General features: G+C 46.6%; 4 protein-coding genes across 7 annotated transcripts in view; 3 read left to right on the forward strand and 1 right to left on the reverse strand.

Annotated features, from left to right (window-relative positions):
• The first annotated feature begins 5284 nt into the window (after positions 1 to 5284).
• LOC126540850 (uncharacterized) lies at positions 5285 to 61251 on the forward strand. 3 transcript variants are annotated; one of them, XM_055075991.1, is made up of 7 exons: positions 5285 to 6028; positions 16822 to 16892; positions 26012 to 26125; positions 34242 to 34418; positions 45475 to 45597; positions 55689 to 55764; positions 61044 to 61251. In XM_055075991.1, the coding sequence occupies exons 1-7, from the start codon at positions 5924 to 5926 to the stop codon at positions 61152 to 61154; spliced, it is 777 nt and encodes a 258-aa protein (XP_054931966.1). In that variant the 5' UTR covers positions 5285 to 5923; the 3' UTR covers positions 61155 to 61251. The 3 variants fall into 3 exon arrangements, with proteins under 3 accessions (XP_054931966.1, XP_050043634.2, XP_072142393.1); XM_050187677.2 differs by lacking the exon at positions 5285 to 6028 and adding an exon at positions 15271 to 15421; XM_072286292.1 differs by lacking the exons at positions 5285 to 6028; positions 34242 to 34418 and adding an exon at positions 15271 to 15421.
• A 31869-nt stretch (positions 61252 to 93120) lies between these two features.
• On the forward strand, positions 93121 to 97302 carry LOC126540357 (uncharacterized). 2 transcript variants are annotated; one of them, XM_050187154.3, is made up of 4 exons: positions 93121 to 93935; positions 95696 to 95806; positions 96869 to 96963; positions 97070 to 97302. In XM_050187154.3, the coding sequence occupies exons 1-4, from the start codon at positions 93807 to 93809 to the stop codon at positions 97251 to 97253; spliced, it is 519 nt and encodes a 172-aa protein (XP_050043111.3). In that variant the 5' UTR covers positions 93121 to 93806; the 3' UTR covers positions 97254 to 97302. The 2 variants fall into 2 exon arrangements, with proteins under 2 accessions (XP_050043111.3, XP_072142394.1); XM_072286293.1 differs by having other exon boundaries at positions 96890 to 96963.
• A 3080-nt stretch (positions 97303 to 100382) lies between these two features.
• On the forward strand, positions 100383 to 105319 carry LOC126540849 (uncharacterized). Its single transcript, XM_055076326.2, has 4 exons — positions 100383 to 100502; positions 104281 to 104439; positions 104605 to 104811; positions 104873 to 105319. Exons 1-4 carry the CDS (start codon positions 100500 to 100502, stop codon positions 105035 to 105037), a joined length of 534 nt encoding a protein of 177 aa, XP_054932301.1. The 5' UTR covers positions 100383 to 100499; the 3' UTR covers positions 105038 to 105319.
• Positions 105320 to 142051: 36732 nt separating this feature from the next.
• The window catches only part of LOC126540846 (uncharacterized), a 97723-nt gene continuing 95595 nt past the window's right edge, over positions 142052 to 144179 (reverse strand). The window contains exon 17 of the mRNA XM_050187674.2: positions 142052 to 142335. Within this exon, the coding sequence (XP_050043631.2) occupies positions 142210 to 142335 (126 nt within the window). The 3' untranslated portion in view covers positions 142052 to 142209. The remainder of the gene's footprint in view (positions 142336 to 144179) is intronic.

The raw sequence follows: 144179 nt of genomic DNA on the forward strand, positions 1-144179 counted from the left end.
AATGTCTGCGCCAAACATTGCTCGAACTTTAACAGCAGCGTAGTGCTTGGCTGGCTGTACTGTGACACACCACCCAATATGTTCTCTTGCGCCGTTTACAAACACAGGCCCTGGAAGGTTTCTCGTCATACCCTCGGAAAGAGCCCGCCAAGCTTATCCATCGCGAAAGAAAGTGGCTAAAAATATTATCGTTTCAGTTTCAGTTTCAGTTTATTGATGCGCTTGAAATGTTTTACACAAAATAATGCAGAAATACAGAAATAATGCGCCTATACAGAAGCTCGCAGGCATTTTGCAGCTCATAGTAATTTTATAAATAATTCTATCCTAAAGTACTCGAGAAATTGTACATGAGCGCAGGCAAGGCGCAGCGCTTGATTCTTTGGTGTGAAAACGCAAAGCGACGCGTCCCGCGCGATGCACTCACTACAAAACACGACATTCTGTGGACCCCTAAGACAGGAGATGACATTTTTTTTCTTCGAGGAGCAAGCAGGTGCGAGTGCACTTTCCTGAAACTCATCGCGCAGACCTCGGCCGTAGAGGCACGCAGTTATTCGGAAAAGTTACTTGAAGGTATCTCTTGCGTAAGTGTCTAAAAGAGATGCGCATGTGTGGCGGCGTAGCCGGTGTTGGAATAACATAGATGTGCCACTTAGTTTTTGTGGCTTCACAAGGATTTGTGACTATGTTTCTTGTTCCTTCTTGGACAAGGTATTGCATTAGAAAATACAACAATTCGCGATGATTACGCATGTGCACAGCTGGGTCTTGCTGTATTTGGTAATCACTGCTTGGTAAAGCGTAACGGATAACGCCGCTAAAAGATATGATGAATGCACGAGCACGCAAATTGGACAACTCCATGTACATACAAACCATCATTCCCATGGCATTTGAGACATCGCAAAGCCAGAGCTAAATCTTGGATTTTTTTTTTTTTTTTTGTAGGAATCTCTATGTCGAGGCAGGGCTACGCAATAGCCTAATAAAGTGCTAAACTGTGCGAGTTCTGTCCGTGTTTTTTTCTTCGTGCACGCTAAACATTCTCGCACCTTTTTGGGTCGCATAAAGGGTGTTTGGTTGTTCCAAGGCAGACACCCTCACGTTGAAGGTGAAAGACAGAATTCTTTTTAGGGCCCAACAAGATGCTTTGTTTGCTGATTGGCGATTTTTTCAGGCAAGTAGTTAAAATAGCTGCAATAGACGACCGAAAAGAGAATTAAATACACTTTCAAAGCGATCGTTGCAAAATCTCTTCTCAGGTATTTCTGTGCGTCCAAGGTTGTCAGAATTATTAGACTGTTTTCAACTACGCCTTTTCTGATATCGCGTCTAGTTAAAGGGTCACTAAAGCAAAACGATAAATCAATTTCTACTGATATAGCATTCTATGAGAACTATGTTGTCGTTAATTATACAATTACGTCATTTGTTAAAAGATAAAGTGAAACTCACAGCTTCATTTTTTTTAAGTTTCGCGCCGAAACACCAAAGGCGGCACGTTAGTGTGACGTCACGTATTTTGAATTATTGCGTGTTTTGGGACGCGTTCACTCAGTAAAAGTTCGCGAAGCTTGTCATATTCAGTCTTTGGCTCCTTTAGGGCACAATGTAGTCAGTCTTTACCGCTAAGAGATTAACTGGAACCTAGCAGACGCTGTCACACTCCATGACGTCACAGCGGCGAGCTGGTGCGGGAATTTCAAGGTGGCGTCGCCACCCGTCTATTGCGTTTCTCGTTCTTCCTTTTTTTTTTTCTACCTACCAAGCGGGTTCTCTCGGTAGAAATGGAGTTTCAGGTACTGTGCAAGAGTGATTCGCGGATTCAGAAGAAATGATTTTGCTCTTCAGTGTCCTTTTAAAGCTCGTTGTCGTTCGCTATAAATAATTTTTAAAGCCCTAATATTAGGGGGCGCTGCCCGTGTGAGTGGCGAACACCTTTAAGAGTGTAACACATTTGTTGAGTGTGTGTGAATGTGAATTCCTGCGCAGGTTCGCTAATATGGGTAGGCAGTAACAGACGGCATGCATGGAGGGGATACGCACAAACTCCTGGCCGGCTGCTGCACTATAGAGCTAAACATTACGGTTGCTTTCGGCAGGACGAACGATACCACGCCATTCGCCAAGGACTCCACGACGAGCGCCGTAGCTGCTCGCGCACCCGCTCCTGTCGCCGTTGCCTGGCTGAACACGACCCATGGTACGCACATGCCTCAGCTGGGACGAGGTCCCTCGAATTTTGGAAAGCATTAAGCCAATCAAGTCAGCTACGTAGCTCAGCCTAGACCCATCGTATCTCACGGTTGGCGATCATAGCGCGCACACCGTGGTGCGCCTTTCAGCCGCGATATGGCAGTGTAGTTATTCGCCCGGTGCAGAATGAACGCACTGACGCGTCTGAAATGTGCTCCGTCTAAAGCTGAGCCTCCCTATATGTTTCCAATACTAGCCCAGCCTTATATGTGCGTGTCAATGTTTCGCGTACATGTCTACATGTCTGTAGATAAGAATGCCTCAGCGCTGTAACCCCCCTCTCCTCTTCCTCCCGCCAAAAACATTTTTCCTTTCTTTATTCTTTTCATAAAAATATTTGATGAGCTTAGGGAAGAAAGCAGCAAGACCGGCTTGAAGGAACCCTAACCCCCGATAATGTGGAGTTTACAACAATATTCACCGAGTCACACTGTTACATAACAAATCTTATATCTAAGGTGTCGCGTTATCAGAAAAAAGCAACACTAAATCTGGTAGTTTCAGTGTTTTTAAGTAGTATGCTTAACAGAAATAAATAATAACGTGCAATCACCAAATAATGAAGGAACACAATCGTGAATCTTTGTACACTGTGCACAGAAATTGAAACTAAAATCCCAGGTAACTCTGAAAAGACCACCATTCGAGTGATGAAAAAAACTATGCATAATGTCTAAATAAACTGGAACAAAATAATAATAAATGAAAGAATACATCAAAGCAAAAACAATCTATCTACAACCGGTTTAAATCAGAATAGAGTTAACGTCACTGGATATATATATATATATATATATATATATATATATATCGATAACCAATTCGCTGTATTTCTTAAGAAACCTTGGGAGAGTGCTCTTAAGTATTTGCAGACTAAATTGCAGGGGCTGTCGGTTCTCGGACACCCACCTGTTACGCCAGCGTCATATGCCCACGCACGCTTACCTCTGACGTGAAATTCGTTACTGTGATCACTGAACTCGTCACATTGCACTATATCGTAAATAATTGTAGGCATCAGAACGCGGAATGAGATGTTACTAAGGAAGCCCCTTGACATCTCTGTTGTAGTTTGGCCTTTCTCACGTGACTGTTTCGGCAGGTGGCTCTTGTACCATTTTGTCAGCGCTGTCTGTGCCATCGTCAAAGTGAATATTGCAGAGTGCGTATTCAAAATTAGTGCTGCTGTTATATCATACCGCCGCGGTGATATCTCGCTATAATGCCTACCACTATCGTTATGAGTGACTGAGGCCCGAACGTCGGTCGGCGTGAAAATGTTTATCCAAAAACAAATGTCAGTTTCGGCATAAGGGCGGAGCAATGAATGCGATAGCAACATGTTAACATTCTACAGGAAGTGTAAGACTCGCTTCTGTAATGGCAGCATGAATTAAAGTAAAACGTATGCGCTGTGGGTATTTTGTTTCCGTGGGATACCATTCTCAAATTTCCGAGGAATAATTTTGTAAAGAATGTAATACCTGGTGTGGGCAACTTTAGTAATATAATGGTGCGGCAATGTGACCGGCATACACCGCATGTCAAATAGCATAAATATACCTCAATTTATACGGGACCTCAAGGCGACGATGAGTGCGAAAATTTTGTTGGAGTGTCCATACAGTTAATGTCACAATAAAAAGTTAATTCTACTTAATGATACTGATTAAACAGCAAAAAGTACGTTAAGTGCACGGCTATATACACTTGTATAAGGAAATTTGGTTATTTAACCTCGTCTTGGAAGAAGTTGCCCTTTGGCTAGTTGATTGATACTTGGCGAAGCCTTCCATTGTAGCGCAAGTAAAACACTGCAGACACAAAAGCGACAAGACGGGACACCACAGGCGCTTAAGTTCCCTAGAGAAATCATTAAAAAAAAAATGCCGGTAGCATCCGTTACTGACGCTCTGTGTAGCTTAACACCGTAGGCGTAATGGGCTATATTACTGTCCTAATTAACATGTGTCGAATGTGCACTGAAGCGATTGCTGTACGTAATCGCAGTAGAGTATTGCGCAACCCACTGTTAAGGGGAACAAAGAAGTGTTAAGCTCGCGCATGGGAGCACATGTGTTTGCCCTCTCGCAAATGAACAGTCGCTTGGTCTTGCAGTAGATAAGTTATTGGCCCAAGCAAGTGCCTGGGCCAATAGCTTACTTGCTGCTTCGCTCACCTGCGGTGGGGAATTGGAGTAGCTTGAGCCGTCACTATAGAGCGCTAGCAAAGGGAGAGAGCGCCACAAGAGCTCGTCTCCTGCGCCAGTGAGAATCAGTGTACGTCATCGAACCCTAAGGAGGGAAAAAGAAGCAGTTCCCGACAACTTCGGCGTGAGATGTTTCCCAAATCGTCCATGCAGCTGAAGTCGTGGTGACTGCCGCGGATACAAAGCCCCTGTACGTGAACCCCTCCATGATGGCGTGCTACGGAATCCATCTCAACTCGGAGTGGTGGGAACTCATTGGCAAAGACATCGAGACGGTGAGAACAACTTTACTTCACGCGTAAGGGCCGCATCACTGATGCTTGCAGGTGCGCCTCATGTATGGTGGCAAAAAGGAAATAATGGCAATTAAACAGCTGAAACACAGTTTTCCTTCGGTTAGGTATTGGTGTTATACTGGCGCGTGGCACGGCGTGTTGGCATACCGAACAGTTGAGCCAGCGTGGTTTCCATTTGTTGGCGCCGCTTTGTGCCCAAACGATCGGCGCTTCGCCACTAAAGCTTACTTTGGCGCAAAGTTACGGCCTCGCTATGTATTCATTACGTAAGGTATACCGTGACACCGCGGCCGCCAAAAGCTACGCTTACATAAGTGACACGTGTGGGATCACACGTGTGACTTATGCAATTATGCAAGTGTAGTTTTTTTACAGTAGCTTAAGGCTATTTGGAAAACATGTAGCGTGCGCAAAAAGTACTCCAAAAGCGCATAATTAACAAAACTGGTATACTGAGGCAAGTTCATCTTGTTGGATGTTTTTCTGTTGAACATCAGCCGAGCTTGCGAAACATTAATTTTCGTAAGCGCTGATACGGTAATCATGACGAAATGGCACCTACGACTGTTCTAAATGAGGAACACGTATACAACTGATGGTTCACAAGAACGAACAGTTGTAGCGAAGTATTATTTTTCTAGATACATTCACCTCGCACTCTGAGCCTGGAATGTCGACGCGATCACGAGCTTCCTCTGTTCGCTCGTTCCTACGAACGAACAGTTGTACCGTAAGTTTGTTTGTTCTTGTTTTTTTTTTCTAAATATTTGCCTAAGCATTCTGAGCCGGGAATGTTCGCGCAAAGGCGCGCCAGAGAACGATGCAACTTGTTGCGCATTGCACGCCGACATCAAATCGAAAAGCAGATGCTTTCAGAGTGGCACTCAGTTATTGTGAAACGAGTAAACCACGCCGCAATGAGCTGCGTTACTGTGGCGCGTCTGTATTATGAGAGTGAAACTTGTTTCCGTAGCCTTAGGCCACTGAAGCTTGTTTGAATAGCCTTAGGCCACTTGGAAAACGCATGGCTCAGGGGCATTTTCATCTGAGAGTGAGAAATCAGCCGCGCTGAGGACATCATTTCGGGACAAATAGGTGGAAACGTCAGGCTTGCGATAAGAAGAAATGCTTACACGACGTAATATCTTACCAAACACAAATGTATCGGTTCGAGCTAATGATCACTGCTGCATTTTCAGACACCACCAGATGCCATCAACGCTTGGTACCTTCTGGGCGAGGCGGAAAAGCAGTTCGCAACAATGTAAGTGATATACTTAGTTGCTATTGGAGTTACGCCAATCCGTTTAACTGCAACGGCGCTCTCCGCTTCACACCGTCCTCTCAAAATATTTCCTGGGCAACTCCAGGATAAGCGTTGTACTCCTTGAGAATTAGGAATGCGTGCCAGAGGGCGAAGTGCTATCGTCGAAAATAACGATAAAGGCATTTTTTCTCTCTGATGCATGCAACCCAGCTTAAATCATTGAACGGGTTTTACTAAAGTGTAAATCCCCTGAGAAATGAAAAAAAAGCTAGGATGGAGCGTTAGCCCACGCTGCCAGTATTTGCGAGCCAACTCTCCGTGAAGGCGCCATCGCCGCTTCCTCTCTTTTTCCGTTTCCCCATAAATGTCGGCCTAACAAGTGGCCATGCGCTCGCAGAGGGCCCCCGATAGGTTTCCTTCGGGCGCTTCGATAACGAGCCTGGGCACCTTTTCTTCCGCTAGGCTCGCACGAGTTCAGTCGCTTCTTGCAACGCGTGCACTTATATTTGCCTCATAACGAGTATGGCAGCAGCGCGCTGCCATCGGCGGCTGTGGTCTTTTAGGAAGAGTGCGCGCTGAGATTGCCGAGGAAGACGGTGCGACACGTTAATATCGTGACGTGGTCAGGGGTTGGGCCGATCTTTTTTTTTTTTTTTTGCATTCGGCTGTATCGCGTCAAGCTCCGTACTAATCTCTTTCTTTATTTTTCGTCCATGTGTATATCTCTAGTCCCCCAGCACACGAGGCAAGCAACAGAGACCGAACATGCCCTATAGGATCGCCTAATATCGCCACGTAGAAATTTAACGCGTAAAACCTCGGTACTAGGCTGCCGAATTAGTGGAGCTCTGACAACTATACCAACTGACACCTGTCACCACATTGATACGAAGAGGCAGCCTCTGAATATCCTGGCTACCTAGATTTTGTTTCCCTGATGTGCCACACAACGCCACCAGCGCTCATGAGCCTCATACAACTGCTAGCTGGCTCACGCGAACAAAAAGGTTTAAATTGCGCACTTTGGTTAAACATCTCGTCACAAGATGAGCATACCTGCTGCATATGTGTAACAAGTATGTAACTGTTATGCGTGTAACTGTTATGTGCCGGCATATTCGTAATGGCTATAGCGTATATGGTAAGCTAAAGATTTACTACCGCATCCCACACAGTATCAGCGTAAAATCGCCTCGTCTCTCCCGTGCCTTGAAGGCACCGAGAAATCATATTTACGGTGCTCATTTTCTTTTGAACGCAGCAGGAAGCTTACCGGTCAGAGTGTCAAATACTACGGTGATAACAAGGATAAAGTCGTAAAACATGTTTAATCGGACTTTTTTCCACCGGAAATAGCGGTCACGTTGATGCATCCATGTGCTTGAAACGGCGAAGGGTAAATGCGATAGCGATTGTACGCCGAAACGGTCGGGAAGCAGACAAGTACGGCCCTGCCTGTTAGAAATACACGTTATTTATCAATAATAGCCGGGTCCTTTCCTGGTTTCCCGTTTTAGTGAAAGTATGCTTTTTTTTCTTCGTCCTTACTTACCCAAGGCAAGCCAAGATTTATAACGTCAAACTACGTCTTTACTACAGTGGACTATATTTTTTACACGTCGCGCGCAGTTCAATGCGTTGCCGTTCTTACGCAGGTCGTCTCTTGAAAATATCAGTGGGGGCGGGGGGGGGGGGGGGCGAAAATAATGTGAGCTTGAATGCGTCGTCAACGTGATGTGCGCCGTCATGCAATGAGGGACGCCACGGCTCCGCTTATTTCACTCGTTCCCGCGAAGGTAGCGACACTTGCGAGCACTAACATTAATTGGACCATAATGTACATAAAATAAAGCCCAAATGCCTGCAAAATACAGAGATTGCAACTATAAACAAGACGTATGATGAACTCAACATCAATCGACTTAGATACAGCCGACACTAAAAGCTGGGGCCCCGTATATAGTGGAAATTCATGCCGATGTAGCATCAAATTTATGGCGCAAGGCGTCGTGCCGTGTCATGTCTCGCGACTTTCTACGCCAATTGAAAGTTATAATTCCTGCTTAGCAACAAACAGCGTGCTCGATTATATCGCTGTAACTCATGGCATTTTTTATTCCAACCAATATTTCGGGACACTTTCCATGCGCTTGTCAGTGTCTTCAACTTTTTCTACAGTACCGCTCAGTGTAAGGACCGGCAGAAATGTTGATACACTCGATAACTATGCGACTTGAAAATGATGCTGATGGGGAGGCAAGATCAATCGAAAATACAGACACACACCGGTTTTGCCATTGTTTTTGTCCTGTCAAACATCGTTCTGTCGCACAAGAATACGAAAGTATTCATTAGTAACTTGGCTTTACAATAACACATGATTTTACACGGGATCTTCGTGTTACTAGCATTACACCAGCCGCACTAATATACCGCTTCTTTATTAACAGACGTCTTAGGCAGGCACTACATAAAAAAAAAACTGACAGCGCACATAACATTCGTCAGGTCTACTCTAGAATACGTTAACGCAATTTGGTTTCCGTACTTTGAGCGACTGATGAAGAAAGTAGAGGATCTGCAGAGAAAGAGACACACACATACACAAACTTTAATGATGTGCAGAGAAAAGCAGTGTAGACCATATGCAATAAACACAGATCAACAGATTCTTTCACAGCATTACTATACCAGGCAGGAATTTTTACCCTTCACAATAGAGACGAGCTAGCATGCCTTAAAGTTCTGCACCAACTTTTATCTATTCATTCAAACATTTACACTTCAAAATACTAAAATATATCCAAAATTATACTGACACGTCATAAGCACTCTCTAACTTTAATTACCATTCCACACGAAATGTTTTCAGTTCTCATTTTCCCCACAGATAATCCGCGATTGGAATAATTTGAGCGAAAATACCACTCGTAGTACGGAATTCGATGGTTTCGCAGCGTTTCTTGAGCGTGAGTTGGTATACATCACAATTGTAAACACTTTCTTTCATTAGACATTTCTCTTGTCAAATTCTTGTTTCATATTCCCACTGATATTGTATTGAAGGTTGTATTGAATGAATAATACTTCACCCTATTTAGACAAGGCTTGCCTCTCGAGTTTTCCAGTATAAGCTATTATATTGAACTAACTGTTCATACTCTGTACATATATTTTTTATCTCTCTGAAATCATTAGTATGTGTAGTTTTCTGGCTGTTCTGTTTCTTCATTAATGCAAACAATTTACTTTCTACTTATGTGGATTGTCCTAGTCTTATATTGTGCGCATTTTATTTATCTTCTTTCATTTTTTTTTAACTTTGGCACATTGACGGTGCGCATTGATTATCCTACGAAGGTGCTCTTAGTGTTACGGTCTGTTATGGGGACTGAAAGTATTGACAAATAAATAAAGAAATGTGTCGTAAAAAATAGGCGACTCCCTGAAGCGCCGCAAACAAGTCCAGCTTAGACGCTAGCTTGATCAATGCTATGATCTATCCTCAACGTCTAGTTTCACGTATAGTTTAAGCAGGCGCACATAGCGGATGAAATGGCAGAAAATAAACTTTCATCAGATGTACTTTCATATTTTTAGGAGGCAGTGTAGCGGCCCTATGCATGGTTCTTGAATGCCACTGTACAAGTCTTGCTCGACAAGTCCTGACAGTGCCATTGATTTTAGTTAGCATATTATTTACATTCTTACGTCCCTAATCAGCACAGTTTTCTTGCATTTAACTTTGGTTCTAACATTTTGTGACGGTCAGTGTCAACAGTATTAAAGAGTTGCATCATTCAAAACGACCTTAAAAACTAAACATTTCTATGCAAGATCAGTAGACCCATTTCAGTAATTGCCCGAAACTAAATTCAGATACTTTGAAATAATCCGATGATTCTTTTAGTGGAAACCAACCTTCAAAAATCTTACGAGGGATCTCAGTCTCTGTTGCATTATCTGCATTTGTTTAACAGGCGAACATAATTCGCACGATAAATCACCGTGTGATGTTAAGACATTAGCAATGCTCCGCTAATAAATCTACAAACTATTCACTTTAAGCAAGTGTCATAATAGCGGAATTGAAGGCGAGTAGTAATGAAGCAGTAACGAAGCATAGGTTTTGCGATTAAGGACTCCTTCGAGACATACGTTTCGAAATCCTGTAGGGAAATTCACTGATCTTTGAGTCAACCCTTGCCGCCGCTTCATTTTTTCCAGAGGCCCAAGTGTTAACTGCAACACCACGTTTCGACACAGATTCTGTAGAGGCACTTCTCGAAATTCGTGCTAAGCACAGCACTCCTAGATCTATGAGTCCTAGTTTTTACCCGTCGTGGCGGTGTAGTGGCATTGGTGTTGCAGTGCTGAGCCTGATGGCGCGGGTTTAAATCCCGGCCACGACAATCGCATTTCGATGGGGACGAAATGCGCCCGTGCACCGTGCATTGCCAATGGTGCACGTCAAAAACCCCTGGCGGTCAAAATTAATTCGGAGTCCCAATCGTGGCATGCCTCATAATCATATTGTGGTTTTGAAACGTATGAGCTCGGAATTTCAATTTTCGCAGCTCTGATTCCGCACTTAAGACGTGTGCCCTAAAGTCAATAATTGAACACCGATTGCAAAACGCGATTAATCGCAAAAATATTGCCCGCCTTTTCAATGTATCTGGTAATATATCCTGTGATAAAATATAGTAATAATTCGTTCTCCGTACAGTGTTATAGAATCAACGCCATCACTTTCACAGGCCAATTCCGAAATGCTTTGAATATAGGATTTGTAGAAAATGTCGGGAAGTAGATTGCTTTGAGGGGCATACCCAACAGATCACGCTGACATTGCGAGTGTTTTTTTTTTTTCAAGGTAAACACGCCTCCAAAAGAGAGAGAGAGATAATATTTAATGGCAGAAAGGGGGAGAGGTCGGCCTGAGTCCAAAGTGGTTTAATGGTCCGCCATAATGAAACGAAGAGAGATTTTCTAATGCGATAAATTAAACGTTTATCTTTGATTCCATCACGAAAAAAAAAAAATCTTTAATGCTGGAAATTCGTTCGTTGTGTGGATCGCGGAGAGATTGCGCCAGAATGGTTCAGAATGATTTTCAGTGGGGATGTTTGTGGCGTAAGGACGTGTTCTTCCAGGGCTCCGTGGCGGCGACGCAGACAAGTTTTTTGTGCATGCTTGGAGCAGCTTTTGTTTTTGATTTGTTGATTTTTTTAGCCTTTAAATAATAATTAACTAGCTTTCTTTTTTCTCTTCTTTTCCTATGCGCCGGTGGGTTTGGTATATATTTGGTATTGCAGGATAATCGGAGCGTCCTTTCGCGCCGCGTGCTTCAGCACGTGCAACCGTGTGGGACGCTAAATCTTTACAGCCTTTAAATAGTAGTTTGGAAGTGGCAAGACTAATAGCTATTTGTGCTTTTACTGTGTGTGCTTTGGCGTCGGGAATATTGCTTAGGTAGAAAAGTGGCAGCGTGGCCGCGTGCATGGTTGTGCACGTGCGAACACGTGTCACACCTTAAGTCTGTGCGTCATACTTACTTCTAAAACATGGGTCCTAATTACTTTGCGGCATTTTAAGGATTTAGATACAGTGCGCATCGGCTTATGGGCTTTTGCTATAAGGCACGTGCTCTAGAAGCTTCGGCGTTTGCATTAGAAAAATCTAAGTAAAATGCATGGCAAGAAATACGGCAAAGCGCGCACTGTGCGGTGGGTCCCTCAAGGTAGACGAGGGGAAGGATGAGAAGGGAGAAGAAACCGAGTCGATCGGCACACACTGTGATGTCGATGCTAGGCTAAAGAATATTGAGGATTTCCAATATGAGCTTGTGAAACACACGTCGGAGAGCTCAAAAATGAGCTAAATATGGAGCGTGATGCACGGAAGGCGATGGAAAAAAAGACTTCAAGTGGCCGAGGAAAAGCTGAACAGGGCCGCCATGGTGAACGAGATTCGTCAGGACCATGGAACGCAGTCTCCCGACGTGACAGGGCAGGAAGTGCCAGCAAAAGTACTTGGAATGCGTGCAACGTGAGGAGGGCGTAGCTGGAAAGAACTGCACCCACCTTGCGGCTGCCATGAAGAAAAAACAGGCACGCAGTGGTCAAAACCCTTTGTCAAATCCGAATCACACGAAAAAGAATAACAAATGGAAGCAAGGAGAGGCCTCGGCAGTAGGAGAGTGTGAAAGGGCGATTATCACTGGTGACTCAAACTTGGCTAGGTGCTCAGAAGCAGTTGTGCAGAGGGTGAACGCGATAGAAGAGTGGCGGTAGGGACAATTCCAGGGCGGACACTCGGTTCTGTCATGGAGCGAGCAAAAGCAAAGCTGGTGGAAAATGCCCACGTGCGCAACCTTGTCATAGTAGCAGGTAAGCTAACTGACGTCCTAAACAGGAAAGGGACAGGACTTGCGCGAGCTGTCGCCACAGGTGGAGGTCGTGGTGTGCACGGTGCCAGTAACGTATAAACAGCCTGGCTGCTAATGAGGCTATATGGACAATCAGCCGAGAGAATGGTTTCGAGGTTGTCAAAGTAAACAGGGAAGAGACAAGGTGTGGAGATTTTGAACGAGACGTGATCCTCTTCAATTACAGGCTTGGATGAGAAGTACCTGGCGACTCCGCGGTCGCGCTGTTGCCTTTTAGGGGCCCCACGGGTGCTCAGGAGGCCAGTGCAGCTAGTAATGAAGAAGGACCCCTACGGAAGGACTTCTATTTATTTACCTATCTATTTATTTGTGTATTTATTTATTTATTTACATTGCTTTACAGGCCCATCGAAGGCCATTGAGTAAGGGCGGCAACAGCAATTACATGACAAAAATAGCAAAGTGCAACATTGTTATACAATATTAATACGCAACGAAGTCAGGTTCTCACGGAATGTTTCACGATTGGAGATGGATGCAATGTTATACGGGAGACTGTTCCAATGTGCAATAGCTCCTGGCAGTGGTGATGAGTTAAATGCCTGCATTTGACCATGAATGCGCATGAATCCAAGTGTGTTGTGAATGCGACGAGATGTGTGCACAGGAGCATGTAGCGGCAAACAGTGAAAGTTATTACTATAAATGTGCCTGTGGAACAAACTTAAAAGCGATGACGCGGCGATCTTCTAATGACTGAACTCAAGGTCTTGTTTTATTCGGATAATGCAAGAATGATAGTCGTAGTTGCCAGAGATGAATATGGCTGCCCTATTCTGAACGGCTTCCAACATACGAATTAGATAATCTTGATATGGTGACTATGTGTATGAAGCGTATTCCAGTTTTGGGTGAACATAAGTAAGATATGGTAGTTTTCGTGCATTAGAAAGCGCATTACGCAAGTTCCTGCGAAGGTAGAGACCAACTAAGAAGCTTTGGATCAGACAGTTGCTGCATGCATTGTCCAGGACAAGTTCGATGAAAGATGAAAGAAGTGTGAGCAACAGTATCTTTTCCAAAGGGTAGCACTACTTACTTATCGAAGCGAGATCAGGAAGCCTTAAAACACGCACTTATAAAACAAGATATAAGGAAGAAGCATGTGCTTGCTGCGGCAAAGCTAGGGAAACGATAAAGCATGTTGTATTAGAATGTGAATATATCTGCCCAGCGGCAGAAATGAATCAGAAGCCCTTGGGTTCAGCGAGAGCAGGGGAACAGTAAACATTTTCGCCATACAGATTAGTAAGAGGCGATTGCAAGATTGGTGGAAGTAGGGAAATGACAAACAACTGAGGCATACGAAAACAGAGACCACAATACGGGTTCAGAAGCTTAGGTTATGGGAATTTATAGTGGGTTTTCATTTCCTTTTTTTTTTTGAACATAGGTATGGCATTAGGCAATAGAATAACAAGAGATTGGTGGCGCAACATACCGCCCCGTTCCAAAGGGGACGCACATAACATCCATCCATCCATGTTTTCTGATGAGGATAGTACAATTGAGGACACTTCCTTATATTTCAAGAATTTCAGTACTTGCGAGTGTTCGCCAGCACGCCTCCTTAGGCTCTAAAATCATTTAATGCAACAAAAAAGGAAAATAAGGACCAGTAAGAATGTGGTAATATTATTACAATTTTTTTCTATTTCCTTCCGTCTTTTGTTTCTTACTTCTTTTGTGGTGTCACTGATATTTCTTGTTACCTGCTTTTCCCGTTATATAACAGTAAAAAATGATTTACATAGCTGACTCAATTTCGAAAAAAGATTACTCTTTCTCACTGTAGCTTTGAGAGTGTACAGATTCAAGTGCTGCGATGCGCCTGTAACTGAACGTACTATAGTATAGATAATTACACTACACATAACATACGATATCCTCACTACGCGACGCATAAGTTGAAGATCTCTAGTAACTTATCTAGCCATGCTCCGAGTAGCATAACTCGCTCTGTGAGCAGCCGTATCTTTTTCAAAGGGGAATACTAATTCACCCAAGGAAACACGGTCTCTCTGCCTCCATTTCAGTGGGTAGTGAAGCTGCACACAAATGGGTAATGGAAATTTAAAAAGAAACAAAACTCATTTCGATTACATATTCTTTTAGATTGAGGAATGCCTGTATTTATCGTTCTCAAGAATTTCCTGTAGTAGGAGCAGAAATATTCTGTTTTATTTTTTACGCATTTAATTTTGACGTTGTATAAGAACACACGCGAGCACACGTGAACAGGTGTGTACTGTTTGCTGCTACACGTAAATAGGTGTAACAATCCTATAGCAAAAAAAATAAGGGAAAGGTTGCAAGCTTCACCCAAAAGTCGAAGCAACGACTGTGTCAGCATTAGTGGACAGCTACGCGAAGTAAGTATAGTAGATTTATCGGCGCCGGCTCACCCTCGCACGCTTTCACTCGCACATGCAGCATAGCGCGCGCGGCGGCAATTTTCTCGCTTTTGGTCTTTATACGGAACCTCACGGCGACGGCGACGGCGACGACAGTAGTGCGCCTGGATTGCCCGTACAACTGCTATCGCAATAAAATATGGCTCCGCTTCTTCAAAATCAAGAGATATCGAAAGTGAACCGTATGGCGCTACAGAGGTAGTTGACTACAGTTACAAGCAGTTCGTTTGGAGAGCTTCCGTAGCGCGTTCTCGTTGAGACAATAACGGTTCTTGTTTGTGTTGCACAGCGTGAGGACCTGATCCCACCAACTAACCCAGAACGCAGTGTATTCACCACCACCGTGCCAATTGTTGTGCACCACGCAGCCAGTGGAAAGCAGATTTCAGCGGCTTCGTGTGGATGTGGGCTGCCCTGAAGTCCGGCGACATAGACTTGTGGGACGAGCACGTCAAGAAGTTTGTCGAAACCGAGAGGGTGGTCTACTCCATGCTACACACGCAAATTGACGAGACCAAGTACGAGGTGCGTTCTTGCGCGTGTGGGAAGCCCAAATTTTTATTCGATGGCCTCTCGCCGGGGTTGCGCATTGCAAACACAAACGCATATACATGGTGTTAGATCACGTGGCAACAATGGTTCCTGCAAATTAACGCATTTTCCGAACTATAGTCCGCACCCGCTGTAATGTCGACAGGGGCCAATTAGGGTATATAAAATGTCTTTTTCTGTTTTTTGTTGTCTACACCCGCTGTATACAAAGGCTGCAGGGACGAACCAGTATGCACTAGAGAAGCAAATATTTTATTCTCAACCAGTAAAAGTCTGGATAGTAGTCAATAAGTAGTAGCAGCAGTAGACAATTCTGAACCTGTCAATCACCGTCGTCGGGTTTGTCAGAACAAAGCAAGTTCAGCAGTACACCAATGCACACCGCGAAATCGTGTGACCGGCTCCCGGGAGAATACTCAACGTCACGCGCATAGCATGTTGGTGTCGCGCGCACTGCACGAATAGCCGGCGGCGCAAATAACTCTAGTGCATTTCAGTGAAACGCAAAGAGCGCAGAACCGCTCCTGTGCCGCTTGGAAATAAAAGAAGGGAAAGGGAGAAGGGGTGGTTTTAAATAAAAGGTGGTGGGCTCTCGGCTTCGATATGGTGGAAGGCATACGAGAAAAGTCTGCTGGACCTGTGGCAGGCGGACTAGCTTAAATATTTGAAAAGTTTTTGGGTCCTCTTCTGTACAATAAGACGAACTCTGTATGATTTGGTCGCAAGATTAATAAACAATGGAACCACTTCCTCGCCTCCATCGTCGCCATGTATAGATCTAGTCCGCACTATACAAACATCTGTACTTAAACTAAGCAGATATTAAGAAGGTTTTTAATGATTATTTTTACTCCCCGCAGTGGTTGCTCAGTGGCTATGGTGTTGGGCTGCTGAGCACGAGGTCGCGGGATCGAATCCCGCCCATGGCGGCCGCATTTCGATGGGGGCGAAATGCGAAAACACCCGTGTACTTAGATTTAGGTGCACGTTAAAGGTCCCCAGGTGGTCGAAATTTCCGGAGTCCTCCACTACGGCACGCCTCATAATCAGAATGTGGTTTTTGCACGTAAAACCTCATAATTTAATTTTTTTTAATGATTTTTTATTGTCAAACTGTGCTTAGTTGCTGTATAACACTTAACCAAATCAAAGTGGCGCTGCCCCTACGTACTGGTCAAAGCAACTGCAGAGAGCCTGCGATGCGAGGAGCAAGCAAAGTCACCCCGCACCCTTTCAGGACGCCAGCGTTAAGAGTCGTAGCCCATATCGAGTGCCATTGCCCGAGCTTCTGAATAAGTGCCCTGCGGTATATGCTATGGAACCTGGTGCCCAGAAACGTTTAGAATGCAAGTTCTTCATTTTTGTTCGTGCAGGCACGCATCAAGGCCGTGATAGAAGCCAGGGTCAAAGCCATCAAAGCGCCAGAAATAACACCCGAAAACGCGTGAGTACAGGACCATGTCGGTGAGATCTGCCCATCGATAACGCTGCGTTAGCAAAGTTACTGGTCTACTGAGACCTTGAGACATCTAAATCGTGGAGCATGTTATCTGGAGTATCTCAGTCGCTTGAGCAGTTTCTTCTTGTGTGTTCTTTCTTTTTGCTGGCTGCGCACATTTACATGATTCGAGCATAATACGAGCCAAATCTCACGCGGGTTGCGAATGTCGACGCATTGTCGTTCTGACGACGAGGTTCTCACTTTTGGTAAATTAGCATTCGTTCTTATTTTTTTCTTCTTATTTTTTAATCGGACAAATGTGTATTAGTGTTCCAAGTCAGTGGACGATTGCTATTGAATTGCGGCATAACATGTGTCGTCTGGCTGACGTGCGACACAGAGCGTTGGCGCAAGGCGCACACGATGCCGTTGACGTTATTAAAGCGAAAGCCTGATCTGTTTCGTCGGGAGGTGTCCTAGAACGACCGTTTGGCCAGGAAACGTAGAACCACGACCGTACAGTCAGGACAGCACAAAAAACTTAGTGCCCTTCCACTCTGTGAAGGACGACCAGCGAAGCTGTTGTGTTCTTCTAAAATAACGAAATTATATATATATATATATATATATATATATATATATATATATATATATATATATGGCTATATAAATGTAATTAAAGCTTCAAAACAAAGACGCCCTAATTCACCTTAGTCCTCTTTCATCCACCTTATTCAACCCTAATCCTCGTTAATACACATTAATACACTTTAATCAACCTTAGTCGACCTTAATACACCTTAACGCGCCCTATTAAACGTTAATAAACCCGAATTCTATTTAATACGCCTTAATTAAGCATAATCGACCGTAATGAAACCTAATCCACCGTAATCCTCCTTCATCCACCCTTATTGGTGGATGGAATACCTCCGCCGCAGGTCGGCCTTGTATTGCACAATCTTTGGGACCGGCCCACCATTTTCTGTGTCGACGGGACTTTTTTCTACCCGCCCTGTGGACGCACGCACTTTTGATAAGAACTATTTGTTGGTCAGAACCTAGCTATATACAGCTTTGCTGCAAAAGTATCACATGGTCACAGAGACGCGCTCGTGCCACTGATCGAGCGTTCGTGTCGTCATCATCATCCACTGCTGGCTTTCGCCTTTGCGTCTCATAGGCGATACCTAAGGACACCAGGGAGTTTTCAGCGAAGCTGTATATAGCTACCCTCCGGCTGTGGTCGATGTTCGTCCGTCTATTCGTTCCGTCGGCACAAAATATTTTCGTCTCCAGTTTTGGAAGCTTTGGAACTGCCGACCTCGGTCAGTAGTTATGCGCAAAGGGCAACTATACCGCGACACCCTCGTAGCAACAAATGCTTCCGCCACTGTTTAGGCCCTGATGTCTAGTATAGGGGTCACCTCAGGCGAACTTGACTACCGGTTGACACACGTAAGGAGGTACTTGAAACCTTGGCAGGGCGGAACAGGCCCCGGCAAATCTAAATGCATGAGATCGAAACGGCTCTCTGGTGGTGGAAACTGCTGCACCACTGAACGCGTGAGCCAGGTCACTATAACGGCTTGACAGACTTGGCAGCTTCTTGCCCAGCTTCGAACAACTTCGTTTATGCCTGACCAGGCGAAGCGGTCTGTGATAAACCTCTGTGTCGCTCTGATGCCGGGATGGCTTAGCCCGTGCAGCGAATCGAATATCGGCCGCTGAAGGTGATGGGGAACGAACGGGCCAGTAGCTGCCTGCGATATATGTCGCACGTGGCCAATGTGGTTGCGTAAAGCGGCACCTACGCAATCTGGATCGACAATGCTTTTTCCCGCAATGGACGCCACTCAGGGTCGTTTGGCTGGGCGTAGGCTAGAGCTTGGAAACACACGGGGCCAACAGGCATAGCGTCGATTCGCGATAGTGCGTCAGCTGCCTGATCTTCGGTCCCAGAGATATGGCGGATGTCCGTAGAAAATTCGAAGATAAAAGAAAGTTGCCGAAGCTCACGTTCTGAATACGAAGAACTGTTGTTCTTGAAAACGAACGTTAATGGCTTGTGGTCGGTCAGAATACAAAAGCTACAGCCTTCGATAAATAAACTGAAATGCTTGACAGCGCAATAGATGGCGATCATCTTCCTCCCGAAGGTACTGTAGCGAGCTTCTGTAGGTTTAAAGCTCTTTGAGAAGTAGCCCAGCGCCCTCAAGTCTGTGCCATCGTGCTGCTGCAGTGATGCACCCACTCCCATGGTCATAAGGTCACTGCTGCACCCACTGCCATAAGGCGAGTTGGCGCGTCGGGCAACGGATGATTCACCACCACTGTAGTCGTAAACCGCGTTTTGGCTTCCTGGAAGGAGTGTTGTGCTCCGAGGACCACTGGAAAGTAGGTGCTTCTTTAAAGTCGCGACGCAGCAGGTAGGTAAGCGGCTGAAGAACTTGCAGACGGCATGGTATGAAGCACCTGTGAAAATTCATGAGCCCCAAAAGCTCGAGCAACTTTCGGAAGGAGGTTAGAGAGGGGAAGTCCTCGATTACCCGCACCCATGGTTCCGGCGACTTGGTGCGTTGGGGTGAAATGTGATGGCCGCGAACATCCAGGGCTTCAACTGCGATAGTACATTTCTGTGGCTTCAGGACCAGGCCGTGTTCATCCAGTTGCTCAAACAGATGGCGAAGGTACTCTTTGTGCTCTTCGTCTGTGCGACTTGCCATGAGAATGTCGTCAAGGTAGACAGAAATGAATGCGAGTCCGCGAGTAACCACGTCCACGAACCTTTCAAAAGTCGCGCCACATTCCTCGAACCGTAAGGGATACGGGAAAACTAAAATCGGCCAAATGGAATAGTCATTGCTGTCTCCGGAAAGTCGTTGGGTTCGACAGGAATTTCGTGGTACGCGCTCACCAAATCAGTCGTGCTGTATATTTTGGTTGCTGTGAGACGAGCGCCCAAGTCATGTGCGTGGGGAAGGGGATATTGATCTGAAGTAGCGGCGGCATTCAAAGCTCGGAAATCGCCGCAAGGCAGATGGAGAAGTGATGACCACTTGCTAGGGGAAGGACCAATAACGCTGAGCTGAAGCATGTGTTAGAGCTCACGCCTGGTGACTTCAACCTCTGTCCAGCAAGCCTCCTTGCCGCGCGGCAACAGGTGGGCCGGTAGTGATGATATGATGCGTCACTTTGTGTTTCACGGGCAGCGCATCGTTTCAGGGCTTCATGAGTTGCAGGTACTCAGCAAGTATCTTGTTGTACGTTGAGACCGGCCGAAACTTACAGATGCCAGATGAGGTGATGTTGGACTGCAGGTTAAGTAATTTGACGTCATCATTTAGGTGGCGATCGCGAACACTCACATCTGAGTTGAAATGGCTGAGAAAGTCCGCTCCCCGTATGACAAAGCTTACGCCGGCGATCACGAATAACGAATAAATGTGAAATGCTTGACAGCGCAATAGATGGCGATCATCTTCCTCCCGAAGGTACTGTAGCGAGCTTCTGTAGGTTTAAAGCTCTTTGAGAAGTATCCCAGCGGCCTCAAGTCTGTGCCATCGTGCTGAGAAAGTCCGCTCCCTGTATGACAAAGCTTACGTCATCTGTGCAAGCTTACACCCATCTGTGCAAGCGCCGGAGTCCGATGTCTAGCGTTATTGCCCGGAGGCCATACGATGCGATGGCAGTGTTGTTCACTGCGTGGAGCATAGGCGCGGACTTGCCGCGTCGGCGATCAGCGGCGGTGGAGGGAATGATAGACAGCCCGGCTCCGGTGTCGACGAGGAGTCGGGTGCCGGAGATGCGGTCGACTACGAAAAATATATGGGCGGCTTGCGCGAGGGCCGATGTCGCATGCCGTCGTTAGCGACTGGCCGGTGCGTTTCCCGTCCGCGAACAGGGCTGAATGCAGCGAGTTGCTTGTTCGCAAAAGCGACGGTCGTACCAACGCAACTGCCGCGGCGAGTCTCCAGGTGCGCTGCGAGACTGTGAAGACGAATGGTTGCGCCGAAATTGGTCGCCAATGTTACCACTCGTCATCGGCTTCTCCAGTCCACTGGTAAGGCGGTCGATTGTTTCCTCGAGGCGCGAGAGTCGGTCTCCTGGCTCTGATACTCTCGCAGTGGTGATAGGTAGCTGTAACGCAGACGAGCAGTCGCATATGCGCTCAGCTAGTGCAGCTAGCCGATCGAGACTAGTCTCGTCGGAACCCGCCATCACCATACGTGTGGGCAGTGCCGCAAGAAAAGCTCACGCAAAATTGGAAACTGGCTCTTTGTGGAGAGGCCGCCCACAAATACTGACGCGACCCGTGCAAAAGTTGTGACGGTCGTTGGTCGCCGAGTTTATCGGAAAGGAGCTGTTGGGGCCTGCTAGGTTCCAATGGCTCGAGGCGCGGCAGGACCGTGCGTTTCAGGTCGTCGTATGCTATGGCCGAAGGCGTACCCGCTAGCAAGTCGTCTGTGGCATCGGCGTTGTAGGAGGGTAATGCGACGACGACGTGCAGGTACCTTGCTGTCTGTGATGTGCTAGAGTTGAAAACGGGCCTCTACTTGCATAAACCAAACTTGAGGATTCTTGAGCCAAAGGCTGGGAAGCTGAAGCTCTGTGGCGATGACAGGAGACGTAATTGTGGCGCCATCTCTGTCAGCAGGAGTAAGAGCACCGTCGTCCATGGCTAGTGTTCGAAAAAAGAAAAAAACGTGTATGTCCTGGGTCACCACTTGTTGAGAGCTCGGCTTAGCGGAGGCAAGTAATACACGTTTTGACAGGCTGAGAGCGGGCAGACGGCTGGCTTTGCTCAAGAAGAAAAGCAGGTTTCGCGAGTGGCTCTGGTGGCGCCCCCGTCGGGCGAACAGGTTGCAATGACCCCCACGGAGAGGCAAACTGCATTTTCAAGAAGCGGGGACAACGAAGTGACGGGCGGTCGCTACAAACACTTCCGTCATGCCGATGGTTGGGCGTGGTCATGAATCAGCTGAACGTCTACACTTCGCTGGTTTTGTTCGCCCAGCGGGCGAGACCGGCATGCCTTGCACGCCTTCTCCGCTGGGGGTGCTCATGACATCACATGAACAAAGCCCCTTAAACTTCGTAAAGTACTGCCACGCTTTGAAGAATGCCGCCTCCTCCTCGCGCGATCTGGCCGAGGCCGATGCCGCATCGCTATTGGCTTAACAGCATCACGTTGGCCCTCGCGCCGTGCATCAGCGCCATTTTTGCTCGAGGAGCGTCTACGGAGTGGCGAGGAGCGCATGTTGGCGCCGTTGCTACGCTCGAGCAATGTAGGCGGCGGTACGGTCGAGGAGGGAGCGTGAAAGAGAGGAGAAACGAGGAGAAGTGAAGGCGGAGGAGGAGAATGTCGCTACTTTACAAAGTTTAATGGGTTTTACACATGAGGAGTTTCGCTCGGCTGCTTGGTGAGGTATCGGTTTGGCTTTCTGCCTTTTGTTTTCCTTGCTACTTAAAGTTCGAATTTGCAGACCAATTATAGTATCACGCGCCTAACAGGAGGTCTCCGGAACCTACACATTCCATTACCTTGACATGGTCGAAAAATCATCGGAGTTGCCATTTAAGGTACAAGTTAAAGAAGGGGTCCCAGAAAACTGGTTTCCGGAACAGCGCAGGGGACGGCTTCGGAGTCTCAGTTGGCATTATCTATTTGCGCACTCTGTTTTTGTTGTGGTAAGTAGGATTTTAATAATAACGAAGCCTGGTCCCAAATACCCCCTATATTAAGCTTGCTGAGTAAGATACTGCGATATTCAAGCTCGAAAGCCTTAGAGAAGTTTATACAAATGCGCCGCGTACATTGCGTTTATTTTCAAGCTTTAGAATTATGTAGTATTTCTATTCTAGCAATGCGACTGACTCGTATTTAACGAAGCCACATTTCCCTTTCGCTAATGTATGTCTGTTTATAATATCTGATATCCGACAGTGCAGAATATTCTTTGGAAGCTCTCGAAAAAAATGGAGTAATCCCGCTCTTAAGGTGGGTGGCCAGCGAAGCTGATTAGCGCACGACACAGAGGTGACACAGAGTTTTGAACAAAAGTACGAATATTTATTGACTTAATCTGTGGTCATCGTGACGATACAGGTACGCACACACATTCGCGTATCACCTCTGTTAATAAAGCTCGTATGTCACTAGGACAATGAATGGCTCATACCCCCGCAAACTCGGCCTCCCAATTGGGACAAGTTACATTCCACGCTGGAATAATAAGCGCCAACGTACACAAGCTGTGGAAGAAGACAACGACGACGAAGGCGTGAGCAGTGGCATGCGCGCGTTCGCGTGGTTGACGCCGAGAATTTTAGCGGTCCTTTTTGAAAAAGTTCTACAAAACATGTCTTTCTTCAAAAATATCTGTCCTTACCCTTTCGTCTGGGACCTGCTTGGGTCCCAGGTGTGATAAGCGTGGTTCAAGGGCGCGTTACAGTTCCCGAGCCGGCAGGGATTTGCGCCACTGAGCTTGGACCGTTTCTGCACTATGAGCAGGATCGGCCCACGCGCTTGTAGTTTCTGCACACAGACGTGCCGAAACACCGGATCGGAGCCGCATACTGCTGCGCTGTAAAAACTGCGGCAATAACCCATCTCACGATGACTGTCTACGGTAATGCAGAAGCATTGAATCAATATAGCGACGCCACGCTTTGCCACCGTCGAAACGAGCCACACATGAGGCGTGTACTGCAGGCGGAATTCCTCCTTCACGCTTCTCTAGGAACACTCGGGGCCATCTAGCACCGCGGCCGCCCTGAATCCTGCTCGTGACCACCGAAATGCATGGTGCGCGGGTGCGTCCGAAGCCTGAGAAACGCGTCATGCTGCAACCGCCCTCCTCTATCGCGCTCCTTTTTTTTTTCTGGACACACTGCGCCATCTAGTAGCACTGCCGAGAAGCCCGCGCGTAGCCTCCGAGACGAGAAGCGTGGCGCGTCGGTGTCTGCGAACGCTGAGAATCGTTCCCTCGCTCGGCCGCACACTCAGCGACCCAAGTTGGTGAGAGGTTCATTGAAGAGTGACACATACCCGGAGCGTTAATGGCGCAGCTCGTTAAAGCGTTGGCGAGAAAAGCCTTTATTAAAAAGCGGCATACACACAGTGCATTTGTGGTGCAGCCTGGTAATGCATCGAGTTGCCGTCCTTGAGGAACCCTTGTGGCGTGGGCTTGTTTCCACTCAGCATCGGAGAAATTTAAGGGATATTTTTCTTCGCTGTAGAGTGCCACGTTCCCAGAGGCACATACCCAGGTACCCTAGTTGGCGACAAAAGCGTCCATTGAAGAGCGTCACACACCTGCGGGCACTTAACCAGGGACCCAAGTTGGCATCGGAAAGGTTCATTGGAGACCAGCACAGGCCGAGTGGCCTATATTTATGTACTCATATGAACACACGCATGCACCCAGTGACCCATATATAACCACATGTACATACTTGTGCTCTCAAAATATTATTTGAGAAGTTGATAAGTGATAGTAACCATTCAATTAGGCGAAAAAAAAATTGTCTGACTTTATTCATGCGAATGCAAACATTGCGTTGGTTTTGTCCAGCTAAGTGGCACTTGCATATTTATATTTTGGCACAAGTCACATGAACAGATAGTACGGCGTAATTATCTTTAAGTTTTATAAAATTTTGAAAAATAGCTTATTGCAGATACCATAATTCTAGTCATTGAACTGGATTATTCGGAGGGGCGGAGATTACTTGTATGAGAAATCGAAACACATATTTAACTAATGAACAAACATTCGCTAATTATATTTCGAATTTATTACATTACGGCGTATTGCAATTTACCAATTGTAACCAGTGAGTTTGCAAGGTGTGTCTAAATAGAATGAATTTACTGAACGATGCCAATTTGGAGATAGGCGCCATAAACTTGCCGTAAAAATGCGCTCTGCCACTTAATTTTTTTTAACCATACGCTGTTTTATGCATCAAATCAAGTAACTGCAACGCCCATGTATTTCATTCCTCACTTTGGGGAAAACTGGTGCTCGATAATACAGCTCAAGGAGAAGAATTATATTATCTGTCACAGGAGGGTTTTAAAGTTTTCGCAATACCTAAAATGTATCACCTTGTACATGAATAGACAGATAAACAAAAAAAAAAAAAAAACTCGCTATATCAGCCGAAAGGCGAAGCATTGATTGCGACAGCAGTCATTAGACGGCTATACGAAGTAAGGATATTAGTTTTATCGGCCGTATAAGCTTGCAAACATTCGCTTACTAACTAAATTACCAAGCGTGGTACCACGTTCTCGCAATCATGAACGCATCTCACTCAATAACCGCGGACACCCGCTGTCAGCACGACGGCGGGATGAATTCCCATTGGCGCTGCCTCTCGCTTCAAGACGAACTGGGCATGTGACAACACAGCACCCGCGAACCCATAAGCTTTCTAAGATCGGCTAGCCTTCGAACCCAACGCACATTACCTCCAAGATAAAAGCGCGCTGCCGGTCTATGCGTAGCTGCGGTAGGAGAAGTGGAATCGCGCCCCGCTACCTTGCAGGTAGCTGCATGACAGTTGGGAGACCTAATAATTACATTAGTCTTAATGAATTATTCAGTTTCTCAAATATTATACTTTGATGAAAGGGTCAGTGAGAAAATTGTAGAGCGATGTGACAAATTACCGATACAGCTTTCTGTTTTGCTCAATACGTGCTACATATACGCGTTTTTCAGAGCGGGAAAGAAGCCTGCGAACACACACGCAAAGTGGCCCCGAAGGGCCGGTCGCCTGGAAGGTCTCCTCGGTGTGCTGTTTAAGCTCAGTCCTCGCGTGCTTCCTATCGCTGCGATTGCTTCGCGCGAAAATGAAAATAAGAAATAGAGCACATTTATTGCTGTGCATTTAAAATGTCTCTGCTTCCTAGGACACACGTTTCACTTTCGTGCTATGGCCAGTTGCTCTAGAAAGGAATCAACTGATTGTTTTCTCTTTTGTTTCACACTGATCGTGTGTGTGTCTGTGTGTGTGTGTTACGTTAAATTGCGTAAAACTCCGGTAGTGCAGCGCAACGTGCTTCAGTTTCTCCTGATGGCCTAATTTCCACTCGTTTTTCTCTTGTACAGTCAGAAGGCACCTGTCCTGCTCGCCAACCTGGCGTGCGAGATCGGGATGGGGGAATGTAGCGCGCTTGTCCCCGATAACGTCACTGCAAGTGGACTTGACAATGCCTTCGATTCGTGAGTAGCAAACACCACAATATATTACACTCGGAGTAGAACTGGCGTTACTCCCAATTTCCGTCTCCCTTTGAATGCGCTTGAAGACAACTTTTTTTTTTTTCAAGAGCACGCCGCATCTTTGCCGTGCAAGAATCGCAAGCTGAGCATCACCTTAGCTTTCAAGGGCTTCAGAACTCCCATGGGGAACCAGCGCTGGAGCTTTTACGAGGCCTGCAGCGCCACCCTGGTGGTCAGAACGTGCACAATGCTGCCGCTCCCGCGGACGAAAATTGCTACTGGTAGCGGTGTTGCGTGCGCTGAAAGTCGAAGGAAAACAAAAGGACGCCGACGGTACTCTTGCGTATACAAGTGTCACAACTACGTCGGAATGAGGGAGGATGTATCCTTCTGCGTTTTTCCATCTAAACCCTACGAACAAGAGCGGAGGCGGCGTTGCATCCAAGCAGTCAGGCGAGCGGAGTAAGTTCCCGTCTTGTCGCCCTGTCAAGCGATGTCGGGCTGATTTCTAAATCGAATTTCGCGTGTGTGCTTGGTTTATCCGATAGTGAAGACGGTCAGCTGTGGCAGCCAGTTCCAAACAGCAGAATCTGCAGTCGGCATTTCGTCGGAAACAAAATGAGCAATAGCATGCACTATCCGGCATGCGTACCGACCATTTTTCCTTCGCAATACCACCGCCAAGCTCATTCCAATGCCACCACACCAAGCGAACGATACGAAAGGTAAATAGTTTCCATTCATTGACAAGAATTACGTGGCAAGGATGCTGCCTTGTAATACGAGTTGTGTGCGCATACTGCTGGCGCACGCGCGACTAAGCCGCCTATGTGTTTTCAAATATGCGCATGCGGATGAGGACTCGGCACTGAGATGCATTCGGTAAAATTATGTAATGAGTGCTAAATGTACCCAGGGTTGTTACGAATCGAGCAGCGGAGCACTCAAACCTTTGCTTCCCCGAGTCAGCTGATGCGATAAAGCTTTCTTCTCCATTGACTGCTGTGGCCAAGTAACATCAGAATTTCTTATGTCTAGCCAGAGAAGTTTGGAATGTCCTCAGGCCAACTAATACTTCCGAAACCATAGCGCAGCAAGACCGGCGCCGTAGCTACTAGATTTGCGAGGCAGGCTGCCACACAAGCATGGGAACGGCACACGGCGCAACCGTTAAATAAACGCACGTGCTCTCTGCGACAGAATGTGAAAAATATATAACGCTTAAAAAGCTTCTTTCGTCATTTCTTCACTTGATGGCGCTAGCTTCTTTACGAAAGCTGTCGACTTGAAGCGGCACGAAAACGGAAACATACAAACACTATGTGCGAACTATGAAACGGCCGCGGACGTGTCGTCTGGTCGAGAGGCTTGAATATGCCGCGTTTCGTCGCCAGGGCGGCGCGCAACGCACTCTTTTCGACGCGCCGCCTATCCAGCGCTGGTTCCCCATAGAGCAACTGTTATCTATCGAGTAACGCAAATGCCCACTTGAACGTGAGCCATCACTTCGTATCGGTTTTTCGGCACCACGTGTTTCTTGAAACGATACCTACAACACAACTTAGCACGAGAGACAGGAGAGCAAGTAACATGCGCATATACTCGCCCTGAATACTTGAAAGTATTCAGAGGTAGTGTACCTGAATCCAAAGTATCCTGAATCCCAATAGGGCGATTAAATGCAAAGTCGTGGCAGCGCTTTCCACTTGCCTGCTATTTCATCGGCACTCGTGTTCACAAGAACGTCCTTAATACGCTAAAAGCCTTCGTAAGTGCAGATCACAGGTAAGAGCAGATCACAGCCAGTCCTCGCGTTGGATATTTTCTTAGTGAAGGCAGCTGGCCAATGACTAACGGCGCTTACGAACTATTAGCTTTGTGAGTTTCGCCCCTAGATGTCTTATATCTGTATCTCTGTGTCTCGTAATGCGATCCCCTGTCCTTTCGGAGCGCCGTGCCACGAATCGTAGTCGGCGGAATCGGTTCATTGCAGTGTTTGCGGAGAAGCCTATCTAATTATGCTGACCCTACTTAGTAATTTTTGCACTAGTGTGTAGTGCCTGCCGAGGAACCGGTTCGATAACTTCGTAATATTAATGTTATGCCGCTCGCTAATAATACCGCTGGCGTCTGAACATCGCGATTCATAAATGCGCGCCATTCTCGCGGTGTTTGTTTTCCCCGAGTTCTGAAAAATACAATCGCTCTTTGTTATTCGTCCTCAGCCCACGCGTGCTCGTGGAAGATGTTGCGTTTGCAGACCTACATTAAGCAGCTTTTCCAGTTACACACCGCCGGTTTATGCAACGCGGAGAAAGCGCCCCGCGTGTGGTCGGTAGTCATGCAGGTGGCGAACCAAACGCGCGTAACGTGCGTTCGGTGCGCCACATACAGGCTTTAGATTGCTATACCGACAACAACGGGAAGTCAATGCTAGACCTTTATGAGCAACATAACCTCGTTATCCTAAATACAGGGCCTAAGTGGGAAGGGCAGATCACGTGGGAAGTGGGAAACCGGCAATCGACCATTGATTACTGTCTGATGACAGAGCAAATCCATGTTAAGTTGAGAGACATGGTCATTGACGAGGAAGGGTATAGCAGCATAGGGAGTGACCATAAACGCATCATTTTGAAAATGGGATATGTAGTTGGGAAAGAGAGCAAGCAGTGCAAGATGGCCAGTCCACATTTGAACGCTGAACAAATAACAAATATATAGTCACTAGAGTCGAGGAAGAACTTTGCAGATGGTAAAGAGGGGGAGTAAATGTTTCCAAGTGTAATAACGGCAGAAATACGGAAAGAGAGCCAACATGTTCGTTGGAAAGGAAAAAAGAAACCGAAAAGATGGTGGAACAGGGAGTTACGAGAAGCGATCGCTGAACGATAGAAAACATCCCGATAGCACAGGCAGGCAAAGACGGCGCAGTTTACGCAGGATGAAGTAGCCAGTAAATTGGATATATACCGGAACAAAAAGTCTATGGTTCAAATACTGGTGCAAGCAAAGATAAAACGGGGAAGTGAACGTTGGTTGTCAGAAATACGTGAGAAAAAGAATGCCGCAACTAGAATACTTTGGAACCACATAAAATTATTAGGCATGACGTCAACAAAAATAAAACAGCCTATCCTAGACGAAGATGGAAACACACTGGAACGAGAAGCGGCAATAAATTACATCCGAAAAATAAGTCAAATCTTTCCAAGGCAATGACGAGGTTGTATTTGCAGAAAAAAAGAGCACGAAGGAGAACCAGATGGAAAAGGAGCTGGGGCTCACAAATTTCAAATGGAAAAAAAGCCGAAGAAAAGATTCCTTACTGCAAAGCCATAGGGCTAGACGAGATGCTCTTTAGGCTGATTAATGAACTAGGACCAACAAGTAAGGAAACTCTGGTGAAAGCAGTGGAAAAACTTTAGAACAGAGGAAAAAATAGACGAATACCACACAGTTGGTGGCAAAGTAGAATGAATTTACTTTATAAAGGTAAGGGGGGTGGGGGGGGGGATATAGAAGTCACTCGTATAGATCGCTGACCATTACATCGGTAATATACAGGCTAGCAATGCAGACAATCAAATTAAAGCTGCAAGCATGGACAGAGAATAATGGAATTTTGGGAGAACTTCAGAATGGCTTCAGAATAGGTAGGCGTTTAGATGATAACTTATTTGTTCTTACTCAGTATATTGAAATATCAAAAGTAGAAAGCAGACTGTTATATGTGACTTTTTAGACATTACAGGAGGATATGAAAACATAGACCACAACATCTTGTGGAATATTCGGGAAGGTGGAGGTTTCGGTGACGATTGGCTACAGCTTTTGAGCGAGATTTACCTAGAAACTACTGCTTGCGTTGAATGGGAAGGGATGAGGAGCGAGAAGAAAGTCGATATCAAGAAGGGACTGAGGCAGGGGTGCCCTCTATCCCCATTGCTGTTTATGATGTACATGGTGAGGCTGGGGAGTGCGCTAGAAGGAAGTAATATCGGATTTAATCTCTGATACGAGCGGGCGGGTACAGTATAGTAGAGGAGCAGCTTCCAGGTTTATTTTATGCGGACGACATTGTGTTGCTAGCTAACAAGCAAAGTGATTGCAACGTCTGGCTAATATCTGTGGACAGGAAGCCAACAATTTAGGTTAGAAATTTAGTGTTAGAAAATTAGGTGTCATGGTATAGAGTGAAAATAGTGAACGGTCAGTGGCAATACAGGGTAAGGAAATACCTCGGGTAACAGAATGTGAATACTTTGGTATATGGATATACAAAGGCATTATATTTGGAAACGCAGGAAAAAAACAATAACAGTGAAGGTGGAGAGAAATGCTGCCATAATGAAGCACAGGGCGCTATGGGGATACAATAGGTACGTGTTGATCGGAGGTATGTGGAACGGTGTAATGGTTGCAGGACATACTTTTGAAAGTGCGGTTGTTTGCTTTAAATCAGGTGTACAATCAGGATTCGCTGGGAACCAAAGGTCAGAGGGACGCCTCGTATTGGGTGCTCACGGGAAGGCTACAAATGAAGCTGTGCAGGGTGATATGGCCTCGACTAGTTTTGAAGTGAGAGAAGCTCGCAGTAAAATTGAGTATGGAGAACGACTGAGGAATATGGAAGACAGTAAATGGGGTGGGAGAGTGTTGAGCTGTCTGTACAGGAAAAACATTGGTTCACAGTGGAAGAACAGAACTAGGAAGCTTACCAGCAAGTATGCGGCCTGTAGGGTGGGCAACGCAGCAACAAAGAACGTCAAGCGGAAAGTCAGAGGCTGAAATAATCTTATCGGTGGCGGCAATGGAAAAGAAACCTGCCATGAGTAACTACTTTAGAGCAAAAAAACGAAATGAGGAGAGAAACAGTTTATGATAACTCCAACGGAAGCTCATTACTTTTCGAAGCGACATCGGAATGCCTTAGAACACGCACCTATAAAGCGAGATATAAGAAGCAAGAAGCATGTACTTGCTGCGGTAAAGCTAGGGAAACTATGGAGCATGTTTTCTTAGAATGTGAAGACGTCTACCCAGCGGTCGATTCAGGCACCGCTGGCCTCCTTGAAGCCCTTGGGCTGCCTGAGAGCAGTGGAAAAGTAAACATATCCGCAATAGGGATTAGTGAGATGCGATTGGAGGATTGGTGGAAGAAAAGTGGGGGCAATGACAAAAAACGCAGAAGTACAAAAGCAAAGTTCGCAATAGGGGATCAGAAACTTTGGTTGTGAGAGTTCATACTGTTTTTCTTCTTTTCATACCTAACCTAGGTAGGACATTAGGCAGTATAATAGCAAGAGCTTAGTGGCGCAACGCACTGCCCCGTTCCAAAGGGGACGCTCATCCATCCATCCATCCATCCATCCATCCATCCATCCATCCATCCATCCATCCATCCATCCATCCATCCATCCATCCATCCATCCATCCATCCATCCATCCATCCATCCATCCATCCATCCATCCATCCATCCATCCATCCATCCATCCATCCATCCATCCATCCATCCATCCATCCATCCATCCATCCATCCATCCATCCATCCATCCATCCATCCATCCATCCATCCATCCATCCATCCATCCATCCATCCATCCATCCATCCATCCATCCATCCATCCATCCATCCATCCATCCATCCATCCATCCATCCATCCATCCATCCATCCATCCATCCATCCATCCATCCATCCATCCATCCATCCATCCATCCATCCATCCATCCATCCATCCATCCATCCATCCATCCATCCATCCATCCATCCATCCATCCATCCATCCATCCATCCATCCATCCATCCATCCATCCATCCATCCATCCATCCATCCATCCATCCATCCATCCATCCATCCATCCATCCATCCATCCATCCATCCATCCATCCATCCATCCATCCATCCATCCATCCATCCATCCATCCATCCATCCATCCATCCATCCATCCATCCATCCATCCATCCATCCATCCATCCATCCATCCATCCATCCATCCATCCATCCATCCATCCATCCATCCATCCATCCATCCATCCATCCATCCATCCATCCATCCATCCATCCATCCATCCATCCATCCATCCATCCATCCATCCATCCATCCATCCATCCATCCATCCATCCATCCATCCATCCATCCATCCATCCATCCATCCATCCATCCATCCATCCATCCATCCATCCATCCATCCATCCATCCATCCATCCATCCATCCATCCATCCATCCATCCATCCATCCATCCATCCATCCATCCATCCATCCATCCATCCATCCATCCATCCATCCATCCATCCATCCATCCATCCATCCATCCATCCATCCATCCATCCATCCATCCATCCATCCATCCATCCATCCATCCATCCATCCATCCATCCATCCATCCATCCATCCATCCATCCATCCATCCATCCATCCATCCATCCATCCATCCATCCATCCATCCATCCATCCATCCATCCATCCATCCATCCATCCATCCATCCATCCATCCATCCATCCATCCATCCATCCATCCATCCATCCATCCATCCATCCATCCATCCATCCATCCATCCATCCATCCATCCATCCATCCATCCATCCATCCATCCATCCATCCATCCATCCATCCATCCATCCATCCATCCATCCATCCATCCATCCATCCATCCATCCATCCATCCATCCATCCATCCATCCATCCATCCATCCATCCATCCATCCATCCATCCATCCATCCATCCATCCATCCATCCATCCATCCATCCATCCATCCATCCATCCATCCATCCATCCATCCATCCATCCATCCATCCATCCATCCATCCATCCATCCATCCATCCATCCATCCATCCATCCATCCATCCATCCATCCATCCATCCATCCATCCATCCATCCATCCATCCATCCATCCATCCATCCATCCATCCATCCATCCATCCATCCATCCATCCATCCATCCATCCATCCATCCATCCATCCATCCATCCATCCATCCATCCATCCATCCATCCATCCATCCATCCATCCATCCATCCATCCATCCATCCATCCATCCATCCATCCATCCATCCATCCATCCATCCATCCATCCATCCATCCATCCATCCATCCATCCATCCATCCATCCATCCATCCATCCATCCATCCATCCATCCATCCATCCATCCATCCATCCATCCATCCATCCATCCATCCATCCATCCATCCATCCATCCATCCATCCATCCATCCATCCATCCATCCATCCATCCATCCATCCATCCATCCATCCATCCATCCATCCATCCATCCATCCATCCATCCATCCATCCATCCATCCATCCATCCATCCATCCATCCATCCATCCATCCATCCATCCATCCATCCATCCATCCATCCATCCATCCATCCATCCATCCATCCATCCATCCATCCATCCATCCATCCATCCATCCATCCATCCATCCATCCATCCATCCATCCATCCATCCATCCATCCATCCATCCATCCACGTGCGCGCGTAATGACCAACTTCACCACGCGACTTTTTAAGACTCGGCCGACCTTGACTCAGCTCTGCCCCTTCATTAGAAGCACATTCACGGATAGTAATGAAATCAAACTATTAGCGCCACCCACTAGCGCTCCCCTAATGACCAGACAGCCACGTTTACCTCGAGACGAAGCACCCTAGGAGAACTCAAAAAATGCGCAAAGACTAAAAACGACTCGGTTTGACAATGACACCAGCTGGCACCACCAAAATGACACCAGCTCGCCGAGGTGGTATAAATTTTCCAGTTTCGTAAGTAAACCTCACATTCAACCTACTAGCATTCAAAAGCATTTCATGCGGCAAAGTGGCAGACGGAAAATACTTAGAAAACCCTAACGCCTCACTGGCACTGACGTTTCAGTGTTATAAAGGCACCTTTTACTCGCATTTCCTTCAACATTAATAACACTTTCTTTATCATGTGAGGTAAATTATAGTTTTGAAAATAAAGTTCATGAGTATTAACTTATTTTGTGTTCATTTGCTTTCCGTCGGTGGTACACTGGGATATGGGCGTTGAAGTCTGCGCTCTCATCACATGTCTAAGATTATAGTGACACCGCGTTGCGGCCGCTTGCTGCAGCGCACCTCTGGCCCCCGAGGCGGTAGCCTGCTATTTCGGCTCCACTGTGACGCATGAAGCAGAGTTCGACGCCAGGATGCCGCTGACGCCGGGCTCCGAGCCGTCCTGGTCGGTACGCTTGGCCTTCTGCGGTTGCATTCCGAGCCAGTATCAGAACCTGACCGATAAGGTCAACGAGTAAGTGCGCTGCTGCAATTCCACTCTTTTATGTACAGAATACTTGTCGAAACTTAACGTTATTCTTAAAGACAGATGACGACGTGGCAAGGGGGGAAAAAAGCCCCAGAGACATTTCATAGGCCAAATTTATATAGAAGCAAGCATTAGTGTGCAGCCCTTCTGGGCGCTGTGTTTAACATGCGCGAGAGTACACGTTGCCTCATGCTGCATTAAACCGATATTGCTGCTGCTAGACGACCTAGTAGAGAGGAGTGCCCGTGAAATACCGAAAAGGGCAGAACACGCATGCGTTCTGCCATGGAGGTTTACTGCTTTTTTTCGTTGCCAGCACAGCCACTGTACATTACCAAAATATAGAGACCTCAAGTCGTGGGCTGGGATAAGACTCGCCCCTTGAAATGCCGTCCTTTAAGCGCCTTCTATACGTCTAAATAATTGAACGCCTCTCCTCACGAGACCTACGGAAATTGACAGCGTGCATATTCACTCAAATGTGAAACGAGCCTTCGTTCACTCGGGTCTGTGAAGAGCGCGAGTGAACCATTGAGTGAACCATTGGCTGACTCATCATCAACGGCTCAGCCTATAGGCTGAGAGCGAGTCAGTACAAGACGCGGTGACACCAAATCGTTCGCTTCTGTTCTTGCCTGTGCAGAAAGGGTGCTGGCACAGATCTATCTGTGGTTCATAAAGCCAGCAATGGTGTTCATGAACGCACACGCAGCCAGCGGCTGTGATTTTCTTAGGAAGTTCATAGCGATCGTCAGAAACAATTACCACTCTGCCAGCGGCCAGTATAATACCGGTGTGGCAGCAAATAATTTCGTGCGCACTAGCAAGTAGCGGCGTCGGTGTTGAAAAAGAATCACTGGCCATGTAGCGGTAAACGCGAGAGAACTGATTTAGTTATACGTCGCCCCTCTTTGAGCTCGCGGGTCTATGACATCAACCACGTTCACGTCATTGCAACGTGTTGTCCAGGAACTCATCGAAACACGTCCAGCCTCTTCGAGGAGCGAAGTGCAATTTACTGCGGTGTAGATCATCGCATACATTATATATATATATATATATATATATATATATATGCATGCAATTCTGCCAATATCCTTGACCTCGTCTTCACCACATCTCCTGATTCAATTTCTTTATTATCAATTATACCTCGTTTAAGCGATCAATCCGTGATTCATTTTGCAATCCCCTTACGCTCGCCCCAGCGTCTAAAATACTGTAAGAAAATTTGTGACTGCAGTCGAGCAGGTTTTTCCTCGCTCAATGACGAATTACAAAGTTTTGCCGATTTCTTTTTGCTGCAGTTCTGGGAAAGGACAATCGCAGAAAACTGGCTCCTTTTCAAAAACAAGGTTGAAACACTAACTGAAAAATATATTCCGACTCGATTATTATCTCCATGCAACAGTGGCGTAGCCAGAAATTTCGTTCGGGGGGGAGGGGGGGGAGGGGAGAGGGGCTCACGTTGCAGCTTGGCCTCCTCCTTAAGAGGAAGCTTTATCTCGGATGCTCCTATCTAAATACATGTAGAAGGTGAATTAGTTTTTCTCGGCAACCACAGCACAAAACTTGATGAGGATTGTTCCATTTAAAAGAAAAATTTAAGTTCGACTGTCTTCTGGTTGCGAATTTTTTATTTAGTTTGTCAATTTTTTATTAAAAATTAGCACAAATTCATATTTCACACAAATTTTCAGAAAACGAAACTATCACGTTTAAAACTCTAACTCAAAAATGAAAAATAATATCATAATTCTGTGAATCGCATCTAATAGTACATCTACAGCGGACAAAATTGACATGTTACAAATGAATCTCAAGCAATTCAGCATTATCGAAATACGGCTTTTGCAGAACCCTTGCGCACCACGTAACTAATTCACGTAAAATACAAATTGACATACCGAATTTGTCCGCTTTGACTCTTATAATAGATGCCGTTTGAAGAACCGCAATATCTGTTTTTGATGAAGACCTTTTAGTTTCTAAACGTCGTGCTTCTATTTCTTTCGCACTTTCAAATTTTTCAAAATAATTTAAACAAAATTCAGGCCCTATATCGAACTTCCGTTTCCAACAGATACTAGAAGTTAACTTTCTCGAATTCAACAAATTGCATTAAAAGTGATCCAAGGGTTATCTCAGAAAAGCGTTTCTGCGTTTTACATTTACTTCAATAGACCGCATCGGAGTTGGGCCTGAGCTAAAGCTTCCCCTTAAACAATTTGTCGAGAGATCAAATACATGAATAATAACTGCATCGTCATTGCCAAAGATGCAGCAAACGAATTCTTGAACGCTACGCACTGTGAGAACAAGTAACATATGTATTTTTTAATAAAAAGATGTAATCGTATGTGCCAGAAATTGTGCTCAAAATAACTGATATCAATGCTTCCATGTTTCTGTCTATTTAATAAGTAAAGAAAATATCACACAATCCTTGGAACTATATCAGTTCGAAACCAGCAAAGCAGCGCATGCTACTGATGTGAAAAATGTAAAGGCCATGAAATTAACAAGTTGAGGACAAATATGTTATAGAAACATTGTCATTCAACAACCTTTTTTACATTTTTGTACATATGCAACGGCCAGTGAAAAATCTCAATGACGCTGTCGTTTATTCCAATGTATTACGCAGGAGCAGCTGTCACCGGTCGTGTATCGTGAGTAATTGCACCGAAATTATTGTCCCAACAGAGAGCGCCTATATAAAGCCGTTATGCAAAATATACGAGGGCGAGTAAAATGAAAGTGAAAAAAAAATTAAAGTATGGGGTTTTACGTGCCAAAACCACTTTCTGATTATGAGGCACGCCGTAGTGGAGGACTCCGGAAATTTCGACCACTCGGAGTTCTTTAACATGCAGCTAAATCTAAGCACACGGGTGTTTTCGCATTTCGCCCCCATCGAAATGCCGCCGCCGTGGCCGGGATCCGATCGCGCGATCTCGTGCTCAGAAGCCCATCACCATAGCCAGGTCGTGGAACAAGATGACCCCATTCGTCAATTTTCTACATCGTTTGTTCTTGATTGCGACACGCAGCCGATCCGGCGTTTCGCAATATCGAAAACGATTGATAGTCTCTCCGGCTTTAGAAAATTCTATCAGTAATGGCCCCTGACGATAGAAAAAATATAGTAAACACCTTTCCGGCGGAAATGACGGCCTTTGCTTTCGTTGGGGGCGGTGAATTCGAATGTTTCCACTTTGCCGTCGAATGTTTCCACTTTGCTTTGCCGTCGTGTTTCAGGCTCGTAGCAGTGGCACCATGGTTTGTCCCCGATTACGATTGCAGACAAGAAGTCGTCACCCTCATTGTGATACCGGATCAGATGAGTCAAGGCAGCGCGGAACCTTCTTCTGGCGGTGGTTCAAAATCTTGGGCATCCATTGCGCACACAAGAGCCGATGACCGAGATGTTCATGAATTATGGTGTGAACCGAACTGCGACTGATGTTCACACGCTCTGCCAGTTCATCGATGTTTATCCTCCGTTCTTGTCTCATCAGCTCATCAACTTTTGCTCTTGTGTTGGGGGTGATTGCACGATGGCGTTGGCCCGGTCTTGGGTCGTCTTTGCAACTTTAACGTCCTTTTTCAACCGTTTGCTCCAATGCTTCACAGTGGCCGATGAAATGCAATGTTCAACGTACACGGCAACCATACGGGCAGCCATAAATATAATTTCCTTTTGGGAAACACCTTCAGCTGTCAAAACATTCACGGCACCCCGCTGCGCAACATCTGCATTGTAAATTACGTCACACAACCATGTTCAATCCAGTGTATAAGAGCATTAAAGAACATTTATCCTGACATATGCATGTCACTTTTGTAAATGAAAAGTGCCTGTGTGCTACGCGCATGCCTTACAGATAATGAACCGAACCATTATTGCGCGGGGTGGTTAGGCTCACTTTTATTTAACTCGCCCTCGTTCATTATAAATGCGAAGATGGAATGGAATATACAAATGCTTGATTAAGGGCAAAAAAGTGTCACTGGAAAGAAAGTTCACTGCACGTATACACAAAACCTCGCTACAAGATATTTAAATATACGTATAAGTCTCCAATAAATATACGTATCTAAGAAAAAGTCACTGTATATAATGCGTCAAACAAGGCAAATAAACTTGTAGCGCAATCACAGACGCACAGAATCCTGGATCCCGCCACCATTTGTGGGGTCTTACGGTGTCACAGGAGTACCGACCACCGCGGGTTCGAGCTTAGCGAGCCACAGGGCCGCGTCAGCCGTCAGCCTCTAGCGCCGCTGCGCGCGAGCTCAGGCCACACGGGGCTACCGAACGACGCACGCAAGAACACAGTGTTACCCTAAGTTGACGGAAACCATTTATTGTCTCCAACGGCACCCAACACTGCACGAACGCCCGGTCCCGGGACGGCGGGGAACCAAAGGGGTCCCGCACCAAGGGCGAAAATACAGTTAGGGGCGCCTGTAGCACGTCGCTGCGAGAGCACAGGCTCAAGCTGGGATGCGCTGCTAGGAAAAGTCCCGGCGGCTATGCTACTTGCTCTCGCGATAACCGATGGGCCAACTCGCGAGAGCTCGGGCAATCTCCTTCGGCTTGGGCCTCCGATGAGTGCGGCTTGGCGTGGTACGACCTCGCGCGAGCACTAGGCACCCGTTCTTCGGCTTAGCGTCGGGATAAGAACAACACGAGGTACGCGCTCCCCGCACGGGCAAAGGCACCGTGCGTGAGCTCAGTCCCAGTCACAAAGGTGTCGGCGGACGAGAGGAAGCATGTACGTACCGGCGCCGTCCCAAGGAGCAAGAGCATCGCTACCGTCACGGCAGTAGACACCAGGGGCCGCTCCATGGCCTCACTAGCTCCGCCCTCACCGCGAACCACCGCGAGTGGAGCGCCACCGCCAAAACTGGTTCGGAGCGAGAACGATGTGACTCTAAGGATCGCAGAACAAGGTGAAATGCGCCCGCGCAATGGCGCGTCGAATTCCCCAAATCCCCACACATTCCATCCACTCCATCCGATGTATCGCGTGCGACGGAAACCGGCGCGCTTGCTTCCCGGTTTTCTCCTTTGCGCACGCAAGACTGAGCCACCATCGTCAGCTCACCCATTCCACCCCCACCCCCCCCTACTCTTCCATTCGCACTTACAGCATGCGGCGCGCGGTCACGACGTTATTGCCCTGAGACTTCATACGAAACATGAGGGCGACGGCAACAGCAGGAATGCGCCTGGAGTCTTCATATAATTGCTATCACAATAATATAATAATAGTATCCGGCAAACGAAGCGTGCCGTGGCCGATTACTTTCCGCAAAAGAAGTAACAAACTGTCACCGAGCGACAGTTCGCTGCGCCGCAACAATGTATCTTCTTTTTTTTCCTTTTGTGGGGCGGGGGCACTGAAATGAAAAAAAAAAACGCAAAGGAGAGTATGTTGGCCCCAATCCAATGCCTCCTTTGGGCACCTAATGTGGCTACCGAATCAATATCGAAGAAAACGTGAGACGCTTGGTCCACCGAGAACCATACGCATAGTGTTCGATATTTTAGACCAGCGAGACAAGACTATCCAGAGAGTTTGCGCTCAAGCGAACACGGTGTAATCCGTCAAGTCTTCACAGTGATGGCGGTGAGCGCCCATTGTTTCGTTGTCTCGTCTGCTATAGCCAGAAGGCGTCCAAAACTCTGCCAGGCGAAAATTCACTCGGCCAGAGAAAACCACACGCGCACCGAAGTATGCCGCGCGGTTGTTTCGGGGCAACACAAGAAAAACGCATGCGCTCTGGCTGGCTCTGGCAGCCCGCGGGTAGGGTAGCGAGAATAAAAAAAATTGAGAGGCTTAATGTGTCCTCACGAATAAAAGTCAAAGTGGAAAAAATAAATAGGAACGTAGTTACCCTGGTTGGCTTTAGTGTCTTGATGTGGATGCTTTGGCGTAGGTGAAAAAAAAGATGTTGATATTTTTTTATGTGACATGACGGCACAAATGAACCACCACAGCGCTTCGTCTCATCGTATCTCGCTGCGTGTTTTGTCAACTTGTCTGATAGTGTGTTGATGTGGCTTGTCTCGTTGTATGTTCCGATCTAAACCTTTAGAAAAGTCAATGCACCTTTGGCGTCAAATGTTTATAACAACATTAAGCCCACAAAGTTCCGGAATGGAAAATCTAAAGCACGACTTTGGAAATATTAATACACCTTTCGCATCAAAAGTCTTTAGAACTTTATACCCATAAAGTATCAGAATTGAAATCCAAGCGCTCCCGATTCTGCGGCCTCAGCGAGATGACGCGACGAGCTCGCCCGCCACGCCTTTGGAACTTTGTGCTCGGATGGAGTTCCTTGCGTTACGATATGTGACTCCCGGTGCGTTGGCGTTGCCGCGAAATTCAGTCCGATTTCGCAATGTTGGCGCTAAAATATTTTTTCGAGCGTGAAAAGAACATTCTAGACAAAATTGAGCATGATTCGCGGCGCCGGGGCTTGTTTTGGCCGGCGGCGCATGAACAGCACGTAAAATTTCGGGGGGGGGGGGGGGGGGGGGGCTGAAGCCCCATAAGCCCCCCCCTCCCCCTGGCTACGCCCCTGCAATGCAATCGGGCTCCTTGGTTCAACTTGAGTTTAAAACGGCTTCTTAACACGAACAAACCCATTTTTCGACGCTTCAAGCTGCCTGGGAAACCAAAGCAAAAGCTACCTACGCAGCTATCACATGTGAATATAAAATGGCCACCCGCTCAGCCAAGAATTATTTTTTTTCTGAAATACTACCTCATCTGCTGACAACTAATCCTAAGAATTTTTGGAACGTTATCAACCTACGTAAACCTAAAGAAATCGTTCTGAAAACTGACGATGCATTTCATGACCCCCGTGAGCTTTGCTAAACGGTTTTTAACAACACATTCTCGCTATCTTTTTCTGACGCTCTAATATATACTTCACCGTCCGCACGTGCCCTTACGTACCCTGGGATATAGCCGATTTCGATCGACTTAGATGGCATATACAATTTGATTAAAAAAGCTACACTTCCTTAATCGGGAGGTTTTGATACCATAAATTACAAATTCCTTAAGAGTTCTGTAGCATATTGATCTGCTTTCTTGTCATATATTTTTACAGTGTTTACAGAGTTCAACACTTCCGGACGACTGGAGGACGGCGAAGGTGATTCCAGTCCACAAATCTTGTGATACACATAACCCCTTAAAGTACAGGCCGATCTCCTTAACTTCTAGATCATGCAAGTTATTAGAGCACATAATCTACTGCAGCCTGATTGGTTTTCTCGAGTCTAATAATTTTTTTTGCGTCACAGCAGCATGGTTATTTTGTAAAAATTATTCTTGTGAGACTCAATTAATAACCTTTACTAATGATTTGTCTTCCGCTTTAGATCGAGCTTCAGTTATTGACTGCATCTTCCTTGACTTCGCGAAAGTTTTAAATACCGTCTCACATCGACTGCTATTACTGAAACTTAGCACACTGCATCTTTATTAGAAGTTGCTTAAGTGGATCGAATGTTTCTTGCAGAATAGAACACATTACGGTTCTGTTAATGATCATGACTCTAAATCATGCAATGTAACATCCGGTGTTTCTCAGGGGTCAGTCCTAGGGCCTATTCTTTTTCTAATTTATATTAATGACCTGCCTGATTCTGTTACTTCTAACATAAGGCTGTTTGCAGACGACTGCGTTCTGTACCGCGTAATTTCTAATGAGTCTGACTTCACCATTCTTCAATCTCATCTAAATAAAATGTCTTCTTGGTTTTATACATGGCTTATGAAACTAAACATTAACGAATGTAAAGCAATGAGGGTGTGTCGAAAGATTAACCAGTCCATTTCTCAGGGCTATGATCTTAACGGTTGCCCTCTTCAGTTCGTCAACAGCTACAAGTATCTAGGCGTCCATATCACTAATAATCTGTCATGGCAGAAGCAAATCCACCATGTTATTAACAAAGCTAACAGTCCCCTTGGTTTTCTTCGATAGAATTTCCGCCTCGCTCCCGTTCCATTGAAACTACTACTATATAAAACACTCGTTCGATCCAAACTCGAGTACGCTTCATCGATATGGGACCCGCACACTTGCTCGTTCACACAGTCCATAGAATCGCTTCAGAACCGCTCAGTTAGGTTTATCCTAACTACTATCGCTTAGCCAGCGTTTCTCGCATGAAGCAAAAGCTTGAACTACCTCACCTTTCTACTAGACGTCGAATTTCCCGCTTATGCCTGTTTCATAAAGTATACTACACTAATAATGACCTAAAAATGACACTTTTTTCGCCACAGAGCCATATGTCATTCCCTATTGATCATCGAATAAAGGTTGGGGGGCCTCAGTGTAAAAGCAATGTATACCTCGAAGCCTTCATCCCGAAAACAAGCCAAGACTGGAATCGCCTTCCCGCATCCATCGTCACTATCACAGATATGATGTGTTCAAGTCGGCTATCTGTGACCATATGCTGCTTCATTAGCCTTTTTTTAAATCTTTTTCCATTGACACTCCTGTGAGTTTCCTGCACGGCCTTGAGAGCAAATAAATGAAATGAAATAAATGAAATGATGATCATTCTTAAATTTTATGGCATTTTTTTTTAAGAACGCCAGTGACAGATAGTATAATTCTTGTCCTTGAGCTGCATTAGTCAGAGAGACAGATTACCAGCACGAGAAATCGAAACGCATACTCAACTATTTAAAAAATTTGCTAATTAATGTAGCAATATGCGAATTGTAGCCGCTGATCTTGAATCTACTTGAAATGAATATCAGCATGACACCAATATTAAAATATTATTTCCCAAAGTGTGTAACCAATTACATGGGCGTTCGAGTTACATTAGGGCTTCAATGCATAAAAAGTTTTTTTTTTTTAAGTGGAACCGCAGTGTAGTTTTATGGCAAGTTTGATGACGCATATCTCCAAGCTGCCGTCATTCTAGGAATTCATTTCAATTGGATACGCCTTTCAAACTCACCGTCTGCAAATAGTAAATTGCAATACGTGCCTTGAAGTAAACAACTCAAACGATAAATAGTATCTTTTGTGAATTATTCGAATATGTGTTTCGATTTCTCGTGCAAGTAATGTACGTCGCGTTGAATAGTCAGCTCAAGGACTAGAATTACGATATCACCCTGTATGACAGTAATGGTAAGAAGCACCCACGAGGCCGACGCTCCGAACGCCTTCCTTATTTCTCCCTCGTCTTTGTTGTTCCCTCCGTTCCTTTCCCTTGAGCGCGCTGCCTTGCGTACTACGCCTTCACACACGGCCACGCTGCAAGTTTCCGGCACGGCTTGCGCTATGGTACGCGCTAACTTGGCATGTGGAGTCGGCGACGTTGACTCTGACGGTTGTAAGGGTGCGCGGGCGATGAAGGCCAGTCGCCAAGTCCGGACGCGTCCTCGTCGTTGAGGCCACGGGGAAGTGAGTCGTCATCGTGGAGCCGTCCAGCGCACAAACATCTTCTCTGGCTGTCGGCACGGGCTCCTGCGCTCCGGTCAAGGCTTTTGGAGACGCCTACTTGCCCAAACAGCGGCCGGAGTAGCTGACATCGCACAGGACACCATCTAAGGCGCTGCGTGATGTCATTGTGCTGCCGCGAGAGAATATTTATTCACGTGTCTTCTCCCTTGGTGCCTGATGAAGAATGGTTTGGGCAGCGCTCGCCGACGCATACAGCAGTAACATAGGCGGTTCCGAGTGGGCACTGACGTCGCGCGCACCTTTCGTTGGTTTAGACACGAGCTCACGGCGCTTCAGTTGACGCGCAGAGCACTGGCTCCGCGTGTGTGGCACCGCCGACAATGCCCGCTCCCATTGTCGGCACTGTCTTCGGCTGACAGCACCAGCAGCATGTGGTCACTCTAGCAAGCGACAGGCTTCCCACACTTCAGGCACGAACATCTTCCTTTTTTTTACGTTTAAACTCCCTATGCTAGCACAATAAAAAAACATATTTGGCCTTTACTTGCGATAAGACAATGAAAGGATGGTTGTTACCTTAAGGGCTAGGTGCTTGTACCTCTGCAAGTCATTCCCTGCTAAAGTTGGTCAGTGTTAAAGAGATGTAATGCAAAAGGATAGAAGGTTGGGTGAGTTGGTACGGTAACATGATTTTGGCTTCTAGCGCGAAGTGAAACACGGACACAGAAAGCAGAAGACAGGACGAGCGCTAACTCTAAACTAAATTTTTATTAAAACGAAGAACATATATATATAGGTGATTGCAAAAACCGTAGCAAAAGAACATGACAAGGTAAAAAGCATCAGTTTAACATATCAGGGGGTATCGAAGTCAAAGAACAAAAATTACTTCAGATTAGTACATGTATTGCGAAGGTACTGAAATTCGCAATCTAATAGAGACAACGAAGCATGACTGACGCAAGTGTCTCCTAATCTTTTTATGTGGAATGCCTCGATAATTTCCCGCGTCGTTTGGCATCTGTGTCTAGAAAGAATTTTCGTGTCTTCAAAGAAAGGTTTGCAATCACAATCGAAACAATGTGCCGCTAAATGTGATGCATTGGGGTTGTTTAGTGAATGTTTGTGTTCTTTTAGTCTAATGTTAATGCACCTGCCACTCTGTCCAATGTAAGCTTTCCCGCACTCGAGTGGAATCTGATAAACTATACCCGTGTTGCAAGGCACTAAAGGGGACACATGTTTAACTCCGCAATCATCTTTTCTTTTTTTGCCTTCCTGTTCAAGTCTCCTGATATGTTAAACTGATGCTTTTTACCTTGTCATGTTCTTTTGCTACGGTTTTTGCAATCACCTATATATATGTTCTTCGTTTTAATAAAAATTTAGTTGAGAGTTAGCGCTCGTCCTGTCTGCTCCTTTCTGTGTCCGTGTTTCACTTCGCGCTAGAAGCCAAAATAGTGTTAAAGAGGACGTGCAGTTCCGCGCCTGAAGCACTGAAGTCTCGAGATAGCTAGCAGCGTGCTAGATTAAGTGGTGCTAAATTAGGGTCTTGATGACGGTGCACTCGCAGGCAGTACACACTGGCGCTCGAGAAAGACTGGACAGACGCAGAGGCCGGGTCCATTCGTGTGCCATACGGCCTGCGTAAATTGGCACTCGATACCTTGGCTCCTACAGCGACACTGCCTACAGAGTAAGTGACTGTTTCCGTTTTTGAGCATACATGCATGCTCACATGCGCTCTCGACCGTCTTTTCCGTATGGCTCGCTTTAGTGCATCTGCGGCCAGCCTTGCATTTCGTGTACGTCCCGTGCAAGTGTGCCCGTTTAATCGTTACCCAAGTGTCGCAGCACTCGGCAAACCAAGGCGAGTCGTCAGAAGATCGTCGTCACCATGAATTCCCTTCGCAACTCTTCTGACGTCAACCATGTTGTCCTCTCCTTCATATGGGTCTGCGACACTGTCTCCTTTTTTTTTTTTTCTTTTCTTTCTTACGGCGAAGCTGTCTATGGCTTACTTTCATGCTTCAATGCATGAAACAGCGGTTCTTTAAAAGATAACTGAAACGCCAAAGCATTTCGTCGAACACTTTGAATATTAATATCTCGGAAATGGTGCTGTCCAGAGTATTCGTTCCAAGCGGATGCGCCGCGTGAACTCGGCGATTGTAATTCGTATATTCAAATATGTTGCATAAAGTAATTAGAAAGTTAATTAGAGTGATTGCGCTAATTCTGCAATTGAACATTTTCATTTCCCTTAGAAGTAATGGCCGCCTCAGGGAGTAATTTAGATGAAGGGTTAGAATTGTGCTGCTTCCGTAGGCAATTTTTTAGAGATTTCGTGCATATCATATATATATATATATATATATATATATATATATGTATATATATATATTATACATATATATATATATCAAGAGAGAGAGAGAGATGAAGATTGGTCGACGTAGGGTGATCATAAGATCACTTCTTCATCAGTATATTATCGTCATCATGTGTGTGCCCTTCTTCATCGTGCGTGTAGGAGTATCATCATAGTGGACTGTGTCGAGGGTCCTTCACCGCGTCTCTAGGGCTCAATAAACGTCGCAAGTGGTGAAGGTGTTTCTTCGTCAGCCGTCCTGCATGCCTGACCTACATCCTGGAGCTTCGTTCCGGTTAGCACTTGTGCCCACTGTTCGCCAGCATGCCGCAGGACAAGAAGCCTGGCACTTCTACCCTAACCATCTCGACACCGCAAGCCGTACCTTATTGATCATCAGTAGCCACCAGCATGATCCACAACCATTCGCTTCGCAGTGAAGATCTTAGGGGTGAACACGTTGAGGGATGGTCGCACGATTACGAGCGCGTAAGCTCTGCTAAGCGGTTGTGTGATCTCTTCAAGATCCGGCATGTGTCGTTTTATCTGATGGGTGTGGCGAAGACCTGGTTTTTCAACAATGAGATTGATTTCTCCGATTGGACAACCTTCAAACAGCAGCTTCGGCAAGTATTTGGAACGCCGGTGGTTCGCTCCGCCCTTGCGAAGAAAACTCTAGATGGTCGCAAACAACACTCCGGTGAGTTTACACGTCGTACATGGAGGATGTGCTTGCACTCTGGCACCGCGTCAGTGATGATATGGCATAGTCGGACAGGGTGCCTCATATTCTTCAAGGTATTGGGACTGTGGCCTTCAACGCGTTCGCCGTGAGGAACTCGACTACCGTTGCTGATATCGTCTTGACGTCTTTCCACGTCTCACCCTGACCTGCATGTAATCACTCGGGCGATCATCTGCGAGACTTCATTCACCCGGCTTTTCATCTGCGTTCGTCCTTCCTCCTCAGCCTTCTGGCGCAGCTTTGCGTGACGTCATCAAACGCTCGCGTCCGTGACTTGCTCTGTACATGCAGATCCTCCTGCTCCTCGCCTCCAACCGGCGTCCGTTCAATGCTACCTCTGCCCACATACGTCCAGGTATGTGGGTAGAGGCACTTGAGTTCCGCCGCCCCATCTTACCGCACTATCTTCCAGCGCATCTAGCGCCCCCTACTAGCCGCCTTGACGATCATCTCGTCCGCTCTTACTGTGGTTGTCACGGCCTTATATCGTGTTTTTGCCGCAAGCGCCAACAATATCAGCGTCGCTGGTACGACACGTGTGAACGCGATGCGGATTCTGGTGGGGTCCCTTCTCAAAGCCAGCGTTACGTGTCCGTTGCGCATCGTTGCACATCTCCGCCCGCAACGATCGAGACACTGAACGGTTACCGCAGCACCAGATGCCGCTCACCTTCGCCCTTCCGCCGCTCCTCGTCACCGCTCCGGCATACCTTGTTCGCCTCTGAGCGCCGCCCAAAAAACTAAGTAATGCGGTTTTCGGAGGGAAAACTGCATTTAACGACAGGACTACGATTCCTCCAACGCGCCCTTGTAATATTGCTGCGGAACAGTATTTGCAATGACGAAGAGGCGAGCAGTGTGAAGACGACGACGACGACGACGATTGGATGCTAGCGCGGGCTGTTGCCTCTTGGCCAAGTGGGGCGTATACCCCTGTATAGTTGTATATAGCTTTTCGCCGGCATCTTCCTACGTAACATATCTGGTGAAGGTGGACGTTCCCTGTACCTCGTCACGGAGCTTCGCAGTGGACGGTACGTCGAGCCTTCCGTCATGGCTCCCGGCGATGACAACTCGACTCAGCCGCCTCCGACACCTGCTGCCACTTCGACGACCTACATCACTCTCCCCGTGATCCTGGCGTATTATCGGGCATAGATGGGGAAAACGTCGAGGACTAGATCAGCCTGTACGAACACGTCAGCCGCAATAACCGGGGCACCCTACTATCATGCTCGCCAACGTAGTCTTTTACCTCGGTGGCACACCTAGAGTTTGGTTTTGGACGCACGAAGATGAGCTCACCAGTTGGGATTCGCTTAAGGAAAAGCTCCGAGTCTTGTTCGGCAACCCATACGGTCACCAACTTGCCGCACAGAAGGGCTTATCCAGCCGTGTGTAGACGTCAACGGAGCTCTACGTCACGTACATTCAGGACGTCTTGGCTCTGTGCCGCAAACTTGATGCATATATGACTGATTCCGACAAGGTTTCCTACATTCTCCAAGGCATTGCCGATGACGCCTTCAACTTGCTCGTTTTCAAAACGTGGCGACGGTGGATGCAGTTATAAAAGATTGCCGCCGCCTGGAACTCGCTAAAAGCCGACGTATCAACCAGCAGTTTGCCCGTGTGCCCAATACCCCAGCGACATCTTCCTGTGCCGACGCTCCTCGTACCAACAACACTGGCGATGTTACCAGGATCGTCCGGCGTGAGATCCACGTCGCCTATCCGGCTGCCTTCGACTCCAGCCCCACCAACACACCTGCAATCACGGTTTCCCTTATCCAGGCAGTTGTCCGCCACGAGTTCGAAAACATGGGTCTTCACACCATCTGCTCGGCCCATCGCCCTGATACCCACCCGGCTTCTTCAATTCCGCCCCGTCCCACATTTTCTTACCCACCACGTTTCCGCAACCCATCTGAATGGCGCACTGCTGACGACAAGCCGATTTGTTTTCACTGCCATCGAATCGGGCACATTTCTCGGCACTGTCCCAGTCGCTGGAGTTCCCCGACCCGGTCTACTTACAGTGCCTACTCTCGTCCCTCAGGTGGCTCTTCTCGTCCCTATGCCGCACGCTCCGATAATGCCGCCACTGATTCTCCTGCGCCGAACCGCTCCTATTCTCGTTCGCCTTCGCCCCAACGACGACAATCTCGCTCTCCCCAGCCCCGTCCCTCCTATTCGCCGACTCCCTTCGGACGCCGCTCCCAGCCGGAAAACTATAGGATGCAGCGCCTCTAGGTGACGCTGCATTGCTCCCTACGCCACCAAATCCTCTACTGACGTTGCCCACTCATCTGAACCTACTTGACGTGCAAGTTGACGGTGTTTCTGCATCTGCTCTTATAGCCACTGGGGCGCATCTGTCGGTAATGAGCGCTGATCTTCGTAACCGCCTGAAGAAAATAATCACGCCCGCCACAACGCCTGTTGTCCGTGTCGCCCATGGCATAACAGCCCCCGTAATTGGTATGTGTGCCGCCCGTGTCTCCTTCGCTGATCGCTCCACTATCGTGCTATTCATTCATCGCCCACTGTCCCCACGACATCATCCTCGGCTTAGACTTCCTCTCCGCACATTCTGTTCTCATCGATTGTTCCGCCAGTACTCTCCGCCTTGATCTGCCAGTTCTTGATCGCGCTGAACCACACCCCAGTCGCCCCAGTTCCGTCGACTTCGTTCGCTTGCCACCTTCTGCACTGACTTACGTTGACTTAGTGTCATCCCCACCTGTGCCCCACGGTCACTACATCGCGGCTCCGATGCAAGACGTCCTACTTACACACGGGATCGCAGTACCTCATGCAGTTTTATCTATTACGGCGAATTGCGTCTGCCTGCCAGTGGTCAATTTTGGCTTGACGACACAAGTGCTGCCACGCGGGATGTCTCTGGCCCAGCTTTGCTCATTCGAGGATCACTCTGTAGCATCTATTGCAGTCGGCAATTCAGCCGATCCTCATCTACCGTCGCAGTCGGCAACTTGTACCATCGCCGACTTACAGAAAATGATTGCGCTTCACATGCCGTCCCAACACGCTCATCAGCTTTACCACGTGCTGTGTTCCTACCACAATATTTTTGATTTTAACGATCGTCCTTTGGCCCAAACTACAGCTGTTAAACATCGCATTAATACCGGCGATGCCCCTCCTATTCATTGACGCCCGTATCGAGTGTCACCGGCTGAGCGTCGAGTTATTCACGCAGAAGTTCGCAAAATGCTTGCCAAGAACATTATTCAACCGTCATGTAGTCCATGGGCGTCACCTGTTGTACTGGTAAGAAAGAAGGACGGCTCATGGCGCTTTTGCGTGGATTATCAGCACCTAAACAGGGTTACCTAAAAGGACGTGTATCCCCTACCTCGGATTGATGACGCCCTTGACTTCCTCCATTGCGCTCGCTACTTTTCCTCTATTGACCTTCGCTCCGGCTACTGGCAGATTGCCGTGGATGATCTCGACTGCGAGAAGACTGCTTTTGTAACACCTGACGGTCTTTATCAATTCAAAGTGATGCCGTTTGGTCTATGTAACGCTCTTGCCACTTTTGAACGCATGACGGACTCCCTTCTTCACGGTTTCAAACGGTCCACGTGCCTGTGCTACTTGGACGACGTCATAGTATTCTCCCCAACGTTCGCTACGCACCTCGAGCGCCTCTCAGCACTCCTGGACGTTTTTCGTCGAGCCTGTCTGCAACTCAACGCATCGAAGTCCCAATTCGGCCGGCGCCAGATTATCGTCCTTGGAGATCTCGTTGACGCGAACGGAGTGCAACCGGACCCAGGCAAGACCATGCTGTTACGCACTTCCCTGTTCCGAAGTGTGTCAAGGATGTGCGCAGCTTCATCGGCCTTTGTTCGTACTTCCGCCGTGTCGTGAAAAATTTCGCGACCATAGCACAACCACTAACCGAGCTTTTGGAAAAAGACGCCCCTTTCCAGTGGGGCGATAACGAGGCCTCTGCATTCTCGAATCTAATCGACCTTCTCATAACGCCTCTTGTTCTGGCCCATTTCGATCCTTCGACGCCTACCGCAGTCCGTACTGATGCCACAGGTGACGGAATTGGCGCAGTACTGGCACAACGCCAGCGCGGCAACGACCGTGTTATCGCTTACGTCAGCAGGCTCCTCTCACCCTCGGAGCGCAGCTATTCCATCACTGAGCGTGAGTGTCTGGCCCTAGTTTGGGCGGTTGCGAAGTTCCGCCCATACTCATATGGCCAAACCTTTTCCGTTGTTACAGACCATCACGCGCTTTGCTGGTTATGCTCACTGAAAGATCCTACAGGAAGACTTGGTCGCTGGGCCTTACGCCTCCAAGAATATTCGTATACTCTCACCTACAAATGTGGTCGACTACACAAGGACGCTGATTGTCTGTCTCGCTACCCGGTAGATGAGCCTGACGACGCCAGCAGTAGTACCGCCAACGGCATTTTCTGTGTCTGCCTTCGGTAACATCGCCGATGAGCAGTACCGAGACCTATCGCTGGGAGCACTCATCGAGCGTCTGCGCTCTACACATACCGACGCATCCGTTCGCGGATATGTTTGCGTATAATTCTTCCCTGCACGACACCGTCGGATTTTCTCCATTTTACCTACTGTACGGTCGCGAACCGACCTTGCTCCTTGACACGGTACTTCCTCCTGCTGCGATCTCAACAAGCGAGTATGCGCGCGACGCCATCACCCTCGCCGACCATGCACGCCAGCTTGCCCGTGCTCGACTGACGGCCTCGCAAACCACTCAGCAGCGTCAGTACAACGCCCGCCATCGTCACGTACAGTTTTCGCCTGGTGCGCTCGTGCTGCTGTGGTCGCCCTCTCGTCACGTCGGACTTTCAGAGAATCTCCTTTCGCGATACACAGGGCCCTACCGCGTGCAGCGCCAGGTGACGCCTGTGACGTACGAAATTCCTCCTGTGAGTTCAACCTCGTCCTCTACTCTGGCTACTAGTGATGTCGTGCACGTCAGTAGGCTCAAGGCCTGCTGCACTGCTTCCGAGTCCGGTCTTTAGTCGCTCCGGGGCGGCGCTTTTGCCGCCGGGGATAGTTCTGCGGAACAGTATTTGCAATGACGAAGAGGCGAGCAGTGTGAAGATGACGACGACGATTGGAGGCTAGCGCGGGCTGTTCCCTCTTGGCCAAGTGCGGCGTATTCCCGTGTAAATATACTTGTATATAGCTTTTCACCTGCGTCTTCCTACGTAACAATATGATACCTGTGTTCGTTGAATGTGTGCAAGTTGAAGCTTTGGTGGACACCGGTGCGACATTATCTGTTGTGCATGCTGATTTGTGTAGGCGTCTCAGGAAAGCTACAACGCCTTACGATGGACCGCCGCTGGTTGCAGCTCAAGGGGCACAATCCGGCCTTCCGCGTTTTGTACTGTGCATGCAATGACCTACAGCGTTATACAGTTTGCTGTGCTGTCGCCATGCTCCCACCGCCTCACTTTACGATGAGATTTCCTTGCCTCTGCTTCTGCTGCTATATGTTCTAGGCAACGTGCGCATGTGATCGGCACCGGTTATTCTTTTGGCGACGATAAAGGCAAGCCACTTCGTCTGCCCGCTGCAGAAGATACCGAGCTATCTCCATGCTCCAGGGAAATTCTGACCATCACATCTGACGTCGACTATGGAGATGCGTTAATGTTATCTTCTATGCATTGTTTCCCGAAGGGGATAGCCATTGTATCAGGCCTAGTTAGAATTGACAATGGGTCTGCGCTTTTCGCCGCAAGGAACACAACGCGTGAGAAAATTCCTCTTTCTAAAGGCGCCACTTTGGCTTGCGTTATTGATTCTGAGCCTCTCTCTGTTGTTCCCCTTTGGGCTGCTTCCTCTGAAATCCCGTCTGCTGGACATTCTCTCTCTACCTCCACTCTTGCAGCCGTAATCAGCCCTGACTTGACCCCTTCGCAGACGTAACAGTTACTTACTTTGCTGAAGAAGCATAAAAGTTCATTTGACGCCCGTTCTTCGAGATTATGACAGACTTCCATTACAGCGCATCGAATTCTGACAAATGGCAGATCCATCGTACGTTGCCGGCCGTATCGCGTGTCTCTAGCTGAGCGCAAGATTATTGAGGAAAACGTCGCCGACATGCTGCAACGTGAGGTAATCCACCGCTCTGCTAGCCCTTGGTCGTCTCCTACCATTTCTGTCCGTAAGAAAGATGGCTCCGTGCGATTTTGTGTCGACTACCGAGAGCTCAACAAGATCACGCGCAAGGATTTATACCCCATGCATCGCACTGACGATGCCCTCGATTCTCTGCAAGATGCCGAGTACTTCTCCAGTCTTTATCTGTGTTGAGGTTACTGACGAATTCTGATGTGCGAAGACGAATAATAAAGAACAGCGTTTGCAACCCCAGATGGTCTTCATGAGTCGTGTCCTTCGGCCTCTGCAATGCTCCAGCAACTTTTGAGCGCCTGACTGACACTGTTCTGTGTGGCATGAAGTGTGGCATGAAGTGTGGCATGAAGTGTGGCATGAAGTGTGGCATGAAGTGTGGCATGAAGTGTGGCATGAAGTGTGGCATGAAGTGTGGCATGAAGTGTGGCCTGAAGTGTGGCCTGAAGTGGAAGACATGATTGTGATATCTGGACGATATCGCTATTTTCTCATCGACATTTGCACAACAGCTGCAAAGTCTGGACGAGGTTCTCACATGCCTCGCTAACGCTGGCTTTCAGTTCAACACCAAAAAGTGGCAAACAAGGGGATCAAGGTGTTAAGTCATATTGGGAGCAAAGATGGTATTCGACTTGATCCTGACAAAATTTTGGCGGTGCTTCGCTTTGCTCTACCAGAAGAGACCAAAGAACTACGCAGTTTTCTTGGTATCCCCTCCTATGTTCGCCGATTTATACGTGCCTTCGCCTCTATAGCTGCTGCTTTACACAACTTGCTTCGTTCTCGTGCTCCCTTCGTGTGGTCACCGAAATCTAAACCTGTCTTTGACCAGCTGAAGGGCGCCCTCTCATCTTAACCTGTCTTGTGTCATTTTGACGAGGCTGCCCCCCACACTCTTGCACACGGACCCAAGCGGCCATGAAATTGATGCTGTCCTCCTCCAATGAGAAAACTCTTCGCATGAGAGTCTTTGCATCTGCCAGCCGTGTACTCACACCTGCCGAGAACTATACCATCACCGAGCAGGAATACCTAGCTGTTGTTTGGTCCGTCCAGAAGTTTCGCCATTATTTGCACGGCCGCCGTTTTACCGTCGTTACGGACCATCACGCCTTATCTTGGCTTTCCACGCCCAAAATCTTCTCTGGACGTCTTGGTCGCTGGATTCTGAATCGGCAAGAGAATGACTTTGAGATAATCTACAAGTCTGGTAAAAGGCGCCAAGACTCAGACACTCTTTCTCGCGGGACGCTTCCTACAGCCACATTCATCTATGATTCCACAACCACCTCCAGTGACGTCCCTTCAACGGCGATATTGTCCTTCGCTGCTCTTGACCATCTCACTTCGAACGACCATGAATCATTTCCGTCTCAACAACTCGTTGACTCGTACGACCTACGCGTATTATAGAATTATAGACCGGCTTCGCGCCCGCCTCACGCCAGGCTCCATCGACAGCTGACACAATTGAAGCTGAAAAATTCCATGCTGTGCCGCCATATCCATCATCCTGACGTACTACCTCGTTGCCTTTGTGCTCGTGTCCTTCAGGCCTTTCATGATGATTTGATTTCGGGCCACCTTGGCATCCAGAAAACTTACGACCGCATAAGAAGTGGTTTCTACTCGCTTGACCTGTCTACCAGTGTGGCGAGATCCGTCGCTTCCTGTGGCGTTTGCCAGCGTCGAAAGCGGCCAACGTCCGGTGCTGCCGGGCAGCTACTAACTGTCTCGTGTCCTACGGAACCGTTCGAGGTTCTTTGCATTGATCTATATGGGCCACTTCCCATGACTCCCGCCAGTAGTCGATTGAAAGTTACAGCCATCAACCCCTTACGCGCTATGCCGAAACAGCTTGTGTCAGTTCTACATCTGCTTCCGAAGTTGCTGCCTTCATCCTTCAAGCGATAATCCTACGACACGGCACCCATCATGTCCTTCTGAGCGACCGCGGAAAAACATTTCTATCAGAAATGTTAGGCGAAGGGTTCCCCCCCCCCCCCCCCCACAGCCTCTGGTACAACTCACAAGACTACTTCAAGTTACCATCCTCAGACCAATAGCCTGACTGAGCGATTTGATTGTACGGTCTCTGGCATGATAACCACCTATATTCAACCACATCAAATTGGGACGCAATTTTCCCAATCACCACATTCGCATATAACGCCGCCGTTCAACGCACAACCACGCGTTCAACGTTACTCGCCGAGAAGACAAGTCCACTTGTCGAAACGTTGACTGCTGCTTTCACCTTATTCTTATTTTGTTCATCGTCTTGAATTTCCATCTCCCGCCTTCCCCGTGTTTTCGCCATTCTGTATGTTACTCACCATTCGTTACTCGCCATTGTGCCTTATTACCGTTCGGCCAGGTCCTGGTTTTGCTCCGCGTCTATGGGGAAGTGCTGACTGCCGATAAATGGTTTTAATGCAGCGATTCTGAGTAATGCTTTAACACCACTGATAATTCATTATTTCCATGTCACTGCGCAGGGCTGCCGTGTACCAAAAATTTCTGAAGAGCGCTGCAATCTTGAAACTCGTACGAACGACAGGAGAGCTGCAAAAGGTTAGTACCTCTACACAGACATGCGAAATGCATGCTCCGCCGGATAGCTTATTGTGAGATACTTTGATGTAACCATGAACAGTTTGAGCACAGGAATACTTGTGATTTATGTGACTCCTCAAAACAAGAATAAACAAGCGGCCAGAGCTTGCGTAGCAATTCACTAAAATAAGACGTATATCCCTTATACGGAATACATTTAAAATTTGGCTTAATCGCTTTAACTGAAATTTCCTCGGTGTATTTTAACTTCACGCTGAAGTTAGGTGAGTCCTTAAATGTTAAGTCGAGCCAACATGAATAAATGGTTTAAACAATGCGAGTTGCATATTTTATGTGCGAAATTCAGAATTTAGAACAAGCCGACCGCGATAAGTTTTGGAGAACTTTACAAACACGCGGCGTCACTCACAAAGCTGGTCATTCTGGCGGGAAAAGGCGAGCTTTTACGTAAAGCGGTCATTTTCCGGCTAACGCCTTGGAATATTCTTTACTTGGTTCATCGTGGGCGAAGGCTTTCAACGTAAACAAGAATAGGATATAAACAAATACACATGCGCTTCCATGCTGATAGTCGAGGTAACATGTGCGATTCAACTGCACCTTTATGGTTGCCAGCGACAGCTATAAAACTAACAAGTCCATCATCACAAGGACAAACGGAAGGCAGATTGAATTGGTAAAGAATACCAACTCAATCTCCAGTACACGAAATAAGCAGCACCAGAGCATGCGGTACGCGTTCATGGCACGACAACGGCAAAGGGACTTTTCAAGCACAGCAACAGAATCCATAATGGCATGGCTTCATTCCTCCGCTTTTCACCCTCTACCGCGTGTCACGTGTATGTCTGTCGAAAATGGACGGCGCTAAATTCCAAAAGGAAGTATTGTATCTTCGCAGACTGAGGCGTGTAAAGACCCAAGCCCTAGTCCAAGGACTCAATCTTTTTTATTCTATTGCTCGCGCCTTGCTCTTCTTCCTTCTCTTATGTTCTCCCTGTCGCCGCCTGTCGGCAATGATCTTCAACATATTCCCAAGGAGCCAAGGTGATCACTCGGTATCTGCTTCTTGGTAGTTCGCTTCGAGAACGCACACATTCCGAACGGGTCTTTTGATCGTCTATCTAGAAGCTAGCAGAAATGCACAAACGCGCGCGATGCCGACCTTTCCAGCGTGCACTGACAGAACTCTGCCCAGCTTCCACAGCAGCGCATTTGCGCTGTCGTCGTGCACAAGCACCACGTCCCTTCGCGTAACCGAGGTAGTTGACAAAGAGGACTGTTGTGCGCGGACCGAAAAAACAGCAAGTACGGCCACTTCAATCGTATTCGTAGCTCCGGTATCAGACGCTCACAACAGACCGCCTAGGGCGAACGGGACGGTGTATCGATCAGAGGCCAATGGAACATAAAAGGTCGTTAACCTGTGGATCGCCTTCTAATCTTTCCCCACATTGTCAAGATTGTAACTGCACGGCATAGTTTGATGAATGCGCGATATTGTACAGGCATAAGAATGAAGATACCCGCCGTGGTTGCTCAGTGGCTATGGTGTTAGGCTGCTGAGCACAAGGTCGCGGGATCGAATCCCGGCCACGGCGGCCGCATTTCGATGGGGGCGAAATGCGAAAACACCCGTGTACTTAGATTTAGGTGCACGTTAAAGAACCCCAGGTGGTCGAAATTTCCGGAGTCCTCTACTACGGCGTGCCTCATAATCAGAAAGTGGTTTTGGCACGTAAAACCCCATAATTTCATTTCTTTAAGGATGAAGATACGCGTCTTATGGTAGAGGCATGGCATATCTTTAATGGTGGAAGTGCGTGCGTGAGTCAGCCTTCGATTACTTTACAAAAGGAAAAGATTAAGTGCCTTAACAGTTATCTCTCAGTTGTGTACCCGACTGACACGTGGTGATACCATTCCTGAGCTTGCGCAGATGAGTTTCGTGTCTTCTTTCTTTTTTCGGCTCAGTGCTCCCTTCAGTTGATAGTCGGCGTTCGTGTTGTCCACTTCTCTACTCTTGTGTCCCGTCCGCACGCCTCACCTCTTTTTTGCGTAATGAACCCTTTATCACCACTGCTGATTATGATGTACATGGTGAGGATGGAAAGGGCGCTGGAAGTAATATCGGGTTTAATCTCGCATACAAACAGGCGGGTACAGTTGTAAAGCAGCAGCGTGCAGGTTTGTTTTATGCGGACGACATTGTAGTGCTAGCTGACAAGGAAAGTGATATGCAACGTCTGTCTAATATCTGTGCACAGGAAGACGATAAGTTAGGTCTGAAGTTCAGCGTCAAGAAATCAGGTGTTATGGTATTCAATGAAAACGGCGAACCGACAGTGACAATACAGGGCCGGGAAATGCCTCGCGTAAAAAAAAATATAAAGCGAGGTATCAGAACCTTGGTTTATGGACAAACGGAAGTAATAGATTTATGGAAACAGAGGAAAGAATAGTTAGGATAAAGGGAAGATAAATGCGGTCATGATGAAACACAGAGCGCTATGGGGATACAATAGGTTGAAGGTGCTCCGGGATATCTGGTAATGTGTAACGTTTCCAGGATTTACATTTGGAAATGCGGTTTGCTTGAAATCAGTGGTACAATCAGGACTCCATGGCAACCAAAGGTCAGTGGGATGCCTCGCATTGGGCGCTCACGGGAAGACTGCAAATGAAGCAGTGCAGGGATCACTGATACGGACTGCACAAGTTTTTGAATTGAGGGAAGCTCACATTCAAATTAATTATGAAAAACGACTGAGGGATATGGAAGAAAGTAAATTGTCTGGCAGAGTGGTTAGGTATTTCTACAGGAATAACATTATTTGCAGTGGAAGAAATGAACTAGGAAGCTCACCAGCAAGTACGCGGCCTGTATGGTGACCAAAACAGCAACAAAGAGCGTCAAGCGGAAAGTCAGAGAGGCTGAGATAATCTCATGGGTGACGGCAATAGAGAAGGAACCTGCCATGAGCAACTACTTAAGGGGTAAAAAACGAAATCGGGAAGGAAACAATTTATGATAACTCAAAGTGAAGCTCATTACTTTTCGAAGCGAGGTCAGGATGCCTTAGAACACGCACTTATAAAGCGAGATATAAGGAGGAAAAAGAAGCACGTGCTTGCCGCGGTAAAGCTAGGGAAACGATGGACCATGTTGGACTACAATGTGAAGAGTATCTGCCCAGCGCTCAATTTAGGAATAACTGGCCTCCTTGAAGCCCTTGGGTTCAGAGAGATTAGGGCTAAAGTAAACATGTCCGAAATATAGAATAGTAAGCAGCGATTGGAAGATTGGTAGAAGAAAAGTCGGCAAACGACAATGTAGGCGTACAAAAACAAAGCTCACAACAGGTGTTCAAAAGCTTTGGTTATGGGAATTCATCGTGTTTGTGTTTATATTTTTTTTGTTTAACATGAGTTGGACATTAGGCAATAAAATAAAAGCTTGGTGTCGCAACCCACCGCCCTGTTTCAAATGGACGCTCATAACAGCCATCTATCCATAAATCCATTCCATTTGATGTTGACATCAGCAGCGTGTCTTGGACAGCCGGCAGAATGGCCTTAAACATTCGCGCACAGCTGTGGAAATAGAGTGCGTTATCCGAGTATACGGTGTCGGAGATGCAACGCCACAATATAAAACGACGGAAGGCCGGAAGTGTGGAACAACTCTCTTCTTTCGTCTTATTGATCGTCATTTCTAAATTAATGGCGTGGGTGACGGCACACGAGAAGATCAGGATGTGTGCCCTCATGCTGGTAGCAGCCGTATGACGCGTGTAGTGGGGCCCGCAGTAACGCAAGCCAACGACAAAGAATGAGCTTGCTTCGATGATTCTCTCTCCTGGCAATGGAGTAAGCGGTGCGGTCTCGGCAGCAGGCGTATGGCTTTTGCAAGATACAGAACTTCTTAGCACCATTTTAATGGTCTTTCACAACCCAAACCCTCTGTCGAAGCTCGCAAAGCGTGCTGTTCACTTCGCCATGGAGGTTAGGAAGGTTACAGTCTGCACGGTCGCTTATCAACGCGTGTTTCTGTGGCATTCGGATTGCCTACCTTCCCTGCGGGCGCCATGTCGTCCGCAGTGAAGCTGAAAGTGCCGCACTCAATCCAGCGTGGTGCACCACGGCGAAGCTGCCGCACTGAACGGACCAAGCTCTTCACATACAGACTTTCATTGAAACATGAAATGCCAGTTTTGTGAGTGCTGTTCTTAGGAGTAGTCGCATAGGGCCAGCAACCAATGACAGGAAAAACATGTCGAAGCTACAAGGGCAATTCAATACACGTTTCTCAGGAAATAAAGCGTCGCGGTTTAATACAATTAGTCCTGTAGCCCAGGAATTCAACCCGGGACCAACGCATGTTCGAGAAGGTCGCTCTACCATCTGAACTAACCAGCAGGCAAGGAGATCGCAGAGTGAGGGCAATTTAATCGACAAATCAAGTGCGAAAACGAGAAACCCTTATTGGCTTTCCGTTTCAGGTTCGGCTACTGTAAGGTGCATGACAATGGTTCTTTTTTTCTTCAAGATTCTTCCTACCTTGAGGGCTTCCGCAGAATTGATTTACGATACATACTACCTACAAGTGAAAAAACGCAAAACTTGAAACGCGAAGAGTGGAGCGTGTGCTCGAAGCATAACTGAAGGTACACAGTGTCAGTCGCCAACTATAGACAGGCGCGCGCATCAGTTTTGACTGCTACAAGCCAGGATGGTGGTCTTAGTGCGATTGTTTGTCTCCTGCTTCCTGTGTTCTTCCTTCCTTTTTGAAAGCAACAGAACAACAAGCTCCAAGAAATCAAAAGGAAAACTCGCAGTAGATGAACATCGTCGCATCCGGCGGATAAGCAGCCAGGGCTCCCCAGCCTCTAGCGATGACCGGTCAACGGCGGGCTGCGTATCGTTAATTTGCGCTTCGGGCACAACCTCCATTTCCATTTTTTACTGTTAGCGCCGCTGCTCTAACTACTATACAGCAAGTTTTATCAACTTGTCAGCGCCCACCTTACGGCCACGTTCGTAGACGCTTATGGGCAAACATATTAAAGTTGTCGTTATTAATATCCCGGAGTTGAGCAACAGATTCATTTACACTCTTCACAGCTGCAGAGTAGATATTTAACTGAACGCTTTATGCGCCTATGGAAGCTGGTATTTCCGGCCCGACACGCTAATTGACTCGCAGGCGTGCTCGGATTGTGTTATTCGTGCTCCCTGTGTCTCTAACGAGTGGTCATTTTATCCTAAATTTACAGGTGAAGGCGGAAGCAGCATCCAAAGGGGGTATTCCGGATACTGTGTTGCAAGCACTCGAGGCCAGCCTCGTATCGGTGAATGCGCCCCTCCGAGAATGGATCTACTACTGACTGCCGACGCCTTAAGTGGGCCAGCGCAAGGAGGCCCAACTGCGTGGTGCCAGCCACTCCCCGATATGGAGCTACCTCTAAATAAATTGCTTTGGCCCTCCCACGCCTGTGAACATACTAGATTCAACAGTGGGCTTTGCGAATGACGACTGTCTTCGAATGGTGATGCTCAATAGAACTTATTTGCCCTTTTTTTTGCAATCGTACTCTCCTGCTGAACTACCTGCCCAGTGGCTGCAGTCTTTTTAAGGTGGCGGCCGCATTTCGATGGGCGCGAACGGCGACAACACCCGTGTACTAGACTTAGGTGCACGTTAAAGAACCCCTGGTGGTCCAAATTTCCCGAGTACCCCACTGCGGCGTGCCTCATAATCAAAGTGGTTTTGGCACGTAAAACCCCATAGTTTATTTCTTCTTTTTTCGCAAAATTGAAGGCTCTTTGGCATGCGCCTTTGCTCCAGACAATAATTGTCATCGGCGTTTCTTGCGTTTTCTTTCTTGAAAACTGACTGCGTTTATTACGCTTTATCTGGCCCTATGTGACCTCAATTTCAAAGCACTTGGTACTTTTTGTAATGGGGCCCGTATTAGAGACTTTAGCGTATTGCGATTACGGGGCACATTAAAATCTGCGGCTAAAGTGCTTCCGTTAAGCGGTTAAAGAATTCTTGCAGAAGTAAATGATATGCGCCGCACAAATAAATGCTGCATAAATAAATTCGACGCTAAGAAAACTTCATATTAAATGGGCACAGAAGAGAAGAATAATTGGGCCTAATTTTCGTCGGCAAATATGACCATATTCTGGGACCAGTTAAAGAAATGTTGCAGAAGTAAATTGCATGCGCCACACAAATGCTGCATAAATAAATTCGACACTGAGAAAACTTCATAATAAATGAGCATTGAAGAAAAAATGTAATTTGGCCTAATTTTCGACGGTAAATATGAGCATTTTCTGGGGACTTGATTTCGCCAATTACCACCCCAGAAATGCTCCTTCATCACAAGGCTATGGCAGGATAGCTATGGTGATGACAGCACAATCGCGACGGCGGGGGTAGCACGGAGATGACACTTTTAGATCAGACTGCGTTGTAGTAGAGCACTTTACTACGTTGTAGTAGACTACAGTGACAGGAAGGCTTTTGCCGTCGTCGTGGTCGACTCGAGTGGCAAGATTTCCAATAGCGCCTCGATTCGCACTTCAGACCCCGGAGTCGCCGAGCAAGTCGCCATCGCCCTCGCCCTGCTAGACGGTCGTGGGTCCGAAATCTATAGTGATTCCAAAACCACAGTTAGGGCTTTTCAGAAGGGTTGCATCGCCAAGGAAGCTGTTCGTCTTCTTAGCGGCTCGAGTCCATATGCTCTCACAAACCATTCAATTCCCTGGTTTCTCGCTCACGTAGGGTCGGTCGAGGGTGTTCCCCCGAACATCAGTGAGTCTGCTCACGAGGCTGCGCGTGACCTCACCGACTGCGCTTCCTCTATAAAGAGCCCTGACTCCCCTCCTCTCTACGGTCACAGGGACGCTCCCACTACTCACAACGAGATTATTAAATTCTTCATGTCTAGAAGGGACTTTCCACCCCCTCAACCAAAGTTGAATAGATGCAAACCGTTTCGCTTAGGCTTCTACAGGCCAGCACATATCCGTGTCTGTCCTTCTCCACGAGGCTTACCCCGACGTGTATCGCGACGACGCCTGCCCGTCCTGCGGCCAGACCTCCACTCTACCTCACATGCTCTGGGAGTGCGGGTCGACATACCCCATGTTCATCAAGGAGGAGTGGGACTCGCTTCTGCGTAGCCCCGCTCCAAAAAAGCAAATCCTGGCCGTCCGGCGTGCCCGCGACCGGACCGGTGGGCTAGACCTGCCGGTCCCGACGTGGGACTAGCCGGGTGCGCGACGAGGGCGCGTGCTCGCCGGACCTGCAATAAAGTTTCTTCACTCACGTGGTAGGTACAGTGCTGGAGCGGCTGGCTAATGGTAAAGCCGGCACGATCGCGTGCTCCCGGCCAGGTGTGCGGCTGCTATTTACGGAAGCCCAGCACGCTCACTTCCGTAGACTTGTACAGGATTGCTTTTCCAGCTTCAGCTTCGGCGTAATCCTTAATCGCGTAATCGAGAGTAGATGTAAGCATGAAATGACTACCAGCAAAGCAGTCTGGTTGGAGATGATACTAGCCACAATCTTAAAACGGCTATTGTGCATGTTCGTAACGGCGCACCACACTATACAACAGCACAGGATCCTGTATTCAAGTGAACCTCATTGTGAGTGTCGTCATAGAATAAAGAACCAGCTTTAGAGAAGGGAAACTGTACCTTCCACAAATGCAAAAACACCCGTGTACTTAGATTTAGGTGCATGTGAAAGAACCCCAGGTGGTCGAAATTTCCGGAGTCCTCCACTACGGTGTGGCTCATAAATAGAAAGTGGTTTTGGCACGTAAAACCCCATAATTGTCTTTTTTTTACCTTCCACAGTAGTACGAAAATAAGCAGCGGAAGCAAGTCGAACTTACGTAGGTGGACGACAGATGGCGCTGTTCAAACAAAATGCCATTATTACATCCGAAAAATAACAGCCGAATCTTTCCAAGCCAATGATGAGGTTGTGTTTAAAGAAAAACAGACCATGAAAGAGACCGAAGTGAAAAAGGAGCTGGTGCTGACAAATTTCAACTGGAAGAACGGGGAAGAGAAAATTCCTGAGCGCACAGCCACGGGGCTAGACAAGGTTCCCGTTAGGCTGATTATTGAACAAGGACCAAAAAGTAAGGAAGCTCTGGTGAAAGCAGTGGAAAAAACTTCAAAAGATAGGCGAATACCAGACAGTTGGCGAAAATGTAGGATGAATTTAATTTATAAAGGTAAGGCGGAGAAAGATAGAATTCACTCGTTGAGACCGTCGACCATTACATCAATAATATACAAGGTAGCAATGCAGGCAATCATGGTTTTGGGCTGCTGAGCACGAGGTCGCGGGATCGAATCCCGGCCATGGCGGCCGCATTTCGATGGGGGCGAAAGGCGAAAACACCCGTGTACTTAGATGTAGGTGCACGTTAAAGATCCCCAGGCTGTCGAAATTTCCGGAGTCCTCCACTACGGCGTGCCTCATAATCAGAAAGTGGTTTTGGCACGTAAAACCCCATAATTTGATTTAATATTAAATAATGCAGGCAATCAAAGCTTCAAGTATGGACAGAGAATGATGGAATTTTCGGAGAACTTCAGTATGACTTCAGAATAGGTAGGCGTTTAGATGATAACTTATTTGTTCTTACTCAGTGTATTGAAATATCAAAAGTAGAAAGCAGACCGTTATATATGTGCCCTTTTTAGACATAACAGGAGCCTATGACAACGTAGACGGCAACATTTTGTGGGATACTCTGGAAGGGGAAGGCTTAAGTGACGATTGTCTACAGCTTTTGAGAGAGATTTACCTAGAAAATGCCGTTTGGGAAGGGAATGGGAAGGGATGAGGAGCGAGGAGAAAGTTCATATCAACAAGGGACTGGGGCAGGGGTGCCCGTTATCCTCGCTGCTGTTTATGATGTACATGGTGAGGATGGAGAGGGCGCTAGAAGGAAGTAATATCGGGTTTCATCTCTCATACAAACAGGCGGGTACAGAAATAGAGCAGCAGATCCCAGGTTTATTTTATGCGGATGATATTGTGCTGCTAGCTCAAAAGCAAAGTGATTTGCAACGTCTGGCTAATATCTGTGGGCAGGAAGGCAACAATTTAGGTTTGAAATTTAGTGTTAGAAAATCAGGTGTTATGGTATTCAATAAAAACAGTGAACAGACAATGGAGATACAGGGCCAGGAAATACCTCGTGTAACAGAACATAAATACCTTGGTATATGGATAAACGAAGGCAATAGACATATAGAAACACAGGAAAAAACAATAACAGTGAAAGGGAAGAGAAATGCAGCCATAATGAAGCACAGAGCGCTATGGGGATACCATAGGTACGAGGTCGACCGAGGTATGTGGAAAGGTGTAATGGTTCCAGGGCTTACTTTTGGAAATGCGGTTGCTTGCTTTAAATCAAGGGTACAATCAGGACTCGATGTTAACCAAAGGTCAGTGGGTCGCCTCGCAGTGGGACTGAAGAAAGAAGAAGACTACGAATGAAGCGGTGCAGGGTGATATGGGCTGGACTAGTTTTGCAGTGAGGGAAGCTCCCAGTAAAATTGAGTATGAAGAACGGCTGAGGAATATGGAAGAAAGTGAATGGGCTGGGAGAGTGTTCAGGTATCTGTACAGGAAAAATATTGATTCACAGTGCAGGAAAAGAACTAGGAAGCTTACCAGCAAGTATGCGGCCTGTAGAGTGGGCAACACAGCAACAAAGAAGGTCAAGCGGAAAGTAAGAGGCTGAAATAATCTCATGGGTGGTGGCAATGGAAAAGAAACCTGCCATTAGTAACTACTTAAGAGGAAAAAACGAAATTATGAAAGAAACAATTCATGATAACTCAAAGGGAAGCTCATTAATTTTCGAAGCGAGATCGGGATGCCTTAGAACACGCACCTATAAACCGAGATATAACAAGGAAAACGTATGCTCGTTTAGATCCCGCAAGATCTTCACGCGCGCAGCGCTTCTACGCACGTGAAATTAAACTGTATATATGTAAACGGCTCACCGTCGTCGTCGCACATGGCGGTCTGGTAACGAACCATTTGAACTGTGCTCGGCGTCTGCAACGTTCTAGCGCGTGATGAACACGGATTTGCAGGATTGAAGTAGCAGACCTGTCTTGTTTACTTGGATGACGTCATCGTCTTCGCCGGAAATTTCGATGATCACCTTAGGCGGCTTGCGACAGTACTAGAGGCCATAAAGTCATCAGGGCTCACTCTGAAGCCGGAAAAGTGCCGCTTCGCTTACGGCTAGCTTCTTTTCCTAAGCCACGTCATCAGCAAATCTGGAGTCCACCCCGACCCGCAGGAGACAGCTGCAATTGCAAAGTTCCCGCAGCCCATCGACAAGAAGACATTGCGTAGATTTCATGGCATGCCTGCTTTACAGGCGCTTTGTCAAGGACTTTTCATGAATCGCAGGCCGACGCATTTCAAGAACTCAAACGACGCATGTAGTCGCCGCCGGTACTAGCGCACTTCGATGAGGACGCCTATACCAAAATCCACACTGGCGCAGTAGCCTACGCGTCGGTGCCATCCTAGTCCAGAGGAAAGACTGACTTGAACGGGTGATAGCTTACGCTGGCCGGTCGCCGTCAAAAGCCGAAGGCAATTATTCTACGACTGAAAAGGAATGCCTCACCATCATTTGGGCTACTGCAATATCCCCCCTTACCTATATGGCAGGCCATTCAAAGTCGTCCGCGACCATCATGCCTCATGTTGGCTAGCTAATTTAACGGACCCTTCAGGACGGCTGGCGCGGTGGAGCCTCAGTCTGCAAGAATATGACATCACTGTAATCTACACGTCCGGAAGAAAACACTATGATGCCGATTGCCTATAAAGCGGCATCATAGCGACCCGCCACCGCAAGATGACGAGGATGACAACGCCTTCCATGGAATAATAAGCACGGAACACTCCGCTGAACAACAACGAGCAGATCTGGAGCTCAAAAGCCTCGTCCAGTATTTGGAAGGGAACACCGACGTTGTCCCTGGGGCATTTAAGCAAGGATTGTCTTCGTTGTCGCTTCAAAACAACCTACTCATAAAAAAGAATTCACCAGTCCGTGCCCACTAGCTTCTTGTTGTTGCCTCGCTGCTGCGTCCAGAAGTACAGCACGCCCGGCTTGACGATCTGACCGCTGGGCACCTCGGATATCCCCGGACGGTACCGAGGATACAGGAACAGTATTACTGGCCGCGAACGACCGCCCACGTCGCCCGTCATGTCAAGACATTCCGAGACTGTCAGCGACGAAAGACACCACCGACAAGGCCAGCAGGATTACTACAGCCGATCGAGCCTCCTTGCTGACCATCTGAGCAGAACGGGATGGCCTTTCTGGGACCCTTTCCGACGTCAACACCCGGACATAAATGAATCGTCGTGGCGAAGGATTACCTCACCCACTTCGTTTAAACAAAAGCTCTGTCGAAAGGTAGCGCAGCCGAAGTGGCAAAATTCTTCGTCGAGAACATCCCGTTGCGACATGGCGCCCAAGAAGTTCTCATCATCGACAGAGGAACGGCCTTGAGCAGAGCTCACCCACGCCATTTTTCAATACAGCCAGACAAGCCACAAGAGGACAAGTGCCTACCACCCGCAGACGTATGGTCTTATGCAGCGCCTGAATAAGACGCTTGCCGACATGCTAGCTATGTATGTCAACGTCGAACACAACATCTGGAATGGCGTCCTGCCGTATGTAACCATCGCTTACAACAAGGCGGTGCAAGAAACAACACATACCCCGCCATCAAGCTGGTTTACGGCAGCAACCCGATGACGACTGTCGACGCCATGCTGCCGCACGTCATCGACGAAGAGAATCTTGAGGCCGTCACCTCAAGATTCTCCATGTCATCGCCCGCATGCGGATCAAGTACCAGCAGAGGACGGACAGCCGATACTACAACCTTCGACGAAGCTGCGCCGAGTACCAGCTCGGCGACCGTGTTTGAGTTTGACCCAAATACGCCGACGAGTACTGGAGCGAATTCCAAATTCATGAAAATGTTTCTGGACGCGGAGTTTGGCCATACTTGCTCGGCTGCGACCGACACTTCCGCTGGCTCGTCCGCCACCATATGAATGACTCGAACCGAATTGTCCTTTTTTAATAGGCATTCCGAATAAGTTCAAGAAAGTTTGACTAAAGGCCAAACGAGCTTAGTACATTAAATGTGTAGCTATGCTCAAGGTGATCGAACGCCTTTTCTTGATCTAAGGAAACCAAGAGGCCGCGCGCTGTGATAGCGAAATGCCGTCTGGTATGACCTCATGATCGAGTGAGCCAATGTGTCGGATGATCTTGTGAGGACCGAAATAGTGGCGTAAAATCTGCTCAAAGGAGGTGACAACTCACGCTTCTGCCCCTTGGACGCAGACTCGAACGACCTATAGTTTGACGCTTACGAGCGGCCTCCAGTGCGCGATCTTCATCGGTAGCTTGCGCTCGACGCCGAAGATTAAACTCGCGCGTCTGCTCTCGCTGACGACCTTTGGAGGCAGAGTCAGTGGCCGCATTCTCCGCTTTCGCATGGGCCCGTTGTCGTTGGTTATAGTCACGTCTCTGCTGTCGACGCCTCTCGTCGTATTCGGCTTGTTATTCGGCCGTGCGCACAATGCTAGGTCTTCCCACTTTTCCCATTGTTGTTGGAGCGGCAACTGTTGCGATGGTCTAACTCTGCAATGCACAATCCGGTTCTCACACACCGCGGCTGCTACCGCGGCGCACAACACCGTGTTTTCCCGCCACACCTTACGTGCCGTTGTATGGAGGGCAGAAAATAGCAGGCGCCACCGGCAGCAAGCGCGGCCTGCACGGGTGAACTCCTCGACTCCGTAGGTGCGGCGCACGGTGAAGTGTCGTGCCCTTGTTTTTATTCTCCGCCGTACTACATCGTTCGTTCTCCCATATATTCGGCACACGCACCGCCATCCTTTTTGTTCACTTTACGGACGTTAGCCAGCCCAGATATGCCCCCCTTCCCCCTACGAGAACACGCATACGGCTAATTCATAAAGATCCGTCAGGTAAACTGTTTCGCTGTAATATCCGAAGTGCCTTGCTTCTTGATGGTCGTGAAAGTGCACCATTTCCCGTCACTCGTGGTGTTCGTCAAGGGTGCCCGCTTACCCCGGTACTCTTTGCCCTCAGCCTTGAGCCTTTTCTGCGCTCGGTACTGAGACACCCTTACGTGTGTGGTCTCCCAATGCCTGGTAGCGGTGTTGTGAACGTGGCAGCCTTCGCCAATGAGATCTCATTGTATCTCAGGAATGAAAATACCTGATCCCATGGCCTTCCAATTTTCACTGAGTACGGAAATACCGAGTACGGAGTACGGGGGGCATAGTCCCATCTTTGCTGTGTCCCAGTTGTGTCCAACAAGCGTGTACTGCTGCAATGCGTGCAAGTCCGTGCATGCTGGTCTTCGTTGCCTTGGAGTTAACCGCTTCATTACATCTGGTCTCTGCTTACGTGGCCGCTTCGCCCGACTTTTAATTGCTACAGGGGGCCTGTTGTCTATGACGTAACCGGTGCGATGCAGTTGCCGCGGAACATGGCCGCCGCTTTCTGTTTCCACTTCTGGAGGCTCTCTACTCTCAGCTACACTGTTAGCAAAAGTTAGCCGACATCGGGGTTTTTGCGGCTCATGAGCTTTGAAGACTACCTTGCACCAGAAAATTACTCTGGCATGAGGCAGTAAAATGCGTTACATTACATCGTTTTAGTACCATCTCTGAGAAACGTAGTAAAAGGATGTTATGAGCCGGCTTCACGACGTACGGAGTTTTAGATCACGTGACCAAAAACCATCTATTGAGAGTTTAAAACCACGTGATCTGGAACCAACCTGAAGGTCACGTGATTAAATACTACCACTGTACTCCGCAATCATGCAAGCTCCGCCCGATCCAGTTAAGCCTATATGCTCGGCGACAGGCACGGCCGCGGCAGAAATGGCAAAGGTCGATGCCGTGGAACCAACGATGCCAACGGAACCAACGATGCCAACGGAACCGCCGAACGTTGGAAACTTGGAACGTATGTACGTCGCGTAAGAGGTGTCTCAAGTGGACGCGGCTTCCTGCCGGCGCGCCGCCCGTTGCACGACCGACGAGCCGACCGACTGCATTGCGTCAGTGCGAACTCACCGAAAAATAATGTTCCGCTTCCGCTCTGCACGGCGATGCGGCGTGGCTATGCTCGCATTCAGCGACAAAAATCGCCTCAAGAATCGTTCCTGGTCCGATGCTCTCTACGGCAGGGAAATATCTTGCCGTTCGCGAGGGATACCGCCATCGGCCGGCAGCCTACAAACGGCGAGTTGTCGCGTCTGCTGCTCCAGCCGGAAGCAAACGTGTCGGTCAGAGTTCATTGCCAAGCACAAGCCCACCTTTTCATGCTTCTACGAGCGAGAAAACGTCTGTCTATTGTCCACTTTGAAGCTATGAACGGAATCGTCACGGGCCACTGTAGCGCAAAAGAAGCAAAACGTTGGTTAGTTGTAGCGACATTCAATGGAAAGCCTCACGCACTAGAAATAGATGCGATCATGTCGAGCGCTAGTTCGTATTCCGAGTAGTGCAATGCAGTTGTCACACCGCGCACTCTCCATGGCGATCAAACTCGATCAGGATCGAATTTCTCGGTCGCGTGTGCCCTCCTTGAGCAAGCCGTGAGAGGAAGCCAATCACAGTCGAGAATTTCGAACGGGATCGGGCTCGATCGCGATCGAAAGTGGCCATGTGACAATGGTATAATAAAGAAAAAAAAAAAAACCTTGGAACGCTCATTCTTATACTCCGAAAGGGGTTCAAATTGTGGATGAGCAGATTTGTCCTTGTCTTTTTTATTATTATTATTGCTGCCACAGCAGATTTCACAAGGCTGTACCCATTATGTAAACAGCCATGCACACCAATGTTTTCAACATACTGCTTCACGGCCGCTATACACATTGTATAATTGCTCCTCACCAAAAAAATGTAACTCTATACATGCAGCTGAGGAGCTATAGAATTTGATTAGCATCAACGTTGGTTTGCAGAACCTTTCCCTCAGTACAAACGCCTTCTCAGACCCAAACGCATTCTACCAAGCAAAACAGTGGCCAATCGTCATATTAAATAAAAGCAAACATCACTGATTTTAGTGGGAGCCACAATGGCAAGGGCTCACGACTCAAACCATGGTGCTCTGAAATTACGTAGCACTTTGACTTCCCAGTGTAAACATAGGGTACAGGTTAACATCCACATCTACTGATCAAGGAAGCACCGTTGATTGCTGTTGGCTGCTATCTATCGTCTGCAGTGGCAAAGGCTGTGTATTCGTGCGTTTTACGTGTTACTTTTACCATGATGTCGGGCATACAAAAGTTGACTTGATGTCACTAGTGGCTACAGCTGAATCTCCAAATATGCATGCATGTAATTCAAACAGCTCAATCTCAACTCAGAACTCCTCCTGTTAAACTGCGAGTGTAACCGCGGCTCACCAACAGCAGAATTTCCTTGAATCCTGCCAGTTGTGCCAAATACCCTTGAAATTCATGCCCTTGGCAATAGGGAGCTTTAAGTTTTGACTGTGCAAAGAGAGGACACAAACCGCAGGGCTTACAAAAGAGTGCCAGAAATGTATACAAGACAATCCCAAAGCTGCACAAAATAACACAAGTGGGGTATGACGCTTTCCATATGCAAAGGTCTCTTTGAGAACCCAAACCACTTAGGTTATGCAAATTATAAAACTTCATATTAACTTGTACATTAGGTGCTCTGTATGCTTCAAAGCATGCCCAGGAATTCTTTACTACAGGGCGATGGACACGTCTGCAGTAGAGTGATTCTTAAATTTAAGACGTGGCTGCCCAGTTATAAATAAATACCTGGCCACCAATAGGCAGTTTCGATAGACAAAATTCATGTTCATGACCTCGAATAGCTCGCCCAAACCAAATATGTTTTGCCAAGCTCATTACTTGCAATGGAATCTGTGCGGCGCTCACTGCAGGGGATAACTGGCCCCCTCTAATGTACAAAATATTAAGCCTTAACTGGGCTCAGAATAAGAAAGAGATAAGTTTGTGTAGGCGTAACGAGTCTGGCTCTTGCCCCCACATTTCAAATACACTTCCAGAGCCCCTAGCTCTAGCTAATATCACTCACGCTATTCTCAGCAAGGTCAGTTAAGTCAACTGGTGTCCCCTGGTCAAGTACGTTGAACTAGTGTAGTATAAAATAGCACTCAACACTTTCACCTCAGAAGGCAACAGCAACACCAGTAGCAAGAATCTACAAGAAAGTAACATTTGCCACCACAGGCCTTCTTCGCATCTGCCTTATCTCACTATTGCAAGAAAGTACACAAGTGAATACACACACACAAATATGTGACAGTATTCAATGGCGGCATATTTTATTTTGAGCTTTATGGACTACACATATTTCACAATAAATGCCCTTTTTTTTAACCTACGAAGCAGTGCATCCCATCATCATATAGAAACCAAACTGTGCAAGCAATTGGCTAGTAACTGAGAAAAGTACGAAAGCACCCACTTAGCCTGGGAGTGAGGAAAGAAGCTGCTGTCAATCACAAGATGACAGTTACCTGGGTGCATGCACATTATCTTCCAAGAAATATATTTGTCTTCTCGTCACACAGTACATGGAACAACAGAACAGTACCTGAAGCTCATCAAGACAACCCCGGACTTAAATCTTGCTTCTAACATACATACCGTGGGTCGCGTGATAAACACAAGGAAGAGAAGTCAAAGCATGGATTATGCCTGTGTCATCCACGCTTTCATTTCTCGTTCGTGTGTTTATCATGACAGCCCACAGTGTGAATCAATTCCGAGTCGCTCAGCTTTCAGTTTTTGCTTCCAACAAATAACGACTTCTTGCTAAAAAGCATGAGGCTCATTTCCTCTTTGCCTTGTTGCACAGCTTCACTATGTGAGAGGAAGTAATACTGCATTGGCTCTGGTCGTGGGTAGCACTGACACTTGAAATCGTACAAAGGTGGCAGGCAGCGCATGAAGCAAGGCACATGAGGTATCTCCGAGAGCTAGAAAAACTTGCTGGTACGTCCTACTACAATGACTGTTCATTTACATTGTGCTCACATCACTGTCCTGAACATGCAGCTTTCTGCATGTTCAGGACTGTGATGTGAGCACAATATGAGCCAAAATACCACCACAAGTCAGTCTGCTGACTGGGATACAAATGACAATGCACAAAGCAGGTACCCAAAGCTGTCCTACAAGAGTGAATTGCTGAAAGACAAGTTATGACAAACACCTTCTTAACTGATACCTTAACACAAAGGCCTTTAGGTGAGCTCGCCAAATAGACATGAAGCACTGACATACGCTACCTGTTATAACCATAGTCTAAGCTAAGCCACTAAGCATATGGCTTTAAAACACTGCAATCATGTATGATTCAATGCAGGGGAAAATCTATGCTGGTTGAGCGATGTGTTGCTTGGTCAGTCACTCAAGCCACCTCGTTGAGCGTGCTCTGAATGTTACTCTGCATACCCTTGAGTAGCTGTGCAGCAGCACTGCACCAAGGAGTGAGTTATGTCTGGCATGCACATTCCTGCGCTTGAAAATGACTGTCAATCAGTGAATCAGTGCGCAATCATCCTTGAGTTCAATCTGAATCAACCTTAGCAAAATTGAACGTGTTGTACTGAAACAGGTCTACAGGCATGACAACACACACAGTCCTACTTGTTTAAAACAGTCAACAGTAGCCGAATGTCACTTCATTCTAAATGCTTTTCTGTTGTAACTGTAAAGAAAAAATGCATTAAAGCCCATATGAATGTGTTTACTATGGCTGCATTGCTTTGCTCTTAATGGTTTTGCTATGCCCTTACATTTACTGTGTAAGTCCAGCCAATTCAACTTAACGTAATCTCACCTGCTTCATCTAGGAAAACCCCAGGATAAGTTCATTTGATTATATCAACCGGAGATTGCATTACTATGTGTTGGCTAAGATAAAATAAAACGGTGTTAACAAAGCTGAGTTGGTGCAATCTTGCAAAGCTCAGGCTACATTGGCTAACAACAAAATCCAGAGATACAAGCTTCCAAACTTAAACTCACGCCACTTAGTATATAACCAAAGGCCAGATTCGGGGCTGTTACTGAGGGACATAAGTGTCATTATCCTATCATCAACATTCGTGTGATGCATGGTGATGACAGCCATCTTAATTTCACCATATTGTGCTCTATTAAAATTTGAAAATGTATTTGGAATTTGTGGCATTCCCTTTCGGTATAAAGATTTGACAAAGGCTAAGCTAACATTATCAAATCCATTCAGAAATGTGCAGGAGGTTCTAATCTAAGTTGGCAGGAGCTATTGCAATGCTAGCCAAAGAGCCCTAACCCAGTGGTGTACAACAAGGGTGCTGCAAGACTGCTGTGAAATGCCAAAAAATAACATGCATCCCACAGGACCTGTGAGCGAGCATTGCAGCGAAGCAGTGATGGGCTCCCAAATCTCTGTTCGGATGTCTGTCGACCCTCCCTCAAAAGTTCCAATGCTCCTTCAGTGCTGCTTAGCAGGTGCATGTTTTCATCATAATTCCATCGTGATCATTGCATGTTTTATCTGTCATTGATTCAGCTAGGTCATTAAAACAAGATTGAGAGTCATATTAGGAATTCATGTATCAACCCGTCCACAGAATTGAAGCACGAATGGGACTGCCCTAATATTTGCCTCTCAAATGTCATATACTTAAAGACAATTCAGAAAAGGCCTCATGGCAGTGGCCTAGTTAGGTTCATGTATACATGCATCTACATTGGTGCTGAGTCTCTCTCTATATTCAGTTTTGACACCTTGTATGTGTATCTAGGCATGTACAACATAGGTTTACCGTGTGTGTATACAAGATAGATGAACTCGAGAAATAGATGAAGCTTTCTATAACACAAAAATGGCTCGAGTATTAGCCACCCTTTGATAACAGTTAACTGTAATTCCCCAAAAGTTGTGTCTAGTATCAATTTGATACTACCTGTCTGCCTTTTGTGCAGGCATACGAGCTCTGGCATGGTTTTCACTTTCATGTTCAGCTTTTTTTTGTTTTTTTTTCTGAGGATGCAGCAGTGTGATAAGCCATGATTTGATGTTTTGGTGTTTTGAGGGCACATGAGCCATGATTTATTTGTGTTTATTGCTCTTATGTTATTGTGATGGTGGTCAAATAGGTGCTTTTCATCACGAATTAGCTTTAGTTTGAAGTTAGTGCTTCATTGTCTTGTAGTTTTCTCTTGTGTGGTTGTCTGAATTCCTTGCACTATTAAGGCAAACATGCATTCATACTATTCTCGCATATTTGTGATCTCTGTCAAACTTTTCATATGTATACAAAAGCAGCAACCAACGAAGCTCTATTCTTCACAGCTGTTTGTAGAAGGTGTGCTCATAAGTGGGGTTTCAGCTTTTCAGTATCTTCTGCCAAAAGTACCTTCTGATATAATTTTTATTTCGCTTGGCTAAAACCAAAACATTCAAAATTTTCATGTTTAGTTTTTCCTTAGTCTTACCGAACAATCAGAAAGTGCATTCTCAAAAGCCTTGCCAGCGCATCTGTCTTATTAGGTATCTATAAACAATAAAAAAATGTTATGATTGGAAACATGAGATCTTTGTTTACTAAAGCTAATCATATACTGCTAGTGTCAAGTACAAACTCATCTGAGGTAAGGTGGGCTTTCTGAAGTTGCTTTTTAAAGCAGCCTCCATTGTTTGAGTTGAGCCTACTCTTTTCATGCTGTTTTGGTGTGATCTAACTGAAAGCAAAGACACAATTGCTGCCCTTCCTTATGAAAGCCCTACACTTCACCGAATTCATTCAACAAGCATTTTGTCAGCCATGACTAGTAAGAGTAGTTCTCTTCGTTTTGCAACACCAAAAAACTCTTAAACAAGACCACTTCAGAGAAAGGTTTTTTTATTGTACAAGAGATCTACTAGCTTCTGCCTTTCCTTTCTTCTCTAACACACATAAAAGAAAGCTTGTTACCTGGTGACTACTATATAGAATCTGTTACCTAGAGCTATATATATATATATATATATTTATATATATATATATATATATATATATATATATATATATATATATATATATAATGTTTTTTTTTCCAGATGTAACCTATAGCAGCATACCGGTATTTAACATTGGCTTGGAGAGCAGTTATTACATTACTGGCCACTCTCGAATGCTGGCTCCTATTGGGAGATGACAGCATAATGTATGCAGTTGAATTGTTAGAAGTTAGTACATATTACAGTATATGGGGGAGTTTGCTCATGTTGTATTGCAGCTAGAAATTATTATTCTGAATCCCTTCGTTTAAGCAAGACACAAGGGCTGAAATACACGGCAACAAATTCTTATTGGAAAATGGAATGGGCCATAAGATAGGTAAAAATTTGTCCCATTAGGATTAATTGCCAATAAATGTGGAATTCAAGGAGAAATGACTAATATGGGCTACACAGATGACAAAAAGTAAATGGATTATTCTGACTCCTATTTGTAGTTCCCATAGCCATAACGCCATGCAAGCATCTCTATGCATAAAGGAAACTGTGATCAGGTGCCCATTATACAGCCTTATATTAATCAAACGGTATTGTAAACAAAACAGCTTTATGAAAATTGCCTATATAGGCCCTAGTTCGCATGCTAGTTTTTTTTAAATCAAGCATTCCAGTTTTCTTCAGTACCCGAGAAGACTAACAATGAATAACATACAGTTGTAAATTTAGATAAAATGATGCATTTTTGCTGTATGTTTGTCCTCAAGGGAGTGTTGTGTGCGGGACTAATATGACATGGCACTACGCACACATGTCCATAGGCATGGGTGGAGGGTGAGGGGATGCTGGGGGAACTACAAAATTGGTTCCAGAAACAAAGGAGTTAGGGTACAATCTGTTCACATTGACACAGTGCATCGAAATAGCAGAATAGGAATACATGCCCCAATGGCTGGCATTTCTGGATATAAAGGGAGCCTACAACAGTGTAATTCAAGACTTGTGGCACACACTGGGCACACTAGATGTGGAACATGGAGCAACTAATCTCTTAAAAGATATCTATAAAAGTCTCAAGGTGATTATAAAATGGAAAAAAAAAGGTATCTGAGCCTATAGAGATACAACGGGGCTTAGACAGGGGCTGTCACCTTTGTTGTTCACACTGTACCTACAAGGATTAGAGGCTAAATTAGAGAGGAGCAGACTTGGCTTCAACCTTTCTTTTGTCAAGCAGGGAGAATAGATTGAACAGTCATTACCAGGACTGATGTACGCAGATTATGTAGTACTAATGGCTGACAACAAGGAAGATTTGCAGGGATCGATGGACATCTGCAGTAAAGAAGGAGCTAGGTTAGGTTTAAACTTGAGTAATGAGAAATCAGCAATCATGATTTTTAATCAAAATAAAGGTGGCAAGCATAGGATACAGGAGCTAGGTTACACTGGAGGTAGTGGATAAGCACAAATATTTTGGCATGTGGATAAACAATGGAGCTGCGTACATAACAGAACACAAAAGGTAGGACTTAAAGTAACAGGAATGCAGCTGTGATGAAAAATAGGGCACTACAATAGGTGATAATTAATAGGTACAAGTAAATAATTACAATAGGTACAAAGTGGTCGAGAGGGATTTGGAAAGGAGTGATGATTCCTAGTCTGACTTTTGGCAATGCGGTCCTGTGCGTAAGATCAGAGGTTTGAGAAAGGTTGGAAATTAAGCCACGTGGGGTAGGTAGGCTTGCTTTGGGAGCACATGGAAATGCACCAAATAGAGGGTACAGGGAGACAGTGTGGTCACCATTTGAGAGCAGAGAAGCTAGCAGCAAGACATAGGAGCGATTGAGAGAAATGGGGGAAAAGCAGTGGGCTAGGAAAGTTTTCTGCTACTTGTACATGAGGAATGTTGACACAAAGTGGAGGAAGTGAACCAGAAAATTGTCGAGCAAATATCTGGACAGCAACAGGAGGCCAAACCAAGAATCATCGGTTAAGGGCAAGGTCTAACAAACAGAGAGGGGTCTGTGGGAAATAGGGATGCAGACGAAATCAGCACTGGGGACATACAGAATTTTCAAGCAGTAAATTGCCAAAGAAAATATCTACAATAATTCTAGGGAAAGATCTTTGTTGTTTGAAGTCAGGACGGGACGGGAGTATTGCGGACTAAGATGTACCGAACCAACTATCAAGGGATAGACACGTTATGCGGTGTGTGTGAAGAGGAAGAAACGGCTGAACACCTGATATTTTTCTATAAAGGGTTTCGCCCTACAGTTTAAAGCAAGAGGGTGGATTTTTTCAAAGCGTTGGGGTTTGGGGGAGTGCAGACAACGTAGAAATAACCAAACAGAGATTATCTGTTTGGTGGCTAAAATTAAGACGAGTGAAATGTAACCCTCCACTAAGTACAATTACATGCATACTACTTCTCTGCAGTCACACATATTACTATATAGTCACGGCTAGGTGGTGTGAGCCGCCGCCCAATCTAAATGGTTCAGCCATCCACCCATCCATGGTGAAATCATATGGTGAGATGTGGAATGACGCGATGACGCCTCTAGCAGACCGCGGCCGGCGCCAGCCGAGACGGCATGTAGCCATGCGAGTGTGGCTTATTAAACAGTCGTCAATTAACACTTGCGTCTCGTCAATCTCGTCACATGCTCGGCAGACGACCACGACATGGAGGCAGCGGCAGGATGCTCGACAACGCCGTGAGAAACGCACCGTTGAAATAGAAGTCTGAAAACTCCCGCAGCGCAGGGGCGCAGTGCCCCGGACACAAAACTTCACTACACATGGCTTCGCCTTCAATGCCTACAGCTCCGCTCCGGGTAAATTCCTTGTTTGCGTAACCTTCTCCTCGCACGGGCGCGGTACGTCGGATGGACTTTTTCGCGCCTGTGGCGCTCGTGCTGTATCAGTCATGCCAGATTATACCTTTCTTGCGCCTTGCGGCGCTCTACCTTCAAAATAGCATAACTGATTTTTCCAGAGGAGCAGTAGGGGCCGTAGTAGAGACCGGGCCTGCTCTCTTGTAGTAGTATCTTCGCTTGTGCCAGGCTTTTCGTATGCTGCTCTCCGTGACTTTCCAAAACATTTCAACTCAAAGTGAAGTTATTTTGAAATTAGAGCGCCGCAAGGCGCAAGAAAGGTATAATCCGGCATGCAGCAGGAGCACCGCAGGCGCGAGAAAGTCTATCCGACGAACCGCGCCCGTCCGCTCAACCCGTTCGTAGTTGAACAGCCCAAAAAACCAGTTTCGGCGATCCGAAGAGTGGAAACGGTGGTTCACGAGATGGGAGCGCTATCTCAGGACTTAGGAAGCAAGCTGACGAGAAGCAGGTAAACGCCCTCGTCTCTGCCATGGGTCGTGAAGCCGAAGATTACCTAGCTCCGCGACGCCGAGAAACTCGGCTACGACACAGAAACCCGAGCGTTCGCGAAATATTTTGTGCCGCGGACGAACGTCAAACACGAGCGTGCGAAGTTCAACAGCCGGAAGCACGAAGCGCACGAGACAGTCGATACGTTCGCCGCCGAACTATTCAGACGAGCCGAAACCTGCGAGTACGGCGATCAGAGGAACTGACTGATCCGAGATAGGCTCGTGGTCGGTCTCAAAGACACGCAGTTAAGGGAGAAGCTGCAACTTAACGCCGAGAAGCCGCCGCCGCCCCTGCTCGCAACTCCAAGAGTAAAGGAAAGTCAAATCAGTAGGCTCAGAAAAACCAGCGCGAGCAGACTGCGCCGACGTGCAAGGGGTGCGGCTCAACGACGCTTCCACCATCACACTTTGTGTGCCCAGCGAACGGCAAAACGTGCAGTGCTTGTGTCAAAAAGGGACGTGTACACTTCGCCGCCGTGTGCTTATCCGCTTACAAAAGGCGTAACAGAGGTGCGACAGTCAACGGCTTGCCCATGAAGTTCGAGGTAAACACTGGCGCGGATATAACCGCTATACCAACGAAGAAGTTATGGGCAACTTAAAGCAAGCAAAAAAACAGCTGCTTGGACTTAGCAGGACCAAAATAGTAACGATTGGACTGTTCAGTGCAAGCCTGTGCTGGAGTGGCCGGTTGTGTCAAGAATAAATTTATGTGATCGACAGAGTCACGCACTTCTTGGACGTCTCGCGATCAATTACTTTAGATGTCCAACCAAGCGTTCTGGAGGTAACAGAGTCAACCTGCTAGGTCAGCGACCCATCCAACATTCTATGCCACTTTCTATACCTGATACCTGTACAACATTCTATACCTGACTTCATGCCTGGGTCTAGTCAAGACAAAATACAAGATGATGATATTCCTATGTGCTATTACGTACCTGACGTGAGTACCTCTGCCCATGTTGCTCTATGCCAAACGTGAGTTAAGAGACTAGAGTGCTTGGGTGGCATCAGAAAAGTTGAAGAGGCCACAAAGTGGTGTGCAGCTATGGCAGTTGCAAAAAAAAAAAAAAAGGAGGCAAGCTTCAAATCTGCATCGACTTTGAGGGGTTGAAGAACATTCTGCGTGAACAAGTCTTAATGCCCACCATCGATGAATGCTTTGCCAAATTCTCTGGAGCTACATGTTTAGCAAGCTCGATACAAGTTCCGGTTATTGGCAAGCTCCACTGGCAGCCGAGTCCCAGAGGTACACCACTTTCGTGATGCCATTTGGCCGTTTTCAGTTCCTCCGATTTCCACAGCACCTGAATTTTTCCAGAGGGAAATGCTAAGAGTGCTAGACGTCCTGCACAGCCAAGCATGTCTGCTAGACGACATGATAGTGTTTGGCTGCATGAAGGAAGAACATGATGCATGACTCCACAGAGTACTTCTTAGCATCACCTTAAATGCAGCAAAGTGTGTACTACACCAGCAGTCAGTGAGATTCCTCAGGTACTTTGTATCGGCAAACAGTATCAGTGCTGATGCTGAAAAGGTCGACGCGGTCTGTCATCTAGCAGAGCCAGCAGATGCAACAGAAGCGAGATCCTTCTTGCGATTGGCTAATCACCTGACCAAATTTCTCCCAGGGCTCTCACAGCTCACAAAACTGTTACGTGACCTACTTCACAGTGATGCTTAATGGTGCTGGGATACACCACTAGTAGAGAGCTTCAATGCTATTAAAAAAATAACACTGACGACGACACTGGTGCTCACCAACTACTACCCTTGCAGTCATCTCACTGTGTCTGCAGATGCATCACCGTACAGTCTTGGGGCAGTCCTCTTACAAGAGACAGCAGGTCATAGGCTTCCAGTTGCCTATTCCTCAAGATCCCTCTCTGACATGGAAACACGATATGCACTAATAGCCTTAGACCTGAAAATGGAAAAATGACAGCAAGCAATGGATGGATAATGGACCAATATGAATAATCAGTTAGGATTATCCAGAATGTGAACTTTGCTCAGGCACCTTTTGAATTCTGAGGAAAGTAAAGCCACGTACAGACAAAACATAAATAAAATCTTACATGCATATGACAAAACTGAAAAAGCTTTTATCGATGAGATAGCCACAAGGTATTTATCTTGGGCGAAGCCAACTCCTCATCTAGATTACACAGGCACCAAAAACAGACAATTAGATGAAGAGATTAGCAAAGCGGAATTGAGAGCAGTTCTACAAAAGCTTAATACTACATCCGCGCCGGGACTAGACGGAATAACAAACAAGACGATCCGAAATCTCGATGATGCCTCTGTAGACCAACTTACCAAGTATATAAACAAATGCTGGCAATCCGGTGCAATACCACAACAATGGAAAATGGCCCAGATTATTCTAGTACCTAAACCAGGCAAGCGGTTACAGTTGGAGAACCTGAGACCGATTTCACTCACGTCCTGTGTGGGCAAACTCATGGAGCATGTTGTCCTTATGAGACTGACCAACTATCTCGAGGACAACGACATTCTCCCCCTTACAATGTTGGGCTTCCGGAGAAATTTGTCTACACAGGATGCAATGCTCCAACTTAAGCATCGAATTATACATAACACAAGCCGGAAGACCAAAGCTAGCCTAGGATTGGACCTAAAGAAAGCTTTTGACAGTGTTACCCACGGAACAATATTAAACAGAATAAATGAGCTAGGCCTAGACCAACGAGTATACACTTACATACAAAACTTCCTTACTAACAGAAAAGCACACATTAAGATAGAAGCCTTAACTCCGAAGAACTACAAATCGTAAGCGCAGGTATGCCCAAAAGTTCCGTAATATCACCGATGCTGTTTAATCTGACTCTGATCGGATTACCGTCAAAGCTACAGGAAATCGATGGCAGCAATCATACCATCTACGCTGATGATATCACCCTCTGGGTGAGCGATGGCAACGATAGACACGTTGAAAACACATTACAACGTGCAATAGAAGCAGTTGAACAATACCCAGCAGGAACCGGACTCACGTGTTCAGCAGAGAAATCTGAGCTCCTCATTTACATATATACCATCGCGACGTGGCCGAAAACCACGCAACTACGAGGAACGAAACAATCCGGAAATTTACCTAACTACAGCGGATGGTACGCCCACACCCAAGGTTGACAAGATCAGAGTATTGTGGCTCATCATTGAAAGTAGCGGCGACAATGGAGAGACCATACGTAAATTAGACAATATAACATCTCAAATCATGCGGCTACTCAAACGAATAGCCAACAAACATAGTGGAATGAAAGAAGACAATCTGCTTAGACTAGTCCAAGCATTTGTACTAAGCAGAATAGTATATGTGGCATCGTACCTACAATGGTACTCGTCAGAATGATACAATTTAGGCTGCTTAATCAGAAAAATTTACATGCAAGCAATCGGTCTCTCCATCACCACCAACAACGATAGACTACTGCAGCTAGGTCTACACAATACACTGGGTGAGCTAATCAAGGCACAGCACATAGCACAGTATGAATGCCTGTCCAAACTAAAACAGGTAGGCAAATATTGAATCGCCTGGGTATAGGGTATCATACCCAACATGGCATCAAAGCAGATATACCAGACACATCAGAGGCACGATAACTGTCCTTCCAATATCCAAGAATATGCATCCCACTCACTATCAGGGTAGGTGGCAAAACGGAGCCTGCGATATACAGAAATTGGTAACAGCAAGGACACCACATTTGTAGATGCAGCTAGATACAGACACAAGCGTGCCTATACAGCAGTGGTGATAAATTGCGAGGGAAAATGCACGACAAGCGCTACAGTGAACACGCCACACGTATAAACCGCAGAGGAAATAGCTATCGCGTTAGCCATAGCACAAACGCAAGGAGATGTAATCATCAGTGATTCCCAGACGGCGATACAAAACTTCGCCAACGGTCGAATCTCCCCCGAGGCACTACAACTTCTAAAATCAGGTAATAACCCCGACAAAAGTGTGCATCTCGACCCCTGCTCACACACTACCAGATGGTAGCAATGAGGCAGCGCCCCGCATGGCTCAAGAGCTTACGGACCAAGCCTCGGTTAGCCCCGCTTCACCAACTACCGACGAGTGGGAGTGGGAAGATCGAATGACCAGATTTCACGAAATTGCACAACACCATAGATTGCAGAGGCGCACATTCCCGCCGCTTCACCCAAAATTAAGCAAAGAACAGTCTGTCAAATGGTGGCAGTTACAAACCAGATCCTATCCGAGTCGAGCTATCATGTACCTAATACACCCAGATTTGTACATGACTGACAAGTGCAGACATTGCGACTCTAGAGCCACCCTAGAGCATATCCGATAGGAATGTAAGGGTATAATACACAGTAAGATTGGTGCAGCCTCAAACAGCGACAACCTCCGCGCACGCTGGAAGTCTGCGTTGCTCAGCTCGGACCTGCGGCACCAACTCTGGGCCGTCCAGCGAGCCGAGGAAGCCGCCAAGGGCTAACAACACTTGGCCGACACCTAGGCGGGGTCCAGACCCACCCCAACGAATCGCAGGGCATTTAATAAAGTTATTTGAATGAATGAACATGCTTACAGAAAAACCAAGGATGAGCACAAAATGTAGAAGTTTAGAGCTTTTGTGCTGCATGTTACTCATCTGAATCTGTGAGGAAAGCATAACGAGGGCTAACATAGTTATTGCCTCCCTGTTTGTACATGTACAGCAGGTCATAAAATTCCCTATGGTGCTGAACATTTTCAATTATGACATTATGAGCTGTGCTCTCTACAACAAAGGCATAAAAATGCTCATCAAAATATCTTGTGTCAAGAATGGTGGCAAAAACAAACAACTTTACGTTACAAACTGCAATCAGTGTCACTTTAGCAAACTCTGGAAGGTCATCATCTGGTACAAGCAAAGGTACGACAGCACCCACACTTAGCGTCCTTCCAGAGACAGTAACAGAATCCGCACAGTGCACGTCTGCTGTATTCGGCCAGAGTTCTCGAAGTCTGTCTTTCAAGAGGTCAGGTAATGAGTCTGGCTCTAGCCTCTTGTTCCCTATGACGGTCAGTGATTCTTGAGGTTGTGTCAAAGCATACATAAGTTGCATTTGATGTCGACGACTCAGTGTTGAAGAAATGTTCTTGAAGTTGCGTACTTTCCTAGTGAGAGACTTAAAAAAATTGGTGCTTTGCTTCAAAACGCATGCAGGACAATTTAGAAAGAGGGCCATACAAAAGTAGAAAGCTGGGGTAATGAGTCAGATAGTGCATCTTTGGGATAATGCTGACATCTGCAAAAGTTTCCTTAAATGCACTGTAGAAGTCCTCAATAAGCACCTTCAAATAGGCAACAGAACCACGAGACACCTGTGGTGCAAGAACAATGTCCACTATAGCACGGAGTTCGAGGTATACTTGATACGCAGGATTTCCTTCTGGGACACTGTCTCCGACAAGCAGAGAGAAAAAACGAAAAAAGCAGAGCTTTTCAGCAGCTGACCCCTTGATGGTTGTTCTTCCGAACACTGCTGCACGTGACAGGGGTGGCAATCGAGACTTTTTGTCCCCTCCTCGAAGAGGAAATTTGGCAAGCCGCTCATTCAGCTGGTCTAGAGTTAGAAGCTGACTTGATACAATGTGCTGGATGACATGCTTCATGACAAATGGGATGACCCCTTCATAAAGGTCATGCATAACGTCTGGTGGCAACCCTTGAGTCACATCAAAAGAATTAAGAGCACTTAGACAGCTTTCACCTGTAACACCATAGGTATTAGAGAGAGTTGGATCTTGCTTTATGAGTTGAATATGACGAGCATGCATTTCCTTTGTTCTAATAACAAAGTCATCCTCATGCCATTTGTCATTAATTTCATTTCTGGTTGCCATGCAATACCGGCAGATAGGGCCAGATGAAAAACATTCGCGGAAACCACCAAGTTGGTGGCTTGATAAGTTGTCACCACTCACAAACAAAAGTGAGCCTTTCACAACTTCTCCGTTAAGCTCAATGCCATTTGCTTCTAGTTGCTGCAGATCTTTAAGAAGTGGTTCAAGAATTTTATGAAGAGTGAATTTGGTCACAAGGGATGTCCTTGCAAGCATTACAACGTATTTATCATTCAGCTTTGACTGCAATTGTGGTGGAAGATTTAAGATTGTTAAGTACCCGGCCAGAAGTTTATGCTTTCCACGTTTGCTTCCCAGGGGGTTACAGATTTCAAAGTCATCAAAATAGAGCTGAATGGCCAATAATCTTTTTGTGCTGGCGTTTCTAAATATGCTGTGCTCTTTATAATAGCTGCCATCAGATATGTCTTGCAAGAGGGTTGAACATGATTCTTTGAATTCTCCAAAAAGCTTGCGCACCCCAGCAACCGCTTTTATAGTTTCTAGGATCGGAACACATTCAAAGCACTCATCTTGGGAATCTGAAAGATACATGGCTTTAGGATACACAAAAGGAAATACACTTTTCCAATAGTTCTCCCGCCCGGATTTCGTCGCAAGATGCTCAAGCCTTGTAATTTCCACTGAATTAAATGTTGCTTTGAACTCTGTAATGAAGTGGAGCAAATCATTGGCAATTTCATTAGTCGTGCTTTCCGGTAATTGTCTCCCCTCTTGCCACTTCAACAGCAGAGAGGACAAATGCATTGCACATTGATCACTGGTGTCAAGCACCGCAGTATTGCTGCTACATCCCTGTTCAGGCTCTTCATCACTGGACATACTGAAGGAGTCCTCGATTGCACCATGTTCACTGTTGAAGTGTACTGGCTCCACAGGGGTCTCACTGGTACTTGTTAGGAACAAATGGTTGTGGTGTTGCCTGACATGCTTCCGGAAGGTGCTATACAGTCTGTAAGTCTTGACACACCCTTCCACATTGCAATGCCAGTTACTCTCTGTGCCATGCCATGTGCAGAAGTGCCGGAAAAGGGTAGCTAAGGAACACATTCTTTGGTGGCATCGGGGACAAGCATATGCATTCGTCGAGTCCATCTGGAATAGCAAAGTACATTATTGGGAAAGAATGTAGTAATACATAACTATAAGAACTAGACAGAACGCGAAAGCTCCAGTGGCACCTGAATATCACCATTTACACTGTTAAACATCTTGCAATCACAGGAAGTTATCATTTGTATTTAATAAATTTAATAATTTAATAAATAGACAAACAGCCCATGCATTGTGCGTTATGAAATACAGTTATCTTAATACTTGTATGCTGGTTTCATCCATCAGTTGGGAAAGAACATAGCATGTGATAGAATGCCTGATGCAAACAGGACAATATGGTGTCAGCAAATTAAGTTTTTGAAGTGCTTGTGTGCTTGATAGTAACCCACCCAGTCAAAAAAACACCATTGAGTTCAATGGAATCTTTCAATAGGAGGTAATAGGTTCCAAATGGACCCAATGAAGTCACTGTATGAGTAATACCATGACCCCCAAAAATATTTCATAATAGTAATAAGCACAATCATAATGTATAACTTAAGCGAAAGATCTTTATATTTTTGTGTGATCAATGGGTGAGAACCGTTTAGCTTTTTGTGAAGTTAAAAATCTCCTTTGGAACTACCGATTTATTTTGAACTACTAGCACGACTTCGTCAACCAATTTTTGCTTATATTGTATGTGTCTTGCCATTTACACCAGTCTATTCTGAGGACCCTTCTTTGTCTACCGCCCTGACAGCAGTCATCAGCTCTGGCTTGACTCCTGCGCAGACGCAACAGCTGCTTGATTTGTTGAAAAAAAAAACACGCTACTTCTTTTGACGTCTATCCATTGATCTTGGGCCAAGCAACCGTTGCAGAGCATTGCATTCTGACAGACGACATATCTATCGTGTGGCGCCGCCCATACCGTGTGTCTCTAGCTGAGCGGAAAATCATTGACAACGTCGCCGACATGCTGGCGTGGCATATATAGACCTGACGAAGGTCTCCCACAATGAAGGGACGCACTATGGGCATGCATGTCATTGAACAGAGCTGCCACTGAGTGTTCATGATTGAGTGGGCTTCCAAATCTGTGTCATATATCAAGGCTAAGATACATCTGTGGTTTTACTTTTCTTTTTCTTTCTTTTCCTTTCGTTTTCTGGGTCATTCCATGCTAAGTGTCCCAGGCTTGGCAGCTCGACCATTGCAGACGTTTCTGGTTAAGTGGAGCATATTTGACAAAAGAAGTCTTTCTCCCTCATGATCTGAAATTTTGTTCGCTTATGTAAAAGTGTTATCAACAAAAATTGTATGAATTATCTCTGTAGAGAGCCTGGAAAGCCCTGCCTGTGTATCCAGAGAGGCTTTGCTTAGACGCGTGTTTATTATGATGATTTAAAAATTTATTTCTTCCACTGCTTGTTACATATCCTCAAAAGCAAAAGAAATATTTTGTGTAAATTTTTTTTTAGAAGACTTGGTCTCTCCCTGAACATCACAAAACCTTTTTATGATTGGCTGTAAGTCATACTTCTTTTAATTCGAATGCTCACAGGCACAAAGGGTATAAAGTTTTCACAAAAGAAAGGGCGTGTCCATCATTACCATAACTACAGTGAACTAGAATGCCGTACACTTTGCCATAACTATAACCATCACTACAGTGTTAGTCCAAGAGTGCCAATTATGCCAATAAGATAGCACTGTTGGCACCGACCGAGCGTTGCCTAATGCAGGTTTATCAGGAGGCCTGCATTAGGCAACATGCAGTCAAGGCCAATGCTGCCAGCTTAATTATTGGTATAGCCTATGATAAACTCGTATCCAAGACCGAAATGCAGAAAGAATAGCTTTTTCAAGAGTACATTTCTCTCATATGATTATGCACCTAAAGGACATCTACGATCAAAATGAATGCCAGCTGAATTGACATACACTTTTGATTAGGTGGCGAACTTTCAAATTCTCGTGGAGATGGAAGGTTTTCCCCTGTATGGTGTTTTCTTTGTGTATACTGCTCGTTATCCTGTCATTGTTTATAACCATCTCTTGATCATAATTTTGTAAATGTAGTTCCTGTACATACACCATTACACTGATTGTTATAAATACCATATGTAAAAAAAAGACTAGCGCTGTTTAATGGTTGCGCGATTACGTATTCCGTACTGTATTGTGATAATTGTATAAGTTTGATTCCACGTCCATATTTCTTCTTTCATTTTAATTTAACGATTGTTCTGTGTGTGGAACTTTTGTTATCTGCAAGTTGGTTTGCAATTCACTAAAAAAGTTGTTTGCGAATGCAAGGTGCAAGGATATTTCGAGATATTTCCCAAATTGTGGGATGAAATACATGAGCGTTCCAGTTGCTTTTGTGCTTCAATGTATAAAACAGCTTTATGGTAAAAAAGTAAGTGGAACAATGCATTTTTACAGCAAGTTTGATGGCGCATATCTCTAACCTTGTGGCATTCTGGAAATTAATTCCAAGTGGATACGCCTGACAAGCTCACCGGCTACAATTCGTAAATTACAATATGTGTCGTAAAGTCATTAACTAAGAAGTTAATTAGCGATTTTTTGGTAATTAGTCAAATACGTGCTTCGATTTTTCGTGCTACTAATGTCTGCCGCATCGAATAACCCAGCTCAGTGATAAGAATTATGCTACCTGCCACAGACAATTTCTGAAAATTCCGTAAAACTTAAAGATTAACACCCTGTATACCGACCGGGTGATTCTACAAGGATCTTATTTCAGGGGACGCTCAGTAAAATGCTCGCAAAAGTTAAGCTAAACAACAACCGTTCAATTGAGTTCACTGGTTATTCAGATCATATAAGATAAAGAACACGGGGATACCCGCTGCATGCAACTTACCGTAGGAGCGTAACGCAGTACGCAGCGCCGTGGCTACGTAACCTCCGGCTCACAAAAAGATAAATGTACTTATAAACGTCATCGCACTCTGGCAGGGAGTCCTGCGTGAAGTTGAACAGAATCTGAGCGCAGCACGCTGAAGGTGGTTCGCTCTTCGATGTTTCGCAGTTTCGCGCGCGAAAAGAATAGCGCCAATTGCACCTCTTCCTCCACGCGATCACTTTCTCTCTCTCTTTCCAGATAATGCAAGTGGGTGCTCACAGCGACAGCTCGCTTGCTTGTCGATCTTTCGCGCGTTGCAGATAGCGCCTGTTCCTCTCCACAATCACTGCATTTCTATCTAGATAGAAAGAAACTCTCTATCTCGATGGAAAAAGTGAGTACTTGAGACTTCCGAGATCTGTAGTAGGAAGGAAGAAGGGATAGGTGCAAGAGTTTCCACCGCTGTTTTCGGAGGCTATGCTGCTTCTCCGAGTTTTACGTTAACAAATACCGTATTTGCAAAAATATAATGGGAGCTGTTTTACGGAATTTCCTCCCCTAATAACGCGCCTCGCGTTATAATTTGGTTTCGGGACACGAATATAACGTGTTCACCTTATTTAATTTTCTCCTATGCTTCAAATTGTAGCGAGCTAAACCACATCGATTGAAACGCTTGTTTTCCAGCACCTTTTTTTCTTCTTGTTCTGCCTCACGGTTGTTGTGAATAATATGCGGGAACTTCGCGTTTTGTTTAATTACACTATATATCCATAGTCAGAGACCCCGGTCTCCGCCGGCGCTCCGCCACGAAGATCCGGAACATCATGCTGTACATGTATTCCACATGTTTTGAAGAGACGCACTGATTGCCACTTGCAGGGTGTAGAAGGTGCAGATCCCTGACGCCTCCGAGAAAAATGAGAGCTGAAACATCGTGTTGGTATGGAGCAAGACTTGGCAATCTGTGTTTCTTTTGCTGCATTTTGACTCGTGTAAATACCTTCTTAAATAGTCAATTAGTTTTGTTCCGGAAGCGAAAAGACGCACGTATTTTGTCGTTGCTTCGCCATAAAAAGTGCCTTTTATTCGACAGTTGCGCCATTCAACAGTCGGCATTACAGCTGAACCCGCACAGTAGAGGGTTGTGTGCAAGGATCGAGATTATAAGTGAACAGCAATATTTTGTTGTGCTAGTCTGTAGACGAAAGTATATATATTTTGACCGCAAAGTGCCTTCTTGGTGCGTTGGCAGAATATTTCCATACAGAGCGAGTTGTAGATGAAGCTATAATTTCAGGCCCCTGCAGGGCCGCCTCTCGCGATGGTAGAACTGTCGATCTCCTCACCCTATTTGATATTGAGTCCACGTGCACGTTGCAAATGGGGCTTGCGACAACATCTCATATACAGATTTATTTACAAATATATATGTCAACCATAGCTTGTGGAGCGACAGAGCTCCAAAAGTTGTGACCGCTCTCTCTGCTTTACAAGAAACAAACAACTTTTAAATGATACGATTCCCAAAGAATCACACTTGGCCGCTGCTCAGTACTGCAGGGCCGTACACGTCACAAGCGGATTTGCAAGCACGCAGCTGTTACATATGAACCAGTGGTTACAACAAAGTCCGCGAACGAGTTTCCTGTCGGCTGCCCGGCCTCTCGTTCTCACGCGCGAGCTCATATGTGCGACTTCCTCGAGCCTCGCCACTCGGCTTCTGTCACTATATAGCAGTGCCGGTGTGCGCGGTCGGGTGGTTTAAACTCCCCAACACTCGATCCACAAGCGAGCTACGAATAAATTTTACTTAGTTCCTCGGCTGTATGAATGTAAATAGTTCTCTTCCTTACGTAACGTATATCATCTGTTCCTGTACCTTTGCGCTTATATTGGGGGCGAGCTCCACCACTAAAAAAGCTGGCGCCTCCGTCAGCGTGACGGAGTATGAGGGATCACGTGGACACAGCGGCCGCGTCGGCTGCTTCGGAAGCGCCGAAGCGAGCTGAAAACGAAAGACCCACATGCGCTGCGGTTCTGATTAAGTGGGAGGTTTTCTCTCTTCGGGTGTGCACTTGACAACACTTGCAAACCCTATAATAGGTAGTGGCTGCCTTTGAAGGCATCCAACATGGTAGGCTACTGCTCAATGCCGCAGTGCCGGACGTACACAACGGAGCCGGATGTCAGCCTTCATATGTCAGCCCGCAGGACAAGAAGCTGCGTGAAGTTTACGATACTTAGAACCGACAAGCAGCCGTCGGCTACAACTCGGGCATGCAGCAAGCACTTCCGCGAGTCATATTCCTGGTACAGCGTCGGGGTTGCGATGTTCGGTGAGTAGCAGAAAGCGCGCACTGAGACGCTCGCCCACGCGCTCAGCCCTGTTAATGTCATGAAGCTTTGGTCAATGACCTTGTTGATTCTAGATAATGGCAAGTTCATTGCAACGAAAAGGCAACGGTAAAAAGCACATCAAAATAAAAGGCACGGCATATTCTCATGCTTGTGTAGCACCAACCAATGAGATGTACTGGATTAAGAAAAAGAAGCAGCGGGTAATTGCTCGTTGAGAGGACCGATAAATATACAGCGCGACGCAACTTGAGAAATAACTATACTGAAACGTCCGATGCTTCAGAAAAAAAAGAAGATTGAATCGTCGAGACGGGACATCACGATAAGTCGCCGTCGTAAGCGTCGAAGTCCCTGTTATAACGAAATTATTTCTGAACAGCTCTGAGAGTATCCACGCAACAATGGTTGCTTGTGTACTGTCAAATGCTCATATGTTGTGGCCTAAAGCTCACGGCACGGTGCGAAAGTGAAACATTGTGCGCGGACATGCATGCAGACGCGCAGTTGGTCACCGCGAACCCGTGCGATGGCTGCATGGAGGCTTCATTTTGTTAAGCTCCACTTGGTTATACAGACAGCCCATTTTAAGAAGATATTTCACATAGTTCGCTCTTTGCGATAGCCGACCTTTCACGCAAGAAACCGGTTCGGGTGACTCCATCGCGGCGGCCACCCGCACTGGGCGATCACTGTACCTATTCGGTAAAGAGATAGTGTCCGTAAGCCATTCTGTACTTTGTTTGTCCAAGATTATTATTTTGACAGTAAGTAAAAGACTTCATTCGTTTCGAGAGTAACAGTAATGTCCAGGATCGCTCCCGCGTGCTGTTTTTATTGAGCGCCGAAACCAAAACTATGAGGAACGCGCCGCGTTATCCCTCATACTACGCAAGCCAAGCGCTTCCGACAGATAGCGACTCCGTAAGTCCTCGCCCCCAATAGCCATTGTATGATAGTGACTTATAAAGTGCCTTACATAGCCCTTGCATCCTGACCAAATAAATAAATATATATATATATATATATATATATATATATATATATATATATATATATATATGTTTGAAAAGAACAGAGAGAGAGAAAGCTTGCTACATAAGACCTGAAAATGTAATGTCGCCTCACAGGCACCTACAAAGCACGCCGATCTTTGAATGGAATGTTGGTGAATTTTATTTAACGAATTTCTTGATTTACTTTTAGTTTTATACAACACTGAGCATGTGCCACTGGGTGTGCGTCCGTTCTTGGCCAAACCGAAATGGGCATATCCCACTATGATTCTACCATACAACATATAATGTTGGTTGGGAGACCTCCCAGGGAGCTCCAGAGGGCATTGCGCACATGCCACTCGATGTAAAGGTCCAAACGAGTTGCTCGCGTCGGCTTATTTCCACACACACACACACACACACACACACACACACACACACACACACACACACACACACACACACACACACACACACACACACACACACACACGCACGCACGCACGCACGCACGCACGCACACGCACACGCACACGCACACGCACGCACGCACACACACACACACACACACACACACACAGACACACACACACACACACACACACACACACACACATATGCTCTAAGCCACTCCCCGACGAGCGCGCAAGGAAACAGAAGCAGCAGCGCAAAAGTCGAAACCTTGCTTGATAAATTACGGATAAAGATAGCTTTTTCATCCGTCTGACCGACCCGCAGGCACAGCAGTCAGTGACGGCGCGTCGAAGCAGCGGTAAATGTCGTAGAGCTAAACCTGGCAGAAACAAAAAAGCCTGCCGAAACAAAAACCAGAGTTCGCTTGTGAAAACAGCGTATCCTTAAAAAAAAAAAAGAACCCTACATATCCTTGCTTTTCTTGGCTCGTCATCGTCGTGCTCAGGGCGAATTGAAACCCAGAAATCAGCGGCATGAATGGTACGGCATTGCTGGTCGACAAAGCGGACGGAAAGCTTCGCACGACCAACAGTTGAAACCGCGCAGACAAAGACGCGCGCCGGGCATGCCGTTAATGCCGCCGCGTCGTCCATCCAATCAGAAGCTACTATAGCTGACGGCGCGCCCCACAATTCCCTGCGATTGCTCGTTTTGGCGCTCAGTTAGTTCCTATATGCTCCTTATGCTAGGGTCATACGTGTGCGGCCGTCCGTCGCGCTCCTACGAGTACGCGCACTTCCCGAGCTCCGCGGTTCCCGCTAGCTTACGAACTTTGACGTCCGGCAGTAGTACCTTTCGAGATGGCGGGGGTAGTGTGTTTAGCCATCTTGGAAACAGGCGAGCGTAAAAAGCTCGTGCTGCCGACAGGAACCCATGCAGAACTTCTGGCGGCTTTGGCGCCATTTGTGCCCGTCAACGAGAACACACTGGTAAGTACCTTGAATACCTTGATAGCTTTGCATTTGGGTTGGATGGTTAATAGTGTCACTTCCGTAAGTAGTCATGGTTGGCAAATTACAAGCAACGCGGACAGCTACAGAGGGACTCATGACAAGAGAAGCGCTTTTTGTATCCCTTTCTCTATGCATGTGCGCGCGCTTTTTCTCGCTGCTTGTAACTTCCCAAGCATGAATGCATGCCAACTCGCAACTTTGGGTACTTTTGGTACAACTATTATGTACTGAAAAAATGAAGGCTCCCGTCCTTTCGATTTGTGTTTCTTTGTCTTAGTCTCTTTTTCGCGCTACAAGATACTTGTGACAATCGCTGCACTGACCCACTAGTTGAAACAAAGAACATGCATATCCTTCGCGTTGTGAGATTTGTCCGCACGTGGTATATTTACATGCGTGAGAGTAATTAATTTTCGGAACGTGACAAAAATTTAATACTACCAAGAATCGGCACGTGCTTCAGCGCAATACAGGGTGTTTCACTTAATTTGAGCCATGCACATGCTACGTAGCTGGACAGAACCAAGGTAAAGTTGTTTGCCGTCGCTTGGAGATATTTTATGCATTCGGACTAATTAGATAATTGATCTTAATAAACTTCCCAATTATGATCATATAAATGGTTTGAGAAAATTGTAGAGCAACATGAATAACTCCCGATACAGCTTTCTGTTGCTCAGTACGCTGTACATAAATGTGCTTTTCCGAGTGTGAAAGATGCCCGCGAATACACGCAAAGTGCCTCGAGCGGCCAGTAGCGCGGCAATTTTGCGTGCATTCGTGGGATTCTTTAACGCTCAGAAAAACACTTTTATGAGCAACAGAAAGCTGTATGGGGAGTTTTTCATGTTGCTCTACAATTTTTTTTATTTAGACCTTTGATCTAGTTATAATAATTGATAAGTTTATAAAGACATCATCTAATTAGGCAGACGCAAAAAATAATCTCAGTATCTCTCAGCGATGTGGCATTTGCATATTCTAATTTGGCTCAGGCTACGTGAAACCCCCCCCACACACACATATATATATATATATATATGCCAGAAGCAAGGAAACCGAGGGGCCCAATTTTTAGTAGTCATATCATAAGAAGCCAACAAAAACAGCATAAGAGAAATTACTTGCGCTTATTGAGTCAAATAAATGATAAGTTAATAAAAATAAAAATGAATGAAAACACAACTATGTATAGTTGTTCCTATATATATCTTTGTTGGCTTCTTATGATATGGCTAATAAAAATTGGGCCCCTAGGTTTGCTTTCTTCCTGTTCACATATAATTGCCACTTCAATGCTCTGTATTTTCTGTGCCGCCTACTTTGCCAAGGTGCTCTCCTGAGGCCTCTGGTGCATGACACATCACCGCACTAAAGTAAATATTAATAGCATGCAACATGATGTGACACTATTTGCATGCCCTTATTCATTCCCGATCAATAAAGCACGTGCCACTCAGATGCATGTTGTAATTAGCCACACTGTTTGTAGTTCTTGGATAATTTGGGTGTAGCTATTACATGGATAAAAATATCAATAGGAAACTGCGTCATCAGCTCGGGAAAAAAGTCTTAAGAGGTTGGAATGTAACAACATGAGTCTATACCATGTGATATGTTTCTATTCTTGCTCCTTTGGGCTGTGAGCAGGCTGCACTGATAGGCATTGGAAGAGCTGTAATAGTATGTGTGCACCCAAGAAACGCTGATATTTATAATTAAAATGCCTTGTTCAGCTCCAGGTCCACGACGACGATCTGGATGACTTCATTGACCTGGAGGCAGATGCCATAATTCCCACCAAGGCGAAGATAAAGGTGGCAAGAAAAACAGTGCCTCATACAGATGTGAGTGTATTCTTCTGAAATAGAAGTCAAGCAGCCACCAGGAAATTGTCTTTAGAGCGTGCTTGTGTTTAATTGTTTGTCTCCTCAGTGTGGCAAAAATGGAAAAATTTGACACAGTTAAAAGTGCATGGCATTGCTTGTGGAAGAGTTCAGGCAGCACGTGTCGAAAAGCTGTCGATCCAATTCACTCATTTCCTATGACCCGGTAAGGAAAAAAGTTAAAGGGCCCTTCATCAGGTTAGGGCAATGCAAACACACAAGCCTGGTGTGTAGATCACACACTTATTGTGTTTGTGAAGTATCAAACCACTGCATGCTGCAAAAAACAGCTGAAATTTGAATTTAGAGCTTGTGCGCCCTTCCTTTCAAGGGAGCCCCACATTTTGCCAGAGAATGAAAATCAGAGGCACTGCCTGCAATGTTGCCGACTATAACACGTGAGTTTGGTAAATCATTTATTGCAGAACCTGCAAAAAATGTAATTGTAAGTGCGGCGCACTGCGAAAATGGAAGAGAAAAAATAATAAAGGACGCGATACTTGTAATGGAAACATGACATCTCCTTGACTTAGTTGTCAGAGGAGACGGAGAAGGAAGGCATTCAAATTCAAGGGAGTCAGGATGTGGAGCTGTTAATTTTCAATCTGCACGTGATGAATCTCACCTGATGCAGGTGCAGATTCAGGCGTAGGCATCAGGTTCAAGTAATCCATAGTTTGTTCCTCTTACCTATGCTACATAGAACTTGGCTGACTCTGCAGACTTGCTAGCTTGTCATGCTGCTTGGTATTGCCATTGTGCTGGAATTAGCTGGTGCATCTTACACTTAAAAGGGAAAATATTCTTTTAAGCCAAGTCAGGTTATCAAGCAATTTCAAATACCTTGCTGCTACAGCTCACGTTTAACTATAATTTCGAAGGGCTGTAATTGTTGCCAGCACCACAAATGGCCTTGTTGCAATATGCTTGAATTTATTAATTGAAAGCACAGCTTAGTGAAGTGACATTGATTCTTTCATTGAGGACCTCTGTTAATGTACAAATCGGAAACTGTTGCTGCAGGAAAGCATGATTGCTGTGCAGTGCACGAGCCCGGACACCAGCTTCTCAAATGCGTCCGACAATGCTGGCCCCACTAATGAGCTTCTTGGTCTCAGGTAAGAGCTGGTACTTCATAGAAAAGGCACAGAAAGGCCCTTTGTCATTCACTGCAGCTAAAAACAGTTACTATTTTGTGAACTTAACAATAACAATCCTTTTCAGTGATGGCTCCTCCATCGTGGAGGTGCATGTGCCACTTCAAAAGCAGTTTGACTATTTGGACTTTAAATTGCCATCATTCGGCCCATACGAAGAGGTCCTACAGCGGAAAGAGCCCGTGGGGGGACCGGTGAGGCGAGCAATCATTAACCGCCTTTTTCAAGCGTGTTTCGAGATAGTATGGTAAGCAGTGCTTTTGCATTAACCTAATATCTGGTCCCTTGTTATGTCGACATGCGTAGAAGTTGGCCTCCAGCCCCACCTGTTAAGGACCGCTGTGATAGCAATCACGCTGGTCCCTATTGTTGATGACTGGTGGACTTTCTTTATTGTAGAATTCTTAGTTCGAACCACCTGGTGCCAAATAATTTCTTTATAGGTCTTGCTGGTATCCGTCTGGAGTGACTGAATTTGGCAATAAACCAGTTATACCACTAAATAAAAAAATAATTTCAGTAGGTTAATGCTGATATAAAGCACAGCTATTTCTGGTGGTAAACCTTTTGTGGTAAGCCTCTCACAGTGCTGCTAAGACTGCTGTCATGGTACTGCTGCCTTCTTTTTTTCATGAAACAATGAAACAAGAGAAAGCAGGCTCCCATCGTAACACTGTCGTTAGGGCATTCACCTTCGGTGTCAAGGCAGGCAGTTTGAATCACAGTACTAATGATTCACGTTTATTTTTCTTTCTTTCCCGTTTCAACTTTTTTTGCTTTTGCACAAGCGGTATATTACAGCAAAAAACTTAATTTCTCGTGCAGTGTTTTAGTGTTGAATTGAGATATGAGAACTTATGTTTATAAACTGGAACAGCTGTTGATCTTAGTATTGTGTGATATTGCAGACACGTATACTCCCTATTAGGGAAAGTTCTGACAGCCATAGCTTCCACATTATTTAACCTCAGGATAGCTTGCACACATTTCTCCGCAAGCTTCTAGTGGTTTTGGTTGTACTAACACTTCCCACAGCTTCCTCGAGGTTCTTCTTGCCTTTCTTTAGCTTTAAGATATGTGGTAAACGAAGAATATAGGCTTTTTCTCATGGTCAAAAAGTAATAAACTTTGTATATGCTGTGCAATAGTAAAAAATATTCAGCTGGTTGTTACTAGATGCAGTGATTTATTAGCGGGTTCCCAGCTGCAACAACGAGTGAACCAGGTGGAACTGCTTACTTAGTGCAGGGAATTGGCTAAAAAACCAGTTGAACAGGTAAGCGATCTAAATCTGATTGCCCAACTCATATTGCAATACCAACCGTCTCAAGGCCCATTGCAAGGTGCAGTAATCGCGTAGCCGAACAAGCTCTAGGCAACTACAGTGAAAATATTCTTTGACATTGCAATGAACACACGGCAGTCCACAGCACTAGTGACTGAGAGGCTGTTGAACACAGTGCTATGCTTACAATTTTGTTGTGTACCAGACTATCAGGAAATCGATTGCAAATTTATGTAACCTGAAGAATGAACTGAAGCACACAGAACGCAACAGGCCAACTATTCAGGAGGGTACAACCGTTTTTAATACTAGGTGTTTCAGCGAACACTTTAAAAAAAATTTTAAAGGTTGCCTGGGGCACATAGCACAATTCTAGTTCATGAGCTGGTCTACTCCGAGGCGGATATTATTTGCAAAAAAAAATTGAAATGCATAATCGACTAATTAACAATATTCACTAATTAACTACTTTCCTAAAAAACATTGTTTTATGTATTCAAGCACAAAAGTACTTGGAACGCCAATGCATTTCTCCACAAATTTCGGGAATCAATATCTCGAAACTGGTGTCATCCTGAGAATTCGTTCCAAGTGAATCCGCCTTGCAAACCCCATGGCTACAATTTGTAAATTGCAATATGGCCCGTAAGGTAACTAGTTAAAAAAACTTAATTAGTGCACTTCCATTACTTAGTCGATAAGGCATTTAAATTTTTTTTGCATGCCGCCTCTTCAGTAGGCCAGCTCATAAACTAGAATTGTGCTATCTGCCACAGGCAACCTTTAAATATGTTTGTAAGTGTTCACTGAAACACCCTTTATACTGCCTGAAGTAGCATTCCAATAGCAAGAAAAAAGTGCTGAGCCCAGATAAACAAAAGCACTTATTCTCAGGCTAGTTGGTTCATAACTGAAAAGCAAAACAACTTCACAAAAAACCCACACAAGAAGGAACATATCAAGTGCCACTGATGTGATTACGGATGCCTTTCACTGCGTTAAGAAAACATGAAAGACATCCGGTGTAGTCATTACAAATGTACCAGCGTAGCTTCTTTGGCGCTTGCTAATGAAGAAATTTAGTTTCTAGATTTATATTTGGGTGGCTGTTGTGTGCAGCCTAGTCCAAGTGCTGCTATGTGGGTGTAGTTTTGGTAGGTATGTGTTAATGCTACTGCAGGCAGCTGCATATTAATGTGGCTATATTGTTGTGAATAAAATAAGCTGGAGGGTGGCACCTTCTTGGTTCCACGTATTCTTACACCACAATGCAATTTCACACATAACTTCTGCTTCTGCAAGGTGACTTGCAGGCAGAATAGTCTCACTACCTTAAAAGGTTATAATGTAAGTGCCAAAAAGTAGTAATTGACCAACAAGCCAGATAGCCCCTTCAGTCACGAATTAGACTAGCATGGATTACTTGTGCAAGTTAATTATTGGTTGCAAGCATTACTAGAAAGAAAAAAAAAATCCGCAATTGCTACAAAAACGCCCCCTGTTACACCACCCGTCAAACACTAGTGCCTTCTCCAAAGCGATCTTCGGTAGCGATAGATTTTCCTCAGTACAACGGAGGTACTTGAGGTAAAAAGAACGTTCAATTTACCTTAAGCGTAATTTTATGATCTATTCCTTGCCACAACTGCACAGATATGGCAAAAATAGGTCGTGTCTACAAATGTGTACAGTGACTGAAGGGGATACGTTGCATGCCCTTAACAGAGGTGTAGTGCCACCTGCATCCTGCACTTTTATAAACAGCTTACTGCATTGCCTATGTATGTGTGCATGTGTGTATGTTTATATGCTTGCATTCATGGCTGTAGGAAACTGAAGTTGCGTAGTGTATTTCCTGAGTTCCTTTAAAATGTAACTTTTTGTCTGACATCAATCTTTTTTTTTTTTTTGCTTGGACAGAGTGGTTTGCAGGTTGGCCTATGTTGAGTCAGGGGCTGATAACCAATTATCATTTCTTTCAACCATTTATAATATACCTAAGAAATAATGATTGCATTAATTGGCTTTTTGAAGATTCTTTACAACTTTAGTGCTTTCCTGAGATGTTTTCATGCTGTACTGATAATACAAACATTATATTGATACATCTCTTCTGAATAGGTACCCTTCTAAGGAGCTTTACTGCACTGCTGTAGAGCAACTAATTCAAAAATATCCGCACTTGCGTGACAACGTGAAGATAGGCAGTGGCATGGTGAGTAAAACTTTTCCCATCTTTCCCTTCCCATTTTAGTACATAGGTGTCTCATTCAGGTCTTATGCAGTGGTTCTGACAGCTGGATTGATGTGGTGTGGCAGAGCTCATTGCAGGGTCTTATAATCAGGCAAGGACAACAAGAAGGAAGATGCGCAGTTTATTAAATGCAATGATGAAATGAGGATGGGCATTAATGATTGTGTTTATGAAACTAGGAAGCCTAATTCAGAAACCTTGAATATTGTGTAACTTCACTCAGGCACCTCAAATAACTGAGTCTTTTTATGTAATATGCAACGAGCTCAGATTATATCCAGGAAATGGATAGAATATATCGAAATCTGGGAAACTCGTGCTACAAAGTTGAGATCTCTAGTGGTGTGCTGATACCATACATCACTAAAAGCTTCATGGAGTTCTCAGTGTTATGTATCCTGGGTGCACTTACACAAGTAAAAGAAGGAAGATCCAACAGAATGAAATGGTAGAAATAGAACTAGTATAGAACGACAAAAAGCTGAGCTAGTTGGTAAGGATTCATTATGCAAAAAAAGTGAGGCATGTTGTCCAGTTCTCTTGTGTCCTGTCTGCACGCCTCACTTTTTTTGCATAACAGAACTAGTACTTAAAATGCTTTTTTTTTCATGCACAGTAACATTATTTGTTTTGAAAACATACCGGGTGTTCTAGCGAACACTAAAAAAAATTTAATGGTTGCCTGTGGCATATAGCACAGTTGTAGTTCATGGGCCGGTCTGTTTAAAGAGGCGGATATTATTTGCAAAAAAAATTGAAATGCATAATCTACTAATTAAATAATTAATAAGTTTTAACTAATTACCTCATGGTCCATATTGCAGTTTACAAATTCTAGCCGTGGAATTCGCAAAGCGTATTCCCTTGTAAAGAATTCTCAGGATAACACCACTTTTGAGATATTGATTTCCGAACTTTGCAGAGAAATGCATTGGTATTCAAGTTACTTTCGTGCTTTAATGCATATAACGACGTTTCGTGAGGAGAGTAACTGGAATGTCAATGCACTTAATGTTCGGGAATTAATATCTTGAAGCTGGTGTCATACTGTGAATTCGTTCCAAATGGATCTGCCTTGCGAACTTTACTGCTAAATTTGTAAATTGCAATACAGGCCACAAGGTAATCAGTTCAAAAATGTAATTAGTGAATATATGTTAATTAGTCGATTATGCATCTTGTGCACTAGGCGCAAACACACACAAGACACAAGGGAGGAGATGGGGCAGAGCGCCACTTACAACTGCTTTATTTGGAGGCACACCACACACTTATATAGCCGGCTCAGACGCAAGGAACACAATCAGATCAAGATTGATAGGAAAGCGAACAGGTTAAACATTTCTTCTCGGCCATATATAAAAATATTGATGGGTTGCTGACACACGCTTCCTTTCTTTCCGATAAAGAAAGCTTAAATTCCTGAGCTTTTTTATCTTTACTCTTTGCTAGAATACGCGCCCCTGCAAAACATGGCTCACAAGAGCGTGACGGGCAGGACTTAATGTGCTTGGATATGTTTGGCCCTTCTTTATCTTGCTCTACATTTCTTACATGTTCCCTAATTCGGTCGTTAACGCAGGGCTCAGTTAGCCCTATGTAGGAGCGGCTGCATAAGAGGGAGATTTCGTACACGACACCTTCGGCGCACTTCATGATCGGTCGCCCGTGCTTGGTGCTGCATCCATTTTTATCTTCACATATTCTTTTGATACGAGAACAAAGACTTCCTAGCTTCTTGGGGGCTGAAAACACAAGCGGTACCCCATGTCTGCTAGCAACCTTCTTTAAATTGTGGGCCATCTTGTGTACATAGGGCACCACCACAGGCCTCAACACCTCATCTCGAGGGGGATCTTCCTCAGCTCTCACAGCCGCACTCATTTTTTGTACTAGGCTTTAAGCGACTGCCATCACAATTGAATCAGGGAATCCAGCTGGAGGCAGCCTAGCCAATTGGTTCTGCCAGCTAAACTGCATCTTTTGAGGGCACGATTTTCCGAGGGTGGATTTTAGGCAAAGTGAAGCAATTCCCCTTTTTATTAACTTCGAATGGGCGGAGTCGCATGGCAGGAGCCCTTTTTTTTGCACAAGGTGCATATGCCCAACAAATCTGATCCGCACAAAACTCAATGGTTATATCTAGAAACTGTAGGCAGTTACCCTCAGGCACTTCAACGGTGAATTGCAAGTCATTTCTTTATCGAAAAGAAAGGAAGTATGTGCATCAGCGATCCATCAACATCTTTATATATGGCTGAGAAATATTTAACAGTTCACTTCCATATCAATCTTGATCTGATTGCGTTCCTTGCGTCTAAGACGGCTATATAAGTGTGTGGTGTGCCTCCGAATAAAGCAGTTGTAAGTGGCGCTCTGTCCCGTCTCCTCCCTTGTGTCTTGTGTGTGTTCGCACCTAGTACTCAAGACGAATTGTGACCAACTCGCCCAACAAGATGTCCTTTTAAGTTGATTATGCATTTCAATTTTTTTCGCAAGAAATGTCTGCCTCTTTGAATAGACCACCTCATGAACCAGAATTGTGCTATCTGCCACAGGCAACCTTTGAAATCTTTTTTAAAGTGCTTGCGGAAACAACCTGTATATATACTAGACAGGAAAGGGATGCGAAGAGCAGGCTGGCAACTGCCACCGGAAGGGGCACAACGCCTGCCTACTCTTCAGAAAGCAGGAGACAGCAACAGAAATAGAAGATAGGAAGAAGGGGATGGAAGACAAAAGAAAGATTGCACATCTCAAAGAATTAGGTAGAACACACACAATACAGGTCACACGCAGTAGGGCCGGTCACTGCAGGTCACGCCACTAAATATTGTTGAAATAGAAAAAATAGTGTCCGAGTTCCTGTCACTCGGAAACAGAAATAGGCTACAAATGTGAACCTAAGGTAGATTCTTTTAGAAAAGTAAGAGTGTGATGCACCTGATTGCGTCGAAACTCACAACCACTGGGGTACAAATATTTGTTGAGTGTCGTACACTGCAGGCCAAGAAGGTGACAGTCTCTCACAAGCGACGTGCGCTGTGCAGTGGAAGCAGGACACTACAGTATCAGTGGACATGATGGACCAGCCACATGTCCTTGTCATTATAAACGTTCGCAGACGCTCACACAGCCAACCCTTAGCTTGAGTAGTAGTGCTCTAGTGCGACAAGGCAAGCCTTGATCGCGAACACGGGGTGGGAACATTCCATTTGCGATGCGCTAGTCTGGATGCTGCTTGAGTAGGTGTTGACAAATCACCAGACGAGCTTCATGAAGCTTGCACAATATTTCAGGGCAGGCACAGCTGTTATGAGCGCAAGTGAAGCCAGCCGAACAGCCTCGTTATTTCTGGCGACCTTTATGTGTGAAGGTATCCGTTGGGCAACGAGAGATATGTCATATGAGACAATTTTGTTGGCAGAGTCATTAATGCTGCGCACAACTGGACAGTCAATCTGACTGCGTTGTAAACCGCTAAGGGCAGCGCGAGTCTGTAAAGGTGGCAATCTTACACTTACACAAGTAAAACAACCAAGATCCAACAGAATGAAATGGTATAAATAGAACAAGTACCTTTAAAAAAATTTGTTTGTGATGCACCGTAACAGGTAAAAGGCTTTTGTTCTAGGTATGCATACACATTTCTTTAGCCAACTGGAATTCATGTGTGCTTTTATGCACTAAAGTTACGAAAGTTATGTCTTTTATGCCTCTTTGTTCAAATAATCTACAGGAATCGTGGAAAGTTGCCCTCAAGAATAAGTTTAAGAACAACAGAAAGAAGGCAGTGAATGTGTCTACGGAAATGCAAGCGGTTCGGGCCCAGAGCTACCGCAAGAGTCCCAGGGAGCCAGTGGTGGAGGTGGCGAACAAGAAGCTATGCCGCCTCTCTGTTAGTGTTTGTTAATTATTTCTGTTTTGTTTTGCATGCCCTTCTGAAAAATGCAGGTAAAGTGTTGTCAGTGGTGCACATCTTTCGGCTGTTTTTTGTTTCACTGATATTTTTCTTTTAACTATCAAAGTTACGTCACTGAGGTGCTGGTTTTACATATTGCAGGACAACAATGACCTCATCATTTATGGGGAGACCATGGAGTCGCGACAAAAACATAACGAGTGGCTACAGCAACATTTTGCAACTGCTGATCCAGAAGATTTGCGGCCACGTCTTCTTGCAACAGCCAAGGAACGGCACGAGTGTCTTCGCCGAATCACGTTGTCGGAGGCGCTCCTGCAGTATCCTTTCCTAGCAACAGAACACTCGGTATGCTTATGTTCAACGTTTTCATGCCGTTCATGTTAATCATAATGGTCTCTATTTTCAGCTGCTGATGGAGTTCAATATATTGTTCAAAAGAACAATACTCGACAGTATTGAGCGTGGCTGCAGCCGTCTGTGCAGCATCATTCTCGACCACGCGGAGCAGGACGAGGTTGTTCAATTCTCTGCCATGGCTTCTGGTAATTTTATGTGTTGCTATTTTTTATAGATTTTCAGTGTTGACAAAACTGCTACTCCTTTCGGGGATCAACCATTTCTGTATATACATAAGTTACTTTATAATAAAATCTTTTGCATAATTACTTTTATTCACTTGAGCTAAATGTACCCAGAGCAAGTAACTTCTTTACTCTCACATGCAAGCTACAACAGGTTTTTTCAAGCTGTAGAGGATTAACCACTATGAGAGAGCATGCCGTGTTTGTAGGAGCCTGCTTAATGCGACTTCATATGATGATTATGATTGGTAACTGTCTTCTAAAGATGTAGTTCTGGCACCACACTGAATTTCCTCATTCAAAACTAGAAATCTGCACAAGGTTACTAACATCCGGGTTGGATTCTTGAACACTAGGAATGAGCTGTTTTCTTTGTAATATGCTGTGTAAGGTGTGCTTGAGATGGCCAGAAACGTTGACTACACCGCATGGGTACACTTTCCAGTGAATATGAAACAGCTTTGTAATAATGTAACAGCATTGCAAACAACTGTTGCATTAAAAGTTTATAGCAAAAACTACAACTTGGATAACATTCTTGCGTAAGCAGACCGAGATAAAATGAAGACTTAGATGTGGTGCTTGCATCTACCTTTTGTCCCTGTGCGCTTGCGCAAGAATATAGAAGTTCGCATGCCAACAAGCCCAGCATGCAGCAGCGCTACAGAAATGGCAAGATGTGTGCCCTGCCCCTTTATAGCCTTATGCATGAAGTAACTATGCCGATACATGCATAGCTCTAGCTAATTTTTTTCTTTACATAAAATAAGAGAGTAAAATAGTACTGAAGTGTATCCTTCACTGTTTGCAGAGGATGGTGCGCTTGGTGTCCTCAACTTCATTGCAGGCCGCTGCAATGAATCACTTGATGCTATCTTAACAGAAGTAAGTGCTTCAAGACAGAGGAGGTATTAACATATACAATAGCTGGACTGGAGCACAGTTGTGTTAATCTCCTTTTGGACTGCATGTGGGGCCTGTTTCTGCCTATCATAACTTTCTGGGGGCACTGCGCGTCTGCTCTTCCCTCGCTAGATGGGAGCTGCTGACTCTTTTGCTCAAGGGAGCCTAAACACACTGATTTCATCTGACATCTGTTGCCGAAAACTAATGCTTAGCGAAAATTTAATGACCATGTTTTGTGTAGTCCCAGTGTATTAGTTAGCTTTTATTTAAGGTCTTGGTTAGCTTATTTCTGAATTGTGTGCTTTGCGCACATATGCTGTGACTTTCAGTAAGACAAATTTATTTCCATATCTGAACATATGCCCCCTTTTAGGAAAACTTAAATATAACACACTTTATGAATGAATAAAACAAGGCATTTGCTTTTTTGTAACCATCAAAATTAGGGGCTTGTTATGGAGTGACCTTAGGTTCGTGTAATAAAATTGTTAATTTTTGTTTTGTTCCACAGACAGCTGCGGTCCCACTAACTCCATGCCTCCAGAGGGCATCTGATGGCTCCCTCGCGCTGCACATCGATGCGCAGCGATTGTTTGTGACGTCATCACTGCTAGCAGGCCTGGCCTGCCTTTTCGCTTCTTTCTGGGTATTCCACATTGTATACCGAAAAAAGGCCCACAGGATTTTAACATTCATTGAGCACTGCTTTCTGGATTTGTGTTACACAAAGCCACGGGTGAAAGCATTAGAGTTAGCAAATTTCTACAAGAACTATTGCTAGGCAAAAAATTTTTCAGATTCATATCCTCAGAAAAGTGTATAAAAATTATTTTGCCTAACAAAAGCACTGTTTGAAAATCAGTACGCTATCACTGGGTCCAATGATAATCTCTAGTGCTCTCTCATTTGCTTGTTGCAATACTTTAGAGTTAGATTTTGTATTGTGTGTCACTTTGTTTTCACTGTACATTACTTTCACTACATCTTGAATGTGTTGTGATAGTTTTTCTTTTGCAATGAAAGATATGGTGGGCAGTTGCCTACACTAATGTGATAGTATGAATGCTTGCTGTATTTATCACGATTGTTTCATTTCGCTGGGGCAGCAATGGTCATTAGCAGCAGATGCTATTTGCCCTTAAGTGCAATATTTTTATTTTGCATAGTATTGTTCATAATGATCCACTGAATGCACTCCACACCCATGTTCTGGACAACTGCCTGTTTGAAGATATCTGCATATTCAGTGGGTCTAATGTGAACATCTCTACTACTGACTTATTCACTACTTCTTAAATGTGTTGCACTGTGATAGTACGAACGCTTGCTGTATTTACCACATGGTTGTTTCATTTCGTCTGGGGCAGTAGTGGCCGTTAGCAGATGTCATTTGGCCTTAAGTGCAATATTTTTATGTTGCATAGTTATGGTTCATACTGATCCATTGTATGCACTGCACACCCATGTTCTGGACAACTGCCTGTTTGGAGGAATGATCTGCATATTCAGTGGGTCTAATGTGAACATCTCTAGTACTGCCTGTGTATTTATGAGTTAGATGTTGTATTGTGTGTCACTTTGTTTTCACTGTGCTTTATTTTCACTACATCGTGAGTGCGTTGACAGTTTTCCTTTTGCAGTGAGAGATATGGTGGGCAGTTGCCGGCACTAATGTGTGATATTACGAATACTTGCTGTATTTAACACATCGTTGTTTCATTTCGTCTGGTGCAGTAATGGCCGTTAGCAGCAGATGCTATTTGCCCTTAAGTGCAATATTTTTATTTTGCATAGTATTGTTCATAATGATCCACTGAATGCACTGCACACCCATGTTCTGGACAACTGCCTGTTTGAAGAAATCTGCATATTCAGTGGGTCTAATGTGAACATCTCTACTACTGACTTAGCTTCACTACTTCTTAAATGTGTTGCACTGTGATAGTACGAACGCTTGCTGTATTTACCACATGGTTGTTTCATTTCGTCTGGGGCAGTAGTGGCCGTTAGCAGATGTCATTTGGCCTTAAGTGCAATATTTTTATGTTGCATAGTTATGGTTCATACTGATCCATTGAATGCACTGCACAACCATGTTCTGGACAACTGCCTGTTTGAAGGAATGATCTGCATATTCAGTGGGTCTAATGTGAACATCTCTAGTACTGCCTGTGTATTTATGAGTTAGATATTGTATTGTGTGTCACTTTATTTTCACTGTAGTTTAGTGGGATTGCACATTGAATGTGTTGTCATATTTTACTTTGCTATGAGAGATCTAATGGGCAGCTACCAGCCCCAGTCTGTGTATTAGTACAAATATTTATTATGCTTATCACAGCATTTCAAGGCCATGCCTCAGGCCATTAACTCATGCCTGACTTTTTTATGAGAAACATGTCAGAACTAATAAACAATCACTCATGCTTGGGATCTTTGAAATCATCCTTGTGGTCTTTCAATTGTCTTCGAAATACTTCCACATCAGCCCCAAGAAACACCAGGATGGGCTTGAAAAATTACTCTCGGAAAGAACCGAGAAAACGATGAATGAGGTGAAAAAAATACTCAGATCAGCTCCAACAAACTACAGAATGGGCTTAAAGATTACTCTCGAGTAGAGCTAAGAAACTTTGATAACAAGGTAAAAAAAATACCCTCACATCAGTACCAAAAAACTCGAGAATAGGCCTGAAAATAACTCCCAGGAATAGCCTGGAAAACCGGATAAATGATGTAAAATGTAATCTCACATCACCTCCAACAAACTCCAGAATGGGCTTGAAAAATTAACTCTCAGATAAAGCTGACAAAAGTTAATGAAAGAGGTAAAAAAATACTCCCGCATCAGAGCCAAGAAACTCGCGAATGGGCATGAAAAATTACTCTCAGAAAAAGCTGAGAAAAGTTCATGAAAGAGGTAAAAAAATACTCTCGCATCAGACCCAAGAAACTCTCGAGTGGGCTTGAAAAATAACTCTCAGGAATAGCCGCTAGAACTTTGTGATGGAAGTAAAAATATAGTCCCGCTATCGTCCCTAAAAACCTTCACACAGATTAAAAAATTACTCTCGTTTCTACATGCAAAAACTTGGTCAGCATGGTAGTAAATTTTTACCTCGACTGGTACGTAGTAAAAAAAAACCCAGAAAAGCGAATGCGATACAGGACGAGCGGTTTACTCCCATTTCGCGTTATTTTTGTTTAGTGTGTACTGTCGTTTCTGTCAGAGGAGTTCCTTCGACAGTGGTAATGCCGTTTCCTGTGGGTGGCTGGTGGACGCGTATGGCTTAATATTCGACCATCCTGGTTCTTGTAGCCGAGCTATCAAAAGTTAATATTAATAATATCCTTTATTTCACTTGTGAAGTGAGCGAGCCCGCGAATACACGCAAAGTGCCTCGAGCGCCCAGTCGCGCGGCAATTTTGCATATATTGACGGGCTGCTTTCACCCGACACGTACCCAGAGGTCCGGGAGGACCGCCGCCAAATTAATATTGACATTTGACAGCTATTCGGTGGTCAACATTTTGCTGCCTTTTTCCCTACTTTTGGTTAGCGGTGGTTATCGGCATCTCATGGGGTGGGAAGGCCAGTTTTCTCATAGATTCGGTGCTTCGCGATTAACTCGAGATGCGTTCAGTTGTCACCGTCTATCCAACGTTCACGCGCATTACTGCTGCTTTGTTAGTTCAACCTTATTGGTTTAGACTGATCCAGGGACCAGTAAAGGGATTCGTATCTTAGCTGGCCTGTATCCCCGTGAAATAAGTTGCAGCCGGAGAAAGTGCCAGTTACTCTTCCTTTTGCTTCATTACTTCCTCGAGTAACGGCTCGCCGCGACTTTGGAACATCCTTGGAACTATATACCCGCGATATGGGTTAGATAAGGTGGAAAATAAAATGTGAGACAGCGTCCATTATTAAACCTTGCAATAACCCGTAAACCCATAAGCAATATGACTCCATTATTTCATCTGGCTTTTCCCTAATTGTACAGCACTTTCCGTGCGAAATTGGCAACTGGGAACAAGAGCCGGAAGGACTTGAGAAATAAAGCCACCTACTGAGGGAGAGAGCCAAGGCAACAGCCAAACAGGAACGAAAAGCGAAAAGTAACAAATTTAACTGTCGCTTATGAAAATATTTATGGATCAGCATCTTCTATCAAAAAAGGAAGTAGAGAAAACGGCGCCGAAAATGGAGAACGATTCCGCGTGTTTTCAATTACGCTTCTACAATGATCAGTCGAGCCGATCAGTCGAGTCGCAGCCACTTCTCTGCTGTGCTTATGTAGGTGTTTTTCTAACCTTGCGCGGTGGGCGCAGTACGCCAACAACCGCAGCGTCCTGAGCTCTACGCAGTTGTACGGGACCGCCGGCCACCGCATCGATACGCAACTTCCCAAATTACAATACGAGTCGGTTTTGGCACTGAGCTTGGTAGAGCAGCAAACGAGGGATCCAAAGGAACTGTGACTGTCTCGCATATATATATTTCTCTATAGTCCTCTCAGAGCTAATTCAAAAAAATGCTACTATAGTCTGCAGTGAAGCCCCGCCCATGCTTTCATAAACGCCACCCACTGTTCATCCGTGAGGCTGCAAATAATTCGTACTTCAAGCTTTACATTTTACCCAAGTAAGGCGGTAACCACAAAAATGCAATTATGAGCGCATAATTTTATACGTTTTCCCTCGCCTGTTATAGTGGAATGGCGAAATCCTAATTCTTCATTGAACTTGAATGAAGTGCTTGCTTCGCTGCAATTCTGCATATTCAAGTTTCACTTCAGTTGGCAGTGAAGTTTCATGAGTAAAACGGGCTCAGCAGTGAAATGAACTCTACCGCAGACTTTCGAAGAGTAAAATGCTCAGACTCCATGCACTTTCTTCATGTCTGTTGCACACCTCATTGCTTCCGTCAATAAAGAGACTGTTCAAGAACAGCAGACGCTTCGGAAGTATCACGTACGAGGCCATTTTGAAATAGTCGCATGACGATGATTTTTTTGCTTCTTTGATTGGCTGGCGGAGTAACACAACCCCGCGCTGTCCATGTGCCTTGGTTACCAACTGCTGCTTTTTTTAAGTTGTAATCTACTATATAAATTTTTATTTTATGCTTTCGCTTGTTTACTTGTTCTTGGCAGTGTTCTTCTTGCGCTTCTTTCCTGCGCGAGTCCATTTGATGTGGTTCCTTGTTTGCCAAGTGAAGGAGAGGTGAACTTCACAGGCGTACCTTTGAGATACACCTTATTTCATTTCTATTTTGCGGGTTCACGCGCCTTTATGGCGAATGGTGGCGTTATTCACATTTGTACTAGTGAAGGTACCCATAACTTGCATAGAAAATTTACCTCGGCTTGCCCCCCCCCCCCCCCCCCTCCCCGAAAACAATTCCTGGGTACGTGCCTGGCTTTCACGATCGGAAAAACACTTTTATGTTGCAGGTATCGAGCACCAGAAGGCTGTATCGGGAATTTTTCATGTTCTACACTTTTCTCATTGACACTTTTCATCTAATCATAATATTTGAGCAGTTTACTAATTATCTAATTAGGTGGAATTAAATAAAAATAATCTGAGTATCTCCAAGCGATGGCAAACAACATTATCTTGGTTCTGTCCAGCTACGCGGCATTGGCATATTTTTAACGTTTAGCTCAAATTACATGGGACACCTTGTATATAAATTTGTGTTATCAACGGGGTGCTTTCTCCAGCATATGCAGATTCCTGAAGTCATTGTTTTATATCAAGAAGAGCAATAAGAATGAACTGTCAAATTAGAGACGAATATCGATTTTGCCTATCTTCGCGAAAGGCCTCGAAAACCTATGCACAGAAGATTAGTTACATTCTGTACGTCGCCAGACGATTAACAGAATAAAAGTAAAGGGACCTAGAAAATGAGATGCTGTCGATGCGGACACATGTTGTGGTTCATCACTTCACGCCTATAATTGGTCCATAAGGCTAGTCGATTTCATCAACCGTAGCTTGCCGTGCAGCTTTAACCGTTTCAGGGTCAGTCACGTAAATATACGGCGCCGCCATCAAGTCCAAAATGTTCGAAGCCATATATCTACGGAACCGTCTGTACGCTTAAAAAGCGCGCCAATTGCATAACTTTCTTGGTAGTGACTACAGTGACGGGGCCCGGCACTTTAACATCTGCACTACAGTGACGGGGCCCGGTACTTTAACATCTGCACTACAGTGACGGGGCCCGGTACTTTAACATCTGCACTACGGTGACGGGGCCCGGTACCCTAACATGTGCACTACCGTGACGGGGCCCGGTGCATTAACATCCACACTACGGTGACGGGGCCCGTCGTTTTAACAACAACACTGCAGCGACGGGGCCGTCACTATAACGATGTCGGTATTGGGGCGAGGACGACTTACGGAGTCGCCATCTGTCGGAAGCGCCTCACATGCGTCGGCGCTAAATAACCATACTACGCGGCAGCCCTCCTGAACAAGTTTGCAAGTACTCTCGAAATGGCAGTATTTTACCTTTAAAATAATAATGTTGGACAAACAGAAAGCACACAATGGTTTACAGACGCTATCTCTTTACCTACTACGTACAGTAAGCTGGGACACTGCGCGCGGTCGCCGCGATCGATTCCCCCGAACCGGTTTGCGTGAAACGTAAACAATCGCTGAGCAAACTATGTGAAATATGTCCTTATAGTGGGAAGACTGTCTGTGTAACTAAATGTAGCATAACAGAATGAAACTGCAATGCAGCGATCGCACGGGTTAGCGGTGACCGACTTCGCGTCTGCATGCATGTCCTCGCACAATGTTTCGCTTTCGCTCCGAGCACGTTTTCGCACCGTGCCGTGAGCTTTGTGCTGCAGCATATGAGCATTTGACAGTACGCAAGCAACCACTGTTGCATGGACACTATCGGAGCTGTTCAAAAATAATTTCGTTATAGCTAGGGTCTTCGACGCCTACGGCGACTTGTGATGTTCCGTCGCGATGATTCAGTCTTAATTTTCTTTTCTTCTAAAGTCTTGGAAGCTTCAATATCATTATTTTTCAAATTTCATCGAACTGCATGTTTATCGGTCTTCTAAGCGAGCAATTACCCGCTGCTTCTTTTTCTTAATTCAGTAGAATATTCATTGTCTGGTGCTACACAAGCAGGAACATGTGCCGTGCCTTTTTTAATGTGTTTTTACCGTTCCCCTTCCATTACAGTGAACTTTCTTTATTATAATCATCATAGGTGGTACAGTGCATACGCAAAAGATTGTTGGACCCAATAACCGCAAGCTAGTGGTTGGGTCCGGATGCGAAATATAATATACATTCGGTACAAGCATAGGAGGATCAATACAGAGGATCAAAGCAACAAATTAGCACATTAAAAACAGAAAAACAAATATATTTTTATTACACCATACATACAAATTATCACCAGTTACATAAATTATCAAAGCGCAAAGAACAGAACGCCAAGCATGAGTACAGGCACCAAATCAGTGGTTTATAGCTAATAAATACGATTTCAGTGCTCTGCCGAAATTTTGTTTCTTTTATTTTGGAGGGTATGTTGTTCCATGCCTTAACTAAAACAAATTCAACTAGTCTTTTTCCATATACATTATGTACAGGAGGCAAGTCCAGCGGCAGTACTTCTGGTAGAACCTGAAAAAAAATATATGGACACATGGAAAGGATGATTGCGTTTCACAATATTGTTTACATAGATAGCTATATTACGCCTACGCATAAGATCGAATGGCAATGTGCTTAATTAAACAGCCTGCTGGGTGTATCGGTTCTTGAGTGCGTCATTATTCTTAATGCCCGCTTTTGTATGCAACCAAATGGAGCATAAGAGAATGAAGCTTCAATGCAGCGATCGCACGGGTTCGCGGTGACCGACTGCGCATTTGCATGCATGTCCGCGCACATGTTTCGCTTTCGCTGCGAGCGCGTTTTCGCACCGTGCCGTGAACTATGTGCCGCAGCATATGAGCATTTGACAGTACGCAAGCAACTATTGTTCCGTGGACGCTATCATATAGTATCCAGCATCAACCTGTTCCTAGACCAAAGCTTCACGACAACCGGGAAGCGCGCGCGGACGAGCGTCTCAGTGCGCGCTTTCTGCTACTCATCGAACATCGCAGCCCGACGCCGTATCAGAAATCTTTCTCGGGGAAGTGCTTGTTGCACAACCGAGTTGTAGCCCATGGCTGCTTGCCGGTTACGTTTCGCGCAGCTTTTTGTCCTGCGGGTATGTCTGAAGGCTGACACAGGGGCTCCGTTGTGTACGTCCGGCACTGCGGCACCGAGCAGTAGCCTACCAAGTTGGGCGCCTTCAAAGGCAGCCACTACCTATTATAGTACTTTGTTGTCGAGCATACACCCGAAGCGGGAAAACCTCCCCACTAAATCAGAAGCGCAGCCGCAGGTGGGGACTTTAAACTTTCGTTTTCAGCTCGCTTAGGCGCTTCCGAAGCAGTCGACGCGGCCACTGTGTCCACGTGAGGCTTCATACCACGTCACGCCGACGGCAGCGTCAGCTCTTCCATTGGTGGAGCTCGCCCCCAATAGTGACGGGTCTCTTCCGAGCACGTGCTTCGCCAGTCACAACGGACACTTCATCCTTACACGTGTTTCGCCAGTCACAAGAGCAATCTGTTCACTGCACATGTGTCGTTAGTCAGTCGTTTTTTCTTTCGTTCTTTTTTTGTTCCTCCACCTTTCCACCCACTCTGTGGCAGTTGCCACGGCCGTATTACGGGCCACGTATAGTGTACCCGTCGTTAAGTGATGCAAAACCTCGCTGTTTTACCGAATGGCCTGTTCGACGTGGGAGCGACGTTTTCATCTTACGAAGACCTGCAGGCTGCCATCCGTCAGTACGAAGACGACAATTATGTCCAGTTTTGGGTAAATTCATCGAGAACTATTGCAGCAGCGAAGAAGAAAGGATTGAGAAGAGACGTGGATCCGGCTCTGAAGTTTGCTGAGATCGAGTACGTTTGCACTAATGGGGGTGGGAAGTTTACTTCAAGATCAACAGGTGAACGACCAAATCAAAAGTGAGTTTCTTGCCAAATCAACTGTAAACTTAAACTACTTCCTTAACGCGTGACTTTTTCTGATTCACCCGCCGTGGTTGCTCAGTGGCTATGGTGTTGGGCTGCTGAGTGCGAGGTCGCCGGATTGAATCCCGGCCTCGGCGGCCGCATTTTTATGGAGGCAAAATGCGAAAACACTTGTGTACTTAGATTTAGGTGCACTTTAAAGAACCCCAGATGGTCGAAATTTCCGGAATCCTCCACTACGGCGTGCCTCATAATCAGAAAATGGTTTTCGCATGTAAAACCCCATAATTTAAACTTTCTGATTCACGGCCTTCGTTATTACAGGACGACGAAGATCGGCTGCACAGCCAGAATAAAGTTCCTGACATCCCAAGACGGCCATGCCCTTCAAGTTAAGGCAATCGAGACAGCGCATAACCACATTGTTAGCAAGGTTAGTAGCGGGCTATTGTACATTCTTGTATTACTAGGGCGTGTAACAAACAAACATGGAACAATTTTTAAGCACCTCCTGCAAAGTCGCGACCAATTATGAAGTAAATGAGTGGCTTCAATCTGCACTGCTTTCGTTACAGGGGTGTTATGAACAACTGCCACGACAGCGTAAGCTAACTGGGCAACAACTCAACGATACTGAGAAGATCCTCTCGCTAGGAGGGAATAAAAAGCTTATCCAGACTAACCTGCGGAGCAATGGCAAGGTTGTGCTGCTTCGAGATCTTCGTAATGTACAGGCAGCAGCAGCAAAGAAAGAAATCTATGCTAGTGGAACACTGCAGTCCATAGCATCTATTGCCAGGCAAGCTGGAGGGACCCTTGATATCTTGGCCAGAGAGGAAGACAACCAGCTCGTTGGGCTGTTTTATCAAGATGACGACATGAGAAGTGCATTTCAAAACTACCCTGAGATAGTATTCGTGGATGCTATTCATAAGACTAATGACAGGAGGCTGCCACTGTACTTTATCTGTGTAGAGGATTCGAATGGGTACACAGAAGTTGCCGGATTCTTCCTGTGTGTGTCAGAAGATGAGGACACAGTTCGCTCACTCTTTCATCGATTTGTTGTACTCTCTGGAAGTGAACACATGCTCAGAACGTCTGCAGTGATGACAGACAAGGATTTTACAGAGAAAAAAATACTTGGAGAAATATTTCCCAATGCAAATTTCTACATTTGCCTGTTTCACGTCCTGCGTATCTTTAAGAGGGAAATCACACCGCAGAAAATGTCCATCACACCAGCTCTTAGAATTGCAATCCTGGAAAAGCTGCAGTCAATGTGTTATGCTAGGACAAACGAACAGTACTCGCAACTGCTGCAGAGCATTCAAGATAAGGAGTGTCCTCTGGTGATGGCATACTTCATGAAGAATTGGCACCCAATAAGACATGAATGGGTGTCAGGAATGCAAGGGTCACTGACCTTAGGCAATAGGACAAACAACAGGGTTGAATCTATTAACCAGAAAGTAATGCAAATTATTTCAAAGTATGAAAGCCTGCCACGACTTTTCAGTGATCTGATGGCACTGTTAACAAGCTTTCGTATTGAAAGGGACCACCGTGCTGTGGAGTCTTTGTTGAAAACACCTGCAATCTTGAACTTAACAGAAGACGAGAGCAAGTTTGCACAGCTCCTCACACCATATTGCTTTAAGAGGGTGCGTGAACAACTGAGAGCATCTGAGAGCATGAACCAAGTTACTCCATCAGTGACATCAACTACTGACCAGTGCACATGTCCCACATACAGAGCTCTTGGAATGCCCGGCAAACATATGTTCCATGCGCGGAGATTGGAAGGCCTACCAGCATTTCAATTGTCTGGTATTGCTGAACGCTGGACAAAGGCATACTATGCCAAGACCTGCAGAGTTGCAACATCACCAGAATATGCACCTGGGACTGCAGCTGTCTTTGACTTGCACAGCAATGCAAGGCCAAAAATATTGTCTGAGATACAAAAATACAGAAAAAGCAGCGAAGCATTACAGAAATTGGCATCACGCATTGCTGAGCAGCCAATGTCTAGGTTTGAAGCTTTAATGACAGCGGTAAAGCAGTTCACCACTGCTGTAGAAAATGGGTCAGGAGTTGTCATCGTCGAATGCCCAGATCAAGAAGACGCATCAATGTCAGCTCCAGCTACATACAGCCAACATGGCACATCTGCTGCTGCTCCTTCACCTGCAGGTGAGCCATTTGCATGTATCCGCATCTCCTCGTTAGCGGTTCCACACAGTTGTACATGTACCCACTTTTCTTCAGGCGGACACCAACAGCAGCCATCTGAAGACAGCACGTCTGCTGCAGCTGCTTCAGCTTCGGGTAAGCTGTTTGAATGTATCCTCATCTCCTCGTTAGCGGTTCGACACAGTTGTACATGTACCCATTTTCCTTCAGGCGGACACCAACAGCAGCCATCTGAAGACAGCGCGTCTGCTGCAGCTGCTTCACCTGCGGGTAAGCTGTTTGCATGTATCCTCATCTCCTCGTTAAGGGTTCCACACAGTTGTACATGTACCCATTTTCCTACAGGCGGACACCAGCAGCAGCCATCTGAAGACAGCACGTCTGCTGTAGCTGCTTCACCTTCGGGTAAGCTGTTTGCATGTATCCTCATCTCCTCGTTAGCGGTTCGACGCAGTTGTACATGTACCTATTTTCCTTCAGGCGGACACCAACAGCAGCCATCTGAAGACAGCGCGTCTGCTGCAGCTGCTTCACCTGCGGGTAAGCTGTTTGCATGTATCCTCATCTCCTCGTTAAGGGTTCCACACAGTTGTACATGTACCCATTTTCCTTCAGGCGGACACCTACAGCAGCCATCTGAAGACAGCACGTCTGCTGTAGCTGCTTCACCTTCGGGTAAGCTGTTTGCATGTATCCTCATCTCCTCGTTAGCGGTTCGACACAGTTGTACATGTACCCATTTTCCTTCAGGCGGACACCAACAGCAGCCATCTGAAGACAGCGCGTCTGCTGCAGCTGCTTCACCTGCGGGTAAGCTGTTTGCATGTATCCTCATCTCCTCGTTAAGGGTTCCACACAGTTGTACATGTACCCATTTTCCTACAGGCGGACACCAGCAGCAGCCATCTGAAGACAGCACATCTGCTGTAGCTGCTTCACCTTCGGGTAAGCTGTTTGCATGTATCCTCATCTCCTCGTTAGCGGTTCGACGCAGTTGTACATGTACCTATTTTCCTTTAGGCGGACACCAACAGCAGCCATCTGAAGACAGCGCGTCTGCTGCAGCTGCTTCACCTGCGGGTAAGCTGTTTGCATGTATCCTCATCTCCTCGTTAAGGGTTCCACACAGTTGTACATGTACCCATTTTCCTACAGGCGGACACCAGCAGCAGCCATCTCAAGACGCCATGTCGATTGAAGATGTTATCCTGCCCACAACAATAAAACATCGTGGTCGACCGAAAGGGAGAGGTCAAACAGTTGTTGGCCTACCAAAGAAGAGAAGGTGTCTACGACCAACACTATTTGTAATGAAAGCCCCCCTTGAACGTGCCGTAATGATGCTTCAGTGGTTTGTTGAAGTAGGCGCAGCAGAAAAGGCTATCAGGGGACACAAGATTGGTGAAGAAGAAATTGAAGTCGCCCCTGAGAAAGTTCCTTCAGCAGTTCTCGACGACAGAGTTGAGATACGTGAAATCCAGAACTATTTCACTGATGATGGGTGGGCCGCACTCACTGCAACAATTACTCAGAAGCGTAATCTTAGTTTGTGGACATGTAGTGCATGTCAGCAAAGGGTGCATGATAACGCCATTGTGTGTGGTGGGTGCCTGGAGTGGCTGCACTTTTAAGTGTGCGTCTGTCACATCTAAGCCAAAAAGTAAGGTGTGGTTTTGTCGGAATCGCTATGTGTGAAATTTTTTGAAAATGTGCAGTTTTCTCTAACTAATATGGGCATGTTCAGATTACGGTAATCAAGGTCTCATGACCATTTATTGTTTTCAATGAAATGTTTGTATGTGATAGGCAAGTATGTTGACACAAAGGAATAACCTTTAGTTCTGCATGAAACGCTCTAGTTTTCTTGGGAAAAAGACTTGTATGACAAGAGGTGGAGAATGCTATTTTTGCGATTTCGCAAAGTTCCAAGTTTTGGGCCCTCGTGCATGCACAATTTATTCTTGTCATGCGTGAGTATTTTTTCATGCAAGCCTAACAGCTTGTACTGTTTAAAGCACTAAGTAACATTTCTTTTGTTTTTTATTCTGGGAAAAAAATCCTAAACGTTGCTCCAGGTGCTATGCGCTACAAAGAAGCCACTTTTCAGCCCAACCTTCACTCAAGATGTATCGAGATTTGATCAGTGATCACCGAGGAAATAGTCACGCACAACAAAAATTTATCGTGCATGCAGGAGGGCCCCAAACATGGAACTTAGCGAAACCGTTTAAATGGTATTCTCCACCTTTTGTCATATACGATCATGGTCATAGGGCGTCGATTACCGTTCTTATCTCAACATGTCCATATACGAGGTCTGTTAGAAAAGTATCCGACCTTTGGCTGAAGAAAAAAAACTGGCATAACTGGAGGATTGGAAACCTAATCACTCTCAAAGTAGTCTCCTTGGGACTGCACACACTTCTCCGAGCGGTGCTGCCATTGTTGGAAACATTCCGAGAAGGCCTCTTTCGGAATTTAGCTCAGCTGTCGTTGCAGCCATAATGTCCTCTCTTGTCTGAAATCGCGCTCCTTTCAATGACCTCTTGATTTTGGGAAACAGCCAGAAGTCGCAGGGGGCCATATTAGGAGAGTAAAGAGCCTGTTGAACTACAGGAGTCTGGTTTATTGCCAAAAAAGTCTGAATCAAGTGCGAGGAATGTGCAGGAGCATTGTCGTGATGGATGCGCCAATTTCCTGTTGACCACAACTCCGGTCTTTTGCGCCACACAGCATCACGTAGGTGACAGAGGACATCCCTGTAGTACTCTTTGGTGATTGTTTGATCCTGTGGTGCATACTCATGGTGTACCACACCGCGGGAGTCAGCGAAAGCAGTCGCATCACTTGACGTTGCTGTGCACTTGGCGGGCCTTCTTTGGTCTTGGTGACATGGAATGCTTCCTTCCACAGTGACATTTGTGATTTGGTTTAAGGGTCGTGCCCGTACACCCAAATTTCGTCACCAGTGATTATGGTGTTCATGAAGTCGGGGGCACTGTTTGTGGAATCCAGCATGTCCTGTGAGACTTCAACACGAAGTTGCTTTTGCTCCACCGTGAGCAGCTTCGGCACGAATTTCGCCGCAACTCTCTTCATGGCCAAATCTTCGGTCATAATGGAATGTGCAGGAAAAGTGCTGATGCCCACCTCTTCCGCAATTTCTCAGATATTCACACGGTGGTCCCGCATCACCATAGCGTTCACTTCGGCAATGACCTGGTCATGTTGATGGCTGACCGGAGCGCGGCTCGCTTTCCACCGATGTCCGGCAGCGTTTAAACCAGTTGTACCACTCCTTAATCTGTGTGCTGCTCATAGCATCGTCACCGAAAGCCGTTTGAATCTTCCAAATGGTTTCCACTTGGCTGTCACCCAGTTTCTGGCAAAATTTGATGCAGTAGCGCTGCATCAAATTGGTCGCTCCGCGATTTTCGTTGCAATAAAAAAAACGCCGAGAGCACTGCACGCTACCTCACTCAAACACTGCGTCCCAGCGACTGACGCTACCGGCAGGTGGGAAAAAATTCGCACATGCGCACGAAGGTTTAAGGTCGGCTGATGCAAGCGCGCTTGTTTCATATCTATCAGGTGTTCGAAAAAAAAGAAGGTCTGATACTTTTCTAACAGACCTCGTATATCTTCATATTTTTGTCATATGTATCGTGAATGGGTTTTCAAGCTGGGCTCCATGGAACTAATGCTATTTTCGGTTCTGCGAGCACCACAACTAGCCTGTTTTTCTCCGTCACACTTCTATGCAAGAGTATTCACTAATGCAGAGGGTGCCTTTTACTAGATGCCTGTGATAACATTTTTTATACAGTCATTGCTCAGGGGTGTAGAAGCCTCATCTAACGTGATCTGTTTTTCTTTTTTTCATTAGAACCTGGTCTGTTTCATGTTTTGCCAGCTATTCTTTTTGTGTCACGAGTCGTTATATGCTTTTAGATGTTTCTACAAGAATCTTATGCAGTGCACACCTGTATATTTGTTGTGATTCTGATCGTATTTTTCTATACTGCATATTTATTACCTATTGCGAAGTACCATGCTACAACTAGAACGCTAAGTAAACAGTTTTTGTCTGTGATTAGTGCAGAAGAGAATGCCCGAGTAAAAGCTGTTCACTGTCATGAGGTCACAGTACTGCATTCATGTTTTTCACATCATTCTAAAGAGCATTATTAAAAGCTATTCACTGCCATGAAGTCCAAAGTACTGCATCCATGTTTTTCATATTTCAATAAATAGCATTATTATATTTCCACACTTACACTCAGTAATTTTCCTTCGCTAAATACGCTGAAATTTATTTTTAGTACCGTCCAAAGGCAGGAATGAGCTACAACTTGCCTGTACATTCGTGGAGAAGTACCCATTGCGGTCGTTCGATCCGTATGTGTGCAATCAATGTATTCCGTTACTGCACGGAAGTTGCTGACATCGTGAAATTCACGTGGTGTTGTGGACAGTACTGGAATAAAATATCGCGGTCCGTGAAGTGCTCGGCATGCCCATAGGCGCCAGCACCGAGAAGCTCATGCAGCTGGGGGTCCACAACACCTTCGATGAGGTTGGGTCACAGAAGTTAGTCCAGGTTGTCAGGCTCGCTTCCTCGCCTGCGGGGAGGCGGATCCTGGAGGCGCTGGACTTTAACCCGTGAGGGAAAGGTGGTGCGTGCTCGACGCATGGTCGCGGGAGGCCGTCACGGTCTCGCCGTTCCCGCGCAACGTGCACCCGCAACGCAATGTAGGCAGACGCCGGGCCCGGGCGGCCGCACTTCTCGGATCCATCGCCGACGATCCACGATCGGTCGCGTTCGTCGACGTCGCCCAATACGGTTCGTCCGACCGGTTCGCGGCGGCCGTGGTGGATCACAGAGGCAACCTAACGCCGCCGTGAAGTGCTCGAAGTTGTTTGCATAGAATGTTGTTTGAAAGAAGTGCGGCCATTGACGTCGCTACAGTGTTGACGTTAAAGTGCCGGTCCCGTCTGTGGTTAAGGAGACGGGCACCGGGTCCCGTCACTGTAGTGTATATGTTAAAGTTCCGGGCCCCGTCATTCTAGTACAGATGTTAAAGTGCCGGGCCCCGTCACTGTAGTGCATACGTTAAAGTACCGGGCCCCGTCACTGTAGTGCATACGTTAAAGTACCGGGCCCCGTCACTGTAGTACAGATGTTAAAGTGCCGGGCCCCGTCACTGTAGTCACTACCAACTTTCTTTTGCCCGGCATGTGCTGCCACTGTGCGGGAATACAGAGAAGTTTTTCTCGCGTCTCCCTCTTTCGGTTTTCGTTGTATGGTTTGTTTGCTCCGGCGCGTTTGCTACTCCTTGCGCTTGGCGGGCGCGGGCGCGCGGCGTTTACTTTTGGTTTTCTTCCGCACACGGTTTCGGCTTCTTTCGCTCGCAAAACTGACGGCTATCTCGTTCTAATCACTCAAAGGGTGACCCCCTGTTACTCGCTCGTTTGTTGCTCACCGGAGTGCACATACGAAGGATGCTGCCGTGCATGCGTTTACTTTTTTGTTTGACTCGCGAAAACTAATTGCCTCTGGTTGGTGATAAGAGTGAAGGATGAGCGGAAGTTTGCCGCAACGTTTTACTTTTCTGGCGAGCGCACAACCACAGAGTTTTCTTGAGTTTGCTCAACTCGCAGTTCGATTGCGCTGTGGACGTGCGCGCCGGCTTCTCTGCATGCAAGTGAGTCGAGCCGCAATCCCTCCTATGCGGACTGCTGGCCAAGTACCCGTTCAGAGTCAGATTCACTGGATGCGAGCTCGTCAGATGAGGAGTTACTCACCAGTTCAGACTCAGAATCTGACGAAGGAGCAACATCGCAAAACCGTACGCGACATGACGATGCTGACTGGGTCAAATGTGACTTTTCTCCCTCCTTGTTTACATTTGACGCCGCACATTCTGGACAAGCGTCCAGCTCTAAGTCGCCCTTATACGCAAAAGAAGTCGACTACTTCAAGCGTTTTTTGCCAAAGAGTAGTCTCGCAGATCATGACTGAAACAAACAAGTGCGCAAAACAGAAGGTTCACGAGCGTAGTCTGCCCCGAAAGTCGTGAGTCGTGGCAGGAGACGGACGTCGCAGAACTTGACTGCTTTCTAGTGGTTGTGCTATTGATGGACCTGGTGCAGAAAAATACTCTCAGGGAATAGTGGTCTAAAGATAGCATGTTGGAAACTCCGTTTTTTCCGGTCAGTCTTTGCCGCCAAACGCTTTTGCCTATTGATGCGAGTGCTGCACCTCAGTTGAATCACAGATGGAAAAGACCGCCTGAAGGCAATCAGACCGCTGATGGAAGCAATACAACACTGTATTACTTCTAAGAGACATCGATTTGGTGTAAAAGCTGTTCATGCTTTGTGACGTCAACACAGGCTATACCTTGCGGTTTATCGGGTACACTGGAGCTACTACAGGTGTAACCATATTGAAAGAGCTGGGATTTACAGGGTACCTTATGGTGGAGCTGCTTGGAGACTTTCTCGGGAGCGGACATTCCCTGGTCAGTGACAATTGGTGTGCCAACCGAGCGATGTTCGAGTTTCTCCGCAGCAGGTAGACGAGTGCTTGTCGTACGGTGCGAACAAATGGTAGAGGGCTTCCTAAGTTCGCAAAGAAGCTTCAACAAGGACAAATTGGTAGCTTTCACACGAACACCATGCTGGCCCTGAAGTGGCGGGATAGAAGAGATATGCACATGCTGTCGACAATGTATGGAGCGGAGCTTGCCGAAACGGAGAAGGTGGACTGGAGGACCGGTGAAAAGAAGAAGCCGAAATGGGTGTTAGAATACAAAAAAATAGAAAGGGGGACTGGTAGACAAAGTCCGCATGCAACTGAGCTTTCCCGAAAGTATTAGGAAGACAATGAAGTGGAATAGAGAGAGAACGAAACGTTTATTATACGAAACAGTGTCCCGAGCGAGGACGGGTATCACCCTAAGGTGGGAAGGCTCCTTAGTCCAGGAACCCTCTGGCTTCGACTGCCCTCTTGGCCCTGGCGACGAGTTGTCGTTGGTCTTCCAGGTCCCCGAGGGTTAGCTTGGCCTCCCACGTTTCGAATAGGTCGTTTGCTTCTATTGCTCGTTTTGCGTGCGTCTCTGGTTGCATTCCACTGCATTCCTGCCACGGGCATTTCAGGAGCAAGTGTGCCAGAGTGTCGGGTACGTTGCAGAGTGGGCGGAGGTAGCCGTAGAGCGTCGGGTAGAGGCGATGCATTATTATTCCGAGCGTGTACGTATTACTTTGCAGGCGTCTGAGGATCAGGCTTTCTTCTCTGTCGAGTTTAGGGTGCGGTGGAAGGTACACTCGTCGCTCGAGCCTGTAATGTTGCAATATGGCCGAATAGTTGGTGGGTACGGCCTCCGCCTCTTCTGTAGCGGGTCCGAGAGCGCGTGGGGAGAGGGGAGCCCGGCTGACATGCTCGCGGGCAGCGGCGTGGGCCGCATCGTTCCCCTCTAGTCCCTCGTGTCCGGGTACCCACGCTACGGAGGTGTACGGGAGCGGAGTGCTTCGTCTTTTTAGTATCTTGAGTGCATCGGCCGAGATGCGGCCCCTCAAGAAGTTTCTGCAGGCGGCCTAAGAGTCGGTGAATATAACCGCGGAGTCTGTGCATGTAGTGGTGGCGAGAGCGATTGCCGCTTCTTCAGCCGTTTCCGGGTTGCGTGCCTTGATGGTTGCCGATGCTAGCTCGGAGCCTTGGGAGTCTACGACGCTGAGAGCGTACGCGTTTCGATGCGGATACTTGGCCGCGTCGGTGTAGCGGGCATTCGGGTCATGCTTGAAACTTCGTTTGATGGCGTTGGCTCTAGCCTGTCTTCTACTCTTGTGATATATGGGATGCATGTTGTGCGGGACACGTGCGATGCAAATGCACTCTCGAACGTCCGGTGGTATTCGCTCTTTCTTGTCCGTGTCTGCGACATACGACTCGCTGTAGTTTAGGTGTCGCAGTACTGGTCTCCCTGTGGGCGTGAGCTTGAGTCGTTCTAGCTGGCTGTTCTTGTGCGCTTCGGCGAGCTCTTGCCACGTGTTGTGGACGCCCATCTTAAGGAGACGTGATGTAGAGGCCATGGCGGGGAGTCCCAGGGCGACTTTGATTGCCTTCCTTATCATGATGTTGAGCTTTTCTATTTCACCGTTCTTCAAAGCCAGGTGCGGCGTGCCGTATGTGATGCGGCTGGTGAGCAGTGCTTGTGTTATGCTTAAAGTGTCTTGCTCCTTGAGCCCGCTTCTTTGGCTTGAGATCATCTTGATAAGGTGCGTGAGTTGCGAAAGGGTGCGTTCTAGTCTCGGTAGGCTTGCAGCTCCCGATCCGTCTTTGTGGATGTGGAGTCCAAGTATTCGCATGGTGTCGACTTTCGGGATTGTTGTACCGTTGAGTGTGATGGTGGGGTCGGGCTCTTCGTAGTTGGGTCGTCGGCCTCTCGTTCTTGCTTTCAGGACCAGGTGCTCAGACTTCTCTGGGGCGCAGCGGAGACCGCATTTTCGGAGATAGCTTTCGATGGTGTCGACGGCACTTTCTTGCCTTCCAAAGTTCGTAGCTCTGGTCCACAGCGTGACGTCATCAGCATACATCGCGTGACGCAGATGTGGTATGGTCTCGAGGAGTGGGGGTAGCTTGATCATAGCTACGTTAAAGAGTAGCGGTGAAATGACCGACCCTTGCGGGGTGCCTCTGTTTGGAAGTAGGAAGCTTTCACTGCGGATGTTGCAGATTCCGACTGCTGCCGTGCGGTCCATCAGAAAGTTTCTGACGTATGCGTAGGTCCTAGTGCCGCAGCCGGTGTTGCTGAGAGATTATTGAGGATCGCGTCGTGGCTAACGTTATCAAAGGCTCCCTTGACGTCTACTGCCACTATGGAGTATTTGCTTCGATTGTTTAGGTGATCTAGAGGCCTTCTTTTAGTTGTAAAAGCACGTCCTGCGTTGAGAGCTGCTGCCTGAAGCCGAACATGGTGTCTGGTAGGTGGCCGTTGTCTTCCAGGTACTGGGTAATGCGATCCTGAACCATATGTTCGAAACGCTTTCCTGCGCACGAGGTGAGGGAAATTGGGCCTAGGTTCTCCAAGCTGAGAGGTTTGTTGGGCTTGGGGATCATGTTTTTTCGACTTCTGATTGGACAACTTTTTCCATAGTGGCGTGAATGTTCTTCGTAAAGGCTTCTTGAACTATCAGGCACCTTGCATCTACTATGGCTTCAACGTCGGCCTTGGTCAACGTCGTTCCCGTCTGTCTGTTTATGTTTTCGAGCTCCTGGCATTTTTGATGCAGCTTGTCTGTGAGTTCTCGTTGTTCTTTGCATTTTTGAAGCAGTTTGTCGGTGAGCTCTTGCTGTTTCTGTTGACTGCGGAGCAGCTTGTCTATGAGGTTTTGCTGGCTTTGCAATTGGCTGTGCTGATTCTGCAGTTTGCTCTGCTGGTTCTGCTGCTTGTTTTCTTGGACCCGTATAACTGCCGCTTTGGCCGATGCATCCAAGCTGCTCGTACCACCCGAGTCGCTCGAGCCGTTTACCGCATCGGCGTAGCTCGCGCGTTTGACTTAGCGGGAGCGAGAGCGGGAACGTGAGCGCGAAGCACTTCGGAGTATTGGCTTGGAGCTGCTGCGTCTGGGGGAGCTGCTCGCATTGACACTGCTCGAGCTGGTGGCCGAGGTGCCCAGCTCCGGGAACTCTTCACTGCTGGAGCTCCAGCGGTTGTCTCTTTCTTGTAGTCTGTTAAGGCGCTGTTGACGTATATTGTAGGGTGGAGGGCTTGGCCTCAGTCTCTTTTTGCACTCTGTACTTGCAGTTTGGCGCGCTTCTCCGCAGAGCTTGCAGGTTGGTTTGCAGTCATGGTCTTGTGGTTGTACAGTCTTGCCGCACTTGTAGCAAAAATCTGGGATGGGTTTCGGACAGACGTCTTGGCGGTGTCCCGTGTTGCCACAGGTACGGCAGTACTGCACTGACTTGCGATATGGTCTGCAGCGGAAGTCTACGCTCTGGAAGATGATGTAGTAAGGAACGTGCGGTCCTTCGAAGAATACTACTGCCGCGGTCGACTCACGCATCATTCGGGCGTGAAGGACGATGTATCGTGCCGGTACTCGGATTCCTGCCATAAGTTCTGCGGTGCTTGTTCCTGGTATGAGGCCATTGATGACGCCTCGGGAGACGTCGTCAGGGGTTCGTATGTTGCCTTTGACGTCGTGGTAAGTGCCTCCGAGCTGTATTCTGTTGATGCTGACCAGCATCTTGGCGTCTTCCTTGTCGGCCGTGATTGCGATGATTAAATTTACGAATCTCTGTACTTGTACGCGTACTTTATCATTGAAGTCCTGCTGCGATAGTCCACTCGCTCTACCGATGGCGTGCATGACTGCGACGGTATTCCATTTGGCGAGGTCGAGACCTGCTTGCGGTCTCGCACACGGCATGGGGCTATCATGCCACCACAAATAAGGATGCTAGAGTGCATGATGTTGCTCAGCAACAGTGACTCACCCTCTGGAATGATCCTCTCAAGACCACGAGAATTGGAAACAGCGTCTCCAGGGACACAAACCCCGATCTAACCTTGACTGCGGACGTCCCCTGGGCAGAGTGGAGTCGACTCCAGGAAACCTTAGGTAGCGATCACCATATCCTCCAATTAGATGTAGCACACACCCGTAAACAGACCAAGACCGGAATTGCAGGGACAAGCTAGATTCCGGAGCAAGCATAACTAACATTGACAAGTGGCTCAAAAATGTATTAGACACAGCAGAACGTTACACCAAGATCCTACAACTCGATGCCGATACACCCGCGGTCGACGCACACCTCCTCCAACTCTGGGAGGCAAGACGTGGCCTCCTGAAGAGATGGAAGTGACAAAAGCTTAACAGAAAGCTGAAAACACGTATCGCTCTGCTTACCAAGAAGGCTCAAGACTATGCGGACCACCTCGCCAGGCAGAACTGGCACGCTTTCTGTGACAAGCTACAGGGGACTCTGAGCACGAAGAGGGCCTGGCACCTCCTACGCGCACTCCTGGCCACTGAACCCACCAAAACGAAACAGACGCAACATCTTCACGGTCTTATCCACAACCACGCCGGATCAGAAGGACACCTCCTGCGAGAACTACAAAAGAAACTATGCGGAGACGCACCCTCTACCGCGTCAACTCGCAGCAAAGAATACTCTGGAAAACCGAATCCAGAACTCGACCGACCCTTCACGCAGGCCGAAATCCACGTAGCCCTATCCAAGCTGACTAGAAATACTAGCCCTGGTAAAGACCGGATCCTTAACAAACACCTACGCAACCTACCGCCGCAGGCCACCGAGGCTCTCCTCCGTTACTACAATGAGTGCTGGGAGAAAGGAGAACTGCCTGCTGTGTGGAAACACTCGGACATCACCATGATCCCCAAGCCCAACAAACCTCTCAGCTTGGAGAACCTAGGCCCAATTTCCCTCACCTCGTGCGCAGGAAAGCGTTTCGAACATATGGTTCACGATCGCATTACCCAGTACCTGGAAGACAACGGCCACCTACAAGACGCCATGTTCGGCTTCAGGCAGCACCTCTCAACGCAGGACGTGCTTTTACAACTAAAAGAAGGCCTTCTAGATCACCTAAACAATCGAAGCAAATACTCCATAGTGGCAGTAGACGTCAAGGGAGCCTTTGATAACGTTAGCCACGACGCGATCCTCAACAATCTCTCAGGAACACCGGCTGCGGCACTAGGACCTACGCATACGTCAGAAACTTTCTGATGGACCGCACGGCAACAGTCGGAATCTGCAACATCCGCAGTGAAAGCTTCCTACTTCCAAACAGAGGCACCCCGCAAGGGTCGGTCATTTCACCGCTACTCTTTAACGTAGCTATGATCAAGCTACCCCCACTCCTCAAGACCATACCATATCTGCGTCACGCAATGTATGCTGATGACGTCACGCTGTGGACCAGAGCTACGAACTTTGGAAGGCAAGAAAGTAGCTTACAAGAAGCCGTCGACACCATCGAAAGCTATCTCCGAAAATGCGGTCTCCGCTGCGCCCCAGAGAAGTCTGAGCACCTGGTCCTGAAAGCAAGAACGAGAGGCCGACCACCCAACTACGAAGAGCCCGACCCCACCATCACACTCAACGGGACAACAATCCCGAAAGTCGACACCATGCGAATACTTGGACTCCACATCCACAAAGACGGATCGGGAGCTGCAAGCCTACCGAGACTAGAACGCACCCTTTCGCAACTCACGCACCTTATCAAGATGATCTCAAGCCAAAGAAGCGGGCTCAAGGAGCAAGACACTTTAAGCATAACACAAGCACTGCTCACCAGCCGCATCACATACGGCACGCCGCACCTGGCTTTGAAGAACGGTGAAATAGAAAAGCTCAACATCATGATAAGGAAGGCAATCAAAGTCGCCCTGGGACTCCCCGCCATGGCCTCTACATCACGTCTCCTTAAGATGGGCGTCCACAACACGTGGCAAGAGCTCGCCGAAGCGCACAAGAACAGCCAGTTAGAACGACTCAAGCTCACGCCCACAGGGAGACCAGTACTGCGACACCTAAACTACAGCGAGTCGTATGTCGCAGACACGGACAAGAAAGAGCGAATACCACCGGAGTTCGAGAGTGCATTTGCATCGCACGTGTCCCGCACAACATGCATCCCATATATCACAAGAGTAGAAGACAGGCTAGAGCCAACGCCATCAAACGAAGTTTCAAGCATGACCCGAATGCCCGCTACACCGACGCGGCCAAGTATCCGCATCGAAACGCGTACGCTCTCAGCGTCGTAGACTCCCAAGGCTCCGAGCTAGCATCGGCAACCATCAAGGCACGCAACCCGGAAACGGCTGAAGAAGCGGCAATCGCTCTCGCCAGCACTACATGCACAGACTCCGCGGTTATATTCACCGACTCTCAGGCCGCCTGCAGAAACTTCTTGAGGGGCCGCATCTCGGCCGATGCACTCAAGGTACTAAAAAAACGAAGCACTCCGCTCCCGTACACCTCCGTAGCGTGGGTACCCGGACACGAGGGACTAGAGGGGAGCGATGCGGCCCACGCCGCTGCCCTCAAGCATGTCAGCCGGGCTCCCCTCTCACCACGCGCTCTCGGACCCGCTACAGAAGAGGCGGAGGCCGTACCCACCAACTATTCGGCCATATTGCAACATTACGGGCTCGAGCGACGAGTGTACCTTCCACCGCACCCTATACTCGACAGAGAAGAAAGCCTGATCCTCAGACGCCTGCAAAGTAATACGTACACGCACGGAATGATAATGCATCGTCTCTACCCGACGCTCTACGGCTACCTCCGTCCACTCTGCAACGTACCCGACACTCTGGCACACTTGCTCCTGAAATGCCCGTGGCAGGAATGCAGTGGAATGCAACCAGAGACGCACGCAAAACGAGCAATAGAAGCAAACGACCTATTCGAAACGTGGGAGGCCAAGCTAACCCTCGGGGACCTGGAAGACCAACGACAACTCGTCGCCAGGGCCAAGAGGGCAGTCGAAGCCAGAGGGTTCCTGGACTAAGGAGCCTTCCCACCTTAGGGTGATACCCGTCCTCGCTCGGGACACTGTTTCGTATAATAAACGTTTCGTTCTCTCTCTGTTCCACTTCATTGTCTTCCTAATACTTTCGGAAAAGCTCAGTTGCATGTGAACTTTGTCTACCAGTCTCCCTTTCTTTTTTTTCTTTTTTTTTGTATTCTAACACCCATTTCGGCTTCTTCTTTTCACCGGTCCTCCAGTCCACCTTCTCCGTTTCGGCAAGCTCCGCTCCATACATTGTCGACAGCACGTGCATATCTCTTCTATCCCGCCACTTCAGGGCCAGCATGGTGTTCGTGTGAAAGCTACCAATTTGTCCTTGTTGAAGCTTCTTTGCGAACTTAGCAAGCCCTCTACCATTTGTTCGCACCGTACGACAAGCACTCGTCTACCTGCTGTGGAGAAACTCGAACATCGATCGGTTGGCACACCAATTGTCACTGACCAGGGAATGTCCCCTCCCGAGAAAGTTTCCAAGCAGCTCCGCCATAAGGTACCCTGTAAATCCCAGCTCTTTCAATATGGTTACACCTGTAGTAGCTCCAGTGTACCCGATAGACCGCAAGGTATAGCCTGTGTTGACGTCACAAAGCATGAACAGCTTTTACACCAAACCGATGTCTCTTAGAAGTGATACACTGTTGTATTGCTTCCACCAGCGGTCTGATTGCCCTCAGACGGTCCTTTCCATCTGGGATTCAACTCAGGTGCAGCACTCGCATCAATAGGCAAAAGCGGTTGGCGGCAAAGACTGAAAAGAAGCGCAAGAAGAACACTGTCAAGAACAAGTAAACAAGCGAAAGCGTAAAATAAAAATTTATATAGTAGATTACAACTTAAAAAAGCAGCAGTTGGCAACCAAGGCACATGGACAGCGCGAGGTTGTGTTACTCCGCCAGCCAATCAAAGAAGCAAAAAAATCATCGTCATGCCACTATTTCAAAATGGCGTCGTACGTGATACTTCCGAAGCGTCTGCTGTTCTTGAACAGTCTCTTTATTGACGGAAGCAATGAGGTGTGCAACAGACATGGACAAAGTGCATGGAGTCTGAGCATTTTACTCTTCGAAAGTCTGCGGTAGAGTTCATTTCACTGCTGAGCCCGTTTTGCTCATGAAACTTCACTGCCAACTGAAGTGAAACTTGAATATGCAGAATTGCAGCGAAGCAAGCACTTCATTCAAGTTCAATGAAGAATTAGGATTTCGCCATTCCACTATAACAGGCGAGGGAAAACGTATAAAATTATGCGCTCATAATTGCATTTTTGTGGTTACCGCCTTACTTGGGTAAAATGTAAAGCTTGAAGTACGAATTATTTGCAGCCTCACGGATGAACAGTGGGTGGCGTTTATGAAAGCATGGGCGGGGCTTCACTGCAGACTATAGTAGCATTTTTTTGAATTAGCTCTGAGAGGACTATAGAGGAATATATATATGCGGGACAGTCACAGTCCTTTTGGATCCCTCGTTTACTGCTCTACCAAGCACATTGCCAAAACCGACTCGTATTGTAATTTGGGAAGTTGCGTATCGATGCGGTGGCCGGCGGTCCCGTACAACTGCGTAGAGCTCAGGACGCTGCGGTTGTTGGCGTACTGCGCCCACCGCGCAAGGTTAGAAAAACACCTACATAAGCACAGCAGAGAAGTGGCTGCGACTCGACTGATCGGCTCGACTGATCATTGTAATAGCGTAATTGAAAACACGCGGAATCGTTCTCCATTTTCGGCGCCGTTTTCTCTACTTCCTTTTTAGATAGAAAGATGCTGATCCATAAATATTTTCGTAAGTGACAGTTAAATTTGTTACTTTTCGCTTTTCGTTCCTGTTTGGCTGTTGCCTTGGCTCTCTCCCTCAGTAGGTGGCTTTATTTCTCAAGTCCTTCCGGCTCTTGTTCCCAGTTGCCAATTTCGCACGGAAAGTGCTGTACAATTATGAAAAAGCCAGACGAAATAATGGAGTCATATTGCTTATGGGTTTAGGGGTTATTGCAAGGTTTAATAATGGACGCTGTCTCACATTTTATTTTCCACCTTATCTAACCCATATCGCGGGTATATAGTTCCAAGGATGTTCCAACGTCGCGGCGAGCCGTTACTCGAGGAAGTAATGAAGCAAAAGGAAAAGTAACTGACACTTTCTCCGGCCGCAACTTATTTCACGGGGATACAGGCCAGCTAAGATGCGAATCCCTTTACTGGTCCCTGGATCAGTCTAAACCAATAAGGTTGAACTAACAAAGCAGCAGTAATGCGCGTGAACGTTGGATAGACGGTGACAACTGAACGCATCTCGAGTTAATCGCGAAGCACCGAATCTATGAGAAAACTGGCCTTCCCACCCCATGAGATGCCGATAACCACCGCTAACCAAAAGTAGGGAAAAAGGCAGCAAAATGTTGACCACCGAATAGCTGTCAAATGTCAATATTAATTTGGCGGCGGTCCCCCCGGACCTCTGGATACGTGTCTGGTGAAAGCAGCCCGTCAATATATGCAAAATTGCCGCGCGACTGGGCGCTCGAGGCACTTTGCGTGTATTCGCGGGCTCGCTCACTTCACAAGTGAAATAAAGGATATTATTAATATTAACTTTTGATCGCTTGGCTACAAGAACCAGGATGGTCGAATATTAAGCCATACGCATCCACCAGCCACCCACAGGAAACGGCATTACCACTGTCGAAGGAACTCCTCTGACAGAAACGACAGTAGCTGAGAGTAGAGAGCCTCCAGAAGTGGAAACAGAAAGCGGCGGCCATGTCCCGCGGCAACTGCATCGCACCGGTTACGTCATAGACAAAAGGCCCCCTGCAGCAATTAAAAGTCGGGCGAAGCGGCCACGTGAGCAGAGACCAGATGTAATGAAGCGGTTAACTCCAAGGCCACGAAGACCAGCATGCACGGCCTTGCACGCATTGCAGCAGTACACGCTTGTTGGACACGACTGGGACACAGCAAAGATGGGACTATGCCCCCCGTACTCTGTACTCGGTATTTCCGTACTCAGTGAAAATTGGAAGGCCATGGGATCAGGTATTTTCATTCCTGAGATACAATGAGATGTCATCGGCAAAGGCTGCCACCTTCACAACACCGCTCGCTACCAGGCATTGGGAGACCACACACGTAAGGGTGTCCCAGTACCGAGCGCAGAAAAGGCTCAAGGCTGAGGGCAAAGAGTACCGGGGTAAGCGGGCACCCTTGACGAACACCACGAGTGACGGGAAATGGTGCACTTTCACGACCATCAAGAAGCAAGGCACTTCGGATATTACAGCGAAACAGTTTACCTGACGGATCTTTATGAATTAGCCGTATGCGTGTTCTCGTAGGGGGAAGGGGGGCGTATCTGGGCTGGCTAACGTCCGTAAAGTGAACAAAAAGGATGGCGGTGCGTGTGCCGAATATATGGGAAAACGAACGATGTAGTACGGCGGAGAAGAAAAACAAGGGCACGACACTTCACCGTGCGCCGCACCTACGGAGTCGAGGAGTTCACCCGTGGAGGCCGCGCTTGCTGCCGGTGGCGTCTGCTATTTTCTGCCCTCCATACAACGGCACGTAAGGTGTGGCGGGAAAACACGGGGTTGTGCGCCGCGGTAGCCGCCGCGGTGTGTGAGAACCGGATTGTGCATTGCAGAGTTAGACCATCGCAACAGTTGCCGCTCCAACAACAATGGGAAAAGTGGGAAGACCTGGCATTGTGCGCACGGCCGAATAACAAGCCGAATACGACGAGAGGCGTCGACAGCAGAGACGTGACTATAACCAACGACAACGGGCCCATGCGAAAGCGGAGAATGCGGCCACTGACTCTGCCTCCAAAGATCGTCAGCGAGAGCAGACGCGCGAGTTTAATCGTCGGCGTCGAGCGCAAGCTACCGATGAAGATCGCGCACTGGAGGCCGCTCGTAAGCGTCAAACTATAGGTCGTTCGAGTATGCGTCCAAGGGGCAGAAGCGTGAGTTGTCACCTCCTTTTAGCAGATTTTACGCCACTATTTCGGTCCCCACAAGATCATCCGACACATTGGCGCACTCGATCATGAGGTCGTACCAGACGGCATTTCGCTATCACAGCGCGCGGCCTCATGGTTTCCTTAGATCAAGAAAAGGCATTCGATCACCTTGAACATAGCTACACATTTAATGTACTAACCTCGTTTGGCCTTTAGTCAAATTTTCTTGAACTTATTCGGAATGCCTATTAAAAAAGGACAATTCGGTTCGAGTCATTCACATGGTGGCGGACGAGCCAGCGAAAGTGTCGGTCGCAGTCGAGCAAGTATGGCCAAACTCCGCGTCCAGAAACATTTTCTTCAATTTGGAATTCGCTCCAGTACTCGCCGGCGTATTTGGGTCAAACTCAAACACGGTCGCCGAGCTGGTACTCGACGTAGCTTCGTCGAAGGTTGTAGTATCGGCTGTCCGTCCTCTGGTGGTACTTGATCCGCATGCGGGCGATGACAAGGCGAATCTTGAGGTGACGGCCTCAAGATTCTCTTCGTCGATGACGTGCGGCAGCATGGCATCGACAGTCGTCATCGAGTTGCTGCCGTAAACCGGCTTGAATGGCGGGGTATGTGTTGTTTCTTGCACCGCCTTGTTGTAAGCGATGGTTACATACGGCAGGACGGCATTCCAGATGTTGTGTTCGACGTTGACATACATAGCTAGCATGTCGGCAAGCGTCTTATTCAGGCGCTCCATAAGACCATACGTCTGCGGGTGGTAGGCAGTTGTCCTCTTGTGGCTTGTCTGGCTGTATTGAAAAATGGCTTGGGTGAGCTCTGCTGTAAAGGCCGTTCCTCTGTCGATGATGAGGACTTCTGGGGCGCCATGTCGCAACAGGATGTTCTCGGCGAAGAATTTTGCCACTTCGGCTGCGCTACCTTACGACAGAGCTTTTGTTTAAACGAAGTGGGTGAGGTAATCCTTCGCCACGACGATCCATTTATGTCCGGATGTTGACGTCGGAAAGGGTCCCAGAAAGGCCATCCCGATCTGCTCAGATGGGCAGCAAGGAGGCCCGATCGGCTGTAAAAATCCTGCTGGCCTTGTCGGTGGTGTCTTTCGTCGCTGACAGTCTCGGAATGTCTTGACATAACGGGCGACGTCGGCGGTCGTTCGCGGCCAGTAATACTCTTCCCGTATCCTCGGTACCGTCCGGGGATATCCGAGGTGCCCAGCGGTCGGATTGTCTAGCCGGGCGCGCTGTACTTCTGGACGCAGCAGCGAGGCAACAACAAGAAGCTAGTGGGCACGGACTGGTTAGTTCTTTTTTATGAGTAGGTTGTTTTGAAGCGACAACGAAGACAATCCTTGCTTAAATGCCCCAGGGACAACGTCGGTGTTCCCTTCCAAATACTGGACGAGGCATTTTAGCTCCAGATCTGGTCGTTGTTGTTCAGCGGAGTGTTCCGTGCTTATTATTCCAAGGAAGGCGTTGTCATCCTCGTCATCTTGCGGTGGCGGGTGGGTCGTTATGATGCCGCTTTATAGGCAATCGGCATCATAGTGTTTTCTTCCGGACGTGTAGATTACAGTGATGTCATATTCTTGCAGACTAAGGCTCCACCGCGCCAGCCGTCCTGAAGGGTCCGGTAATTTAGCTAGCCAACATGAGGCGTGATGGTCGCGGTCGACTTTGAATGGCCTGCCATATAGTTAAGGGGGGATTTTGCAGTAGCCCAAATGATGGTGAGGCACTCCTTTTCAGTCGTAGAATAATTGCCTTCGGCTTTTGACGGCGACCGGCCAGCGTAAGCTATCACCCGTTAAAGTCAGTCTTTCCTCTGGACTAGGATGGCACCGACGCGTAGGCTACTGGCGCCAGTGTGGATTTTTGTATAGGCGTCCTCGTCGAAGTGCGCTAGTACCGGCGGCGACTACATGCGTCGTTTGAGTTCTTGAAATGCGTCGGCCTGCGGCGTTTCCCACTTGAACTCGACATCACATTTGGTTAGATGTGTCAGCGGCTCAGCGATGCATGAAAAGTCCTTGACAAAGCGCCTGTAAAGCAGGCATGCCATGAAATCTATGCAATGTCTTCTTGTCGATGGGCTGCGGGAACTTTGCAATTGCAGCTGTCTCCTGCGGGTCGGGGTGGACTCCAGATTTGCTGATGACGTGGCTTAGGAAAAGAAGCTAGCCGTAAGCGAAGCGGCACTTTTCTGGCTTCAGAGTGAGCCCTGATGACTTTATGGCCTCTGGTACTGTCGCAAGCCGCCTAAGGTGATCATCGAAATTTCCGGCGAAGACGACGACGTCATTGAAGTAAACAAGACAGGTCTGCTACTTCAATCCTGCAAAACCGTGTTCACCACGCGCTAAAATGTTGCAGGCGCCGAGCACAGTTCAAATGGTTTGTTACCAGACCGCCATGTGCGACGACGACGGTGAGCCGTTTACATATATACAGTTTTAGTTTCACGTGCGTAGAAGCGCTGCGCGCGTGAAGATCTTGCGGGATCTAAACGAGCATGCGCCGTACGCAGGGAGGCCCGTCGTGTCTCACGTACGTACGTGAAATCTGCGAGCTTGCGTCGCGCGTCCCACGTACACGTGACGGGCTTTAAGAGCTACGAGACACAGAACGCAGCACAAGCTAGCACGGACGCGCAGTGAGCAAAGTGCGAGAAACACGCGAGGGCTCCGATTACGGCTCGTCTTGAACGAACTTGGCAGGAGTAGCGTTCCCGTATGCCGGCAGAAGGTGCCAGTAGACCACGCAGAAGCAACGATCTAAGCATTTGCCGGGCCTACCTATACACCGGCGGACGATTGCATACGCCAAACTATAAGCGTCCCACGGATGCGGTGCGTAGTGCACGTAGAACTCTCACATTTACGTGCGTAAAACTTCTGCGTACGTGAAACTAAAGCTGTCTAATGATTCCAACGTATCTCGACATGCAATTTTTTTTTCTCCTCTTGGGCGAGAATGTACAGCTCGTGCTTGTCTTCTGCCAATAAAGTCGCGCGTTCTGTTCACTCATTTGTGGCTTGTTTGTATGGGCGTCAGTACAGGCTCTTTGGTCTCCTGACAATTAGAACGCACCAGCTACACGGCAGCCAAGGCTATGACGCATGTCGTATAGCCAGCAGGTCGAGCACGGCGCACGCTACCTGTGAGAAACGACCATATTGAATTTTGCTCGAAAAAAAAAAAAAAAAACTTCATTTCGGCTGGATCGATGGATGGATGGATGTTATGAGCGTCCCCTTTGGAACGGGGTGGTGGGTTGCCCCACCAAGCTCTTGCTATTATACTGCCTAATGTCCTACCTAGGTTAAACAATAAAAAAGAAAAAAAAAAGAACGCTATGAAGTATCACGCCCAAATTTTCTGATCCCCTATTGCGAACTGTGCTTTTGTACGTCTCCGTTTTTTGTCGTTTCCCTACGCGTATTCCACCAATCCTCCAATCGCCTCTTACTAATGCCTATTGCGGACATGTTTATTTTTCCACTGCTGCCCCTGAACTGAAGGCCAGTGGTGCCTAAGTCGACCGCTGGGTAGATGTCTTCACATAAACATCGAGTCCTGATTGTGCCCTTGATTTAAAGCAAGCAACCGCATTTCCAAAAGTAAGCCCTGGAACCATTACACCTTTCCACATACCTCGGAAAACCTCGTACCTATGGTATCCCCATAGCGCTCTGTGCTTCATTATGGCTGCATTTCTCTTCCCTTTCACTGTTATTGTTTTTTCCTGTGTTTCCATATGTCTATTGCCTTCGTTTATCCGTATACCAAGGTATTTATGTTCTGTTACCCGAGGTATTTCCTGGCCCTGTATCTCCATTGTCTGTTCACTGTTTTCATTGAATACCATAACACCTGATTTTCTAACACTAAATTTCAAACCTAAATTGTTGCCTTCCTGCCCACAGATATTAGCCAGACGTTGCAAATCACTTTGCTTGTGCGCTAGCAGCACAATGTCGTCCGCATAAAATAAACCTGGGATCTGCTGCTCTATTTCGGTACCCGCCTGTTTGTATGAGAGATGAAGCCCGATATTACTTCCTTCTAGCGCCCTCTCCATCCTCACCATGTACATCATAAAGAGCAGCGGGGATAAAGGGCACCCCTGCCCCAGTCCCTTGTTGATATGAACTTTCTCCTCGCTCCTCATCCCTTCCCATTCCCTTCCCAAACGGTATTTTCTAGGTAAATCTCTCTCAAAAGCTGTAGACAATCGTCACTTAAGCCTTCCCCTTCCAGAATATCCCATAAAATGTTGCCGTCTACGTTGTCATAGGCTCCTGTAATGTCTAAAAAGGGCACATATATAACGGTCTGCTTTCTACTTTTGATATTTCAATACACTGAGTAAGAACAAATAAGTTATCATCTAAACGCCTACCTATTTTGAAGTCATTCTGAAGTTCTCCGAAAATTCCATTATTCTCTGCCTATACTTGATGCTTTGATTGCCTGCATTGCTACCTTGTATATTACTGATGTAATGGTCGACGGTCTAAACGAGTGAATTCTGTCTTTCTCCGCCTTACCTTTGTAAATTAAATTCATTCTACTTTGTCGCCAACTGTGTGGTATTCGTCTATCTTTTAAAGTTTTTTCCACTGCTTTCACCAGAGCTTCCTTACTTTTTGGTCCTAGTTCAATAATCAGCCTAACGGGAACCTCGTCTAGCCCCGTGGCTTTGCGCTTAGGAATTTTCTCTTCCGCTTTCTTCCAGTTGAAATTTGTCAGCACCAGCTACTTTTTCACTTGGGTCTCTTTCATGGTCTGTTTTTATTTAAACACAACCTCGTCATTGGCTTGGAAAGATTCGGCTGTTATTTTCCGGATGTAATAATGGCATTTTGTTTGAGCAGCGCCATCTGTCGTCCACCTACGTAAGTTAGACTTGCTTCCGCTGCTTATTTTCGTACCACTGTGGAAGGTAAAAAAAAAGACACGGGGTTTTACGTGTCAAAACCACTTTCTAATTATGAGGCACGCCGTAGTGGAGGACTTCGGAAATTTCGACCACCTGGGGTTCTTTAACATGCACCTAAATCTAAGTACACGGGTGTTTTTGCATTTGTGGAAGGTACAGTTTCCCTTCTCTAAAGCTGGTTCTTTATTCTATGACGACACTTACAATGAGGTTCACTTGAATACAGGTTCCTGTGCTGTGGTATAGTGTGGTGCGCCGTTACGAACATGCACAATAGCAGTTTTAAGATTGTGGCTAGTATCATCTCCAACCAGACTGCTTTGCCGGTAGTCATTTCATGCTTACATCTACTCTCGATTACGCGATTAAGGATTACGCCGAAGCTGAAGCTGGAAAAGCAATCCTGTACAAGTCTACGGAAGTGAGCGTGCTGGGCTTCCGTAAATAGCAGCCGCACACCTGGCCGGGAGCACGCGATCGTGCCGGCTTTACCATTAGGCAGCAGCTCCAGCACTCTACCTACCACGTGAGTGAATGAGTGAGTGAAGAAACTTTATTGCAGGTCCGGCGAGCACGCGCCCTCGTCGCGCACCCGGCTAGTCCCACGTCGGGACCGGCAGGTGTAGCCCACCGGTCCGGTCGCGGGCACGCCGGACGGCCAGGATTTGCTTTTTTGGAGCGGGGCTACGCAGAAGCGAGTCCCACTCCTCCTTGATGAACACGGGGTATGTCGACCCGCACTCCCAGAGCATGTGAGGTAGAGTGGAGGTCTGGCCGCAGGACGGGCAGGCGTCGTCGCGATACACGACGGGGTAAGCCTCGTGGAGGAGGACAGAAACGGATATGTGCTGGTCTGTAGAAGCCTAAGCGAAACGGCTTGCGCCCTATTCAACTTGGGTTGAGGGGGTGGAAAGTCCCTTCCAGATATGAAGAATTTAATAATCTCGTTGTGAGTAGCGGGAGCGTCCCTGTGACCGTAGAGAGGAGGGGAGTCAGTGCTGTTTATAGAGGAAGCGCGGTCGGTGAGGTCACGCGCAGCCTCGTGAGCAGACTCACTGAGGTTCGGGGGAACACCCTCGACCGACCCTACGTGAGCGAGAAACCAGTGAATTGAATGGTTTGTGAGAGCATATGGACTCGAGCCGCTAAGAAGACGAACAGCTTCCTTGGCGATGCAACCCTTTTGAAAGCCCTAACTGTCGTTTTGAAATCACTATAGATTTCGGACCCACGACCGTCTAGCAGGGCGAGGGCGATGGCGACTTGCTCGGCGACTCCGGGGTCTGAAGTGCGAATCGAGGCGCTATTGGAAGCCTTGCCGCTCGAGTCGACCACAGCGACGGCAAAAGCCTTCCTGTCACTGTAGTCTACTACAACGTAGTAAAGTGCTCTACTACAACGCAGTCTGATCTCACAGTGTCATTTCCGTGCTACCCCCGCCGTCGCGATTGTGCTGTCATCACCATAGCTATCCTGCCATCGCCTTGTGATGAAGGAGCATTTCTGGGGTGGTAATTGGCGAAATCAAGTCCCCGGAAAATGCTCATATTTACCGTCCAAAATTAGACCAAATTATATTTTCTCTTCAATTCTCATTTATTATGAAGTTTTCTTAGTGTCGAATTTATTTATGCAGCATTTGTGCGGCGCATGAAATTTACTTCTCCAACATTTCGTTAACCGGTCCCAGAAAATAGTCATATTTGCCGACGAAAATTAGGCCCAATTATTCTTCTCTTCGGTGCCCATTTAATATAAAGTTTTCTTAGCGTCGAATTTATTTATGCAGCATTTATTTGTGCGGCGCATATCATTTACTTCTGCAACAATTCTTTAACCGCTTAACGGAAGCACTTTAGCCGCCGATTTTAATGTGCCCCGTAATCGCAATACGCTAAAGTCTCTAATACAGGCCCCATTAAAAGAAGTACCAAGTGCTTTGAAATTGAGGTCACATGGGGCCAGATAAAGCGTAATAAACGCAGTCATAGTTTTCAAAAAAGAAAACGCAAGAAACGCAGATGACAATTATTGTCTGGAGCAAATGCGCATGCCAAAGAGCCCTCAATTTTTCGAAAACAAGAAATAATCTATGGGGTTTTACGTGCCAAAACCACTTTCTGATTATGAGACACGCCGCAGTGGGGTACTTGAGAAATGTGGACCACCAGGGGTTCTTTAACGTGCACCTAAATCTAAGTACACGGGTGTTGTCGCCGTTCGCGCCCATCGAAATGCGGTCGCCACCTTAAAAAGAGTGCAGCCACTGGGCAGGTAGTTCAGCAGGAGAGCACGATTGCAAAAAAAGGGCAAATAAGTTCTATTGAGCATCACCATTCGAAGAAAGTCGTCATTCGCAAAGCCCACTGTTGAATCTAGTATGTTCACAGGCGTGGGAGGGCCAAACCAATTTATTTAGAGGTGGCTCCATATCGGGGAGTGGCAGGCACCACGCAGTTGGGCCTCCTTGCGCTGGCCCACTTAAGGCGGCGGCGGTGAGTAGTTGATCCATTCTAGGAGGGTCGCATTCACCGATACGAGGCTGGCCTCGAGTGCTTGCAACACAGTATCCGGAATACCCCCCTTGGATGCTGCTTCCACCTTCACCTGTAATTTTAGAATAAAATGACCACTCGTTAAAGACACAGGGAGCACGAATAACACAATCCGAGCACGCCTGCGAGTTAATTAGCGTGTGGATGGTCGGGCCGGAAATACCAGCTTCTATAGGCGCATAAGGCGTTCAGTTAAATAACTACTCTGCAGCTGTGAAGAGTGTAAATGAATCTGTTGCTCAACTCCGGGATATTAATAACTACAACTTTAATATGTTTGCCCATAAGCGTCTACGAACGTGGCCGTAAGGTGGGCGCTGACAAGTTGATCAAACTTGCTGTATAGTAGTTAGAGCAGCGGCGCTAACAGTAAACAATGGAAATGGAGGTTGTGCCCGAAGCGCAAATTAACGATACGCAGCCCGCCGTTGACCGATCATCGCTAGAGGCAGGGGAGCCCTGGCTGTTTATCCGCCGGATGCGACGATGCTCATCTACTGTGAGTTTTCATTTTGATTTCTTGGAGCTTTTTGTTCTGTTGCTTTGAAAAAGGGAGGAAGGACAAGGTCAAAGGAAGCAGGAGACAAACAATCGCACAAAGACCACCATCCTGGCTTGTAGCAGTCAAAACTGATGCACGCGCCTGTCTATATTTGGCGACTGACACTGTGTACCTTCAGTTAGGCTTCGAGCACACGCTCCACTCTTCGCGTTTCAAGTTTTGCGTTATTTCACTTGTAGCTAGTATGTATCGTAAATCAATTCTGTGGAAGCCCTCAAGGTAGGAAGATTCTTGAAGAAAAAAAGAACCGTTGTCATGCACCTTACAGTAGCCGAACCTGCAACGGAAGGCCAATAAGGGTTTCTCGTTTTCGCACTTGATTTGTCGATTAAATTGCCCTCATTCTGCGATCTCCTTGCCTGCTGGTTAGTTCAGATGGTAGAGCGACCTTCTCGAACATGCGTTGGTCCCGGGTTGAATTCCTGGGCTTCAGGACTAATTTTATTAAACCGCGACGCTTTATATCCTGAGAAACGTGTATTGAGTTGCCCTTGTAGCTTCGACATGTTTTTCCTGTCATTGGTTGCTGGCCCTATGCGACTACTCGTAAGAACAGCACTCAGAAAACTGGCATTTCATGTTTCAATGAAAGTCTGTGTGTGAGGAGCTTGGTCCATTATGTGCGGCAGCTTCGCCGTGGTGCACCACGCTGGATTGAGTGCGGCACTTTCACCTTCACTGCGGACGACATGGCGCCCGCAGGGAAGGTAGGCAATCCGAATGCCACAGAAACGCGCGTTGATAAGCGACCGTGCAGACTGTAACATTCCTAACCTCCATGGCGAAGTGAACAGCACGCTTTGCGAGCTTCGACAGAGGGTTTGGGTTGTGAAAGACCATTAAAAGGGTGCTAAGAAGTTCTGTATCTTGCAAACGCCATACGCCTGCTGCCGAGACAGCACCGCTTACTCCATTGCCAGGAGAGAGAATCATCGAAGCAAGCTCATTCTTTGTCGTTGGCTTGCGTTACTGCGGGCCCCACTACACAGGTCATACGGCTGCTACCAGCATGAGGGCACACATCCTGATCTTCTCGTGTGCCGTCACCCACGCCATTAATTTAGAAATGACGATCAATAAGACGAAAGAAGAGAGTTGTTCCACACTTTTGGGTTTCCGTCGTTTCATATTGTGGCGTTGCATCTCCGACACCATATACTCGGATAACGCGCTCTATTTCCACAGCTGTACGCGAATGTTTAAGGCCATTCTGCCGGCTCTCCAAGATACGCTGCTGATGTCAACATCAAATGGAATGGATGTATGGATAGATGGCTGTTATGAGCGTCCCCTTTGAAACAGGGCGGTGGGCTGCGATACTAGCTTTTATTTTA

This window comes from Dermacentor andersoni, chromosome 2, assembly GCF_023375885.2.
Source record: "Dermacentor andersoni chromosome 2, qqDerAnde1_hic_scaffold, whole genome shotgun sequence".
Classification (NCBI taxonomy): domain Eukaryota; kingdom Metazoa; phylum Arthropoda; class Arachnida; order Ixodida; family Ixodidae; genus Dermacentor; species Dermacentor andersoni.

Bases quoted from the DNA above. Each gene is read 5' to 3' on its own strand.
- LOC126540357 (XM_050187154.3), top strand. From the start codon at position 93,807: ATGGCGGGGGTAGTGTGTTTAGCCATCTTGGAAACAGGCGAGCGTAAA. The intron at 93,936-95,695 runs GTAAGTACCTTG...TGCCTTGTTCAG, and splicing joins CCGTCAACGAGAACACACTG to CTCCAGGTCCACGACGACGA. The intron at 95,807-96,868 runs GTGAGTGTATTC...CTGTTGCTGCAG, and splicing joins AAACAGTGCCTCATACAGAT to GAAAGCATGATTGCTGTGCA.
- LOC126540850 (XM_050187677.2), top strand. From the start codon at position 15,299: ATGTGGGCTGCCCTGAAGTCCGGCGACATAGACTTGTGGGACGAGCAC. The intron at 26,126-34,241 runs GTGAGTAGCAAA...CGCTTGCTGCAG, and splicing joins CTTGACAATGCCTTCGATTC to CGCACCTCTGGCCCCCGAGG. The intron at 34,419-45,474 runs GTAAGTGCGCTG...GTGCACTCGCAG, and splicing joins CTGACCGATAAGGTCAACGA to GCAGTACACACTGGCGCTCG.
- LOC126540849 (XM_055076326.2), top strand. The intron at 104,440-104,604 runs GTTAGTGTTTGT...TACATATTGCAG, and splicing joins AGAAGCTATGCCGCCTCTCT to GACAACAATGACCTCATCAT. The intron at 104,812-104,872 runs GTATGCTTATGT...CTCTATTTTCAG, and splicing joins TCCTAGCAACAGAACACTCG to CTGCTGATGGAGTTCAATAT.